General features: G+C 41.7%; 9 protein-coding genes, 1 long non-coding RNA gene and 1 other non-coding gene across 20 annotated transcripts; 3 read left to right on the top strand and 8 right to left on the bottom strand.

The window, feature by feature from the left end:
- Positions 1-21,924: 21,924 nt before the first annotated feature.
- On the bottom strand, positions 21,925-24,842 carry LOC142376881 (uncharacterized). The gene is made up of 4 exons (XR_012769482.1): positions 24,756-24,842; positions 24,170-24,365; positions 23,894-24,017; positions 21,925-23,590 (listed from the first exon to the last, which is right to left on the bottom strand). It is a non-coding gene; the product is annotated as an uncharacterized LOC142376881 (long non-coding RNA).
- A 46-nt stretch (positions 24,843-24,888) lies between these two features.
- Positions 24,889-38,350, top strand: stx18 (syntaxin 18). Of its 2 annotated transcripts, none has more exons than XM_075460528.1 (11): positions 24,889-25,072; positions 33,393-33,460; positions 34,931-35,046; positions 35,257-35,334; positions 35,491-35,557; positions 35,670-35,761; positions 36,344-36,435; positions 36,812-36,870; positions 37,210-37,279; positions 37,371-37,451; positions 37,550-38,350. In XM_075460528.1, exons 1-11 carry the CDS (start codon positions 24,920-24,922, stop codon positions 37,643-37,645), a joined length of 972 nt encoding a protein of 323 aa, XP_075316643.1. In that variant the 5' UTR covers positions 24,889-24,919; the 3' UTR covers positions 37,646-38,350. The 2 variants fall into 2 exon arrangements, with proteins under 2 accessions (XP_075316643.1, XP_075316644.1); XM_075460529.1 differs by having other exon boundaries at positions 24,983-25,072; positions 32,812-33,460.
- On the bottom strand, positions 38,351-43,644 carry LOC142376880 (neuronal vesicle trafficking-associated protein 1-like). The gene is made up of 5 exons (XM_075460530.1): positions 43,428-43,644; positions 42,997-43,130; positions 42,660-42,776; positions 40,492-40,602; positions 38,351-39,656 (listed from the first exon to the last, which is right to left on the bottom strand). Exons 2-5 carry the CDS (start codon positions 43,123-43,125, stop codon positions 39,456-39,458), a joined length of 558 nt encoding a protein of 185 aa, XP_075316645.1. The 5' UTR covers positions 43,126-43,130; positions 43,428-43,644; the 3' UTR covers positions 38,351-39,455.
- Positions 43,645-46,490: 2,846 nt separating this feature from the next.
- Positions 46,491-74,368, top strand: tacc1 (transforming, acidic coiled-coil containing protein 1). 3 transcript variants are annotated; one of them, XM_075460522.1, is made up of 13 exons: positions 46,491-46,652; positions 63,728-63,837; positions 66,353-67,685; positions 68,559-68,622; positions 69,187-69,367; positions 70,000-70,064; positions 70,446-70,577; positions 70,694-70,770; positions 70,893-70,936; positions 71,819-71,982; positions 72,065-72,171; positions 72,304-72,424; positions 72,752-74,368. In XM_075460522.1, the coding sequence occupies exons 3-13, from the start codon at positions 66,424-66,426 to the stop codon at positions 72,815-72,817; spliced, it is 2,283 nt and encodes a 760-aa protein (XP_075316637.1). In that variant the 5' UTR covers positions 46,491-46,652; positions 63,728-63,837; positions 66,353-66,423; the 3' UTR covers positions 72,818-74,368. The 3 variants fall into 3 exon arrangements, with proteins under 3 accessions (XP_075316637.1, XP_075316636.1, XP_075316635.1); XM_075460521.1 differs by lacking the exon at positions 46,491-46,652 and adding an exon at positions 49,504-49,822; XM_075460520.1 differs by lacking the exon at positions 46,491-46,652 and adding an exon at positions 61,018-61,690.
- On the bottom strand, positions 50,193-57,004 carry aggf1 (angiogenic factor with G patch and FHA domains 1). 3 transcript variants are annotated; one of them, XM_075460525.1, is made up of 16 exons: positions 56,918-57,004; positions 56,756-56,824; positions 56,303-56,508; positions 55,365-55,464; positions 55,083-55,273; positions 54,781-54,912; positions 53,810-54,010; positions 52,649-53,093; positions 52,342-52,450; positions 52,115-52,166; positions 51,919-52,020; positions 51,672-51,837; positions 51,498-51,577; positions 51,288-51,409; positions 51,098-51,197; positions 50,193-51,009 (listed from the first exon to the last, which is right to left on the bottom strand). In XM_075460525.1, the coding sequence occupies exons 3-16, from the start codon at positions 56,492-56,494 to the stop codon at positions 50,767-50,769; spliced, it is 2,235 nt and encodes a 744-aa protein (XP_075316640.1). In that variant the 5' UTR covers positions 56,495-56,508; positions 56,756-56,824; positions 56,918-57,004; the 3' UTR covers positions 50,193-50,766. The 3 variants fall into 3 exon arrangements, with proteins under 3 accessions (XP_075316640.1, XP_075316639.1, XP_075316638.1); XM_075460524.1 differs by having other exon boundaries at positions 56,909-56,999; XM_075460523.1 differs by having other exon boundaries at positions 56,756-56,993.
- Positions 74,369-76,198: 1,830 nt separating the features above from the next.
- loxl2a (lysyl oxidase-like 2a) lies at positions 76,199-99,503 on the top strand. Of its 2 annotated transcripts, none has more exons than XM_075460515.1 (14): positions 76,199-76,321; positions 77,872-78,186; positions 80,642-80,817; positions 87,919-88,127; positions 89,597-89,813; positions 90,459-90,642; positions 91,815-91,966; positions 92,054-92,221; positions 94,406-94,571; positions 94,964-95,204; positions 95,302-95,417; positions 95,577-95,713; positions 96,060-96,171; positions 97,657-99,503. In XM_075460515.1, exons 2-14 carry the CDS (start codon positions 77,892-77,894, stop codon positions 97,725-97,727), a joined length of 2,244 nt encoding a protein of 747 aa, XP_075316630.1. In that variant the 5' UTR covers positions 76,199-76,321; positions 77,872-77,891; the 3' UTR covers positions 97,728-99,503. The 2 variants fall into 2 exon arrangements, with proteins under 2 accessions (XP_075316630.1, XP_075316631.1); XM_075460516.1 differs by having other exon boundaries at positions 76,199-76,337.
- Positions 96,633-102,486, bottom strand: r3hcc1 (R3H domain and coiled-coil containing 1). Its single transcript, XM_075460517.1, has 9 exons — positions 102,367-102,486; positions 101,882-102,013; positions 101,543-101,680; positions 100,706-101,258; positions 100,342-100,517; positions 100,172-100,242; positions 99,972-100,067; positions 99,681-99,819; positions 96,633-97,416 (listed from the first exon to the last, which is right to left on the bottom strand). Exons 2-8 carry the CDS (start codon positions 101,923-101,925, stop codon positions 99,710-99,712), a joined length of 1,188 nt encoding a protein of 395 aa, XP_075316632.1. The 5' UTR covers positions 101,926-102,013; positions 102,367-102,486; the 3' UTR covers positions 96,633-97,416; positions 99,681-99,709.
- A 186-nt stretch (positions 102,487-102,672) lies between these two features.
- LOC142376875 (golgin subfamily A member 7-like) lies at positions 102,673-105,178 on the bottom strand. The gene is made up of 5 exons (XM_075460519.1): positions 105,091-105,178; positions 104,595-104,717; positions 104,354-104,506; positions 104,146-104,247; positions 102,673-103,716 (listed from the first exon to the last, which is right to left on the bottom strand). Exons 1-5 carry the CDS (start codon positions 105,097-105,099, stop codon positions 103,669-103,671), a joined length of 435 nt encoding a protein of 144 aa, XP_075316634.1. The 5' UTR covers positions 105,100-105,178; the 3' UTR covers positions 102,673-103,668.
- A 687-nt stretch (positions 105,179-105,865) lies between these two features.
- Positions 105,866-108,634, bottom strand: rplp0 (ribosomal protein, large, P0). Of its 2 annotated transcripts, XM_075460513.1 has the most exons (8): positions 108,550-108,634; positions 108,134-108,241; positions 107,852-108,027; positions 107,513-107,600; positions 106,888-107,034; positions 106,622-106,807; positions 106,368-106,508; positions 105,866-106,081 (listed from the first exon to the last, which is right to left on the bottom strand). In XM_075460513.1, the coding sequence occupies exons 2-8, from the start codon at positions 108,185-108,187 to the stop codon at positions 105,929-105,931; spliced, it is 945 nt and encodes a 314-aa protein (XP_075316628.1). In that variant the 5' UTR covers positions 108,188-108,241; positions 108,550-108,634; the 3' UTR covers positions 105,866-105,928. The 2 variants fall into 2 exon arrangements, with proteins under 2 accessions (XP_075316628.1, XP_075316629.1); XM_075460514.1 differs by lacking the exon at positions 108,550-108,634 and having other exon boundaries at positions 107,852-108,041; positions 108,134-108,218.
- On the bottom strand, positions 107,136-107,265 carry LOC142377994 (small nucleolar RNA SNORA63). Its single transcript, XR_012769589.1, has one exon. It is a non-coding gene; the product is annotated as a small nucleolar RNA SNORA63 (small nucleolar RNA).
- A 2,236-nt stretch (positions 108,635-110,870) lies between the features above and the next one.
- pxna (paxillin a) lies at positions 110,871-138,160 on the bottom strand. Of its 3 annotated transcripts, XM_075460510.1 has the most exons (14): positions 137,919-138,160; positions 122,538-122,710; positions 122,273-122,358; positions 121,877-122,019; positions 121,450-121,642; positions 121,151-121,298; positions 119,118-120,500; positions 118,006-118,275; positions 117,324-117,731; positions 116,008-116,160; positions 115,229-115,402; positions 113,714-113,795; positions 113,476-113,624; positions 110,871-113,380 (listed from the first exon to the last, which is right to left on the bottom strand). In XM_075460510.1, exons 1-14 carry the CDS (start codon positions 137,929-137,931, stop codon positions 113,114-113,116), a joined length of 3,642 nt encoding a protein of 1,213 aa, XP_075316625.1. In that variant the 5' UTR covers positions 137,932-138,160; the 3' UTR covers positions 110,871-113,113. The 3 variants fall into 3 exon arrangements, with proteins under 3 accessions (XP_075316625.1, XP_075316627.1, XP_075316626.1); XM_075460512.1 differs by lacking the exons at positions 117,324-117,731; positions 118,006-118,275; positions 119,118-120,500 and having other exon boundaries at positions 116,008-116,154; positions 137,919-138,152; XM_075460511.1 differs by lacking the exons at positions 117,324-117,731; positions 118,006-118,275; positions 119,118-120,500 and having other exon boundaries at positions 137,919-138,151.
- Positions 138,161-141,005: the final 2,845 nt, after the last annotated feature.

Raw genomic sequence — 141,005 nt, 5'->3', positions numbered from 1 at the left:
ATAATCAGGGAAACAATGATGCATATCACATGTTCTTTTAATTGCACATTGTAAGGGAAGTAATAATTTGTATTAACTGGAAATACTCATAAAGCAAGACCAGAGTAAGAGTTCGGCCTTCCTGCACAACTGCTCTTGCACCTTGAATTTGTATTCACATAGAAACAATTGAGATCCATGCCTTTTCTCAGATGTTGCAGTGCGCATTGAAGTTCTTGTGAGCCTCTGTGTGTGTCAGCGTTTACTGCTGTGAGGTCCAGCGGTGGCTGAGTGATGCCTACCTTGGTCGAACACCATAGTTAACATAGTCACTCTGGCTCCACAGTGGGTGGAGTCGCCAGACAACATAACTCGGGCCCCGGAGCCCACTGTAATTAGCCTTATTAAAGCTGTCACTCAATGAGTCGCCCTGATCCAGTCCCAGAGCGGCCCGGTGTGAACATCAAGGAGAAGGTGCTGGGGGCAAGGCCCTGCAGCCATGCCATGCTAAAAGTAGCTATCTGTAACCGCTTAAATAATGCTCCTGACAGTCCCTTCTGTTTTCAACCATGCTTCCTTTCACTAGCTTTTCTCATCCCTTCTTTCTGAGCCTGGAGATGTGTTTTGACAAACTGATTGTTCTTTGGCATGACGCGATGTAACGAAGGACACATGTTAGGTGGGGAAAGGGAAGAAAATGAAAGTCACATCAAAGTGAAGAAAATCAGATGTCAAGCAGGACCCAGATGGAGAGCCAAACAGGACTTTTGAATCTGTTTATTTATCTCAATGAAGATATTTTGAATAATAGGGAGAAAAAAGGAAGCTCAGATAGGCAAGCTGGAGGGTGAGTTTGATAGAGAAACAAAGTCAAGATGAAACCAACCATACTATGTCCAACTAACGTAGCTCACTGATTTCTGTTCTTTCTCTCATACTTACAAGCGGTTTTCCCCACAATCACTGCGGCTCTAATATCTGCTTATTAATGCTCAATGAGAAATCAAAATGTTCTGTCACTTTCACAAACAAGCACATGCCCGTGCCAAACAAAAGATTTCTGTATTCAGCCGAGTGTTGAGGTGTAAACAGCAGAGTTTGAACTGTGTCAAAACATCCTGAGGGGGATGCTACGGTAGCAACACATTTTGACCATAATCGCCTGATATTTCCCAGACATCGCAACACTGGTGCAAACATATGCTGTTTATTCCACAACTGTTGCTGAAAGTGGTTTAAATTGTTTATGATTCAGCAAATGATCAGTTGCAGTCCGTTATCTGTCCAAAGTCTTCATTCCTTCTGGAGTGCATTTATATAGCAGCATTGCCAGGCCCACTTAAAATTGTGTTACATAATAAACTTAGAAATACTATTGAATTAATTATTTTACACAAGTAAAACATTGCTTAAAGATTTTCTGCAAAAAACTCTGTGGGACATTCTCGATACAATTTTGCAGCATTGTTCAATTCAATTCAATTCAATTCATTTTTATTCATATGGCGCCAAATACAACAAATGTCATCTCAAGGCACTTAGATAGTAAGTCCAATTCAAGCCATTTGGAATTCAATTAATTAATAATAATCAATCCAGTCTTGAGTCAGGCAGTTTAAACTGAATGTTTGGCATAGCAATAATTCTATATGATCACTGTTTACATAATGTTAGACATGCCAAGCCGAACACCATAGAATATCATACTGTTTTTGTATTGCATCTGGATATCACAGACTGGACGTGTTCACAGTGTGCGGAAGCTGCGATGTGCATACTCATTCTGTTACCAAAGAGTTCCTGCTACAAAATCATTTCACAAGTTCTCTTGTTTTATTCTTAAATCTGTTATTCTATTTGATCTATTTATCTATTTATTTAATGCATGTATGATTTGATGTTTTGATGTTTTCAAAAGACCTAAGAGAAAAAATTCTATTTGTGTCCCGAGTCAGTGCCAGCAGCCAAAATGGTTTGCTTCCCAATTATAAATCAGGTGCTGTCTTGGCTGTATACATAAAAACTGGAAATTATGCTTAATTAGAATTCACCTTAATGACAGTCATTAAGGGATATTGTAATTCATTATGGTGCATTGTAATTACCGGTTGCACAATCACTATGCCAGCATGTTGTTTCATTTATCACCGCATAGATGTTTTTCTGGTGCCACAGTCAGACCACCTGAAGCAGAATCAGCCTTTAAACACATTTTCATTTTTTTCTTTCTTTTTTTTTCAAAGCATTCAAGGAGATGGCCTGCAATGTAGATTAATATCTATGCTGAGAGGATATGTGCCACATAGATTTTGGTCCACCAGTCTGACAACCCAGCCCACGAAATGGTGGTGTTTGAGATAGGCTGGCGTGGGAGGCTCATTCCACAGTGGAGCCAGGACTGTTTAGAGGCCTGTTGTGTCTGGAGTGTCTCAGGTCACTTTAATATCAGCCCAAGGCCTTGAATTGGCCCCCATGTTGCTTCACCAATTATAGGAGGACACCTCTCATCCATCCTCCTCCCTCCCTCTGCTGGTCTTCCTCATCACGTTGCCCCTGTCTGCCACTTTGTTTTGTCTACTATACTGTGGCATCCTACATCCCTCTGCTTTCACTTTGCTTTTATATTTCCCAACATATTTCATTTAAACGTAAGCAGAAGTGATGCTGAAGACAAAGCATGACTAATCTGCGCAAGTTAAATGTGCTACGTCCAAAAAGAGCATTTTAAAATGACTTTGATTGAGAACTGTCGTCCCATTGTCAGCCTTCTCAACCATCTTTGTTCTAACTCAGTTTTTACTCTCCCATTGATCTGCCTGTAAACCAAGTTCCTGTCTGTGTATTTGGGCTTAATGGTAGACAAGCCATCCCCCTGAGTTTGCGTGTATACAGTAATGCTTTTAGGGGATTGGGTCCTGTGTTGGGCCTTTTAACTTCAGTCAGTGCTGCATCCTGATATCCTGGTGTGAGTGGTTTGAGGGGGTAATTCAGTCCACCAGAAATGCAGGCTTTTAGAGGTTCCACATGTGTCCTGGCACCAGACAGAAGAGAGGCTGGTAGGTTTCATTAATTGAGGCAACATTCCTGTAGCGTTGTCAGGCAGTTTTATTAGTAATAGCTTTGCCCGCAGGCTGTCATTATGCCTCGTTCAGTGCCTGAACCCCTTCCATGGCTGTCTGGTCATAACTGTTCATAACCAACCTAATCATCAAATTAATAGAGACAGTCTGACATTGTGTACAAATTGATCCAATCATCTTAACTTTAAACAAACCACTGTTATACTAATAGCCGTTTTCTTTTGCATGTGTCTTATTTCATATTAATGATCAACACTTTCAAATCATCACAACTTTTAAGATGCAGCAAACTGTAGGAGAGCATTTAGGACTAGACTGTGAGTTCCCAGTGTGCTCCTTCAGTGAGATGTAGTGACAAAAAATATTTGCAGGTTTCCTTCGTCAAACATCCCAGAAGAAATGTCAAACGATCCTTTAATCCAAGCAGCTCACAGGGTGGATTCATTTGGAGCAAACTCCCTAATAACAGTAAATCCACTATAATTGACACGTCAAATTTACTTTTTTTTTCCTTAACAGGGACTGTGTAACACACTGAGATGATTCAGTAGGTAGAAAATGAAAAGCAGATTGATAGTTCCAGCAGGCATGAACCCCACCTCTGGTTTGATCTTCTCAGGTCAGACCCGCCTACCAACACAGTCGTGCTCCTGACTGGTTTGATCCGAGCCTGTTGACAAGGTCAGCTGTAACTCACTGAGAGGTTGTCATGACTGACTGCAAAGAGCTTCTGTCTCATCTGAGCAATCATTTGTCAGCATGTCACGTTGTTTGAATGTGAAGTTTACTTGAAAACAGGCCAAAGATCATAATGAGTTCTGACTAAAAATGTCATTCAATGGTTTATCGACACACTGACACAAATCACTTTGCTTAAGGGTTTAAATTTATTGATTAATAAAAAGCTACTTGTTGAAAATAAAGTCTCATGTGATGTCTGCAGTTTGCAAATATTCAAGCTGATCTTTTACATTTTTATTTCCTAATTTCTAGAATTTGCCTTTTAACCATCCCCATGTTACTTGTTAGTGGTGCTTATTGTGTTCGTCTGGACATGATTTGTTTGCACCAATAAAAGTGCACAGAAATTGCTTGTTTCTAATGGCCATGTTATCCACCATGGAAGCATGAAATTTAATGCCTTTTTTTCCATTGAAAGCTCCAAAATCACCACAGGATGAGATCATGGAACTGAATTGCCCTTTATTGGAAATTTATATTGTTGTTTCAGTCTGTAAGTAAATATTTGACTTTGATCAAGTATGCTGATGTGAATTTGGCACGCAAGCACATGCAAGATCTGTTTTTTTGTTGTTGTTGTTTTTTTTTTAGGCAAGCGTTTTCTGCCACTTTCAGAAAAAACTCATAATATCGTTACATCATTAGTACTTTGGTCAGAGGACGACCACCGCAAACAGCAAGCTCAAATCCTTGTGCAAGTGGCTGCTAATTCACATTCTGCCAGTATTTGAGGCTCCCTGCTTGCTTGGTGGTTGGCTGTCTCTCCACACACGGCTGAGGAGTGAGGAGTGAACGAAGAGCGCTGCTGCCATCCCACTGCAGATCAAATGCACATCAGGCGGCATGGGGGTGACAAACAGTCAAAACAGAACCTGATCTCAGGGGCAATTACCAGTGTTTGCTTAATCTTTGGAACGTGCTGTCGAAAACCAGGGTCACTGATGCCGTTTAACTCTCTCTTTTCAGCAGGGGCGGGAATAGGGATTATTACTCATTAGGACTTCACAGTTTGGTGTTTAGAGATGTGGGAGTTGGAGGAGGAGTTTATGAGTTGAGAGAGTAGTTCAACTGTGTCCTCTTCATCAAGCACACAATGGAGCTCGCTGTCCTCCTGTTAAGCACAAAACAATTTAAATGAATAAAAAAATAAAAGGAGATCAAATAAAAGGATTAAGATATCAATTGGTCTAAGTGGAAAACAGATAAGTCACAGGAACAGTTAATTTTCCTAATATTCCTTGAGCTAGCAGGGCTTGTTTTGGTCTTTTGACACTGACACTCTTTCACCATTTATCTCCACTGACCCTCTGGCAATACTTTTCCAACGATTCTGTTACCTGTTTGTTACCTCATCATCAATTAAAGCTATTTGAAACCTCAACCACCCAAAGGCTCCCTCTACTCTACAGTTAAGATGCCGTGAGACCTGGGTTTGCTTCATACTAATTCCAGATCCTGTGAATTGCTTTATCAGACGGTTGATGATTTATGATTACTTGAAAAAGTAATTGCAACAAATTCCACCCCGCCCTTAGGATATTACGTGGCATTGAGAGTAGTTGAACATCTGAACTTTGAAGTGAAGTGTTTACAATACTCCCAATGGAGGCTCAAAATTCATGAAAATGAACAAAGTGAGATCCTTATGAAATAAAAAGTTAAATAGATACATAAAAAATGGATCCGCCACCTGATCCGCATCATTATGAATAGTGTGTGAACTCCAGTTAAGATACTCACTCCCCTAACATCTTCTTCAGTGCTGCTCTATGAAACTAAAAAAGTAACAACAAGTTTGAAAAAGCTGCTAGTTTGATGCTGATCAGTTAAATCTGAAGGAATTTTTTTGCTCTTTTGTTGTCCTGGTGCTGTGCTGTACAGTGGTGGTTAGCACTGTCTCCTCACATAAAGAGAGTTCCTGGTTTGAATCCCATCTGGGTCCTTTCTGTTTGCATGTTCTCCCTGTGTATACAGGTGTTCTCTCAAGGACTTACTCCAACCGTCCAAAAACATGTATGTTAGGTTAATTAATGATTCTAAAATGACCCTTGGAGAGAGTGTGAGTATGCATGGGTGTACCCTGCCTCTCACCCAATGGCAGCTGGGATGGGCTAATCTACTGGAGAATTTGCCCACCTATTTAGAAACTCTGGCCCCTTGTTCAGAGATCCTCAGAATATACTGCCACTGACTTGACATGAATGGAACCGCAAACCATAAAAAGTAAAACATACAAATCCAACAAAGTATTTTTAACTCCCAACCTTAGCCAGTCATGACTGATAGCTAAGTAGAAAAGTAGGACCTTCAAGTCTCATGCATTGAGTGCAGTTATCACGCAATTCACCTTTTTCAAATGCTTTGGCAACATACATCCATTTTTATACACAGTGAAAATATATTCACAACTGACAATGTCTAGATGTTATGGTGTTTTGATGCCACTTGGGGGCAGTATCAGAAATAAGAAACCTGAGGTGCTGCTCATGGATTTATTGGAGCTGTTGTTGGTCCTTTAGCTTTGCCCTGATTTGAAAAAATGTCAAAGTGGACAAAGATCATAGAGAGGTTGAGGGTTAAGTAGTGGGGTGTCTCTGTGCACACATTTCCATGTCTAATTTCAACAGTATGATGAATGTAGTAAGGTGTCTAGGGTCAATGTCGTCAAAAAGCCAGACATAAGTAGAAGCAGAGAGAAGTTGACTGCCGAAACTGAAAGATTTGTGCTGAGGACCAACAGAGCTATTATACATTCTGTCTTGAGATCGGTTGTAGAGCAGGGAAGCAGTGCTTCAAAACCTGATATAAATGTGAGGCATGAAGCATTAGATATTATACATTCCATCTGCTTATGCCAACTTCACACTGGAAATGTGACATGTGCATTGTAGCTGTATGTAAATGTTAGCACCTCCAACCTTTCTGCTTCAGTTCTGCTGTGACGTAGGAAATGTTTTTAAGCACTGTCAATGGTCAATGGTGTCAATGGTAAAGGACCTTGACTAATCCATTGTTGATATGTAAAGTACATAACAAAATAAAGATATAAAAGTTGCCCAGCTTAGTAAGTATCAAGTACTTGGGTACTTGATACTTATTTCCCTGACTCTTACCCCACAAGTGAGAAATAGGCACCACACCCCAAAGTCTTGATGTCTCTTGCATTTGTGGAGCGGCTCGAGCTGCAGCTGAGGCCACATCTCATGCAGCAGGTGTGGTTGTTCTTATCTGTGATCATGAGAGCTGAGATGAAAATGATTAAATTTGACATATGTCACTCACGCACAATGCTCCAGGTGGGAAGCCAACCTTAAACGGGCAAATTGCCCAGTGTACTTGTCTGAACTAAACGCAGCTTCTTGACTTGCCTTGTTCATTAAGGTTGACATTCCACCAATGACAATTATATTGCATAAACAACACTTTTAAGTTTTTTTTTAAAGTCCTGCCTGCTGGAACTAAAAAAAATCCTTTGCTATTCTATGAGTGTGATCACCTTTCACATCTGGAATTTTTAGATTTTAATTATTCCAACAGAATAATTAAAACAGAAAATGGACAGTCATTTTATATTCAACTTTGTTACTCTAAGAGTCTGAACAAACAACTCAATCTCATGACAAAATATATATTATATATACACGATACACAGCACTACACACTGGAGTTTAGAAAGAGTCTCAAAATTTGCACAATTGCTATGTTTTCCTTACACTGTTTTCTACAAAGAGTCAGTGGACAACGTCTCCATACGGCAGGGCTGATGAAGGGGGGAACTTTTCCACAGACCTTCATGCATGAGATTGCTCCTGCACATGATTTTTGCAGTATTTGAACTTTTCTACTTCCCTCTTACTTGCAATTCCAATTCTTTTCCACTGTGATCTCACCTACACAAATGGGTAATATTAAGAATTGAAAGTGCATGATTAGGGTAAGAATGAATGTTCATGGTTTGGTGTGGATGTTACAAAATATAAGGTCAGGCAGTTACACAAATCGACATGTTTCCTGTCATGTCACTCATGTGAATGCCGCCTGACAGAAAACAGTAGCGTTGGGATACACTGCAATCTTACAATTTACAACCAAGGTTTCTGACACTGCCTTTCTGACCTCTGCACAAACTTACAAGACCTACTGAATATTTTCTGTTGAGCCTGGGATGCTCTATAAATTTAATTTATTCTTTGAAAAACAAATTCCATCCCAACTGTTTTTCTAACAGTTCCTTCTCTCTAATGCATGAGTTCTCTCAGTCTCTTCCTCACACGCACACACACATGCACACACGCAAACATCTTGTGGTCATGTAGTGACTAACCAGGGGGATAAGAAGAGGTTTCATGCTGACAGGATGTCACTGCTCAGTGGGAGATGGCTAACTAGAGGGAGCATCAAAGCGCGGTTAAATGAGCTCCTTTCCACCACAACCGCCACATTTTTTCAAGGTGCATATATAAAAGAATGTATGTGCTTTGTAGGTTTGTTTGACACAGAAATACGGAACAATCTAAGCTTTGAATGTCTTTTGCAGTAGATGTTACAGAACACAAGTTTAAACCCTGCAATTTTTTTTATCTTGAACATTTTGCAAAACATACAACATGCATCTTCACTTATGCTCTGTGAACACACAGCTACAGCTGTCTTCACTTTGTCCTTTACTATTGGCTCTTTTCATTACTTTGGCAGCAGCAACAGAGAAACCGCCATCCTTAAAAAAAACTCATATAGCTCTCAACACACACACACGGAGGGGCCCCATGATTGTCTCCTTTCACCAGTGTGGAGCGGTAAAACTTGCTGTGGAGAGAAAAGAGAAGATATATTGAGATATTTATTTGCTGACAGCTTCACTCACTGTACCTTAGTTTCACACTGATATAAAGATATGTCATAAATAACAAAATGGAAAGTTGTAAACATGGACAGTACTTTCATTCAGAAGCAATATCTCTCAGAAACAAGGTCTGTGTGGACTTCATATGGTTAAAAATGTCTGTCTTCTAAAGAATTTAATGTGGTACAAATGTTTGTTTGCACAAGTGTGCAGTCATATATATACAAGGAATCAGTTAACTTCACAACTTTCCCACCCCTTCTATTACATTCACAGAAAACCTGATTTACTGAGTAAATATTTCCCAGAAAGTGGGTTTTGTTGCTCTGCGCTTCACAGCCTCACTATTGTGTTTCCACTATTCTCATTCATCTTTGACTTGTCCTCCCCAGTGCCCTGCAAACCTCATGACTCTTTGAACCCCCTCCTTCCAAAACTGCTGTCTCAACCCCAACTCTCCCCCATCAAGCCTGTCACACACCCCAAACAGGACCTGCTTTGACTGCCACTTAATTACACACCATTTTACTCCGCAGTTTACCAGTCAAAAGGGGAAGAGGGGGGCATCAAGGGGTATGTATAGGGGATATTGGGGGGAAGTTGGGCTGGGGGATACCAGGGCCCCAGTATCCTCTCCATCATTGTCAACATCCTCAACAAAAGCCGTCATGACAGGGGATGAGTAGCTATAATGCAGTGGCCGTATCTGCCGCTCAGAGTCACCCCATTCCTAATTGCCCTCAGAGATGGAAGATAATGGAGGGGCTTTGAAGTAAAAATGGCTCGTAATGAGTGTGAGAGAGAGAGAGAGAGAGAGAGAGAGAGAGAGAGAGAGAGAAAGCATGATGAGGGGTAAGGAGGATGGGGGTTAAACAAGAGAGTGTTTGCGTAAGGAGTCAGTCTGAACTTGTTTATTTGAAGCATGTTTTAGGAGTGACAATGCAGCAAAAGAATCTTAAAGAATAAGAAAGAATGTGTGATGATGAGTTACTGTCCTCCTCTTTCTCCCTTTCTGTGCTCACAGGAGTGCAGACGGGAGTCTGAGACGGACACTCAGCAGGGGTCTGCTTGAACCATTCTCCTGCCCCCGCCCACCACTCCTTTGTCTCTAGCATAACCTCCAGGCACCTGTCTTCCCCTGTTGTTGTGTTTTGCTGTTCCACTTTCAAACTTCCCTGCCTTCACATACTTTCCTTCCATCACCTCCTTGTTATACCTCTTTTCATTCCACCAACCCATCCCTAATTTTGTTCCCTTTCCTCTACATTATTCTCCATTTCTGTTGCTCAAATTGACAACGGCACCACCACTGAGTCTGGTCCTCCTACAACAGCAACATGCTTGGGATTCTTTTCACTCCCTCTTGTAGACTTCCACAAGATGCCAAGGAAACTCAAAGGATTTACAGACAAGGCATTTCTCTTGTTACTGCTTACAGTTCCATTACTTACAATTTTTTGTTATTGTAGTAAAGCACTCATCTTTACCTTTGGCTTTGTAAGCAGTTTATAAAGTCACTGTTCATGCCCACAGTATGTTTAGTGATTTCATATAAACCAGTATAAAACTTATTGATTTAAGTGAACAGTTTTTCACCATTTGCAATTAAAAGGTTGCAGCCCTCTCTATAAACTCACATCAGAGATATCAGACAGCTCCAGCAGCCTGTGACACGACCCGTCCTTGGTACACAATAAAACATAAACCTCTTGACGGGTGAAACAGACTGGTTAACTGTAATCTGCCTTTATCAGGCCCCATCTGCCATTTTGATAGTCCCATGGCCTTTGTCTCTCTCTCAGACACACTGTGGTTTTGGTATGCCCTGCCATTTCAAAGGAGGCCCTCTTTTCTTGACAAAGACCAGAGCCAGCAGGGTCCTGCTGAATGACAATACTTTGAAGAATCAGTTGGTATTTACTGTTTAAGAGGTTGAGTGCATTAAGCCAAGAGACTGGTTGTTGTTGTGTTTCCCTTTACTAATTGGCTGAAAGACAGTACACTGCCGGTACAGTGGAGAAGGAAAACAGTGATCAGAGGGGGGAGAGGAGAAAAAAAGAAGAAAAGGAGAAAGCAGATTGAAAAAAAAGCCATGGTTGGATGGCATTCTGAGGGCTGATGAGGATATTAAGACTGCGATGAAATGTCAGACACTGGCATGTCGTTGGACCTTGTTTATTCAAGGCCAAATCATATCTTTCCACATGTGTATCACCACATGCTGAATGAGGTCATGACCCATTTCATCAGAGACTTTGCAAGCAATTGAAATATTTACATAACATATTGACCACAGTGGCAAATAATTAAAAGCATGCTTATTACAGGAGCGTCCATGATCCATTGAAGTCCCTCAGAGAGCAGCATTTAAATAAGGAGGGGAACTGGGGGAGTGATATGGTTATGTCTAACCATGGGTACTTGTCTACTTAGTAATCAGGAAAAGCTGTGGGGAGATTTGGCCTACACTCTCAACCACTATTTCATCCTTCGTGGTGGCAGAATAGGAGAAATAAGAGCAGTGGAAATGATGAGAGAACAATTTTATGCTGGATAAGCAGAAAAGTAGCCATCCCTGTGACGTGTTGTGATGAATGAGGGGAAGCTGCAAGAGTTTGTACTGTGTATCTCTGTGTGTGCATGTCATAAGCATACCAGAGAATGAGTTCGTTTTTATGCTGACAAGAGCTGCCCCTAAAACAAAGAAGGCACTCGTAAACTTTTAGGCCAGAAAGAGTCCAAATTGAGCGTGTGACAGACAGTCGAGAACAAAATAGGAAAGGGGGGGAACTCAAAATTAATGCAAAAGCCAGAGAGCCAGGTTCTCAAATTGTCATGGTTGACCCCAGTATTCAAGGCGAATTTCCGGCCACAGTGCCATGCCTAAGTCCCCTTGATTATTTTCTGGTTCAGGGGTTACTGCATTTCAAAGCCTCCTCTCTCCCCACGGCTGTGATTCTGTGGACAAGAGGACAAACTCTCAAAACCTTACAGAAAATGGAAAGGAACAGTCAATCACAAAGTTCTCAGTTTTCCATTTGGAGTGTGGTGATGTATGCCTGGGCAACAATGTTTGACTGTGTTTTACAATAGAAGGTCAATTCTAAGCTCTAAGCCCATGAGCTTCAGCAGAAAGTCGGCTGTTGTACCCTGTGAAGATGCTCCAGCTGGTATGTACAGTGACAACTCGTTGAATTGTTAAGTGCGTCAGAACTTTTACTCTAAGGAAAATGCTTTTTGAGCTAAATCTGATGGCATTACAGGGTAAGAAATTCACAAAAACTGCTGGTTGACATGTTTTCTTTAAAAAAATATCTTTGAAAAATCTTACTTCCTCCCAAAAACAACACCACAAGACATATGTATATGTAGTGGTTCCATGAATTAATCCAATCTGGTAGTTTCACATGTACAGAAAGAGGTATGCTATCAGGTCTGTGTACACAATGAAGCTAGTCAGCTGACAAGTCTACACAGTCTTGGGCTACGTGCCCACGACAACGCTCTGAAGCATAAACGCAGATGTCGTTACCGTTGTCGTGGGCACGTAGCCTTAGGCACAACAAAAATACACAAATGTCATTATCAGAGGGTATGTGCAAGGTGAACTTCTAAGGCTACGTGCCCACAACAACGGTAACGACAGATAAACGTAGAACATTTTGACAGATGTGCCTATCTTGCACACGGCGACGGCGTTTTTAGGAGTTCAAAACGGAGAAAACGCAAACGCCCTCCAGAGTGGAGATCTTAAAAACGATCCAACCTCTCGTCGCCGTAGGAACAGTTCAAAACGCAGAAGTGCGTTTTTTCCACACGTTAAGTGGGTAGTTCTCCATGAACGACTCACATATCTCACTATATTTATTTTGGACACTCTCCCAATCCACATTATCCACTGCCTTCCTGGCTTTGTAGTTCAGTGTCGTGTTCAGGAGCAACTGGACCTCATCATCTGTCCAAACAAAGTTTGAGGGCGTACTGTTGTTGCCGCCGCGCTTCGCCATTTTCTTCCAACTGACGCGGAGGAAGTAGCCACAAAACAGGCATTTCTCATATTTATTAATATATAACAATATAACTCATATAACAATACCAAAGGTATTGTTGCTACTGCCACCTACGTCCGGGGCGTGCATACTACATCGGCAAACTGCGAGTTTTATGAGTTTTATACGTTTTCCCTGTTCCCATGGATAGACAGATATCCACCCCAAGCGCTCGTGAGAACGCAGATAAATTGTGGAGGAAAAAAACGGACATCTGCGTTTATGCTTCAGAGCGTTGTCGTGGGCACGTAGCCTAAAACTAACCAAGTGGTATTGGTCCCTAAACTAAAGGAAAAGCAACAGACTGGGAAAGTAGACAGGTAAACAGTGAATGAAAACTGAAGCAAATTCAAACATTTTGTCACAGTCTGGCACTAGCTTTGTTTTTATTGTGGAACCATTAACATTCTCTGAGGCCAGATTGAGTTGGGCAAGCATTTCCCCAACCTTTCGGTGGAGTCCAGAGGGCCTGCTCTTCAGCCAAACCACCTGCATCTCATCAGCTTCATCACCAGTCAGTACTTAAGGACCAGCTCCAGCACAGATTCAGGTCTGAAATCATGGCTCCATTATGTAGTGTGTAGGTGGTTACAATAAGCTGAAGCCTATCCTGCCCCAGCAACATAATGTCATGAAGGGCCTCCTTGGAAGCATGAGCATCAGATTAGCCAGGCATGCCACCAAGTTGTGTACATGAAAACTAACTCTTACTGTTGTACCTTCATCTTGGAGATACATCTCCCCATGATGCTAGAATTGGCATAACTTAAGTGGCTTTCTTTAACTGCAGAGGAAAGAAGAGAAGGAAAAGAATTGCATTAATTTGATGAAGACCCAAGATGAAACAGGTCTCTCCAGATCCCCGAATATCTACGCACACAAGCTCACAAAATCAGACCATACCATGATGGCTGGAAAAATGTTTTTTAGCTCAACCCAACCAAGGAATGTTATTTTCTAAAGTCAACCAGAAAATGTCAAAAGTGTTTGGATAGAGTTGTTGTGTTTAATCTCCATCCAGACAACCTCCCTTTCTCCTTATGAGGACTTTGCAGCTCCTAATACAAAAGACTTGAGAATGATGTCTGATCTATTGTGGAAATGATTTTGAATTTTGCATTTTAGCTGTATTTCCCTTATTTAGGGGCGGTAACAAGATGCCAGGTTCTGAGCCGTGTTCCAGGTATGGTATTAACAAATTAATTGTATGACTATCTCAGCTGAAATGTTGTGACCTTGTCAGTTGAAAGACTTGCTGAGTTATCATCAAGATGCCATTTGAAACAAAACAATGTGACAGAGAGCTAGTGTGACAAACTGATGGTGTTGTGAAGAGCCAGACTTTTAGAAGGGTTGGGGGGTGTCCTGAATATAGTGCTGAGTTGCATTTTGGGAAATGTAGGATTCTGCGTTGTTGGACCTTACTCCACAAGCTGTCATTCTATCTTGGGCCCAGCTGCTTCAAATCAACTGTAACTTTGCGAGTTCCTCAAGAAACAATGACACTGCTCTCTTTGCCAAGAGTTTGAATGTCCTTCTAAACTGTTATTTGAAATGTTTCAGATTCCCTTGTTTTTCTGAGGCCTCTATCTTTGCAGTAGGTCAGGCTAGAGGGATTTATTTTGTATGAAGAGTGACCTTATAAGTTAAGATCACTTTGAGAAATAATAATTGCCCTGGGGCTCAACTCCTGCAGGACATGAAAGGAAATAATGAAAGCATTCAGATGAGGGACCAAGTATCTGTTTCACAGTCCCTATCACTGCCCAGGATGCTCCCCTCCTCCTCCTCCTCCTCCTCCTCCTCCTCCTCCTCCTCCTCCTCCTCCTCCTCTTCCCTATAAGACATGAAAGAGCAACTTCATAATAAAATGGAATAAACCATCCTCCAAGGCTGAATTATTGTAATTACACGTAATTGAGTGTTTGGCGGCAAAACCATTTCCTCCTAAGATCCTGCATGTATTTTCTGAAATCACAATCACTTTGTTCTTGGCTTCAGCCACCGATTGACCTTCTCCAGTTGCAGTCTTTCGTGAAGGGCTGTGACATAAGACAGAGTGGGGCTGAGGGCAGGGGCATGGGCGGCTGGCGAGGTTCTGTGAGTTACTTTGTCATAAGATGAGTTACTCTTCATCACTTCCATATGGTTTCCTTCATGTGTTGAGCTCCTTTCTCTCGATCTCCTTATGTCTTTGCCTATTTATAAATACATCAAGTCTTGGCCTTGGCCATAGACCGAGGTCAAGAATGAGAGAAACCACCAAACACATATTAGTTTTGTTATATTTTAATGTCTCAGAAGAGGCCAGCTTGTTCTGGGGCAAAAAAAATATATATATAGATAAAAAGTGCCTGTACAACAGACATGCCTGGCGATGCATAATAGCTGTTTTTGTTTTGGGTTAAGCTGGTCAACCAACAGTCTCTCAACAGAAGACCACAAGTTGAACTGACTGTCAGCAGGCCAACTGTCATGCAGAAAACCTCTGTCATGTGCTGTGGGCCAACAAAGGTTATACAAATTCTGTTTTATTAATAAAAGACTAAATTGCTTTATGATACCTATGCTGCCACTGTATAACAGACCAAGTGTGAAATAGTGAACCAACTGACCTATGCTGACATCCCTAATTCCCTGTGTGACTTCAACCTAATTTTTTAACATTACAGCTGTCCAGTCAGGGTGAGGCAACAGGGCGAGGAGTCTGTCACTCCATAAATGCCTCTATTGAGCTTCATATTCCTCAAGGACCATTGTGTCAGTGTGCATGTATTAATCTGTGCCAGCTGTTTCCAGTCATAATTGGGAATCCGTGCAGAAGTTACAAGAAACAAGTCAGTGAACTTGAGCTCAGAGGGCAAATCATTATAACTGTCCATTACAGTGGCGACAAACTGGCATGATTCATCCTGACCATTACATCGTACTGACTTAATATTACATTTACCCAGTTTATATTTTGGATTAGACTTTCATATTTTTTACAGTAACAGGATGAAACATTTTAGTCTATTTGCACAATTTATTACTTTGTGTGCATGTTAGTTGTCTGAAAGGATGTGAACCCGTATTGTCCATAGTTAATATCGCGGATGTTGAAGAAAACACACAGACCTGGACTGTTTGGTGGAGAAACTTCACATGTAGAAATATGTGTTTTTTGTGTAATTTATAGTTGACAGAGGCTCCCAGGCACAATGTTGCAGTTACACATGACAGCAAAATATTCCAAAATAGTCACAAACAACTGTCATATGATGGAAAACTATGTCAGAATATCTGTTTTAATACCTTGTGTGCTGTTGTTTTTTTAGGCAAGACTTCACATTTCAAATAGCATAAGCAGCATTACACAGGGTTCACTGAAATGGTAATCATTTGAACCAATAAAAAGTAAAGAGATGATTGCACGTTTGACTTTTGCTAAATGAAGAAAAAGTTTCATTTTGATCTTAAAAGGAAAACATTTTATGAGTTATAATGAAGGAACTGTAAGCCCAGTATTCAGAGTTGATTTGTCAGAGGTATCATGCTCTCCCCTTTGATTACATAGACTCCAGCTAAAAAGTAAGCTGTGATTGGGACTGTCAGGTTGCCATTTTCTCATGATTGGCTGATGAAAGGTATAATTTAGGACTGCCAGGACAGCAACTTCAAAAGCTTCCAATGCCATATTAGGCTGGAATGTGAAAGCTGTCCAGGCAAAAAATGATCCAATTTTCTACTGGCTTTAATTACAAAGAGGATCCCCTTTCATTGGTTGGAGCAACTGCTGTCCATTTCTGAAGATCGCTGTGGAAAAGTATCAAGTCAACCATATCCAGAATGTTTAAATCTGGACTGACTTCACGTGGCCTTGGTAGTATTATACTGGAAACTCACATTAATCAAAAACCAAATTACTTTTTTGTTCCAAGAGTAAACAAAACAACTCATAATAGTAACACAGACATGTGCAGTGCAGGTAAATGGTCATTTGCCCTGTAACCATGTCTTTTTGAAAGGTTTCTTTCCTTGGCTGTCAACATGCCAGCAAATAAAAGCATAAATCGTGGTTAATCCCTTGAGCAGGGAATTGGGCCTGAAGCCTGTTGGTAATGGGCAATGCCCTTTTTATTCTAAATAAACTTAAGTGTTTGTAACAGGGACTACATTATGGAAAATCCAATTTGTGATTGCAGCATCTGTATTTAACCCATGGGTAGTTCTCTGTTTGTCTAAGCAATTAGGCTGCATAACTTTTCCATGATTAGTTTTCCAAGAAACTTTCGTGTGCATGACCTTGCATGCAATGTTTGAGATTCATATGCAAAACTGGATCCCGATTATTATGAGGGCGTAAAAGAATTAACATCTAAATATTCTCTGACATGCAAACTTTTGCAAAGAGTACTGGGAAATAGCTCACACAGTCACTTTTTCACTCTCAAAGTCTCTTAGGTGCAAACAGTGATGAGCAACATTTGTTTGACAATCAGTGGACATGCAGAGATAATATTGAGTCTTAAAGTTGATCTAACTGACATCATGAGATAAAGGAAGTATTTCATATAATTAGTGCCTCAGTGAGAAAATATGTTCTGGCTCCAATTTTGTTCTGCGCTCATAAAGAGCTTCTTTTATTTGTTTTGTTGATGCCAACCAAAGCAAACGGAATGACTTAATTCAACACACTGGCAATGTTTCTGCCTTAGCCTCCATCTGCCAGATCCTGTCAAACCGTGTCACGAGTCGAAGGACCCGAGACAAGGGAATATTCTCACCCATTTTGGGATGTGTCCAGAGGCTTATTTGTAAGCCTGCAGGGTGTGGCACGTAAGCTTTCACCTCAAAGGCAGCAGCTCCCTCCCATGTAATTACTCTCCATCAGTTCAAGCTGCATGACATTCCTGCATACTGTTTCAAGTGAAAAGTGCCAAAAGACAGAGTTAACTCCCATCAAAGGGGACAATCTCCAAACTGGATCACTCGTTGCTGATGGGATATCATTGGGTCATTAGCTCAGGTTTCAGACTACACCCTGCTAATAAACAATACAAAACACAAAAAAATGCACACTGACTCCACTGAGCAAAATGCAACAGGAAAACATGAGCCTGGTGACCCAGCAACATGCAAACCAGTCACACAAAACAGTGTAATTCACCCCAATACGTGATCCTCTTCTCAGAGCTACGACCATCCTCGCAAGTCAGAGAAAGGATGCACCCTCAGGCCAAGCAAAGATAAGGGCTTTTGATATAATTAAGTCAACGTCAAATAGCCAGTAGATGAGTCTTGTGAAGATAAAGGAGCCAGGACTGACAGGTCTGATAATAGTCCAAACAAAGAGAAAGTGGAGAGTAAGGGGCTCCTTTTCAGGGAGTTAAGTGGACTGCCCAGGGGACGCTACAAAACATGGCTCATCTGTCAAGGATGGGGGGAATGGATACCATCACTGACGCTTTATCCAGGGATAGATAGTATCTAGGAATGTGTATAAAGAATGCATAGTCTATTGTACCACAGTTCAATTTTTAGGATGTAATCAGCAGCAACTTTATCACAGTGCTCACATTTTTTTTTTTACATTTTTTCCCACTTTTGTAATCTTGTACTCTTAACAGGAATAAAAATGGACACCTTAAAAGTAAAGGAGATCAAACCAAATTTCCAAGCAAGCAGAAGTTTAGTGCCCAGGTCAAAGGGCAGTTCAGGAATATAAATCAAGAACTACATTTTTGAAAAAGCTTGCAGAGCAGTTCTAGTAACAGAGTTTTGTACACTTAAAGAAATGCACTCAGTGGCTGTAATGAGGGAGATCAGCCAAGCTTGAGCTAGTTTAACAATAACAAAGGATCCACACACAAGTTCTGACACTTAAGGCATTGAAAATATAGATGTAAAAGCATAGAACAGACACAGCCTTATAAGTATGAGCCTGATAGATGTGAGAAAGTCCAGAAAAGGACAAGGATGAGGAGGAATGTCCATAGGCAAGAAGATAATCTGTGTGATAAGAACTGTAGGAGAACTGAGCTGCTGTGATGATGAGTTTCCATTCATAGTTAACAATTAACCATGTCAGAGTATAACAAAAACAGAGGTGGTCTTTTACTACTCTATTAATGAATAGGACCAAAAACAGAACCTAATGCCCAAGGATTAGTCAGAATCTTCATACAACACACTATATGACAAATTGAAGCTACATTCTTTAAATTGCTGTTGTTCTGTATCTCTATGCTCTATTTCACTATCAGTCCCTCAGTTCATACACAGGTGTCCTGGCAGTAGAAACAGTTGCACAGAGTAAACTGATTTTTCGCTAACACAATTCGGATTTATGCATCATATATCAGACTCTATCAAATCTAGAGTTACATAATCCTCTTGCATATAATGAGCAACACACACACACAGTTCCATGTTGTTGTTTGTTGTCTATTCAGTCGTATATCTGCACCTTCATGAAGTGCATCCTGGTAGGAATGCCAGCTCTGTTAGGTCAGGAGCTTGTGCAACCTGCACTAAAGCCTCATTTCCACTGTCAGTACGGTTCGGGTCACTTCGTATCGGTGCGGTACGTACGGGTCGGGTCGCTTTAGGGTCAGCTTTGCGTTCCCACTGTACAAAGGGGACCCTCAGGGGTGGGCGGAGAGCGTGCCGAAGCGTTACTACGTCGATCGCTCCGAAGCTTCTTCAGCCTTATGGGACACTGCTGGAAAACTTTTACGTTTTGCACAGCGCCATTGAGCTCCCGCTGCACAGCCTCCTCACCACAATGGAGAGCAGAGCCTGGAACCGGTCCTGTGTGCTCGGTACCCCAAGCAGAAGGCTTACAAAAATGGTAAGGGGTACCATGGGACCGGTACGTTTTCGTGGTAATGGAAACAAGCGAACCGTTCTGAACCGACCTGTACCGAACTGCATAGTGGAAACGCGGCTTAAAGCTGCGGTAGGGGTTCTTTTTCTGGAGCATTTTTTTACATATTGCTTGAAATACTCTTCACACCCCCATTGCAACCCATTAATTAAAAGTTTTGACACAAAAATTAAAAGTTTTAGTGGCCTCTAGAACGTACAATCTAGGAAAAACACTATCCAATCATACTGAACGGACCGTTAACGATGATTGGATTCTGGTGCATCTATCAAACTGCAATCTGCTCCTCCCTCCCCCTCTTTCCCCCTGTGCGCATACCCTTCTTCGTGAACGAATTACGCATGTCAAGAAGCTTGGCAGGAAGCTAAACTAGAGCCAGCTTGGCTAGCACCTAGCATTATTAAACGTATAGTTAGCATATACTAAATACTAAATACTAAATACTAAATACGGCAACGATCGATGCTTGCTGTCAGAACAGCGCTTGTGCGTCTTCGTGCTTGTGAACAAGCATTGCGCGTTCATGTAATCTAGAGGCGTGGCTTCGGGGGGAAAGTGAAGAAAAGGGTTGGGACTTTTGACCTTTATATTTTCAAAATGCAGCTTCGCTGGACTCAAAATCCAGGATCTCCTACCCTACCTTTAAAGGAGAACTCCGGGGCATTTGAAGCGCATTTCTATTGCTAGAGGTTGTCAAATACTGATAGTAGGACACAGACAGGTGCAAATCTGCGCTCCCTGTATGGAGATCGCGCTGTTCGCTCAGCCTGTCATGCGAGGCTAATACGTGGTGGCTAGGGGCAAGAGCTAACCCTTCCACGTAAAACAACAACTTGCACACTGCAGAAACGTCACACCACTTTATAAACCATCCGACAATAAAGTCACAAGCCTTACCATCAAAACCATATGCATGGTTCTCATAATATTGTTGTAATGTTTTAAATACTTGAATGCAGTTTTTCTAGAGAAGATAATTGCTTTGTATATGGGATTATCGTCCATTGACTCTTTTGGGCTTTCACATGCGCGAGCGTACAAATCTGGCACTTGACAAGTACAAACTCTTTCCTGGTGACAAGCAACGGACTGCTTATGTCACAGGCTTGTGAGTAGGGTTATGGAAGCTGACCAACTCAAATGTTGTGACCGCCATGTTTAAACAGAGCCACTTTAGTCTGCTTGATTCAAGAGAGAACAATAAAAAAATAATTTTCAACATAGATGCAAAGTTGAAGCCGCAGTGTGAAAACATGAGCTCCTTTAATTTTCCTGCTGTTTGATGTCACCTGTTGCATCTGTGAACACTGCCCAATGTGCTGCATAGAGGAACATTCACAAACCGCATTTGTACCTGAATGTATGAGCAGAGCTTGTCGCTACATTTGTGAACATTGTTAGATGGAGAAGGACATTAAACAGACAGGAGCTAAAACAGAGCATTTCAGTCAGATGGTGACCAGGTTTGCTGCAGCTGTGTACAGCATGAGAAAAAAAAAGTGTTTTTTACATTAAAGTCTGTTAACCTCTTCTAGTTAACCTCCCGGAATAAACTTGTAAACCTGTAAATCTGAGCATAGTGTGGATTCTTTGAAAGACGCGCACAATTGTTGGCAAAGGAGGAAATTAACAGCCGAAAAACTCGAATGGATAAATGGTTGAAATCGCCGAAGTTATGGATAGAAAGATTATAGTGGTGAATATTGGTGGACATTAGAAACAACTAAAAATAATGAACCGTTATGAGCATGAAGAGCTGAAAAAGCTATAAAGTAAAGGCTTCGCTAACACTATTGAGTGGTATCCAAGAATGTAACAACATAAGCTTTTTTAATATAAGTAGTGTCCAATAGACTAAAGTTTCTAGTTAATCAAAACTTATTTGAGTGGTGCATGTAAACTGGTATTTCAGCTCATATAAAAGCCACAATAAAGGAAGTTTGGCCACCACTATGATTGAAATAACATTTCTAGAATGATTTTTCTTCTTACTTCCAGAAATAAGAAGGGAAAGCAGTTCAATGTGGCACCAGGAAACAAGAAAATCAACCGATGGAACGCCAATCCCTCATCTAGCAAAATAAAAGGAAATGAATACTCTGTTAAATTACCAACAACACATTTTGTATCACAAAGACAGTCATGTTTTTAATGTGTTTCATAACCTTAGTCCTTGAAAAGCGGCTCTCTTTCCACGTTCAAATCTCAGAGTGCACGAAAAAAGCTGTTAATGCTGAAACTGCAGGAAAGGAGAGACAGTCACCACACTCAGCTGTAACACAGTCTGGCAAAACACTAACAAAGGAAATGAGCAAACCACACAGCAAATAACACAGACTTTTATTCAACACTCTGGGCCCCACTGCTTACATCTGGGTGCCAACCCCAGTCACTTACAAATAAATGGATTTATGAGAAATATCACACACAAATTACTACATTTGTCTAGACAGGACAGAATTTTTGCTGTGCTTACACTGGCATAACCAAGTTTTTATGAACGTGTACATTGGTATAAGTCAAACATTTACAGCTTTCAAATTTGCACCTCGAAGTAAATGGAATGAATCAGCAACTAAACTAAAACATGACCAGTATTAACCTATACATTTATATTTAACTTACAAAGAATAAACCGTTATTATCAATTTAAGAAATCAGTTGTTTTCAACAGTTATATGAGACAATATATTACTTGGGAAAATAGTTGAAGGTAAGAAGAACCTTGGTTAAAATCTCATTTTAATAATTTTACTTGAAATGAAAAAGAGCTTACAAGGTGTTTTAGTTATATTACACTTTAGTAACTGTCGACAAATCCAAATATGTGCTACGCAGCAAATAATTAATACTACGTCACTTGATGTAATGGAGAGGTTTTTAATGTTGAAGTCTGAGATTCTGCAGTTGTGATAAAACATGTGGTGACCAAGTGATGATGCTTTTGGATTTACACGATTGCATAATGTGGAGGAAAAGCAGGAATCTATCTCAACCTACTGTCGTCTTGAAATGAAGTTGGTCATACAGTTATAGCTGCGTGAATGGCCACAGCATGTAAAACTGATCGGACCAAAATGAAGTCAATTAAAATAAGACAATTTTTTTTAAAACATTTTTTTAAAAGAAAAGACATTGGCCAGTTCAACCAATCATTTCATTCAAAATAAAATGAACCTAAAGATCATCTTTTTAACTTTCTCCCCAACAAAAGTTGCAAGAAACTTAGGTGTCTGGATTGATTATCCATTTCTCATTCTCTGACCATGTTGCCTCTGTCTGCCGTTCTTACACCCAAGGTAATATCAACCCACACAGGTACAGTTCTCGTGTTTAATGAGCTACCAAATATGCCACCTTCAAGAATCTCCTTTAGACCCATTTCTTCCAAAAACAGCTCCTCTCCCATCACCTGTAACCCCCTCCCACACCTGACCAGCACCTATCTTGTGCATGTTCTACTTGTACTCCACCATTTGCAGAGAATGCTGTCCATCATTCGTGGGTCCCTTATGATAAAAACATCTGCTAAATGACTAAATGTACTCAAACATTCACACAATATGAAGAGCTTTGAGGACACAGAGACCATCATGCATCATGCTCCTCCACAGAAATGTCACAGCCTCTAAATGTAGGGCTCCAAAAAGGCATAAACAACCTACAGCATTCCCCACAGACAATAAATGTTTCACCCAGCATTAGGCACTTTGGTTGCTTTCATAGCTGGCAGCATACGCAACAATAAATTCAAACTGTGCGTTTGCAGATGCATTGACATATGAGTGTTACTTGCTTACCAAGTTACAGGATGTTTTTCATTGAAATTACGGGGACAACAGTGACCTTTTAATCTCTTCGGCAGAACAAATCCAGAACAAAGGAAGGATTCCTCAACTGGACAAACTACTTCAATTTCTGGAGGTCACTTGTCACATACAGCACCATTTCAGTCATTTTGACATGACTCTTCCATTTGTTTCTTCATCAGTGTGTAAATCCATTCGCTCCTGTAATGTTGTGCAGTGTCCTGATGGTGGAGAGATAGAGCAAGAAGTACTGAGATGTTATCCAGAAACAGGTAAGACACCAGCATGTTTACTGTTACAATCCATTCTGACTGATTTAGCGACTTTTGTGTTTTGTTCCAATCCGTTGGAAGGATGGCGGGGATATTGTGCTCTCAGTTGCTTGTTTGTGGGACCTTCATATTCGATATGAATGTCACCATCTTTATCTTTTTCTTTAAAGAAACAGTTTACTTTCTCTTTTAATGATCCATAGAACGCATTCTGATGTCATAGTAGCCGACAACAAATAAAAAACACAATACCTGTTTTGTTGAGTTTCCATCTGCTCAAAGACAGAATAGTCCTGCTGCAACATGTCTGAAAGGTTCATCACAGATATAACTATTTGAGTCACAGCGCTGAACTGTTCAAGAGACAGGCCTTCACCTGTGAAAGAAAACTCATACCATGAGAGTAAATGCCATGATTATAATGTGAAAAGTGAAACATTATCTCACATTCTAATTTCAATAACAATAATAATATCAATGATGAATTATAGAAATCCTAACTGCTTATAAACTGCAGGTTTTCCTCACCTTTAACGGTTTGCCTCTTTTGTTGTTTGATGTCCACCCTTGCCTTTGCAAGCAGATTTTCCCATTTTTTGTTAAAGTCGTAAAACTGTATCTGTGGAAAGGCAACGTTGATGGTTTGAACTATCTCTTCCCAGGCATGTCTTCCCAGTACAGTGCTGTACTTCCCTCTGACAATTTCTTTCCTCTCCTGCACTATCTGTGCAAGAAGAAGACATTCCTGGTCTGTTAGGTCTCCTTCTTGTAGAGACATTTGGTTGAGATATACAGAGAAATTGTAATAATTTATTTATATGAGTAACTTTTCTTCGCAAACCTAAAATAAAAGATTAATTCAGCATGATTAAATTAATGTATACCATATAAAAATATTGCTAAATAAGTAGAGGCTTCCATCTAATACTTTTTATCCTTAACTTATATTTAAGATATTTCATTATTATTATTTGTTTAATCATCATTGTCACTAAGATTGTTGCCTCGTAAACAAACAAAAAGCGAAGCCTAATTCATTAATGGGTCTGCCGGTTATAGATTGTAAATATTACACTATATAAGACACAATATGTTTTAAAATGTAAAGAAATACCCAGAAACCCTCTTTAAGAGAAAACGCAAGGCTTTTCTTCACTGTCTCAGGCATGATTCATACTGGTCTCAGGGAAAATCCGCAGCGTCGCAGAATGATGACGTCTAAACATGATGACGTGTCAGTTTGTTTACAGCGGTCCGTCGCACCGCAGCTGCACAGACATGGCTGTAGATATAACTTTACTTTTCAAAGCCAGTGTGAAGACAGTAAAAACTAGGAACAAGGCCATAGGTATAGGCTTTGACTCTACTAAAGATGAGATTTTCAAGAGAAATAGACCGAAGAGTGGCTTCTCACCACGGGCTAAAGAAGTGGTAAGTTTTTAGCCAAGCTATCTTTAGCTTTACTTTGCTAGCACCATTACAAGCCTTCTTTAACATGAGCAGCTTAAACAATCTGTACTGTTGTCTTAAAACTTTGTTTTCCAGCACCGTAAAAACACTATAAGCATTACATGTATAGTAAAATGTATTTCTCATAGTAAAACAGTATTTCTCAAACGGAAAGTCGTTACAAACAGTGCCAGATGTTCACAGTTAGCAAGGCCTTCATCAATATAATCTGCAAAATGCAGCAATAACTGAAACGGGATTTAGCGAGTGGACAACGTGTATTTAAATGTTACAAATTCGTTGATAAATGGACGAGGTATTCGTGACTAATCCCATAAAAAGAAATGTCTTTGCTTTCAAAAGAGGAATGTTAATGGTTGATGGTGATCAGTTTAATGTTTTGATAATACTCATACAATCTTAAAACAACCATGATCGTACAGTATAATTCAGTGACTAAAAATCTACATTCTCTCCCCGTACATGGTAAAAGATATTTTACCATGTATTCAAAACAAAATTGCTTTGCATCTGCGTATAGATTATTCAAACAGCCATGGCTTTATAATTAAAAAAAATCTTAAAATTAGCATTTTATACTAGCAGTTAATCTCACGTTGGCCTATGTGACATATATATTGATATCTGGCACATAATTTGCTGCTTCCTAAATGACAAACCAGTGATTCATGTGTCACATACCTCAGAATGTATAACCTCAGAATGATAGCAGTAATATTATATCAATTTGAATTTTTCAACCAATATTTGATTTGTTTCCCGTCGTTTTTGCTTATTTGGGGTATCGGATGCTCAACAGTCTCCAGGGCTTCATTCGATAATGTCCCAAATGTATTCAGTGGTTTAGCTTTTTACAGAGTGATAAATACCATGGCATCTTCAATTCTGAAGGACTCCAGCTCTCTGAGATGATCCTTTATACCCAGTTTTATTTATCATGTTGCCAATGTCACAATTTCACAAACCTTTTTTTTTTTTTTTTTTTAAATTGTGGACATTTTCTTTCTGGGATTTTACCACTTCCTACCTTTTCTAATTCACAACTTTACCAACTGATTCTTCCTAGTTGCTTATTTTAATTTACCAAAATATAAGGAGGAGTTGAACCCGTGTCCTTGACCTTGGGAAGTGTCCTTACAATTGAGCTCCCGAACCAGACCCTTTAAGACTGCTACTGACAGTCTTGGACGCTTGGCTTTGAGTTGTCCTCCTCTGTCTGAAACCAAGTTGGCATAGCAGGATTCCTTGTAATGTCCTAAACCAGTGAAAATAGAGTTTCAGTCCTTGAAATATTTAACTGTTTGTTATATTCATATGTTTTAGACATATTCCTTTATAGTGATACAAAATGCTCTGGACTTTTGTCATTGGAGTTAATTTTTAATAATCTGCAATGTCAGGTTAATCTGTTCAGGAAATGTCGCACGGCCTTTTTTTTTTTTAAATAAAAAGATTATTTTTCACTTGATGTACACAGCCGTCATCTATAGTTGGCAATAAAAGAGAGATCATTGAAAACTAAAGTTCTTCGCTCCTTGCCAGGAGTATCGCTTATACAGCCAGAAGACCTTGGCCTGACATGAATATCATGAACACAGACCTCTTCAAAGGCACCTTTAAGAACCACTTTACGTTTCCCTCGGGGAGTGAGGTCTTTAAGTTGTACCTGATGGCTCCAACCATCAGTCTGAGCCCAGTTGCTGCAGCTCTGCACAGCCAGGTTTTTGTTATGTTCTTTTACATTGATATTAGAAATGGTGGTTTAATAAAAGCACTGCTGCTGATTCAAAAGAAACATGAACCTATCCTGTGGTGCCTGCCCTTCCACCCCCCCTCTAACCCTGCTGTCTCCTTTACTCTGCAGATATCATCTCAGACCATCGCAGCGAAAAGTTTGTATAGAAATTGAAATTGCGAGTCTGGAATGTCTTGACTGCTTAAAGTTATGTGGCGGTTTTTACCCACATGTACCCCAACTGTACGACCCATGCTTTTCTATAGAGCCTGACATATGCAGCATTTTTTTTTTTTTTTTTTTGCCCGAGTAGCCTCTTCCCACGTATGATTCCATAAACATGCTGCAATAACATTTTCTTTCAGCTCTCAAACAATTTCTGGGGAAAGTCGATCCTCCCAAGAGCCAGTGATTAAAGGTGGAAGATCAAAACAGAGAAAATATTAAATTAGGTCCCCAGTAACAATGTTGACGGCCGGCACCTAATGCACAACAGATGTGGGTGCCCTTCAAGACATGCATAACTCTCCCTCCCAAGTTCCCCTCAAAGCTTCACAAAAATAGAAAGAAAACATCAAAGTTGACAAATACACAGTGGTCCTATGAGACTTTTTTCCACTCAGAAATCAGCTCCGCAGGAAAGGAAATGTTGCTCCTTTTCAAAGAAGTTCCCTGAAAAAGGAAGAGTAAAAAGTTTTGGTTGACTAATAAGAGGGCCAGTGTTTGCAGGATGGGGTTTGGTCAGGGGAATCTTTTACCTCATACGGGCTGGTTTTGGGTACTGTGATCTCCATTTCACCGCTCACCTCGTCACTCCCCACAGCACGCTGTCCTTCTCGAGTTTAAATGGACGAGGTCACTCAAATATTGTTAAATTGGGTGTAGAAAATAGAGCTCGGCTCCCCACTGTGCCTTTGGTATTGGTATTCCAAAACCGGCTCCTTCTCTCAGTGTTTTCTTTGAAACACGGAAAAGTGTGGCCATCAGCCAGCTCTTAAAAGTATGCTGTGTTATTAGAGGGGCTCTTCCCTGTGAAAACTTCATTTTGAAATATTATACTCGTGTATTTTTAAAACATTTAGTTTAATTGATAATGATCTAGTTTACTTAATATGTTATGAGTGACGGTTAAGTTTCTATTCCCAGTTTGTTAAACTTTGAAAATGTCATCAGATTAGGTTTGAGATGCTCTTAACTACATAGGCTCATTAAAAATGACTCTGAACATGAAATTGAAATATTATAACCTTGAATTACACGAACTGGTTAAAGAACCTGAATGAATATACAAATCTCAAGTTAAGGACCACACTTTGCAGTATATTGTGGGTACTTGTGATTTTATAGGCATTGTCATTCAGACTAAACCGAAGTGCATTTGGAGATTTCATGTAGACGATTAAGAATGAGAATTGGCCCTTTTTTCCCAGGACTAGTAAAACATGTTGTGAGTCAAATAAAAGTTTTTTAAAAAAAAATCATATCTGAGATGGAAAGTTTTTTTAAAAAAGTATGATTTTTATCTCACAAGACAAAATAGAGTCACGCTGAGGCCTCATTTTACACAGACTATATGTAATCTATAATTTTATGTTAAGTTTCGGATGTTTTTGGAGGAAGAAACCAACGCACACCAGAAGTTTCGAGGTGCAGGTAGCGGGTACTTGTTCACTTCAGAGGGGAAAATACTGCACACTCTTGTCCATCATGCTGAATTTTATTTAACAAACAACGTTTCGGCCCGTGTGGCCTTTCTCAAGTTTTTATACAAGTTTCGGATGTTATCATGTTACAAAATACTCGCATGCTCACACGCAGCTGTCTAAGCCAAGTCTATACTGAGCGATTTACAGGGATCATCCTGATATGAGCTCAATGCTGCTAAATGGTCTCTGTAAACGTACCATGTTTAACTAGAAGAAACGTGGCTCATTCAGAAGATGAAGGTTTAAATATTTGAACATTTAGCAAGACAAAAGCAGCGGCTGGGGGCACGTTTTGAAAGAATATTGGAAGGCTTGCAATTTGAAAAAAAGTTTAGTTATATATTTTCAGTCACAGAAACATTACTAAATCAAGTGACAGCGGGCAGCATACTTGTCTTAGCCACAGCAGATTTGTTTCCTCTCCTCTCCTGCAGCAAATGATGGCTGCAGAAGGGACTGCAGGGCTATTTGTTCCAGATTATGATGTTGAAATCACTTATTTTATGATGATGCTGAAAAAACAAAGTGAAACTAAAGCAAATGATTCTGTTTATGCAACAGTTAATGAATTGTTTGGCATTTCCATCTTTGGTTACTGTTAATCTTGAGTTTGTAAATGTATTTTGAAGTAAAGTTCAGCAGGAGTTTGTTTGCTGTTTCTATTTTATCTGCATTTAATTAGATATAAGTTCGGCATGTACTGCTGTCATCCACTCAGCTGAAAAGCCTTTTTTCCAAGGGTGCTGTTTCCAGACATTTCTCAGTTTGTATGGCTTTATTCATATCATTAGATTGTTTCTTCTTTTTTTGTGTGTGTGTCTCTATAAAACTGAAGAGGGAAAGGATGTTTTTTCCTTTAGATGCAGAGGATATTTAGTCAGACTGCTGTCACGTCCTCCTCTGCCCTCTAGATTAAGTTTTGTTGTGGCATTCAAATATTCTCCATTATGTCTTCCCGTGTCTGCTGTTGTTATATCGCATATCTTGTATCGGTGGTCTTCTGAAGCAATTGTCAATGTTCCATCCATGGAAAAACTCTCGCTTTTGACAACAATATTCTGAACAAACACACCGAGATGGCACTTTTGTGTTTTACACCTTGGAAGAGGAATAACTCTAGAGTGGATGAGTGCTGTCAGGGCATTTAAGTTGCTTTACATTGCAGTAATACAAGCAGCAAGCTTTTGAATTGGAGTAACAGCTATCGAGGTGTAAACAATGAGTTGAAGTAGCGTTGAGGTTCTTGCTCGCGAGATCTCAGAAAACTATACCTACGATCTGAAAATCCTTAGCAAGAATTACAGATTGTACTTTGTATTGCAGAGACTTAGTGAACGTTACAATCTGTGATACAGACAAAATTTAAATCAGTAAAACTATATATATATATATATATATATATACACATAATATGTGTGTGTGTAACTAGCTGCCAGCCAGTTATGCCTGCTCTTTTCGACAGAAGTTGTCTATTATTTGACTATAATGTATAACACTGGAACACCTTTGGCACAAGCTTTTTTTTTCCCTAAAGTGCTCTCTTTATATAATCTTGACTCGTCAGTTGTTTTTTCCCCCGTCCGTCCGTCACTCATTCATTCATATTTTATCCTGTGGTGTCCACGTCTTTCATTGCTTGAATGTGACAGGCCCAAACTTTACATCTGTTTCACATGAAATATATTGAGTTTCCATTGAAATGCCTCCAAAACTGTCCATGAGACCTTTTCTCGGCGGTGATGTCACAGACTTGGTCCATCTCACTGAGGTCCAGCAGGACACTTAACAGGCCGTGACGGACAAAGAGGAATTGGCTTTTTAAGAAGTTTCTGTCAGTTATGAATGCTGAAAAGATGGGACAGCACAGTGGCAGAACTGTGGTTGTTTCAGCTCTGGCTCTTTGCAACATACACTGCGCCTGCTGATGTTCCCACAGTGTTTCAAATCCTTAACCTATGAGTCAGACACCCTTCTACATTAAAATGTGAAGTTAGATTCTTTTTTTTTTTGTCCATGCACGACCTGACCAGAGAGATCAAACCTAGATGAACGTAGAACAAGACTATGCAAGTGCCGCTTACCACATCTAAATTAATTATGCACTGAAAACAATAACACAATAATACAATTTTACAACACATCAAAGAGGGTCAAATACTCAGTTGTTATAAATATTCCTAGAACCTTTGTTTAATTGCTTTAGTTTGTTTATTGAGTTGACAAAAGCGTTTTTAACTGAATAGAGAAGAACAACTCAGCCCATTAGCGAGTCAGACATAATCATGATAATAAGGTCAACATGTGGCACAGTCTTCTCCGCTGAAGCTTCCTCTCTGTATCGGGCCGGCATATTTAAACACAGAACAGCGCGGCGTCAGTACGGATTGCCCACGGTCAGGACGCACAGTCAGGGACTTAAACCAAAGCGGTGCAGTCATCATCGAACTCTGTCAGTTACCTGGATTTAACTAAACAAAGCACCATCCAAGCTCTTTAGAAATCTGCTAGCTAAGCCTTTTCTCTTTTCTTCCTCATAATAATCCCCCCTGATGGTTTGTTTGGGCTCAGTCAGGGCTGGAGGGAAGCAGGGGGAAGGAGAAAGTGAGGAGGTAAAGTGGGGGTCTTTGATGATGACGAGATTAGATATAGCCCGGCAGACTGTCTCCTCCTGCCTCCTCTGCAAGCTTTGCCTCACACACACACACACACACACACACACACACACACACACCTATGGCGGCTGCACAAATACTCACACATACGCTTACACGTACTTACGTGCACACATATATGGTGAGCCGCATGCACAAGGCCACCCCCTTCCTCATTGTTGAGGAATTACTTGCTCTTTAAGGTCTTAAGTTACAGGAGCAATTGATCCCTCTGACCCCCTGCAAACCCTTGAGGTTGTGCTGGGAATCTGAGCTCCAATGTATACACACAGGAGGCAGCTCAACCCCCAGAACAGCAGGCCCGACGCTCCTCACAACTCCAACACACACTCTTCTGCGCTGACTTGTGTTCTGATTCAGCACATTCAAATGCTGAGGACTTAGCACTGCCTGCTGGTCAAAAAGATGCACTACCATGATTTGATACTTGTTAAATATAGTCTGTACATAAAGTAAAAGCTGGAGCCAAGAGCTGATTGCAAGCAGAAAGCATAGTTTATGGTAACAGATAAATTAGTCGTGTCATGAAAGAGTTTGTATTTTCCATCTTGTGGCAGGCCAAGATCATTACTGAAAATCAAAAATGTGCTTCCATTGTGGCTTTCTTCATAAATAACCGTTCTACCACAAGAGCTGGTTCTTCTGAAATAAGTGGAGATCATGTCATGACAATCTTGTAATCATGCTACTGTGACAGTAGAAGGCCCGGCCTAAGTGGAGGTCCTTTCATGTCGCGTTGCAAAAAAAAGACGCCGCACGAATATATATTCATAGACACTCAAAAGTGCTGAAAAGTTTTATTGTCCCATAGAAATCAGACAGTCTGCGCATCATTTAGATAATTTATTACATTTGGTGTCCGAATTTAATTGGCGTTCAGGTGACTCATTAGTGTAGCTCCAGATTTCCAAAGAAACTGTGTGATGTAACTTTTTTCTGTGAACTATAAATCCCAAAGCGCAAGTTCAACTGTTTTGATGCCGTCAACCTTGGTTGTTAGAAAGATATGTCCAGGGTTCTTATTCACAGAGAAAAGCTACATAATTAACAATGTTTTCAGTGGCTTTGAACCATAAGCAGGCTCTGTTCTCCTCGTGCCTCCCTCTAAGTTCAATTGCACCGAACCACAATTAACTCTTGACCTCAAGTAATCGTATTATTACAAGGGTCAGCTCGCCTTAGCCACCCTTGCATGTGTTAGCATGTCCCCCACAGCAGTGACATACATCATTCAGTTGTGTATCTAAGCAGATAAATAATTATAGGTTTTTAAAAAGACGATTAGCTGTGTTTATCTCAAAAGAAACAAACAAAAAAGCTTTATTAATTGAATAAGAAGGTTTTCTTTTCATTTTTTTTACTTCAGTGCAAGTAAAACTGCCTCGAGTCACCACGACACGAGGAATTAAAGTTTGGAGACGTTATTAGACTGCTGGTGCCGGGTTACTTCTTACAGCCAAGGCAATTTGATAATTGAGGTTGTTAGAGTGAAAAGGCTGAAGGCTGAGGACAGCGTCGTAATGCTATCCAAATAATCCCCCACGCTCTTTGACAGTCGAACTCATTGTGTCATTTTTCAATCCGCAGCTTGTCTGAGTTCTGTCGTCTTTTGGATCCAACAGAGACGGCTGTGTGCGCGTTCACACCCAGCCGAACGCTGCCAGCAGAGCTCTGTGGACAGGGAAGCACTTTTTGTCTTTTTTTAATTTTATTTCATATTTAACCAAATTACAGCAGCAAATATTGGACAGAACGAAGTTTCCTCTGGTTTGCTTGTGCACACACACACACGTAAACGTTGACATTTTTTCTGTGATGAATAGTAACGGATCGTAAATTTGAAGCTTATTGGAGATTGCTCTGTAGGAAGCGGCTCGCGGTTTTATTTACGAGAGCCGTTTCTTGAGGAAATTGCTTGTTTTGAATTTTGTACGTCCGGGCGTTGATAAATTGTGGGTAAATATTAAGAATTCACAGAGACGAGGCGGGATTTGGTCCACTGTCGCATCCTGTGCGTATTTAATGATGCGTTTGCTCTGGCTCTCTCTCAATGTGGTCGGGAGAAAATTACTCCCTCGTCTTTTAAGCCCTTTCTTAAACTGTATGTGGGGGAAAAAAAGGGATTAAGGGTTAACTGACACAAACATCTTCTCACTTTATTTTGGCAGATCACGAACATCACCAAGCTCAAAGACTTTCTGCTACAACACCGAAAAGATTACGTGAGCGCCGGAAGGTGAGCCTCCCAAACAGTCGCAGTCATCCACAACGATAAGCAACAGAAAGGCTGATGATGGGATGGACACGAGTCACAGAAGGACAGGAGTCCGGATTATTGTGTGTGTGTGTGTGTGTGTGTGTGTGTGTGTGTGTGTGTGTGTGTGTGTGTGTGTGTGTGTGTGTGTGTGTGTGTGTGTGTGTGTGTGTGTGTGTGTGTGTGCTGCAGGAGCTGGCGGCTGGCACGAGGTCAGCAGCGAGTAGGGTGGTCTGTTGAATCAGGCTCCAGTCTAATTGTCTGGAATAATTGAGCTGCAACCAAGTGTAGAACAAATCACGCCCAGGGACTAATCCAGGCCTTCCTTTACTCGAGGGCTCTGTGTGTTCTGTAGGTGTGGGTGTGTAGAGAAACCCGTAGTTTGTAAGATTTGTTGATAAATCTTCTACAGAGCATGTTAAGAAAATATAAGAGGGGTCAGCGGCTGGAGTTCAGTCGAAATTAGTGGTCTGTGTGCCTGTAAGTCCAACCGTCAGCTGTTTCTTTGTTTGAAATGTTCCCACAGCTTCTTTTCTCTAAAAGAATCATGGTGGATGAGATTCCAACTAAATCAGTGAAGCTGACGATCGTTCCAGTTTAAGCTTGGAAAAGACCGGTTGAGCTAAAACTGGTTGATGATGCCTTGGAATTAAAAAAATAGAGCCCAACATAGTCTCACTGTCTGCTAAACTTTCACACACTTTCAGATGCTTTCATGTAAGAAATGACAGTTCAGATCGGTTGTGCATTATTTGGTGTCTGCCGTTGATGTGGCGTTCAACACAACGTGGGTCAGTGGGGCGTGCAGTACAGCAACATGTACTGATGATTTATTTTTAGAGCCCCCTCTGCTGGATCTGAAAGTATATTACTGCAAACTGTCTATTTGGCTTTGAGTGTGCGTTTTTAAGTCAAACAGACCATAAAAACAGTTTCAGTGTTGACTTTTTGTCCTCCGCTTCAAGCAAACATTGAATAGACATGATTTATTGAAATATTAGATTATTGATTAAAAAGTTATAACCGTACAAAATAATGCAAAAACTACAGTTTTCACAGTATCATATATTAGTGCATTTAAACCGCTTCGTGTCTAATGATGAGATCTTTGATATTTTTCATCTTTTTATCTTATTGATTAGCATTTTTATGAAGAAGATGTTTCTTTTTATTTTCCCAGGCCTGTGAATTGTTAGCAATGTTGGATCATCAATCTGACTTTTGTGCATCCATTTTGAGCAGGATTTTTTTCCTGCCATCTGCTCAGTTCATGAGGACGTGTGTGTCTGTTCAGTACCACCCTCGAGCTTTAAGTTTGAGGGAGTCTGTCATTAAGAGTACTTAACGCAGAGCTTTTCTGTAAGTTACAGTGGATTTTTTATGGTAATGCAATTAGAGGTTAAGAATATTCAAACCCACTTTGTGTCCTTTATGCTCTTGTGTGTTTTACAGTCTCCTTTCATCAGATCTTACCCGCATGACGGACAGTGAACGAGACCAGATCGACCAGGATGCTCAGATCTTCATGAGGACCTGCTCCGAAGCCATCAAGCAGCTACGCAATGAAGGTGTGTGTGTGTGTGTATATCTGCAACACATGGGCTCAAATAATGTCAAAATAACAACATAAAGAGATGGCTTGTACTGTTTTATATGCAGCGTATTTTCAAAGTTACAGCTCATAGCTTTTTTTGACAACTCTGAACACCGCTGTTGCTTTTTGCCACTTAAAAATTCTCTATTTTTAACCAATGAATGTTTCATTTTTGTCACCATAGTGGAGAAGCAGGTGACATCATTTCAGATTAGGGAACACAGGGGGGCAGTTCTGGACCTCATTGAGACGTATCTTAAAGGTGAGTTTTTCTAACAAATGAGTGTGCAGACTGGATAGTTTCAGTTCCTTTATTGGCTTTATTAATCGTCTCCACAGGTGTTCATTATAGCCTCTATTTAAGCACACAGAGCTGCGTGGCAGTATCATGTTATTATTCTTTGTGATTGGTTTTCAGGAGTGTGTAAGCTGTACTCTGAACAGAGAGCAATTAGAGTCAAGAGGATGGTGGACAAGAAGAGACTGTGAGTATTTCCATATTATATCCACACAGTGTCACCCATATTCATCGTGTGATTGTTTGGAACAGTTGAAGACTCCTTTGGATCCCTGAAACGCTGTGCTCGGTGGTTTCAGATCAAGACTGGCACCAGAGCACCCCAGTCGAGTGGTGAAAACGGTGGAGGCAGAGCCCACAGAGGAGAAAACCGTGAAGGAGGAGAGTTCTGGTAAGTGGGATCTCTGAGGAACTGGGCTTTGTTTCCGTGACAACACAAAGACTGCTATGAGCCGACCTGCTGTGTTATATTAGCACACTGCTGACAAGTGACTTAAATCCAGCTGGTTTGGTCGTATAATGTATTTCATTTTTGTTCTTTTATTCAAGCCTATAATTTGGCTCTTTAATTTGCATGCATTGCCACGGCATGTTGGCTATATCACGACCAACCACCTTTTCCCCTGAGATTTTGCATTACTCCTCTTCTAAGAGTTAAAGGGCTTTCTTCTCATCGTTCTATTCTTCAGTTCCCCTATAGGTTTCTGTCTGGATCACACCAAGACAATTAAATTGCTCTCTTCCAACCATTTCTTGACCATTTTGTTATTCCAGCTTCACTATGTCAGTAAATATGTTGGCAAGGGGCTCGTGAAAACTCTTTGGAGCTTATTGAATACACTGAAAACACTCAAAGCCTTTTTAGAACCTCTTAATTGCTGTCACATTGCTTAAAACTGCCAAAACTGCTGCTGATTTTAGGTGCATTGTTGTGAATGAAACTTTTCTTATGTGTCTCTCCTCCATCCGGCAGAGAAGAGTGTGTCTGAAGTCCAGGACAACTCCGTCAACCTGTGGGAGGAGGGCAAAGTGGAGGATGAGCTCTCCCCTGAGGAGATCCAGATGGTGTGCAGCTTCAGAAATAATTATGTTATACAGTTTGCAAAATGTTTAGATCTGCATGATTCATGTGTGTCATAAATGTACAGCGATTGTTAGATGTTGCCTCAGTGCACAGGGGCTCAAGTCACTGGTTTTCTGTGGAGTGTTGCAACAGTTAAGTATATAGAGTGACATAAACACATAAACATCTTTTGGGATGTCCGCATTGAACATCATTTTTCAAAAATAGTGTTTAATTGTTGCAAACCAAAGCCTTATGATGGTTTTGCAACAGATAATGCAGCATAGTCAGAATTTCAGTTACACTGAATTAATGTTGAATATCACGGTGTACAAGGCAACACTAATTAGGAGGTTAAACTTCTGTTTGTTTTTTTAGTTTGAGCAAGAAAACCAGAGACTGGTCAGTGAGATGAACAGCCTGGTGGATGAAGTGAGGTGAGTCTGTTCTAGACATAATGACTGTTGCCAGAAAAACAAAGTTTAGAGTAAAATGCAAACAATTACACGGTCCTGGTGATTGATTGAAATGCTTGGTGTGCCAACACAACAACTTGTGTTCAATACCAAACCCCAGAACAGGAAGATGGCCTGTAAGTGTGGTAGCCAGTTTTTTTTTTTTTTTTTTTCAGATTAAATAGAACTGCTACGGTTCTGAAGTGAAAATCCCTGAAACCCAGAACGACCTTGATGATACTAATTTTATCTGGGAGGAGTGAATGTATGAATGGAGGCCTTTTAATGAGATGTTTCAGCCTTGCTTTTTGCACTCGCCAGACAAATCGAGGGAAAGGTGGTGGAGATTTCGCGCCTTCAGGAGATCTTTGCTGAAAAAGTCCTGCAACAAGTGAGCTAAGCCTGTTCTACGTCATCCGTTGCTTTTGCTTTGAGAGGAGTTTGTACATAAACTGATCGACCGTCTCACCTCCTGTTGACAGGAAACCGAGATAGACAGTATTCACCAGCTGGTTGTTGGTGCAACCGAGAACGTCAAAGAAGGCAATGAGGATATACGAGAGGTATGGTTTGCTAAATGACATCTGCAGTTTGTGTTGGCTGATGTTTTTTTATTTATTTTCTTTAATCACTTAAACTGTATTGTGCTTTCTTTTACAAGGCAATCAAAAACAACGCCGGCTTCAGAGTATGGATCCTCTTCTTCCTCGTTATGTGTTCTTTCTCTCTGCTCTTCCTGGACTGGTATGATAGCTAAAACAACTGCAGCAATGGACTGTACAACAGCAAACTAGCTGAAACTGGTACATATTGGTTATCTCATGAAGAAGTGATAACAACACGGACTGAATGAACAGTTTACACTGCTGGACTGGTTGGACAACTTGTTCTTCATGAAGATTGTGTCTGTACGTGGAAACGGGAGTTTGTTCATCCCTGATGATGATCTGTTATGTCTGTGCAGTGCTTTCAGGGCGGCTTTGGTTGCACTTCTGTGGATGAAAGCTTTTACGTGGAGCACTGTATCAACTTTTTAGTTTGTCCAGTGGATGGACAGTCAAGTCTCTCTCCAACACTTAAGACTGAGAACGGTTTGACTGACAGCAGCCGTTTTTGGTGAAACGGGCTTTATTGCACTACAAGATTCTGCATCTTACCGTAACATAATTATTCTTTCAGATTAAAAAGAAATACTTTTTAGGTCTATGACAGCAGAGCTGTGCAGAAACACCAAGTTCCCTCCAGTTAAAACAATACTCATGTCATGGTTTGTCTCAGTCTTTTGCTAATCCATTAATTAGGATTAACCTAGATTTGTGTTTTTCACACAAAAAGCACTTAAGTACTTTTTTTTTTTAAATTCCTTGACCTGAACTCAAGGGAACTGTTCACCATAGTTATTTCAGCAGCACTGAAAAGACATAATCTGAATAATTAATAAAAATGTTCTAATATCTTGGCATATGTTTGAAATGTGGGCACTTTATTTAAGTTCTTCGTTTCACATTTTTACATAGCAAATGCACTTCAAATGGTAATAATTACATTGTTTGAAAAAATTACATTTGACAGTTCAAGTAAATGTAAAATACAGGGAAAAAAAGAAACAGGACAAGCAACTACTGACAGATTGTTCCATTACATCAGCCTAACTCTAGTGTCTGTGATGACTTCCGTCAGCCGTATGTGGTGACGTTAATGAATGCAAAGCATTACACAATACAGTGTCTTCACGAGCAAAAAACATTCAATACAGTAGCATAAAAGTTATGCTGTGAAAAGTACATTAAAAGTCTTGTGTAGCCAGCAAAGAAAAGCAAATGGTGCTCACAAAAAGCTCAGATGATAAAAACAATCATTTATAAGTTAGTATTGGCTGGCTCAAAACAATATTTAAAAAAAATAAATAAATAATTTTTCCCCCCGCTGGTTCATTTCCTCCAGGTCGAGCCTCAACTTTTTACAATAATGACATTAAAACGTTTCGGCACAGATGAACTAGGTATTTGAGTAGCAAATATGCTTCCGACTTTTCCCACTTCATGAAAATTTACGACCTGATATCAAGAGGCCTGACATGCTTCATCAGTACTCAAAGAAAGATTCGATGCAAACTGATTGCTATTAGAGTCATGCGTGCATGTGCGGTAAAACAAGCGACGCAGACACGAGATGGCTCACAGTCAATTCACAATCTGAGTACTAAAGTGAGTTCTGTTACATGTGGATGTACAAAGAGTGTGTGTTTCTGTGTTTTTTTTTTCCTACACGTTTGCCACTCTGTTTTATCATGTAAATAAATAACAAGATATGCTATTCAAACAAATTGGGAATCAACCAAACAAAGCCCCACCGTGCTGAGAACATATTCAACATTTCCACAGATTTCCAGCTACTGTACACATCAGTTGACCGAACTACATCAACAAGGCAGCATAGCACCTCGGGCAAGAGAAGTTGATTTTTCACCCACAAGAAGCCACGGGACTCTGAGGTTTGCTTGAATTGCGCAACCATATTATTTATTTTTCTGCAGCAGGGGAGGCCACAAAGTGATCCTGGGTCGGTTAAGCCAGTTTCTGGGAAGTCTCCGTCTCTTGCTGGGTTACCTTCTCCTCAGACATGATGGTCATCCATGGCGATACTGACCGAGTGATGGTCTGCTTGGCTATGTTGTAATGGTTGATGAGGGTAAAGAGACGTCCACGGCCCCCAGGGCCCTGAGGGGGGTAGTTGCCATACAGCCCAGCAGGCATACAGCGACCTTGCTGCTCCAAAGAGAGACGATAAAACAACAGTGATAAGTCATCCAATCTGCACAATGAAAATGAAAAGAAGATTACACAAAGCGAGATAAGACAATGACTCAAAAATAAGCTGGGAATTAGTTCAATTAAAAAAAAAAAAAAAAAAAAAAAAAAAGAGAGAAATGACAAAGAGATTAAGCTTAAAGGTTCAAAACAAGCTCAACCTCTATCTGATTTATGCGAGCACGAGCGCATATGAATTAGCTTCATAAACAATAAACGAGTCAATATTAAGTTTGCATTGGATCCTGTGCTGTGGAATGAAATAATACTTAAAAGCTCAGATGAAATGTTGTACTTGTCAAACAGGAGCAAAACAAAGTCTGCCGCCTCAGCAATGCTTGTTATATTAACCAACCACTCAGCATATTGACGTGGGCAGCAGTCTACATTTTTTTTTTTTTTTTTTTTAACTAATTCAAGTCAACACCTTTGTAGTTGAAAGATTGTGTGATTGTTCTTCTCTTAAAAACAAACAGTCTCACAACATAAACTAACAGATACAAGTATTGCAGAAATGATAAACCATCAAATAGAAAATCACCGAAGTAAAGATCTGCTCAACGAAGAAATAGAACGCATGTTTGATGTTTAACGGGTACATTTAAGAGAAAGTAAATACTGAAATTAAATTGAAATCTTTAACAGTGGGGGAAAAGAAAGCCTTCTATTATTACCACCATAATGGCAAACAACAAATGTTTTCTAAGATAAGGTTATAATGCCATCTTTACATGATGTTCAGAGTCCGACATCAAACACCGCCACGGACCAAAGAATGCTCATCCGTGTTTACCGTGTAAACGAAGCTGTCAGGACAAGGCTGCTCGTACTGGTAGACCTTGTAGACAACCAGGAACACCACACACACCAGGAAAGCCAGGGCACAGATCACCAGCAGGGTCACCTGAAAAAGACAACCGCTTCAACATCAGCAGAAGAACTTCTCAATGGTTCAGTTAGAGGAGAGCAACAAAGAGTTACACCTGGAACAAATGAAAAGGAAGGAAGTGTGCAGATTGGATCAAAAGATTTTCTTCGGTTTATCATCCAGTGGCCCACACTCTTATACGGTTGTGAAAATACTACAATTAATTCATGTTAATGCTGCTTCGAGTGCTATTAGGAGCTTTGCATTCACCCATTCAGACAAATTCATTCTGGGCTTCTTATTCTGTACAAACAGCCTTTTTTCTCCCTCACACATTCAGGGACAATTCTGAGATCTGCGTTTTGCCCAAAGGCACATCCACATGTGGAGGGGAATCGTGGACTCATTTATCGTAAGGTGAATTTTAAAATGTCAGTTGGTTTTGATTTTATTGGACAGTCAACTTGTAAAAAATTGCTTAATTATTGAGAATTAAGCTATTTTCAAACATTTGGTCTTATGTTTCAAACTTATTGAGATATTCTCTTTAAATGCAGACCACATTTGAGTGTTCACTTTGCACACATATACTGTATCATGTCATTGGCCTCAATGTTATTTGATTTGCTCAATCTATAGGGTCACGACTCGTTTTATCCAAAATATTTAGAAATGACTGGAGATGGTTTTAGATATTAACTTTCCTAACTTAAAAAAAAAAAAAAAAAAAAAAAAGAAAAAAACACTTTTTGGAGAGCTACATTTTTAGCACTGTGTGCTGAGCATTTAGTTTAAGTTTGATCTAAAGACAATGTTTGACTGTGGTGTTCCTTTTCATTTCAAGCAGACAAAAACATCCCAGTTTTATACATGTTGTGCGATTGCCCGAAGTTGTGAGGAGTGTGGTAAACCTTGTCAGTGCTACCGTATGGTGAAAGCAGTACCACTTAAAGCCATTTCATTGCTTCTTGATAGTAAGGGTCAAACATAAACTTAAGGCTGCGGTGCTGACGAACAAAAGAATGAGAATAATTAAAACAGTGACAGGAACAGCCAGCCGGGCCGACAGAATTTTCTGCATTTAGCAGCTCAACCGTTAAACCGCTTGTGTGACCATCTGTGCATTTGAGCTCTCACCTCTCAGGGGAGTTATGTAACAGCTACTGGTGTTTCAGAATAACTGGAGAAGGATAGAATGAAAGATGGGAGAATTTGTCCCATTATCACATAAGGTGTGATCATGTCCTTTTTATTAGAGGATGTCAATTTAATAGACTATTCTTTGGTTGTGTGTATTCATAGAATGTGGGTACTTTGAAGCAATATAATAAAAGATCATTTCTGTTGCCCAGTGTGTTTGGCTAAGGTTTGATAAAGACCGTGTTTACCAATATGAATAATACTCCCCATCTGTCTGTTTGAAACCTGCAGTAACACAGAAAAGCAGATGGCATAACAAGTGCAAAGCAAAGCAACAGGAGCTTATAAAAGAGACTAACTGCGATCAAAGGCCCGTCTGCAGCATTTCAAAGCACAGACGCTGTGTTCTGAGATGTTGATGGGCCTTTTTACCTCTCAGATATCTGAGAATTAAAGCTCCATAAAAGGAGGCCTCACAGAAACAGTGACATCTGTTGATTTTTAACATAGAGGGAGAAGATTGCAGTCTGCGTACAGAACACAAATTCAACTGTATAAAAATCACAGTCTAAAACATGGAGGTCAGTCACCCAGCTCAGACTGTTTTGATGGTTTCCTTGACAAAACCATTTTTTAGTCATTTGAGAGGTGTGGCCAGTGTAACACATCTGCTGGTCAGTGAGGTGTTAGGGAAGGCATGAGAGATGCGGCTGTGTGGAGGCCATCGTCATGGCAGCAGCAGCTGAATGAATGAGTTTCAGGGCGGGGTTAAGTGTATCACTGTACATCATGTCTTCCTGTGTATCCTGGCAGAAGTCACAGACTATATAACTTGAAGTGGAGAGGGAATATCATGGAGACAAATGTCCTGGGTTGCTGTCTGCTCTACAGCATGTGCAGGCGTGGGAGTGTGAGAGATATTGGAAATGGGATATGAAACGCATTATTCTTACTTTGAGTCGCTCAGATACACCTTCAATGATGCTTATTGAGAACTCTGCAATTTTGGGAGAACGCAGCTTTCCCTTCTTGCCCTCACCATCATAATCTGCCTTTGTCTTCACCACCACCTGGTAGAAAGAGAAGACACTTCATGAGAAAAAAAGATGCCTCAGTGAGCAAAACTATGATTTTTTTGTGCATTTCTCTAAATATATACAATGGTTATCCCCTCTAAATGAATTCATTTCCTCAACTGGACCAACTGAAAGCGGTAGAGACATTATTAAACACACTAGGCTCAGTTTGACTGATAAAATGAATGGAAACGCATTAAATCAGAGATCTTACCTTATCTGGTGGGGGGAACTGCAGCTGACTGGCATCTAATGGTGTTATGAGAGGGATGGTGTCAAACCCGTCCTCAGAAGCCACCTTTCCGTTGTTCTTCTCGGTGAAATTATTCCCCAATTTAACCATTTTCCCTGCACGGAAAGGGTGTAAAACATGCACTCACTGTTCATGAACGTAAGGCTTTGTCTACAATTGTGTTCATGTGTGGTTACAGATATCATTCGGGGAAACATTCGCGTTCAATTGCGCCTTTTTACGCATGAAAACAGCAGCACAAAGCCAGCAAAAAAACTGTTAGGCGCTGTGAGGGCCACGGGGAAGCCTGGCAACGGCAAAAGCGCAGGAGAGGACGCGCAAGGCTTCGACATAATGGGACTGATGCATCACCGTGAAAATGAAAAGATGGCTCATAGCATCATAACACTTACCAGCTCAGCAGAGTCGCGTTTTCAATCCGCGTTCTTCCGTCGTGTGGATATTATTGTTCCAGCTTTGTTGTGTGTGTGTGCGCGTGTTCTTTTTAAGGTGTGACGCAGCCGATTTGCGAGGAGCTGGTGCACAATATGGCCAGCTGGGTTTGTGAGTCGCGCTGCCCCCAGAGCTGGAAGCTGCTGCTGGCGTCTGGCTGCACTGCAAGTGGTGTGACGTCCTCATCACATCCATCCATCCACACACACATGCTGCAATCAATGAACCAGCTGAAGCCCATCACCAGCAAACCTTTTGAGCAGCAGTCACAGTTTGCTAAATGTTATTTCCTTCAGTTATTCGGGAATTCGGGTGCTTTTTTGTGCAGATTTAAAGCACTTCGTGTGGGCAACATTACGATGTGTTACGTGAATACATCAGCATTGCCCGTACAAAATAAGTCTCTGTATCATCTTTACATTTACGATGTGCGCTGGAACAGATTTTGTGGAAGACAGGGGGATTTTATACAAAGATTAGCCTGTGAAAATAGGTTAAACGTTGGTTAATTATGATATCAAAAGGCACTGGGTTTGTGTTTAGCCAACTGGTATATGAAAGAATTTATAATTTGTATATTCATAAAAGCAAAATATATTAAGGGGTCAAGAAAATCTGCAGCTCCTCTGGCTTTACTGAGCTGCATTGACTCTCTGCTTGCTGCTAGTTGTCCATTTCACCTTCATCTCATTTTCTACCAAAGCGGGTGGTTGTTGCTGTGATCAGCTTTTAAGGTGATGATTTGTGAATGTTCACAGCTTGTTTCTGCTGCCCCTAAGTGGCCAGAGAACGGCTTATTGCATGTTTAGTAGTATCTCTCTCAGTAAAAGGCTTCATCATGTCCAGATGGATTTACCTCCCTGTTCGTTTTAAAGTTTCTTTTATATTGGTATGGAACTTGTGGAAAAAAAACAAAAAACTAGCTATTCTCAAAGCATTGTCTGTATATTCAGTTGAGAAACATAATGTCATTTTGGACTTCATCCACTGGGCCTCCCTATTATGTGCCGTGAGATGTCGAACCAAAGCGCGTGGCTGCATGTTATCCAACTGCTCGTTGCCAGGCTACAGGGTGACTAAAGGGGAGTTGGGGGAAGATGCATAAAAGATCAAATCAAACGTGTTCATTGTGAAAATGAATAGTTAATAGGAAGCAGCCAAAGAAAAAATGCTAATGATCTCATCCCATATTGAGATGGAGACCACCGCACCGAGAATTTGGCCTACTGGCCACAGCAGCTGCTGAGAGTGCACATGAACCAGATTCCCTTTGGGATGACAGTTTGTGATGAGTCCAGTCATTAGCTATCACATCTCCCTCTGAGACCCGAGCAGTGAAATCATTCATTCCTGGAAACAAATACAATGTACAAGATGACTCCACTGTGGCGCAACATGATGGCTGGTGTTAAATACTCCTCCTCCTTTTACAAGTAAAACGGTGTCTGAATTAGATGTAAATGACTATTAGACTGATGGTGGATTAAAATGAGAAAAATCTTTTCATTTAAGTGATAGACATTTAGAGGTCTTAGTGTGACAGTCAGACACAATGTTGCCAGATACGCTCAGATTCAGTGTTATTACTCATTTAATCATGCTCATCAACATGAGATATATTATCAGAATAGTGTCCCTCTGTTTTCTTTTAGTCTTTAAGTATTTTTCACATAGATATCTTCAGTTTTATAAACGACAGGCCCGTCGATTGCAGTGTAGCTGGACCTTACATGACTTTAAGCCTCCACAGAAAACTTTATATTTGTCTAGGCCTCAGAGGCTGCAATACTTGCACGGTGTCGTTGTTAAATCAAGGAGCTGAATGCTGATTCATTAATAAAGCTTTGACTGGGAGAAACAGGCAAGGCTAGCCATAGCATGATACTGAAAATTGCTCATCATGAATGATGAAAGCAAGCTGTTATTTATTTACTTTTTATTCAATTGTTCTTGGTTGCAAAAACGTGCATGTTAGGTTAGTGTCTCTAAAATAAAATTGTCCTTAGGAGTGAGTGTGCGTGTGTGTGTGGTTGTTTGTCTCATTTGTCTCTGTGTGGCCCTGTGATGGACTGGCGACCTGTCCAGGGTGTACCCCCCCCATGACCGCTGGGATTCGCTCCAGCCCCCCCCCCCCCCCGCGACCCGACAGTTGGATTAACCGGGAATAGAAAATGGATGGATGGGTGGATGTTCTTGGTTGCAAAACGAGTACAGAGTGGTGTAGCAGGGTTTTCTGCTGCAGTTACCCTGTCATGGGAAAAAACACTAGAGGGAGACACCAGCTCATTTCTTTCACAAGCTTGCTGGTCTTCATGTTGAACACAGTCTGATGATTGGCTGGTGTTTGATTGTATCAGCTGTACTGCCTGGCCATGCAAATCTTAAATAATGTAACCACCAACCAGAGGACCATGAACCTACCACTTCATCCTGGTTTCTGATCCATGCTGGCATCGACCCTGATGATGCTTTTAATGGCATCATGTGAGTAATCATGACCTCAATGAATTCAGTAAAACTATGAAATTCTGACGTTAAGCCTTGGTGTCTTTAAACAGGTTGAGCACAGAGCAGGATAGGAGCAACAAGTGTTAAATATCAAGTGAGCAAATGTTTCCTTCTGAATTTGTCTTCATATTTTAATCAAATAAATAGCAATTTTTTTAATGTAGAGTTATGCTCTATTATTATTATTGTCATTTTTACATAAGGAAAAACATTTAAGTGTTAATATTAGACCACACCAAACATTAAACAGTTAATCGGTGTACCTATTTTGAAATAATGTGCTGTAATATTACTGATAAAGAGATTTTGAGAGATTCAAAAAGTACTCAAATTAATTTATTGTGTTCATTTTGCATTATTAATATGAATCTTCAGAATAACTGCCTCTGAACTGCACTGGCGAGTAAAGACTCGGCCTTATATGGCAGTGGACTGCTGTGCCTTTAAAACCCTCTCTGTTCTTGGCACTCTGCCCAGAAAGTTTATTTCCCATTTCCCATCCAGCCACATGGACTGTGCTCCGCCACGCAGAAAGAACAAGAATTTTCCCCCTGAGAGCAGCAACTCCAACAGCAGCCTGAACACGGGATCTCTGTCTTTAACTAAAGAGCCCTGCTTCCACTGTTGTGAACCTCCCCGCAAACTTGTCACTGCCTGCCGGTCCTGGGAGAAGCGAGGTATGATTTACACTCAGTGTGACAGCTTTCAGGTGCTCCGTTATTTACATCATGGCATGGTTTGAGGGCATTGTGCGTTAGCTTTTGATAACTGTGTGTTTTCTGGTATTGATCTGCTGACTTTTGAACAGTGTGTCAGACAGCTCATTGAATTGTGCTGTGTCTGGTTTAAAGGTTCCGCTGCCATGTGAGAGCCATTGTCCTTTGAAAACAAAGCCTCTTTTCACAAATCTATAATTCCCCTCACTTGTCAAGCCAGCAGTATGCGGTTTTCTGATGTTGGTTATGAAGTACTTTTGCTTTTTAAATACTTCTTTCGGGACTTACTGTGAAAAGTGAAAGTTTGCACACGTTGTTTTTGTTCTTGAGGGAGAATTAGTCACAAAGATTTGAATGGAGGGATTGTGGGTAAGAACAATAAGATTAAGACTGAAACACTTTGAGTTTGTTTAAGTTCTCATAGCCGGCAGTGGTGAGCATGCTGTTTAAACACAGATTTACACACAGAAGCCGACGCTGGTTGAATGAACAGACCATGGCACAGGATCCACCATGTTGTTGTAGTAAGCCAAGTCAGATGTTTCTCTGTACACTTACTGGCTCGTTATTATGGACAACATGTTCAAAGGCTGCTGCTGAAGACTAGACTGTGATTTTTCTGGGAGATGAGGTCACACAGACACACCCAGAGGCTCAGGCTCTGAGCAGGAAAGGCCAGGACTGGAAGACATTCTTCAGAGACTTTCTGTGATTTTCTTGCCAGGAGGAAGCCTACGTTTTGTCGGTATTTCCATTCAGTTTGGGGCGCATGAATTGTGGATGTGGTATTTAAACTGAGGGACATGGCGTAACGTGCATGGGAGTGGTCAACTTCCATTCAAAAACACCAACAGAGACCACATGACTGCTCTAACTAATTACCAAAATGATCTTTAATTTCAGAGCGATTTTGCCAGACTTTAGGTTTTTGAAACAGCTTACTGCAAATTAGTTTCCTCAAAATTAAAAAGACTGTTGTGAGAGACTTTTGGATCTGGAATGTGTTTGGAATGTGACTCATTTCCTTCGCCCTAAAACCGCAAGCTGGTTGACCTGAAACCATTCAAACATTCACATTCAACAAGTGGAATCTCTTTGTAGTCACAATTGAATTCCATGACAGCATAGTCTGGTGTTTTAGGGACATTGAGCTCTTCTCTAATTTGGAGAAGGTCAGAAACTCAGATTTAGCGGAGCAGAAGGATGTGGCTGAGAGGGCTGAAGCGGAAATGGGGGTGTGGGGCAGAGCTTTGAGTGAACACAGGACTGTTTCTCAGACTTGTCACTTCTGGTTTCATGTCTCTCAGTGGACTCACAGAGCCAAACTAAGATCTCAAAAACACAGAGCTGTTGATGACGGCAGACAGTCATGGTCGGGGCTAAAATTGAATGAAAGTGAGTTCAGTCTGGCTTGTAGGGAGATTTTCTGATTGGGAATCAGTTTAAATGTTTTTTCTTCAATGTAAATTTGGAAAAGATTACACATAGACAATATGAAAATGAGCTCATGTGAAGCTTCAGTTATAGGCTACAGACTCTTCACACTATATTGTCTTCTTTCCTCCTAATAAACCACACTTTTGCAATCTCCTAGCAGTAGAAACATCTCATGCTATAGTGGAGAAAACACTCCTATTGTCTTCCATTTGTGGCTGTAATCACTCACCCTGCTCACTCCTATTTATGTCTGTCCATTGTGTATGACACACAAACACTTAACTCTGTTATACAACTTGTAAAATTACTCCTTAAATGCACTGTTTAAAGTAATACACCAGGCATGCTTTGAACGTAGTTGTAGTTTAAAAGAAAAGAAAAAAAAGACAGGGTTCATTTTAGGGAGTTTAACCACTGTGATGGGAACTACTTTAATTCCTCATTAATTCGCATTTCAGCCAATTTTAATATAAGCTCTATGGATTTGATTCAGTTGCACTGAAGTCAGTTGATCAAATCACGTGTTAATTTAACTCAGATCAACTCCACTTGCTTAATCCAAAAGCTGTCACTGCTATCTGTGAGCGAAAGCGTGTTTGGAAAATGTAAATAAGAGCCAGACAACTAGATTGGAGGTGAGATTTAAACTTTGACGTCTTACCTGAAGCATTACTCACTGTTGAAACACATTTAAGTCAGACATAAGACACTCCTTTCTTTGTTTTCTGATTACAGGATAAAAATGAAGCTCCCTGCTGTTTTTGACGAGTCAGTGCGGCTGAGTGTATTGATGCGGTGCAATGTGTGGTATGAGAGGGGGCTGACCTTTGACCCAGGCATAGTACGCACTTAATGAAATAAAATACCACTTTCCACATGCACCAAGAGCATGTTTAGGTTAATTTGTTTTAGTGTTAGCCAAGCTGAAGTTTGCCTTGAACAAGAATTACAAGAATTATTTGTCATACAACCCTGATGTTGATTCAACTCCTGCCTACCGCAAGACTAAGGGAAGAACTTGTTTGCACTTGCTTGTGACAGCAGAATCCAAGAAACCGCTGTTGCCTCAGGGAGGATCACATTTTATGCATCGACACTGCTTATATTGTAAAGTTTACATAATTTCTGTTTTGATGAACAGCTTAAAAAAAAAAAAAAAAAAAAAAGATAGTGTAATTAAATCTTAAAAAACTCAAATTAGTCATAAATTACATAGTTTTTTAAATGATCTCTTGAAATAAATATACATGATTAGCACTGAAAAAACAGTGACCTTTCTGAAGCCTCTTAGAAAGTCAGGAGACTGGTAAAACCACATCTCTTAAATACTGAGCCAAGTCCAACTTTATCTCATGACTAACATCTTTTTTTTTTTATGGCTGAGGCTTTCTAGCCGATGCAACACATCACACAAGCCAATCCCACCCACTTTTATTGTACTAAGTTCAGTTAACTTGAGGGAGGAGACTTTCTGAGGGTAGCCAAGCAGAGGAGGGAGGGGCCCACCTGTCAAGAGAGAAGAATTCTGACAGCAGCACACCACTGTTACCTGCCGAAACTGTCACAGAGCTGAAGGAAACGTTTAGGCAGCCTGTCCGTCGACTGGAGAGAGGGAAGATCGAAATGGGTGGCACTCAAAGTCAAAAGAAGGGCAGCAGGCGGACGAGCTCACGGAATTACACCAGCAAAAATACGTGAGTCAACTCACTCACCTGGTGGCGATATGCACATAGATGTTTCCTTCTGATAGATGTGGGTTTTTACCTCTCGCGCCTTATTTTTGACGATATTGTAACAATGCAAAACCAGGAAAATAATTCCAAACAGCAGCTTCAATACCGTCTCTATAGTTGGCTTTTCTTTTTACATTTGGTGTGAGACTGGCCTCTGTTCAAGTGTACACTTGCACACACATGCAAATATTCACACACCCTCAAAATACACCCATAGATAAGGCTGCACGCAGATGGACTGTTAAATGTTTGCTTACTGGAATGTGCATTTACATTTTAGCCAACATGCCACTGACAGTACAAAGAGGCAACATCTCACAGAAACAAGAGGTTGATAAACATATTCAAAATTTAATGTGCCACTTATAAATAGAGACTGGTTTTACATGATCAATTGCAATGTTGTCTGAACAGAGCCACAGTGGTCTCGTAAAGCTATGATCTGATTGTGAGAAATACTGCTTTACTGTGTCAATATTAGCTTGAGGCGACTTATGTCTTCTTTATACTGGGAGGCACAGTGGCAGCAAGGGCTGAGCTGCTGCGCCTCCTGATCCTTGAACTGACACAGTTAAATCTATATGCTGCCATCTTAGCTGTTATGAATACACGTTCCATACAGAGAACAGGAAATACATTATAGAGCTTGTAAAAATCCTGTTAATACACAGCACTCAATTAAGTTGACTGTGGGGGGGGGAACAACAAACAAGACAATGATTGTGGTCTGTTCTCTTAAAACAAATTTAAAAAAAGAAATCAAATAAAAAAAGGCAACTGGAGACTTAAGTGATGTTTCATCATTACTGTGGAAATAAGATATTCCATTTCCGTGCGGGATGCAAGACACCCACTTTTCAAATATTAAACCTCCCACCTTTTAAATCCACAACACATTCAAACGTTCACCCCAAACCTTGGCTGCCCGTTTCAGAGGTCTCCATCTCTTCTGATCTGACCCAAGCTTTAGGAGACTTATTTTTCTGTGTTGTGGTAGACGGCGTGTCGGGCTGGCACGCGCCAGCAAATCGCTCACGTGCTTTCTCCCAGTTCTTATGAGACTTGGATCTGATCACAGACGCCTCATCCAGGGACATGGCTGCACCTGTTCCCAAGCCTGACTGAGACTTTCTGATTTTCAATTCGATCTGTGGGGACAAAAGAAGGAAAATCTTGTCATTTTGTTGCTTTAAGAACCGAATAAAAAAGGTAACATTACAATCAGCATTATCTTACCGGGGTTTTCATTCCCGTTCCCTCTTTACCCAGTCCCTCTCCTTTCTTCCAGCCCATCTTTTCCAACATCTTCCGACCTTTATTGACTTCACTGATCTCCCTTTAGAGCACAACACACAAAACATAATCAGCCCCTTCCCCAAGTTCTTTTCCGCTCAATAGCAGTTGTACTTTGTGACAGCGAACTTACACATGGACAGAAGCTGGTGCATCGTCTCGTTGGTAAACACCCTCACTACCCACTGTTTGTCGTCGGGACTCTGCTCGGTCCTTGTATTTGGAGTTCTTCGTGGCTTTGGCCTCCTCGCTGCTCTGTATGGAGAAAGCACAGACATTAGTGACTGCATAAACAAAAAGAAGGTCGAAACTTCTGACATGCTGCAGTCAGTTCAACACTCACTTGGAGGCCATATTTGGCCTTCATCTGCTTTAGCTCTTTCTGTCTCAGTGATTCTTTATCCTCCTTGGTGAGCCCAGGACCTTTGGGAAGCAACAGTGATAACTTTAACTCTGCACACCTTTTCACAAGGCTATAAAACATGCCCTTTGTTTCTCTGCGACTCCGCTTTCTCACCAGTGCTCTCCTCCCTCCTGTGCTTGCTTATGTGAGCCATCACCTGTCCGGGCTCACAGCCATCACAGGTATCAGTCCCCGAATGGATATGAAAGGACAGCACCGTCTCCCCCATCTTAACCTCGTCACCATGCATCAGTGCGTGAGGCTCCGATTTGATTTTAGGCTGAAGAAGAAAGATTTATTGACAACATTAGAATCAAATTGTACGTTTTCCCCATTATCAAACTGGGACAAACGTGCTGACCTGCAATATTCGGTTGCCATTGATGACGGTTCCATTTTGGCTTCCCTGGTCCACCAGCATGTAGCTCTGCTGCTCCTGCTCAAAGTACACCTCTGCGTGAAACTAAAACCAAGCATATTAAATTAGAAACATGACATAACGCTGCACAACCCAAACGACTCATTTTCAACCCTGCACAAAAAGTAGAGATGGGTACCTTGCTCACTCCCATTTCTGGTATTCGGACTGCATGCTCCATGTCCTTCTCTCTGCAAACAGAGAGCATGCTGAGCACTTTAATGATTTAAAGATCAACTCTTATCCAAAGCCATGTGGTTCAGTACTGCAGCCACGTATTCACCTTTCATTAATATGTGTGCATTAAACTTTTTGTGGGTGTGGTGCTTCATGCTGCAACATGAAAGAGGAGAAAAGAGCGCAAACCTGCCGAAGGTGGCCGGAGAGTCGGCCGTGATGATGAACAACGTGCCAACCTGCAGCACTGGAGACCTGACTACAGTCACTCTTACACAGGGAGGCCAAATGTCTTTGACTGCAAGAAAAACAACCAAACTTGTGACAGCCTCCGAAAGCTGAATAGTCGGAAAAAAAAAAAAGTAGAATGTAGAAAAAAAAATTAAAATAAAAAACACATGTTTAATCTGTGTAACCTCCAGGTTACACAGATTAAACAAACTGGCACAATAATAATTTTAAGGACATTTCTGGTGGTGCTCGTTTTTCCTCTCACCTTCCTGACTTTGTATCTCCATTTCTGACTCAATTTCTGGACTTTCCTGTGATGGGGAGCTAGACGATGATGAAGAAGAGGGCGTAGATTCCCAGTCTTCTTTCTCTGACTCAGTGATTTCTCCCTCTTCTGGTTCACTGTTGCTTTCTGAGTCGTCACTCCGGGCAATGTTCTTTTTCTTTTTGTGCTTTTCTGATTTAGACTTCTTCCTTTTCTTACTTGATCTCCTTTTATCCTTATGGTGGGACCCATTTTTCAACTTTTTCCTCTTTGATGAGGATCTGTCCCTCTCTTTCCGTTTTGAGGAGTTTTTTCTATGCGCAGGCGCATCTGGGCTGCGAGATCTTTGGTCCAGCTTTCGCGATTCCGCGTTCATCTTAACTGTTTGCCGTTCGACCCAAACAGTTTCTTCTTTCTCCGGTTTTGCATCATCAAACTTGATTTCCTGCCACCAGACAGTCAGTGAATTGATCATCTTCAGAGACAGCAGGCCAGCTAATTTTTTATTCTTGAATGTTTATACATGGGTCTCAGTCTTCAAAAACAATTCACCGTAGGCCTTCACCAGAATAATCCAGGAATTACAGAGAAAATCCCAAGTAATCCAAAAATTATTTTGCATCCAAATTTCTGCATACTGATGACAAAATCTTCCACTTAGCCAAGGTTTATAACACTGTACCGACCAATCAATGGCCACACTGAACGTGTGGTAACAGTTTCTTACCAGACAAACAGCCGCATGAATGATCCACTCAACAGGGTTGAATGCGCACGACACGGATATTTGCGTCAAAGTGTGAGTGGTCATGTTACATTTAAATACCATTAAGTAGCTTCATAAATATTGAAAAAGAAAGAGAAATATATTTCAGTGCTTTTGAGTGTAATACTAAAGTGATACCTCTGAAGGAGGGAGTTTTCCAGTAAGAGCAAATCTTCATTTTAGCCAAAGAGTTAGTCACATCTTGCACCTAGACCAGAGGAATAGTCTTTTAGTCAACTTGCCTCATGATAAAACAAAGGGGGAAAAAAAATGAAAGTTTTTGAAGACTGAGACCAATAACAAGTAATGAGAACCTACATGAAAACTACAAAGTCAAAAACTAACTGTAAGCCACCAACCATAACATTGCCAAGTAGTCTCTAGTTGTTACATACCTGATCATCCGGATGTGATGTTTTTTTAACCCCTTTCTTGATCTTTTTGCCTTTCTTTTCCACTTGATTATTTTCTTGGCAAAGCTCTGCACCACCCTGTGCAGCAGGCACCTCGATCCTCGAATGAAACTGATACCGTCCGCTTTCTGCGTCGTAATAGTAATAGATGCCTGTGTTGGCGTCATAGTACAACTGACTGGCCTGTGGAAAGAAACGAGAAAGAAATGCATATGATAACAAGAAAAAGAGGTTATCTCTCACATAAAGTCTTAGGGGTGGGAATCTTTGGGCACCTCACGAGTTGATTACGATTCAGGGGCTACGATTCGATTATAAAACGATTATTGATGGGTCTTTGATTTATGTATATTGATGCACTTTTTCACAACATTTCTTTTTGTCTCACTGAATAAGCATTCATAACCTCTGCGGCAGATATAGCGCTTCTATTTTTGCCGGACGCCGGAGCACAACGCAGCAGCACAGAGCAGATCGTGCGGGAAAGGAAGTCACGCGTAGAAACAATAAAACAAAGTGTTCACGGAGGATCATATTTCCTCCGTAAAATGTCATAATAACGTGATCATAAAATGTCATAATAACGTGGCTCTTGTCCAGCTCGCTTCCGCCGCCGAAGTGTTTCCACACGTCTGCTTTTCAATTAGAAGGAGCTGTTCGGATCGCACGGCGAGGTGGGTAGCTGCGGTCAGCCATGTTTGTTTTCCTCCGTGCGGCGTGCCCGCTCCTGATGCCATCCCCATAGTGTCCCAGAGATGACGCGTACCACGCTTCTTAATTCTGCATGTTAGAACGGTCTGTATTACTTTATTTAAATTATCGAAATTTGGATGTTTGTGAATCAATTCAGAATCGTCCACGTCCGAATAGCGATGCATCTAAGAATCGGGAATTTCCCCCACCCATATAAAGTCTACTATGACCTGCTAAACTTGACTGCCAAATTAACAAACCGAATCATAGTAGAAGCCTGTGCTGTGGTCGTAGTACATCCCAGTAGTCTCATCAAAGACAAAACCAGTCTGTGTCATGGCTGCCTCAGCAGTGGCTCTCAATACATCAGCTATGGATCCTCCATCATCTTCCTGTAACAGACAATGTTATTTAGAGGTATGATGAGTCCAGTGTGCACACCCTTAGTGTACGATCATGCATTTATAAACTTAACAAACCAATGTAATCATATGATTAGGAGAAAATATTTACCAGTAATTAATATATAGTAAATGTTTGTTTAAAAAAAAAAAAAAAACACCTCTGTAGCAGCTGCAACACTGCAGTCTGGTGGACACGACACATCTGCAGCTGCCGCTTCATTTGCCGTTGAAACCTCCGCTGCTGCACTGCAATCAGCTGCATCAACTGCTGCTGCCGTGCTCAGGCTTTCCTGAGTATCTACCCCCTCAGGGTTCTGGCAATAGCCTCCATAGTAGAAATTGTAATAATCTAGAGACAAATGTTTTACATTTTTTAACAGTCTTAACTAAGTAACAACAGATTTGATTTGATAATTCATGTACATGCGCGAGTAACTCACCAGTTTCTGTCCACACATGTTCTTCTGTCTGAGCTTCACCGTCGACTCGGTCTTTATCTTTCTTCTTTCGTTCATGAATCTCTGCACTCAATTGGTCGACCTGAAGAAAATCATTAAAGAAAATAAATAAAATAAATTAATTTCTAGCAGAAGTCCCCATAATTTGACAGACATGCCACAGTCTATGTTTTCACTAATGTGTACAGGATTCTAATGAGTTACTCCAGGGTGCTTGCTCTTTTTCTAAATTAAAATTCCAGACTTTTTTAAAACTGACACTTTTTTCCCCCAAGACCTAAACTTTATGTACTTGTAACTTGTGTGCCTACTGCCTACTTCATTGGTTGAGATTGTACCAACTGTGTTTATTAGAAATGTTCATTTTTATAGGCTAGTATTCAATGAACAAATGCATTATTCACAGTAAATTACGCTTTTACTGATGAAAACGTTTCAAAACATGAAAATCACAAGTACATGTCAATAGACCTCAGCAGTGACGTTACGAAAATGTGCCAGACTAGGCTAAGCATGCGTTGATTGGATATCATCCCATTAGGCTAACACAGTACGTGACCAGTTAGTAAAATTAGAGTTTTATAGCCTACCTTCCCATTTCTCATTTCACAATGCCTTTGAGCATACTGTAAAATTCTACCATACATTTATTTTCCATACTTTATTAAGACTTTCACACAAAATTCAAGACTTTTCAAGGTCTGGAAAACAGTGCTTCAAAATTACATCCTTATTAAGACTTTCAAGACTTGCGCAAGCACCCTGTACTCAAAGTAAGATTGGAACAAACCATTAAAGGTTTTTGTTCGACACTTCTGAACTAAATGCATTACTGAGCTGTTAACCTCACCTTGTACAGTGAATAGAGCTCATGATAGAGTTATGATAACAATGGTAGGTTCTTGTTTGGGGCGGCTGACCTGTTTCCTGAGGTCTTCGTTGTAGCTCTCGGTGCTCCGCTGCAGTCTGTCAGAGTGGCTCAGCTGCTTCTGTAACTTGGTCAACTCGGCTCTGCACTCTTTCAGCTCTTGCTTCAGTGACTCCACTTTCATGCGGAGCTCGGCCACTTCAGAGTCCGTGTCCTTTTTTCCATGGTCATCTTCATTCTCCATTAGTAACACTAAAGCTATTAGTACAAATGACAATAAATATTCAACGTGAAACTATCGACACACACAGAAAAGCAGCATTTCAAGCTAGCGCATCTGTTTGCTAATCATTTCTTACTGACCCTAAACGACTCGCCAACATACATAGTAGCGAGCCTCTGGCAAAAATACAAAACCACAAAGCCGTTAACAAAGTTTTATACCCAGACAAATTTAGAGACGTGCATATATCTGATCAATATCTCCGATTCCGATGTTACACACCTGTTACCGTTTGCTTCGTTTTCTTTTTCTTCTACGCGAACTATTCGTCAGCGCGCCGCATGAACCGACCTGAAAGTTGAAAATAAACATCTTGTAACTGCGCTGCGTGTTTGACACAGCCGAGTACATGCTTCAATGCAATTAGACAGTTACAATTATAACCGTGAAAATGTTTTAAGTCCACCCTGTTCGCGACCGCCATTTACCACTAGCTAAATAAGTCACAACGGAAGTAATTCTTCTTCAGGTCTGGCGGACCACTCTTCTCGTTGTCTAACCGGTTTTATTACGAAGTACTTTACTGCCACCCAACGGCGAACCGTTTACATGGTTAGGATTGGCTATCCACTGGCTTAACGTTTAACCTGCTTACCTTTTTTTTTTAGCTTTTGCAATTTTGCTTTATGTCCTAGACAACATGTTTCATATGGGAGTCTGGTAAGCGTCACTTCTCACACCTTTTTCTCCTTTGTTTTGATATTGTATTGATCTCCTGCAGGCTGACTACCTGGATATTGATGCAGCATTCTGAATATCTGAAACGTATATCAGTGTTTCTTTTTTTTTTCTTTTTCTGTCAAGAAAGACGCGTCAATGCTGTTTAAAGCAGAATCCTAATTGGTTTGGTAAAGTATACTGAGCTTTGCAGCGGTGTAAAGCAATGACAGCATCAAGATGGAATAAAAATAAATGAGACTGCATCCAGCCAAAACAGGGTTTTGTAGGCCCAAGAAGTTAATATCCAGTAAATGCCATATGATTATTTCTAGTTTAACTTTTAACTTTAATGTTTTTTTGTGATCTGAATATGTTTTCAGCTCAGGCTTAGTTTTTCATAGGATACATTTATGTTTCTGGGTGCTAGTACGATCTTTCACCACTAGATGACAATGCAATACACTGATTCTGCTATTTGACAGTTTGGATTTGTCGACTATAGAGAGGAATAGTGTGGAAATTTTGAAAAGTTTTGACTAGAGGGGACACTTACACTCATCTTTGGCAGGATCTGGTGACAGCTTGTTGCTGTTAGGAGCTCTTCAACTGGCAAAATATTCTTTGTTCATCAAATCATTTTTTTGTAAGTGAAAAGCAACGTTCACTTTGTATCGCTTACACCTTTGTTAGAAATGATGTTTTCAGCCTCACATGTTAGTTCCCTTCACAAGGCAGAAGTTAAGATGGAGACTCATTGTCTTATCTCTGTCATTACTCCACTTATCCTCCCTCTCCCTTGTTCCTCATTTATACACTTAACTGTTCCTTTGGTGATATTTTTGGGTTACTTCCCTCCTCCTCTTGTCAGCTCCTCTCCCTCTGACCTTTCTGTCCCATTCTTTTTTCATTAATTATTTTCCGGGAACGTCTGATGCATGCACGTACTATGCTGAGACTTGCCAAGACTGAACCATCCGCAATTATTTTAGGCTCCACGGGAAGGACTGTTATATAATCTGGCTCGACTATTGTCTTCTGCTCTATTTATGGAGTGAAAGTATTCAAAGTACTATTCTATTTACCCAGTGTAAACACGGTTGGAAAATGTTATCCCTATTCTTTCAGACACATGTTACTGCATATTAAATCATCACTGACACAGAGTATAAACATAAATGAGTCATTAGTCACATTTGAACTGAAATAGTCAGAATCAGTTGAGAAACAGCTCACAATAGAGGGGAGGTTTTCTTCTTTTAGTGACTTTCTGTTTTCCGAAATATGCCTTTGGGCTTCCTCCCACTGTTTTTGAAATCTGAGCCCACTAGACTTATGTTTGGATTCTGGTGCAGCGTTAAACTCCTTGGAAGGAGCTTTGAAGTGTGTGGTGGTGGCTGTGGCAAAACAGTCTTAAAGAACGGGGTGGTCTTTTAGCAAGGGACACACACAGCTGCCTACTGATGTTTACTGATGCCGTTTTTAGACAAGAAAAGAGACGTTTTGAGGGGCTGCAGTTTAGAGAAGGAAAACAAAAGAAGTTCAGTGTTTTAGGTTTCTTATTTAGAAAAATGGACAATGAATAGTGATAGAATAGTTTTTTTTTCATTGAAAAATGAATAGGAGCTGTGTGGAATAACAGCGAATAAATTCCATCCTCCCTCATACATCAGTTTATTGCTAAAGGGGAAGAAATGCCACCACATATCTCTTTCTCTTTTGGTCTAATAACATACGGAGGCGGTTTTATTGCTGCTCATTTACTACTCACTTACAAGTATCAGTTTCAAAATAAAGACGGAAATAGCTCTCTTTACACCCAAGTGATAATCACTTTGAACAACCGACTAAATATGAACACACTTAATGCATGCACTCTTCGCTTTGACTCCAGCCACTAGCTCCACCAGACTCAGACAGTAAATAAGTGGGGAGAGAAAAATCTCCACCCTTCCTGGTCAAATGTGGAAACTCTGAGTCTGATTGAGGTTGTGTGTCTTAACTCCTTTATGGGAATTTGGAGAGAGTGTGGCCTCTGCTGCTGCATAGCCACGTCTCTGGTACTGGAATACTAAAGAACAATAGACATTTCTATGTTGTTTAACCCGGCAAAAAAAAAAAGAGCATTGATTTTTCAACATAACAAAAGTTTTTTAAAAATAGATGTTCAAGTCACCATTGTCTTATGCAGGGATTTGTCATCATTCGATGGAGTGAGTCTGTCAAATCCCAGCCTAGGAGTGCTCTCCCTCTTTTCTAATTGAGTTTGACTGATTGGTTCATTTACGATAGGCAAGGAATGTCTTAGGTTAATTTAATACTGAGCAATCGGCAAATTGGCAAATAATTAAGTCTGTAAAGATCATTGACTTTATTGACATTTTGGAAAACTGACCATTTTGATTATTCTCCTAAATCTAAATCCAAAAATCTATCCAGCCATCCATACACACATACATCCATTTTCTATACCCTCTGTATCCAATTCAGTGTTGCAGGACGGCTGAAGCCTATCGGCCATTGGGCAAAAGGCAGAGAACACCCTGGATGGGTCCGCAGTCCATCACAGGACCAACACAGAGACAAAACAATGAGGCACGCTTACACTCACTCCTAGGCCCAATTTAAAATCACCAATTAACCAAACATGTATGTTTTTTGAAGGTGGGAGGAAGCCGGTGTATCCAGAAAGAACCTACATGTGCACGGGGAGGACATACAAACTCCACATAGAGAGGCTCACAGCAAAAAAAACTACAAAACATTTTCCAGCTGAGACTTATGTTTTGAAGATTTGTTGTTTTTTGACAGCTCTGGGCTTTCTTTTCCATATTCTTCATTTCATAATGCGCTCATTTGTTTAGTGGATGACAGATCAGGACAGCAGGCCAGTTTAGCATCTGGACTTCTGGAACCATGCTCGTGTAATAAGGGCAGATGTTTTTTGTTGATGCAAGCGAGGCCTTCTTTGAAACAGACATCATACGAATGGCAGCACTTGTTGCACCAAAACCGGTTTGTATTGTTAAGCTTTCATGGAACCTTCACAGATTACAAATTACTCATGCCGTTTGCCCAACAGCACCCGATACTGTTACTGATGCCGGCTTGCTGGTTCTGAACCATACACTGACCGAAAGCTGGATGGGAATAATGAATACAAAATACAAATTTTTTAATATATTTTTTCAGTCCAAACAGTTGCATTCCATTTTTATTTCATGTTCTACCAATTTAAGGAGGCTGCATACCCAATAAATGCTGCTTACAGCCACTGAAATAATAATGATAATAGTTAATGCGATCATACTGCCTCTGGGCTGAGTTTTTCTTGGGGAGGTTCATATGGATCTATAGTGGGTGCTATTTTCTTGGCAGTACTATTTTACAGAGCATTCTCTTCCTGAGATATTTTAGACACACACCACGAGTACCTCATACCTTTTACTTGCCAATACACCTGTGTAAGATACCTCTATAGGTTTTTACTATCCAATAGTGACTGTAGTGAAGGCTGTGGTTTCCTGTTTGATCAGAGGTCTGAATTGTTACCTCAGACAAATTGAATCCAGCCAGGTAGTTCTCTTGAGGCTATCCAACAGAACTGGTTCCCCTGGTCACGCATGCCTGCCTGCCACTGGATGGGAGAAACAGTTAACTGTTCAAACGCCTCAGGGGGGCCAAATAAGTCTTTAAGATCCAGCCCCACATTCCTAACCTCTCTCTGGACTATAAAATGTGGAGCCCCAGCAGTTCGGCTCCTCCTTTACCTCCTCCTCCTCCTCCCTGTGTTTGTTTTGTGGCTCGCTCTCTCTGCCTCAGAGTAGAAGAGCGGTCTGACAGGGACATACCATTCTGTAACCACAGGGGAAGTAATTTAGCAGAGCAAAGAGAAGCTGCTTTCATTTTATGAGTTTCAGGCATCCCACCTCCCCCCACTGCATTTACTGTCAGTGAGCTGTTCCGAGGTGGAGGGGAGAGGTTGGAGGGGGTTCAGAGGAGGAGAGGGTGAGTAGAGCTTTTGAGAAACCAGCTGATCAGAGCTGAGGTATTCTGCTACAGAAGCAGAGGGAGAGACAGCGTGACTCAAAAGACAAGGGAGGATAGAGAAGGCTGCGCAACTGATTTTGAGATTAATGATACACAGATTGGAGCATGGAAAAGGGATATGCCTCCTTTCGTTCATGGAAATCTGGAAACTTATGTGAAGGAGGAAGCTTTGAGAAAAGATGTGAGAGCTGTTGGCAGGGGTGAAATCTGAGGAAGAGTCTTACAGAAAAGGAGAAGTCGAGAGCTGGAAACCAATCTTTGGCTGAAGAACCTTGTGGAATAAGGAGCAATGTCTTGGCTGTCACCAGTGTCATGGGCCAAATGGACATGGACGGCGGTACGGGGGGGAGAGGGAGAGGAGGATGAAGAACGGCAGGATGCCAGCGAGGAAAGGGAGCAGTATGGAAAGGCAGAGGAGGAAGAGGAGGAGGAGAGATCTCAAGGCTGCAGGCAAGTATTGTGCTAAAGCCCTGAGACACAGGCAGGGTGATTCACACTGTCTGAACTGGAGGAGGGGGCTTTTTTCAGTTTTACCTCTACCTGTTAGGTTGAGGCAACTTTACCTCTGAAGGCTTGACGATTTAGACGGAGGAGCGGGACAAATCTGTCACTTATGTGCATCGACATTTTGGTTCTTCCTTGCTGTATTGTTCTGTTGTACTGACACATTTCTGTTGTGGCTGTGTTTTAGATTGTCCCTGAATGTATATCTTAGCTTCACCAGCACATCCTTATTTCTAACATACATTCAGACACCGCTTTCAGGACAGTTTCGGTTCTGCCAACACATAAAAATGGCACCTGCTGTTCTTCAGGACTTCACTGTCTCTGCCCCTCATGTGTGCTTCGATAACCACATTATCTTGGTCTCTGTTCTGTGTAGATACAAACACTATCAGCAACCTTTTTTGAGCTCACTTCCACCCTTGTACACCTGCCCAGATACTGTATCAGTTCCTTTGAACATGCAGCAAAACTCAGATCAGTATGTCTGTTGGCACGTTTTAACATTGTAGCATGACTTCCTGGAGGGATTTGATGAAACAGATCAGTCCTAACGCGGTTGTGCTGTGAAGTTAAAAGTCAACGATCAGTTTTGGGAAGTATCTATTTACATATATGTGAAATACATAGATTCTGTGCAGCTTGTATTTTAAATTCACATATCTTACATTGTATTGTTCTTAGAATGTAACAGGAAATAGTAGGCTGTCCTACATGTGCTTCCTCTTCCTCTATATATTTCTGTTTATCTGTGTTTAGTCTCTCCTGCACTAGTTCAGAGAGAGTTACCAAATCACATTACAGCGATGAAGGTTTAAGTAAAATAGACTGTTGACAGATTTGGTGCTGTAAAGGCTTTAGGCAGCACATTTCACTTCTCTTTGCACATAGCGTCAATAAAAAAAAGTTTACTGCTTGATTGGAGTTAACCTTTATCCTACAGATTGATATCACTGTAAACTTTTACAATAGCACGTGGATCAGAGGCACCACAACCGAAGGTTTTGCATGATTATTCAAACCTTTTTTTCAGAATTTTTTTTTTACATTTTAACTTTTATTAACTGACCATTTTACGTCTTTGGGACCCCAAAAATCTAACAATATATAAAGGGAACCTCACTTTTTGGCTGAATCGGTGATGGAGGATCATAGCTAGAAACTGATAACCTTTACCGGTCACTGGCTGACACAAATGCACAACCCTCTACTTATATTCTATGAATCAGCAAAGTGCATTTGTTCTTTTACTGTAGTTGAATACAATCCTGTGACGTTCTATGTATCCAGGTCTGCTACACTCTGTTGCTGTCCACAGCACTAATTCACACTTTGGGCATCAGTACTGTAGTATTTTCTACATCTACTGTTCTCAGCAGAAGTATGTAAAACCATGAACTGTGAATGAGTCCACATTTGAAGCACAAGTCTTTCTGTAGTCATTGTTCTTTTTTCTTTCGATTACATTTAAAAGGGAAAACACTATTGCTTTTTTTACTACATTTATCTTGCAGGTTTATATTAAGTTATTTAAGTAAGAGTTTTGCACACAAAACATTTGAGGAGCCTAAAAGATGTGATGTTTCGTTACAACGGAAGCAATAGTTTATTAATCTATCAAATATTATTAATTATCAGAAATGGGTATCTATTTTGACAAATGTTTAGTACTCCTGACTAATTTAGAGTTCTTACAGTTCAGATCGTCAGTCCATTTTGAAAAAAAAAAACTTATAAATGAGAAAACTTTGTTGTACATTAATGCCTGATTAAAATTATTCTAAACAGGTAGAGAGGGGGGGGGGTTCTGCACTACCTTTTTGTGATACTAATTGTAAACTAGCGTTTTTCAGTGCTGGACTTTTTTTGGGCATGATTTTTTTTCAAAACCCTCTGGCTTTCAGTATTTGTGATCTGTTCACAATTTCGCAGTTATGTAATGGTTTCTCTGTTCTCCCCTCTGATGTTTCAAATGCACTGCAGTTCTGACTCAGAGGGTCATTTCGGAACTCCTGAAGCAGCTACTCCAGTCCGCACCCCTCTGACCGTCCCGGGAGAGCTGGAGAACAACAACACTGATGCAGACAAAACAGGTGAGGCCACATCCGAGCAAAAACACGCAGGCAGAGGGAGGGAGAGACGGGGGAGGCAGCTGACAGGCCGGTCAAGACGTAAACACTGTGACTACTCCCGGTAGCCGAATGTTCTCAAATCAAAAGAACTGCCTGTTCAGAGCACGTAGTCGCTGGCCCTCTTTGATGTTGCCATGGAAACAATGGTCTTTTAATGTAGCACTAAATGTTCAGACTTCTCATGTGTTTATCTTCATAGCAAAAGAAGATCATTTGTCACCTTTCTATATAAAATAATCACTTTTAATGGCATCTCTAGACGTAAGTGATATACCACAGTGTATCTGAACCGTGTGCACAGTGAATCAAATTAAGCATGTCAAGGTAATTGGATAGATATGCTGACAATTTCAAGAATGCACCTGCATACCTGCAGTTGTTCAGCTTTCAGTGAGAATTCATCTCCCTTTTATACCGAGTACTATGACTTGTGTAAGTATTCAGATTTTATGTGTACTATAGACACACTATTAAAGGTAGTGTTTTTATTGCAGGTAACCAAGGCTACCTAATACCTATGCAGGCAGCAATATGGGTTCTGCACGCTTGGTGTGCAAGCATATGAACACTGGGTGGAGATTTTGGGTGTGATCACGTTGGATGCACCGACACTGTCATTTGAATCGTTATGAGGAGGAGCTTATAGCAGAGTGTGGGAATGACCTTTGCTCTGGAATTCAACAGGTTCAACAAAAGCTTTGGCTAGCTGTGCTTTGTACTAGTTGATGATGAAGGGCATAGGGAGGCGAGTGACTGAACAAAGCGTGTCAGCTCACTTTTTGAGGAGGTTTTAGGAGTTAGTGCATTGTGTGTGCAGATGCTGATGGGATTAAAACTTTCATGTAAAATAACTGACAACATTTACCAAAAGTTCATATTGCAAAGGACAGCCAGACTTTTGTTTCAGCTTCTGACATCCCTTCTAGCAACTCCTAGATGAGTTTGAACGTCTTGCAAACAGTCTTTGAATGTATTCAGACTATGTTCATGTATTCAGACATTAGCATCTGTCTATACTTTTCATAATGAGAGGTTATATTCAAACAGTGTTGGACAGTAACGGAGTACATTTTTTGGATATCTGTACTTTACTTGATAATTAGTTTTTTTGGAAACTTGTGACTTTCACTCCACTACATTTCAAAGACAAATATTGTACTTTCGACTCTACTACAGGAAGCTTGTCGTTACTCGTTCCTTTTCGGCTTTGTAATCCACTGTTGCTGTTTTTTTATCCTAAAATGCAATTGGCCACACCAGAGTGGTGTAAAAAGATCTGGAGTCTCGGCAGAAATCTGGATTTGGCTGCAAGGCTGTTTTCTGCCGAGACTACGAGAGTGCAGAGTTCACTCTTTGTTCACTGTAATGGACTCAACAGTAAACTTCTACTCCATAGTGAATGTGTGGGGAGGAAGAAAAAACAAGGCTCTCCTGTTTTTTGGGTGGGGATGTTTTAAATAATTTTTTTTTTTAAATGAAAATAGTTGTCCTTAATTTTTTTTATTGCATTTTTATGCTGAAGTTTTTACAAAAAGTGGTACAAAAAGTGGTACAAAAAGTGGTACATGTCAGTGTATCATCAGGTGGTTTCAGAGAGTTACATGGTTCTGTAAAAGCACTCAGAAAGCAATACAGCAATGTACTGATATTAGAAAATGCACTTTGTACTTTTGAACACTTAAGTATTTTTAAAAGTAAGTACTTCAGTACTTTAACTTGAGTAAAATTTTTACCGAGCAACTTTTACTTGTAGTTGAGTAAGATTTGACCATGAGCATCAATACTTTGACTCAAGTACTGGAGTTGAGTACTTTGTCCATCACTGTATTTAATGTTGACAGTTGGAATTTTTTTCTCTGTCAAAGACCTTAATTATGCATTGAGAAAGCTATTTGCGTAAAGAGATCCAGATATCTGCCTTCTTTGGCATCTTCCACCTGCATAATGACAAATTAGTGATAGTATTGACCATACATGTGGATATGAATGAGGACATGTCTGTACGGGCATGTTGATGGGCTGAATAAAAATGACATACTGAAATAAAGTACTTGGAAACACGGCAGGCTCTGCCAGTCTCCTAGCAACATAATGTTACATGAATACAGCGAGTATGACAGGCGCACTGAAATATGCTGTCATGTCAAAATGTTCCCTGGAGCTAATAATTGCACCATAACAGCCGTCTGTTGTCCTCAACACACAACACAAGATAAATTATGGCTGTCCTTGTGTTTTCAAATGCAATACATTGCTTTGTGCCCCTAGTAGTATGACATCACCATGGTAACAGCAGCAATTGGAACAGTTGGTTGGTGACTGACCTGCTCTCTGAGAGCCAATCAGATATTACCTACATCGGAGTTTAGGTGTGATTGGAGAGATTATGACTGGCAGTAAGAGTGTATCTTAACTTATACATTTGTTAAAATGTTGCAATTAATGTGCTGTTGATTTCACTTTTTTTGGTTTTCAGACTTGGAGCAGGAGGAGAACCTGATAGTGACGGCTCCTGTCAGGGATCAGGATTTTTTGCTAAGCCACACCATGGGTCAGGATGAGCCTGTAGTCCCCATGGGTGGCACGCTTGAAATAAATGTCCAGAATCTAGAAGAAGAACAAGCAAAACACCCTCCAGAAGTCTTAGACTCTGTACCGGCTCCTGATTCATCCTCCCTGAAAGAAGTAGCTAAATGCCTGGCTTCATTTTCTGAGTCATCCGAAGACACATACCTTAACCATGTCCAGGATCAAATCCCACATTTAGCTCCAGCTCCAAGTCCTCCTCCTTCGCTAGAACCAGACTCAATACAGAGCAGTGAACCTGCAGCCTTCTCTGCCTCAGAGCACCCTGAAGAGAAAGCTTTTGCTGAACCAGAAGCACAACGAATTGACCTCCCCAACCATGCAGAGCCAACTAAAAAGATGAAAACCAGCAAGTCTAAGCCTCCATCTCTAAAAATGGAGGCCATGCTCACTGAGCTTGAGGAACAAGAACTTTCTATTCCCAAGACTACATATAACTTTGACCCCGACCAGCTAGATGATAGCTTTAACCCCTTCACCAGGGGAGGACCCAAAATCCAGAACTCTCCCCCACCATGCGGCCCAAGCTCTCTCCCCAGGCCTGAGACAGTCGGCAGCTCATTGCCTGTTTGTGAGGCCAGCTCAGCAGCACAAGCTAACTCAGAAATGTCCTCATCAGAGGTGAAGCCTGTGCTGTTAGAGTTTGGTCTGGACGGGGGAATGGTCTGTAAGCCCCCTCCAAAGAAATTAGGGGGGAAAAAGACAATCAGCAAACTTGCTGCTAAGAGGCAGAAGCCCAAGGGATCAGATGCCTCCTGCAAACCTGCACCAGAACCCCCAGTGTCAGAGGCATACTCTCAGCCAGTGATAGAAACAGTAGCAGAAGTGCTCCCTCAGTCTACATCAGAACCAGTTTCAGAACCGATAGAAAAAGACTCTTCTGCACCTCTGAACCTGGACGATATACCTATTCCTAAGACTGGAACCTACAACTTTGATCCCAGTCAGTGGGACGACCCAAGCTTCAATCCATTTGGTAGCAATAACAAGATGAGCAGCTCTGATGTGCTCCCCAAGGGCTCTTACAGCTTCGACCCAGACAGTTTTGATGATTCTGCAGATCCTTTTAAACCTTCTAAATCCTTGAGCACCGAGGATTCGTCCTGCAGCACCTCTCAGCCAGAGACAAAAGTAAAAGACGGAGTCAAACAGAAAGCACGACAGGCACCTGCGGAGAAGAAAGTTAGGCAGATTCCAAAGAAGAGCAAAGAGAAGATAATCACGTAGGTGTCTTTTTAGCCACAGGAGTTGGCATATTGAAGGTTGTACCATTATCACCAGTAAAAAAAAAAAAAGATTCTGGTTAATATAATTTGTATTATGTAATTTGAGGTTTAGATTTACCCCACTGAGCTTGCTATTCCCTGGCCTTCAATGTGCTACATCTGCTACATCTGTTAGATACATACCAAACAAGACATAGCAAACTGTTAGCATTACATCCCATTGATGCAACTCCTGAACAGGTTATATATATATAGACTCTTAACGTGTTTACAGCTGCAGTGGTCAGACTACATTTAGCTTTTCCACTCCTGTCTGCATCTCGTGTTTATGCTCAAACTTTAAACTATCTGCTGAGTATCTAACATGCTGACACCTGTAGTCACTCACTCCCTCTCCTTTGTCTTTTGGCTCCCCGTTTTCTTTGTTCTCTTATCAAAATCCCCCTTGCTTTATCTCCTTCATGCTCCATCTTTACTCCCGTTGTCTGTTATGCAACCTTCAATCTTCTGCTTTCGTTCGTCCACTTCTGTCGGCCTCAGGACATCCGAACGAGTCAAGTTTCTCTGTTTTCTGTTGTAAGTACTCTCACTATCGAAGCTCTGTTTCTTTTTTTTAACGCATGCTCGCTTCTCATTATACTCTCATTCCGGCATGTGCTGTGTCTGAACTGACGGTTGAAGGAGCATGTGAGGGAAGCTAACATTCTCCCCGTCTTTGCTTCTGCGAACAAGACCACCCCCTCGTTCCTTAGCTATCAAATCTGTGATTATGATCCCTTCACAAGTTGTGCAGGACCAGTATGGTTATAAAATCAGTTAAGAATATTAAGTTTTTAAAGATCTCAAATATTTCACATACTTGTTTTGCAGGAATTCCTGTAAAGTACAGAAATATGATGAAAGTCAATCCTTGGTCCTGGATGTGTGCAATCAGGTAATTTGTGTGACTGTGAGAGTTCCAGAAATGTTGCACCTTACTGCAGTGACACTGCAGTGCACATTATTCAGCAGCTGTCCAACCTCTTTGCCTCAGCACTCATACGCATAGTCACACAAGCAGACAGAGGCATCAGCAGTGTTTCCGACTCTGCAGTACAGTGTTGGCGTGGTGACAGATATGTGACAGATCACTCTGCAGTCACATATTAGTCTGCATTTCTCTCATGTGCCCTCTACAATGTCACCTCTGTCATCAGCTGGAGAAAGATATTATGAAGCCATAGAGAACCTCAGATAGCTAAACCTCATTCATCAAGAGCTTCAAGTGCTATCTTGCTGCACCGTCCCTAACCCTATCATAAAGCTGTTGAGATAAATAAGTTTAACACAGTAGTTAGATCGCTATTCTGGAACTGTAAAAGCTAGAGGAAATATATCTTACTCACACATGTTCATGAAAAACATGCCTGCTGAGTCTCTCTGCAGGTATGATTATGTAAAAACTGAAGTCCATTGTAATAGAGGTTATAGCTCTCTCCTTTATCTCCTTTATGCCCAGGATGAGGAGGAGGTGGTGGTTCAGACCCCAGAGATAACTCAAAGAGTTCACCACGCCACAGATGAGGAGAAACTAGCCTCCACTTGCATTATGGGTCAGACAACAACAGACAGCCAGGAGGAGAGAGAAGAGCTAGAATGTAATAAAGCACCTGTAAAAAAGCAGCCATCTGTCATAGACGGTAAGTTCAACAGGGACGTTGGTGCAGATATGATCCTCAGAGAGGAATCCGCTGTGGGCTAAGATCAAGATTAAGTAATGGCAGGACACTGGAAAAAAAAAAATCAAAAAATGTTTGGAATAACCGATGAAATAACACATGAATTAACTGTATAACAACTTAACCTTTTGGTTTTTAGAGGTAAGTATGACCTGAAGGACTAGTTCTTTTAACAGGAGGACTTTGAAATTAGAAAAGTTGTGGGTGATGCAGTTACATAGGTTACTTCAGCAGCTATGGGGAGTAATTAAGACACTGCGCACGCAACTAAATGTGTCAAAGTTTATGAAGGTGAAAATTTGAGAATGCATTTTCAGCAAAGTTCCAACTTGGATATCGGAAATGTCGGTAACAAAAGCCCCCCCCACATTTGTGCATTTGGATACAAGGACATGTCTGTATCAGTGTTGTTTCTAACATACCAGTCAAATAAAAGCAAGATAAAGAATGACTATTCTCTTCTAAGTGAAAGTCACTTTAGTCTTTTAAACAAAGCATGGAGATTAGCCACAGTGGTAACTTTAAATATGTTTGATATACACTATTCACGGCGGTTATTTGTCATTTAACAAATGTGTTTTATCTTCTCAAAGTTGCTGAGATCAAGACTAAAGATCACCTGGGGGAGAAGGACACCTTCAGTCTGAAAGAAGATGCAGTAAGTGGACTAAAGGAACCACATGGATAATTCAGCATGACTGGATTTTGTTACATCAGCTGTTAAGAAGAAGACAATTTAGCCATAACAGGTCCTGCTTTCAAAATATTTTCATAGTGAGACAACACTGCGTTTGTGTTGTAGTCTGATACTTCACCATTAACACTATTTTTCTAAAACAACCACATTGCACATTTGAGCTAAAAAAAAAAGGTCAGCACATTATTTCCAAGACTCTTACTCGTAAAGATGGGCACAAATTAAATGAATTGCAGATTCATTGATTTGTTGCAGAGCATCCATGAACTCTCTCCAAAATACAGTAAAGAGATCAATGACGATCATGTCTCAGCATGCTGTGGTGTTTGTTGTTTTCTACAGAGGGAGGTATCCATGCAGCAAATAGCAAAAATGAGCAGCATTGAGACCCCCAATACAGCAGCCCTGTCACAGGACGGCATCCCTCTGAGTGAGATGGACAAGGCTGGAGTATTAACCCTCATAAGAGAGGAGGTAGGTCACTTCCATGTACACAGGCTTGGAGGGCCAAGCACCTAAAAACAAGGTTGACAAGGTCTCAACATAGCTCGTTTTGACCTTTTACTGTGTGCCCTTTTCTTTAAAAACAGATTATCTCTAAAGAGATTGAGGTCAATGAATGGAAGAGGAAATACGAGGAGAGCAGAGCGGAGGTTATGGAGATGAGGTATGCTGTTTCTGTTTCTCTGAGACTTTGCCTCTTTTTTTTTTTAACTAAGTACAAATGTTGAAAACTATAAATGATTTACAAAAGGCAAAGCTGACAGTGGACTGCCTTCTCTTCAACAGGAAAATAGTTGCAGAGTATGAAAAAACAGTTGCACAGATGATAGGTAAGTTGCTGCCACCTGGTGGTGGTTTGTTGTCGAAAGTTTCGTCTGCTAAATAGAGATGGACCATAGACTTCAGAATCCCTAATGTGTCCCTTTAAATAATGTGTGTGGATTTCATAACTGCTTTCACAACTCTGTGATTCCTTCAGAGATATATTGAGTTTAAGGCTGCATTAGATAGGCACACATTTAGGTTATGAAGTGTCTGAAATCAGGAAGTTGTGTTGGCTTTGCTTCAGTATACTTCACTTGGAAATATGAAAATAAGGTTGAAGATTCCTTTCTTTGCTTCATATTATTGACAGCTGTTGTCAGATTAACTGTAAAACCAGAATGTAACGAGCTACTTTTTGTTCAACTTAAAGCAGTCGTATTTATTATTTGATTTGTTTTTTTTTCATGTCACTTCAGCTACAAAGCACCAGCAGATTCCATATGTTTCCTTGTGATATACTGCTCTGCTGGTCTCTGCTGCTTCCGGCTTCACCTCTTACTTGTTTTTGTGACCTTTTGCCTTCACACTGGTTTTCAGGAAAAACACACAATCAATCATGCTGAGATCAGGTCACTGAGTTTTTTAGCAAGTCAAACAGCATACTGTGCAGTCATTATAAAGCTATTTGTTAGTATAGTCTACTTTTCTATTGCTTAAAACTTAAGACTGCACCAGTAACTATAAAATCAGCCAAAGTCCCACACTCAGTTAGGATTTATTTTGCAGATACTGGTTCATTTCAAACCCAATTAGCCCCAGATGTAGCGCAATTAAATACTCACTTCCACACATCTCAAAGCTGCATTTGAGAGTTTCGTCTCCCAGCAGTCTTGAAGCTGTTGTATGTATTTTGCCCTTCTCTCACTCTCTGCCGTATTTGTTTGCAGAGGATGAGCAGCAGAGGAAGAGCCTCTCCTGTAGTAAGTCGGTCAGGCAGCTGACTTTGGAGAGAGATCAGGCCATTGTTGACCTCAACTCAGTGGAGCGCTCTTTTGCTGATCTCTTCAGGAGGTATGAGAACATGAAGGAAGTCTTGGAGGGCTTCAAGAAGGTCAGTGTGAATCCTGTGTAAGGATGTGCACATTCATGTTTTGGCTCAGATCCGTAGATATGCTTTATTTCAATGTGTGCAGAATGAGGAGGTGCTGAAGAAGTGTGCACAAGACTACCTGATGCGCATCAAGCAGGAAGAGCAGCGATATCAAACCCTCAAAGTCCACGCTGAGGAGAAACTGGACAAGTAAGGTTCCCTTTCTGCAAGTTGTGACTCGATGATTCTCTCTATAAACACCATTTTGAATCCTGAACAAATTTTTGACAAAGCCTTGACAGAAATTCTCTCGTACTCTTGTCTTAACTTCCTCTCTACCAGGGCTAATGAGGAGATAGTCCAGGTCCGTGCCAAATCCAACGCGGAGAGTGTCGCGCAAAATGCAAGTCTTAGAAAGGAGCAGATGAAGGTCGAGTCACTTGAAAGAGCTGTCCTTCAAAAGGTAAGATGGGATGCAAGTATCACTGTAATCCATTCAATTAATGTAGCTATATGAGTCTAAGGTGAGGTATCCTTTTTTTTAAAGAACATCAGTATGTACAGGCTTGAACACGTGCATAAATGTACATCTGTCAAAGCACTAGCATGTGTTAAACACAAGAGGGCAGCGCTTCATTCTGGTTGAAACGAGGAAAAACTTGAGAAACTGAGTCCCAACGCCTGAAGTGTTAAAAAGGCAAAACGATAAGAACTTTATATCCTCGTGTTCCTGTCCAGACATTTCAGCCTTTTTATTTCATGCCATTCCTTTCGTTTCCATTTTTCACAGAATCAAGAGATCGAGGAGCTCACCAAGATCTGTGATGAACTGATCGCCAAACTGGGACCCGAATAAGAGGCCTTTGATCGAACCCAGTGGCGCAAACAGCCCTGGCGTTTTCTCATAGCAACATGTGATGTTAATCCTGTACATGAGCACACATCGGCACATGTTAATTTATTGAGCTTCTTTTTTTTTTTTTGTATATTTCTTAAAGTAAATCTTCTCGAAATACACGATGGTCGCACTTGCTCATTTTCTCATTTCAGGCTGAAATATAAAACAATAATAATAATAATTGCTCATTGTGTTAAGGACATTGTGGCAATTGAAGAAGCACAACAGTATTGTGAGGATTGTTTGGATTCTTTTGAAGTAGAGATGACATGCTTTGCTGTAAGGGTTTGCCTTAGGATTTGAAGATTTCTCCATCTTTAAACACTGGGCCTTTTTCTTTAAAACACACGAGCATTTGAAACAAAAGTTTGTTGTCCAACAAAGCATTTCCACTGATATTTTATACCGCACGTGCGCTGGATTAAGGGAACAATGCTGTCGGCAGAGAGCTCAGACATTTCCTTACCACAGTGCTTTTGCTGTATTTAACTCTGTCAATGACACAATCTACAGAAAATACAAATCCCTATGCTGAGTGCCTAAACCAATTAAAGTGTATTAGTTTTCTGGCCCTTACATGATTTCTGCTGTAGTTTCTAGTGTAATTAGTTCACGTTTAGAGGGCCTTTCTGTCCTGTTTCAGGGTGACTTATAAATGAGTCCTCACAGAGTTTTTACACAAAATGTCCATTATGCCCCATTAATTCAGAATATTAAGAGCATTTAAAAGAACCATATCTTACATACAGTTATGTAATAGCGTTTTCATTTGATGATGCTCTGAGAGTGATGGGTGAAGTTTCAGGTGGTAAAATCTTTATTCTTCTTATACTGTCATTTTAAACCATGTGCCATGTTTCTTTTTTTATGTGGGAAAATTACCTGCTGCCATGTAGATATTTGCGTTTTTTCTGAGAGTGCAGATGTTGTAGGTGTGACATTATCTTGCCTGTTTTATTAAAGAAAAAAAACGTTTTCTTTTTTCTTTTTTCCATTCATGCAGTTCAAAACTCTGTTGCCAAAGTGTACTGTATACAGTTTATTTTTTGTATGATCGAATTATTCTGAGCTCGTCACAATGGGTTTGCAGTTTTATTGCTTTACCTGTGTGGATTTATCAATAAAGCCTGCGGTTGAGGGAGCAGAGGTACATTGAAACCCATTTGCCAACATCAGCATTTTCTGGTCTGAACTTGAAGGAGCACATCTGTACAGCTCTGGTCAATTATGTATAATAGACAGATTTTTCTATGGAAACCCTCTGCACAATCAGATGCCAAAAATCAATAAGTGATATGCCTCCATGTCATGTCGTGGTGGTGTTACAGTAGCATGAAGCTGCTTTATTCATTGTTATAGTACAATATCTGTACATTTTATACTTAATATGAAAAGACCAGTCAGAGTTGTGTTGCTAAAATTTGTAAACTTTGAAGTAAATAAAGTATGCTCAGATTGTATGTTAACTGCTATATTTTGTGCATTCCTGAATAAAATGTTATGGTTTAACCTTTGGCTTTTATCCTTTGTCCACAACCATTTAGGCAACACCACGATCAAATAACACATATGTGGCGGAGGCCATATTCAAGTTCTCCCTTGTAGTGATGAACAGTTCATTGTTTTTTGGTAAAGAGGAGCCAAAAGCCAAATTTCGGGACACTTCATGTACCATTGCTTTTTATGAGCATGTAAACACAAGTGGAATTTTGCTTGTGAGTGAAGAAGCTGCAGTTTCTGCTTACAATAACATTTACAACAATGTAAATATAACATAGCAATACAAACAAAACAAAAAAATGTATTTCTTAATCTTTTCTATATCAACATCCTGTAGAAGTTTATATATGTTAATCATTTTGAAAGAGCTATGGTACTTAAGTCTCCTCTATAAACTCTGGTGTTGCAGTTGTGTGTTCGCTCTGCTTTGGCATTCCTCGGTTCTTTTGCAACTTCAACAAAAAGACCTCTGTCTTGCACTACTGAATAACTGTCAGTCACAGTTGGGAGTTAAGATGTGACAGGTGAATAGAAAAGTATCTCTTTGTTAGCCAGTATTGTTTGCTGATTTATTAAAAAAAAAGGAAGAAGAAAAGAAAAATTGCCAGTTCAAGTCTAGTGCTACAATGTAACTTGATTATTTTTTACTCAGAGAAAACAAATGACCATCTTCATTTAATATAACATTTCTCTCTGGGTGGACCTGTTTGAAGCCGTGTGAATGTGGCCACACTGTGCCCCTACATGCAAAACAAGCAGATTTTCCCATGTAAAACACTATATATCTAACTGGTTACTTAGGATTAATAAACAATTGTGTGTATGCAGATCATTCAGTTTCTGGTTCACTGCTGGTTATTGCAACGATAATTCATGTGTTAAAATCATGAGTTTGCAGTGACGTGCATCAACATATGTGCTTTACATTTTTACATTTGTATGGACTTCTGTCTTTAAGCAGCATTAAACCACATTCATGCATCTGCTTTTGATGCATTTTTTTCTCCACATGGTGGTGTAATGACCAGTTCAGTTTGTCCTATTAGCCTAGGAGGTACGTGACACACCACATTACTATGCTGTGACAGCCATGGATATACCACATCATTGTTCACTTTCCCCCAATCATCTCTTCCTTTTTCTCCTCAAAAAATAAACAAACAACTTTTTCAGACTAGTTGCAAATCTATGGCTAATTTGGTCCAACTTGAGAAACGATGAGAAACACGATCTGTATCTATATTTTATAAGTCACTGTATTATTTCTTTACTCTCTTGATATTGTCACTCATTGTACACAATGAACAGCCTTCCTGACTGAATGAGCTGACTGATTTTTGTTTTGCTGGTGCAGCTGACTGCCAAACATACAGCCTGTGTGAATTTTTCTATAAAAGAATAACATTTTACTCAAATATACACTCAGTGAATTGCTTAATTTTTCACTGTTGAGTTTTGAACCATCAAAATTGAGTGTGGCGGAAAATTTTAGGACGTGGATGCAGTTTTGTTGAAATGAAGTAAGCAGAGGCTGAGTTGGCAAAAAATATCCCAACAATATATTTTTGTATAGATAAACAATGACCAAAACCCCCATGAAAGACAGCAATTAGTTCATTTAACAGCATCTCTTTAAGAATCCACAGATTCAGGTAGGAACTCTGAGGCTTACAGGATCACAGGCTATCAAAAGTTTATTTTCTTGTGTTTTGTAACCCTGGTGGTTTGGTCAGAAGGGGCGGGGTCAGGATGCTGAGGCAGTCTCTCATTGGCTGTCCTTTGTGGTGAGGAGTGGGACTCAGGCTCGCAGCCAGCTGTGAGGGGAGACCAGAAAAAAAAGACAGCCTGGAAAGTACTTAAGGGGCGAAGAACCGCTGCTTCACACTCCATCCTCTACAACAGGTTGGAAACTTCAAAGTCAGCGTCTTGGAGATTGTGGAGTGCTTGTTCTTCTCTATCTCAGTAAGTCCTTTCACTGGTAAGAGTCCTCTGGTTGTCTGATTCACTGGATGTTGCTTCGCACGTGCATGAATGTGAATAACTCATATCAGAGTACTCCCTGTAAACTGGGATTTTCCGCATTTGCCGCGCTGTACGACTTGAGACGTAACTCATTTGCACTTTTATTTGATTAATATTGGTTTAATTTCGTCTCTTAATCAATGTTTTATTAATTTATTAATTTTTTTTTTCAACTCAAGCACCGAAGCCAACTAAAGTTCCTCAGTACATGGGCTAATACGATTCTATTAGCATCGCGATTTTTTAAAAACTCACAGTGAATGTTTGAATGCGTTGACCATGACAAGTTCTAGATGTGGTGTATGCTTTTTCTTAATTGAATAACAGGCAATACAAGGGTCCTGACTTTGACTCTCAACGCAGTTAATTAAATATGTGGAATTCATTTTACATTCCTTGTAACTACGTCCTATTAACAACCAGCTGAATTAATTCAGTATTTAACTCTTCCTTGCTGGTATCACAACATGATTCTGTTGGAAGCGGGTGTCTCTCCACCTAAGCAGTGTTACTAAATTTGAAGAAGTTTAAGTGTATATTTATTTGTGATTATGAATTTGAAGTGCCACTCACAGCTCCACAGATGTACTCTCTCATCTGTGATGCACTCATTTTTAAAAACATTCACTCCGACTTAAATGAACTGCTGCCTCTTGCTGAGTGTAGCCTCTCAGAGGAGATGAGCCACATGTTGCACTTAGGCTCACAAGTGACGCCTCACAGAGAAAGAGAGTTTATTGACCTTGTACTCCAGGGGTGTTTATTCAAGCGTCTGCAGTTTGCTGGGCTGTTACTCTGACGTCATCTCAGAAAGTGTCCCCCGCACCACCTCATTCCACCAACACTGGATGATGAACAGGTCTCCTAACTATCACTGTCTCCCTTCCATCCCTTTACTCCCTCAAGGCTTTAGGTCCCACTGCTGACACGTTCCTGGTTTGCCATGAAAGGCGGGTTCAGCTTTCACTCTGAACTTCAGTTCAGAGAGTTTAGTTGAGCCTCAAGGAGCAGATCAGATGATAAATAACAAGGGCAGCACCCTTCCTGCAGGGCTCACATTTGCTCTTCATTAGCATGTCATGCAGGAAAAAGACAGGTCTCATAACCTTGATTTTTAACCGAGCCTTCCCAAAATTTCGTTTTCTCTCTCTCTTACTTACAGTCAAATATATTTCGTCTTTGTTATCCAACATTCCTGTAAACGTGTGGTCAATTCTGCTTTTGTACTTGTGGTTCCATAGGGACTAGTGAGAGGTCTTTGGGAGCCAAACCCACATTTTATAATGATTCCCCTTGCTCTTTATGGACACCAGTACAGTGCACCACTAATTGCTGTCTGCCTCGGTCTGTCTCAAGATGACATTTGGCCCTCACTTTCAGGCTTTGCATTGAGACAAAGATGCTCCAAAAGTGCAATTCACTGCAGTTGTATGTAGTTAATAATAACAATAATAATAATAATTGTCTTATTTTTCTAAATCTCTCCATAGATCAATTTTCCCATCCTCCTATGGTCTTCATCATGTTGCACGCACGTGCCGCCTGCTGTCTCTTGCCCACCTTGCTGAGCATGTGGATGTTGTGCAATGCTCAGTCAGACTCTGGCAACCCTGCAATCCAGCTACGTCTAGCGGGGGAGACGAGAAAACACTACGAGGGCCGGGTGGAAGTTTTCTACAACGGAGAATGGGGGACAGTGTGCGATGATGACTTCTCCATCTCTGCCGCCCAAGTGGTCTGCAGAGAGCTTGGCTTCCTGGATGCCGAGTCCTGGTTGCCCTCAGCCAAGTTTGGAAGAGGGGAAGGTAAGGCAAAAAGCATCAGTTGGTCTTGAAACTTTCCCTTAATCTTACTTTATCAAATCAAAACCTCCCAAAGTTCAATATCCTATTCAGCTGTCCAACAACTGAAGTGAGGGTTATAGGATGTCTGTGTGGGTGATCTTCCAACCACCGAACCGCATATAATCAAGGGGCAGCATATCTCTGCATACAGTTCAATGTGTTCCATGGAAATCCTTGAGTGAGGTACAGGTTTTCCCCGTCTGACTCTTAATCCCCCTCAGGCACTGGTTTTCTCATTAGACATGAGCTGGGACACGCCAATCATCAGAGCAAGGAATGACTGGAAACACTGGGTGTGTAAACTAGACACACACAGACATAATCTCACCTCCTTTTCTGGTCTTTTTCTGTTGTTCACGGTTTCCTTCATCACTGTAGACACTGATGAGATTCCCAAGTCTGCAAGTGGGATAGTTCCTGGCTGCCGGTGGTGACTGTAAATCGGTGACTTTAAATCTAGTCAGCGTCTCTCGTTAAAGCCACATGTTTTCCCTCTCTGTCGGCCACATGCAGCTAGCCACTTCAAAAGTGAAGTACTTTGCTTCCCAATTAGCTTCCTAAGGCACAGCAGTCATTATTGAAATTTCAAGAATCACAGATGTGAACTTATGCAGCCCATGCATTTAATGTTATGTATTGTTATTAGAAACAAATTAAGAAGCTGTTAAGTGTACATAGATATATATCGATACACTGGCTGCACAGAGCGGCAGCTGTTTGCAAGTCAAGAAGATGGTTTCCTTTGGGACTGAATGAAGGTGTGGCCGCCAAGTTTTCAGGGGGTCAACAAAGAGGCACTTGTCAGCGTGAAGGTCTGATGAAGTTGAAAGGTAAATGACTTGATTTATGACACAATTTGTGCATAAGAAAGTGCAGATTTCTCATTAGATTTAAAGTTACACGATAAAATTGCAAAGAATTTAAAGAAACGTTCGTCCTTATCCACTGAGTAAAATCTCTTGATGAAAGAGGAGAGGAAGGGTTCCTGTTAACCCTGAAAAAAGAATATCCAAAAATAAATTGCTTCAATCGGTAACGAGGGAATTAAAGAAGTTTATCCATAAGGACAAACTATTATTTTTCAAGTTGATTCAATCCTCAGAGGTTCACTGCCATCACAAAACCAGAAAACTAAATGAGATTCGCATGAAGAAGTACATCTGAGCAACCATTGTCTCACACTCTTTCTAAAGCGAAGTGTGTTGGAGTGTCAGTTTGTAAAGATTGCATGTGTGGATGGAAACTAGTCTGATCTGTGTTTATTTTTTTTTGTTGGTGGAGACACACGGCTATAAAAGTAATCAGCGGGATTTTCCTTTCCTCATCATGATGATTTATGGCTGCGGAAAGAAAGCAACAAACGTTTATAATTAGGGACTTAAGTACATTACAATTATGAGGACATCCCTTTTGGAGTACTAGTCCAGCAGGGGTGTTAATAAACTGCTGTTGCGTAACTTTTATTATTTTTATTATCCACTCATTGTGGATAAAACTGAAATGAAAAGTTTTTGGCCACAAATACCTTTATTCAGGTAAATCTTTTAAGGAGCATTGCCCCTGTCAGTTCTGTTTTGAGTTTTTGGCTGTCTTATGTAAAGTGGCAATAAAACCTCATGAAAACTGATGTCTCCATGTGGACTGTACTCCTGTCTCTTTTCAGCAGCTTGTAAAGCACCCATTAAACCTGGAAAAGCTAGTTTTAACTCAGCGAGCATAAGTCATCACCAGCTATGTGTTAGCTCACATAAAAGCACACTGAGACCGAGCTGGTTCTCCCTCTGTTGTAATTTATCATTGGAACACTTGGCTCTTATTATGACTTCATCAAAGAGGAGGCTACGTGACTGCATGTCTTTACTTTGATGGAATGATCGCAATGTTCCTCAGCAACATGTTGAGACTGTCAGACTGATGAGCACCAGTTTGGAGGTTTCCATGGCCACAGTCGGGTGGTTTTCCTCCTGGCTGACTCTGACCAGCCAGCTGGACAGCAGTGAACGGCTTAAGCCATGACAACATTTTTTTGCCAGGTTTTGGCTGAAGGTTACGTTTGAGAGTAGGTTTCCCGTCTCAGTAACTTGACCTCAGTGGAAATTATGTCAGTAGGATGTGACTAAATCACTAATTTTGCTTGACAAACTGTCCAGATGGCAGACATTTTTATTTCACTCCACAACCTAACACAGGAATCACATGGACATTAAGGAAAACCTTTGCAGATTAACTTTCTGTTTATCCAAAAAAAACTGATTAGTTGACTTAATGGCATCAATATTTAATACTAGTCATGCTAATCATCAATTGACTTTCCTACTGGCCACTAATTTGTTTGTTATATTGATTTAAACTGGACTAAACAAAGCATAGAAAGAAAAAAAGAGTTGACTGTATTTCTGCATTACTCTCATTCCAGGTCGTATCTGGCTGGACAACGTGCACTGCACAGGTGGTGAGAAGAGCCTGGCTCAGTGTCAGTCCAACGGTTTTGGAGTATCTGACTGCAAACATTCAGAAGATGTCGGGGTGGTGTGCACCCAGAAGCGCATTTCAGGCTTCAAGTTCATCCGGAACCAGGCCAACAGCAATGAGGTAGGTTCACATGGACCAGCGTACTCACAGTCAAACATGCAACAAACACTGATGTTCTCCACAGGGTTGGATTACTTTATCACAAATTCATTATCACGAGCCCACAAAAGGTTCAAGTACACGCATGTAACCCAAACAGATGTTTCTGAAATGAAAAAAGGAACAGAAAATAAGCTTTAGATGAATAATAATAATAATAATTAAAAAAAATCTTATGGCAGTGAAAGTGCTCCAGTTTGCTTGAAGCAGAGTATCTTCTTCAAATCGTTCCAGTTTTCCTGAATGGAATTGGATTGCACAATTGAAAGCAATAAATTTCTTATCTTGTAAAGGATCTATGAAGTGTTTTTTTCTTTGAAACACATCTAGCAATTTCATCTAGAGATGAAACACATCTGTACAATACAAGTAGTGTTTGAAGCTTGAACAGGAAAACATTAAAACATCACAAGCTGTAACATGACTTCAAAAATATATATATATTATAAAGCCTTGTTTATTTCTGTGTTAAACTTCTGTGTCATAGCTTAGACTGGATACTAAACCAGTCAGTCAGAATAGGAAGTATTTACCACGACTGTCTGAACCAAATACTGCCTGAGTCCTACATTATAAGTCTATCGCTGCACACACCAGACCCCCACTCAGCTGTCTGGGAGATTATGGAGATGACTCAGAGAGTGGGAAACCATCCTGTCTGGCAGAAGAGAACGCCCCCGTACCGGCCGGAAAGTCAGTGTGGGCTTGTGAACGTGACAGTGAGAAAGGGAGGAGAGGATATTGAGGCTTTTTTTTAAGTTAATAAAAGACACGGCCATAGAGTTCAAGCAACATTTGTCTGGCAGCATCGAGGATAGCCAGGGCTTTCTCACTGACTTCATACCAGAGTTTTTTCGTTGGTTCTTACTAGATGTGGGGTGGAAGAGTTGGCTGCATTACAAGAGTCTAAGCAGCCAGAACAGTGACCATGTTTTCCACCGGGCTTAGTTAAGATAATAAGCCTGAGGAGAACATCTGAAAAATGCTGTTTATCATTCTAATGCCTAGTTTAGTCTCGGGAATAAATGAGTTGAAGAAAATGAAATGTGTAGCTGTGGAATGCTGAACACTCGTCACTACACTCACATTTTTTATAGGTTGTGTATGTAAGCAGCACCATCTTGCTCCGTGTTTGTTCTGTGTATTCAGGGTTTCTTGATGTTAGTGCAGTCCGGTCCTCCACCCTGCAAATATTTCTTTGGTCTGTCTGAAGCCCTTTGAGTCACAGGGGAGAGGAAAGGGAAAAAGGTGTAGCTGCACCTCTTTAACTATGCTTGAACTGACAGCGGCAATGGGCAGCAGTGTTCGTGCAATCTGTTTACTCACAGCATGAATTGACATTCTGTGCCCAGTCTGGAAAGTTAACGGTCCCCGCTATGTGCACTGCTGTAGGTTAATACTGAAAGGGTGGAGCAAACTTCAAGGATTCCTTGCACATTGTGTTTCCTTCTTTAAACACAATTTCAATAGGTCTCATTTTTATTTGACTTAAGGGACACATTTAAAGGCACACAAACTTCCACTAATATCTTTAGGTAAGTCTCAGATTGTTAGAGTAAAACTCCAGGTCACAGAAATGTTACGAACAACCATTTTCCTGCAAAGACGAGAGCAGAGGCATGTTTGTCTGCGAGATTATACAAAGACTACCAAAAATTAATTTCCTGGTGAAAAAGTGGAGCAAAGGCAGAGGGAGAACCTAATTAATGTTGGTCCTCCTGATCAGGCACACGTCTTGTCCTTGGTGTTGGATGCGCTCTCCAAATGCCCTTTTAGTTCCTGCTTTGTGAAGTTGATGTCCTGAGACTGCTTTAGATGCAGTTATGTACGGTGTTTGCTGAATACCAATCTATCTTAGACAGGCTACAGCCCTTGTCCAGAGCCGTAATTTAAACTCTGACCTTCAAAGTTGCTGCCTCTTGGAAGAAATGTCTGTCTCAAAGGCAGTCTGCTTCTGATCTGACCTCTGGAGACAAACGCCATGTGTCCACAGCCATTGTCAGCTGGTCATACAGCACCCCTGAAAGAGCAACAGAAGACCACACATTCCTGTGTGACTGAGCCATCGTCATGAATAATGTTAAATTATTTTAACCATTTCTGCAACAGTATCTGTTGTAGAAGCAGATGGTTAATGTCATCGTGTATTTGTGTCTTACAGAGACAGGGATTCATTATATTTATGACAAATCTGGGGGTTACAGTTATAGCAGGAAGTTTCATTCATCCTCATTTAGCAGAAATGATCCAACCAGCTCTGCGGTGTTAAGATGTTTATGTGGGAATAGGTCGGAGTATAATTTATTTTTGGATGATTGTAGGTTTGTGGTAAAAGTTTGATAGGAGTCACTCCAGGACGATGTTTTCCAAAAAGCTGGCACTGCTGTTGACTTGTGTAATCGTTGTGTAATGCTCTGCTCCGTGCCAAAAAGAGCTAGAATCAAACTGAAGCTAGAATTATTTTTGTCGCCATCTTTTTGACCGTTCATAAACCAGTGCAGATTAAGAAAGTAATCCGTTTTTAAATGAGGAAATCACACACACTTCTGCACGTGTTCACGAGCAGATAAAGTTCTTCGGGAGAAAGGGGAAGCTTTGTTCCAGGAGGAATAAGGAAAAGATTTTCAGCAAAAGCAGTTGCAGTTTACCAAAAGACGCTGTTTACCTCCACCAAACAGTTAGATCAGATATCGGCACACACAAGATGCCTGTCGTAATAAGAGAATGAAGCCTTTTTATTTGTTATATATTTAAACAGGGCAACGGTTGTGCAATGGAGTCGGGTTTCTCAGGATTTCAATTCCTCACATTCTCGTCTGTACAACAAAAGGAAACCTGAGCCAGATGAGGACTTGCCCTCAGTGAGATGTATGCAAGAAGCTTATGAGGAGGACAGTGATCGAGTGGAGAAAAGGTTGATTTATGTCATGAGGCTTAGGCCAGTTTCTCTGGTGCAGGCAGAGCAGAAGACTACTTCACCACATGTTCAGCAGCTGGATCTCACTGGTCTCAGCTCTCCTTTGTGCATCAAAGAAACCAAGTTGAAGGCTTTTATACCTGGACTTAATGATTTACTGTATTCACATTGTTCTGAAACATTGAATTTGAATTATTTTATGAGAACTGCATGTGCGAGTGGATAATACCAGCTAAAGCGATCTAAATGTAAGTGTCCATCAGACACTTGAGAGCACAATGGGATTTAGTTATGTTGCAGAACTTAAACTTGAAAAGTTGGACATCTTGGGACATAACCTGCTTTATAGTTTAGACTTATATAGAAAGGACAGAAGTCTTCATTTTTTATTTCATGACGATACGAGCAGGGGAGGATTAGCCAAACTCGGCTCACATTAAAACAGTTGCCCAGCTTCTGTCTAAAGGAAACAAAATTAGCCTAATAGCATTTTTTTAGCTCATCATTTAACCTTCAATTTGATGCTCGACTATTTCTTGCCTGTCCTGTTGTCCGGTAGCCTCACACCAACAAGATGTCAAGATGTGTTTTATGTCAGCACATAAAACACAAGTTGTTGTTTAGTGTGACTGAAACAAATGAGATAAGTTGTTTAGAGTGTTTATTCCAAGCTAAATTATCCAGCTGCTGGCTGTAACTTATTCAACAGGTATTATATCCGGTCGTGCTGTAGTTAGGTAAGTCCTGTCCGACATGAGTTGTGTGTGTCTTTTCCTTTTTTACTGTCACGATGGGAGCCATGCACTCTAATAGATATTCCAGATGCAAAGCACAACGTGTACTCAGTCAAATTAGGAGCCTGGGGGCCAGTGAGGCAGAAAATGGGGTGGGGCAGATGTGAAAGTCACGTCGGTGTGTCGAACTGTTCGTCCAAACTGAGGCGTGACAAGCATTTATACATGCCGTGCAATGTAAACGGGATGGGTGGTAGGTGAATCTGGCACACGTGTAGAAGAACGTGCATCAGGCTAGAAGGCTGAAGGGACTGGAAGAAATGCACAGTGGTGGAAGCATTAGTCAGGCACTGGCTAGACCACAGCCTCATGTTCACACATCTACATTCTGAGGGAGACCCAGTCAGAAAAACAAGTCTGCGATGCAGTTGGAAATAGTTCAGTAATTACCAGAGCTCACTTCAGAGAGTGGCACTGTAAGATCTGACTGTTTACTTTATTTTTTCCCTCAGTCAACACTTACAAACAAGGACAGGAACATTATTTAAGGGAAAGAATGCAGTAAAATGAAAACATCATTACCTCAATAAGACAGGTTTACTTATACAAAGTTCACCTTGTAGAAATGCTCATTTGAAAATCCACTTCAGTTTGACTTGCAGGATCTTGACCTGCACTCATTACAACCACTCCTCAAGAGATGTTAACACACTGCAAAGGCTGCTCACTTGATTTGACTGTCCAGACCTAATTGAGAAAATAAGCCCCACTTTTACCGAGGCAATAGTTATGCTTCTGCTTCTGTATGAGTGTCTTTTCACAAGGACTAAAAACAGGCAGAATCAGCTGAAATGTAGCTCAATCTAAACTAAGCTGAGCTAACTAAGCTGCTCGTCTTTTGCAATAAACTGAAATGTAAAACTACTCCTTATATGTGTTTCAGTTTCATGTCTCTTTGTTCTTTTCGCTGCAGCTGAAGGGTTTCTAAAAAGTAACCGGTGTGGACGGTTGGGCCACAGCCAAACAGAATTCTGCTGAGTTTATGTTTAGTGGTCAGGGTTTGGGCGGGTGATGGGCGCCTGGACTGATCCCAGCTGTGCATTTCTGTCCTCTTCTCTTCAGACCACCAGTTTCCTCCTTCCGAGCCAAATGCAACACTGCTCAGCCCATCTCAGTGCCCCATTTCAGACTCCCCTCGCACCTGTTTGACATTTCAGTCTTTTACTTCCTCGATTTCACTTTTTTCCGTGACCTTTCATTAACCTCCTTTCATTTTTTTCACTTTGTGTTTTTTTAATTAGCTTCGTGTTTTAATCCCAAAGTGAATAATCTCTATATCCTTCTCATTCTTTTTTTTTTCAGGAAGTAGAAAAATACATTTTAAATTGAGAACGCCAGCTCTGTGATCTTGATCACGTCTCCCTTCCTTCCCTCCCTGCCAGGCTCTGACGGAAAAAACTCTGTCATACTCTGACCAGCAGGAATCTCTTCATGAAAGAGTACTTTTTACCCGCTCTAACGAGTGCGGTAGGGGGGGGGGGGGGGTCACTTCTGATACACGAGAGGCTCCTCCTGCTTTGCAGTTTTGTGTGTTGAGAGACCCTGAAGTTCTGAACATTCCCTGAGGCTGACGCCATCTCAGGAAACCACTCTGGGCAAACATTTAATATTCTGGGAGACATGCCTGAATCTTTTTTTTTTTTCTTCTGGTTTAAAGAGGCTGGCTGTTACAAAATGACCGAGATCAGCACTTGCATATCACATAGCAGCTTAGAGTTTGGGCTTTTCTTTGGCACCCATGGTGCAACTTCACACCCAGCCAGGAGCAAACGGCAGCATTTGGCTCATGGAAGGAACTGAACAATGGGAGAGTTATTAGCTATTTTCCCATAGAGCCCCGAGGTCAAAGGTAACCATTCCTTCCTGATCTAGGGGTGGTCAGTGTGGGTTTTGTTTACCCACACTCTGCCCAGCTGGCAGTGGATCACCCAAAAACAGTCCTTAGCTTACTTCATGTCCAGTTGTAAACATCGGTTTACAGGATTTTTGTGATACATAGGTTTTGTTTTTTGATGATGCCTGAATTCTAATACTTGTTTTGAAGTCTTTTCGCCCTAGATTCCTTTCAAATGTCCCCATGGAAAACAGTCTTCTCCTTTTTTTTTCCAACTTCTTTTCTCAGAGCTATGAGTGAGAGTGGTGACATTGACAAAGTGATGTCGACATCCTGTCATTACAGATTACCATTCTATGTATTTTTCTTATGAAACTGCAGCATTTACGACTTCTTCTCTAGGTTTGTGTTTTACTCACAAACCCACTAGAGATCCTTAAATCTCAGCTCTAAAGTCTGAGGATGCTGTGAGGCGCCAAGGCTTCTCAGCAAGTTTAAACAAAACTTCATTACATTGTTCAAATTGACTTGCTTCATTTTCCAGCACATGTGCTAACTTTTGGGTTCACAAGAGAGAACTTCAAAGGGATCTTTTTTTTCTATTTCTTTCTGCAAAGGTTTCACGTTTCCCACATGATGGTTAAAGGCTATATTCTGTTTTGTAATATATCACATGGAGTAGTTCATTTAAACTGAATTTACAAATAAACTGACTACATTATGTAAATTGCATTTTCTTACATTTCTGCAGATGGCAGTTTGTTGGTGCCTATGCTCACAAGATATACATATGTATATATATGCTCACCGGTTCCATAATTCTGTTTATATAGTAATGAGTTGGTGAATAGTTTATAGTTTATGGAAACTTCGGCTGGATTTCGGTGTAATCCAAAACTGTTTCACAGTTTGTACTTCAGAGGGAGAAAGACTGTCAGATCACTGTCAGATATGATTGGTTTTGACAGTGTTTGCCATAAGACCTTAATAACTCTGTCAGGAATGTTTGTCTTGACACAACGAGCAGCAGTAAAATACGGACTGGTCATTGGAGTGCTGTTAAGTGTTAATAATCTGGCAGAAGCTTGTATCCACCTAAACAAAAGCAACAGCCAAGTCAAGAGAGGCAGCATGCTCACTTCAGTTATTTTTGATGATGAACATAACAGCACTTACTGACAACAATCCTAAACATTCATAAAGGCTCATTCCTGTTAATAACATGTGCCATGAGAGTGCTAACTCCGTCTCACATACACCCCTTAAAACAAAGTGTTGCCAATATGATTAGAATCACCTTTTAGGGGATGTGAATTGAGTGCAGCTGAAAAATCAATGAAAATTCAACCAATAGATGTGATGTGTCAAATAGATCAGTCTAGATGATATGCTCATCACTGAATGTGATAACTGAACTGTTACATAGTTGTGTTTCGATCCTTTGCCAGTGCAAGTCTGAAAGAATGGTGCCAAACTGCCTGCACATCTTCTGATCAAATATAACCTCTGTTTGTCAGGGTCTGTCGGTGCAGGTGGAGGATGTGAGGATCAGAGCCACATACTCTCAGAGAAAAAGGATTCCCATCACCGAGGGCTTTGTGGAGGTGAAAGACGGAGGCAAGTGGAGGCAGATCTGTAACGAGGAGTGGACAGAGATGAACAGCAGGGTCATCTGTGGCATGTATGGCTTCCCCGGGGAGAAACGCTTCAATGTCCGACCCTACAAGTGAGTAACTGCGCTATGACCTGCGCAGCAGGGTCGAAACAAGGCGAATTAGATATAATGAACGTGTTTACGCGAGTTGAACTTCAACATAATTTAGTTTAGCTATTAGTGAGCTATTATTTAGTAAAGTTTAGTTTAGAATGCAGCAGTGCTCTATACTAAATACGCTGATCACATTCATGCCTTTGTTAAAAAAATAAACGAGGCATGATTTCTTGTACATCACGTGACCATGTACAGTAGAAACACTCATGTTAAAAATAGAGGACTTGAGCTTTTTTTTCTTTGACTTTATTCTGTTTAGGAATGCTCAGTCCGTACCAAACTGATGTTAGGAAACGTTACACAACCGAGTTTGTTTACTTTAGTCATCGCTCATCCCTTCATCCATTTTCCACTCTGAGATTAAACAGACATGGGCCTCTAGATTCTTGACAAGAGGCCAAATATTGTCAGTGGTAAATGGGCCTAGACAGGAAAGGGTTGAATGCACTAGAGTGTAAAACAGTAACTCGTTCGGTCTGCTTACAAGAGAACTGAAGTTTAAAACCAAACGCTTAGTGAACATGAGAAAACAATTACATGTGCAGATCTCACTCCCAACCAAAGTTGGCCTCCCAGTATATAAAAAAAAACTGTGAAATTATGACAGATTTCTTTGCAAATAATGTCCTTCAGAAGAATGCACAAGTGTAATTCTGCCAGCTTTGCACCTGGATCTTCACATTCCTGATGTGGGCCTTTAGCAGGAATGTCTATGATACGATATGACTGAAGGAATCGGGATACATTTGGGCGAAAGTAGTTTAAAAGTTTTAATAGATGTGATCTTTTCTGATTCGATGCTCATCTTACATCCAGGGCAGAATAAACCAGCATTTGGCTTTGTGCATTACTTTAGATCAGAGTCTGTTAAAAATGGAGGTTTAGTTTAACAGAGGTGAAAGCTTACGTTCAAGCCTGTTTTTATTTGTAACCGCAGGACAAAAGAAACTAAACATGCCAACACGGGTCCGGCGAAATGAACAAGCCCCAATCTCAACTTGGCATCACTTCACTTTTCACCGACCGCAAATTGTTCCTGGAGTCAAGCCAACTTTAACCTCTTTACAGCATCTGATTAAGCTGTACAAACTATAAGGCTAATGATGTCGCTTCTGCTGGTTTAATTTTATGGTCTGCTCAAGGTCCACTGTTGTTGGGTTTCTCAGTGACCCTTAGTTGGTCATTTTCATTCAAATATGGGGTTCAAGGAAGGTTTAAGAATCCCTCTCACAATACTTCCATTGTTCTTCACAGTATCGATCAGCATAGCTGAATTCCTCCTAGTTGGAACGTAAAATCCCACATCCCAGAAAACGGCTCCGAAGTGTTAGAAAGAATTTCACAAATATTCCATGTGCCTCTCGACATAAAAGAAGGGACACCGTCACACAGCACTCCCGAGCATTGTGTTCATCTCTCCTCAGACTGCTGGCGAAGCGTCGTAAGAAGAACTACTGGGGTTTCTCTGCCAACTGCACAGGCAACGAGGCCGACCTTTCTGATTGCAAACTGGGCCGAGAGATAGAGCTGAAGGGCAACGGCACGTGTGGGAAGGGCATGCCTGTAGTAGTCAGCTGTGTGGCGGGACGGGCCTTTGCTTCGAGCGCCAGCACCGGTTTCAGCAAGGCCTACAGGGTGGAGGTTGGTCAGAAGTTATTATACATTCGTGGTTGCACAGCGTATCATTAATTTGTGCTGTCTTTTCTCAGGAAAACAAGTTACAAGTTTGAAGGTTGTTGTGTGTACAAAAAGGGAAAAATTGTTATGTGGCCATACTGAACTAATAAGACAAATTGACTGTTTTAGATAAAAGTTTATTAATCAGTCACTTGCAACAACAGGGAATCCTGACATTGTCAGACATTAAATTAAAGGAAATGGATATTTAATGGCAGTATATATGTTCACAAATAGAAAAGTTAAGACAAAAAGAAAAGGGTGTATTTACCCCTTGAGAGGTTTAGTTTGTTTTGTGTTTTGTGTTTGAAGAAGTGTGAACGCTGTCATGCAAATCCTGGTGGACACCAAACATATGGACAGAAAACGTTTGAAAAGGTGCCATATTACCTTTAGAGCAGTTTGATTAGAATATGCACACAACATGGTACAAAGAGATACAAAAGGAGTTCTGTGCCGACCCATAATTTTGAATCACTGGCTGCTGAAGTTTATCAAGCAACACCTTAGCTTTTAGCTTTTTCTGATCCTGTATACCTGTAACAGTCTTTTAACAGACAATTCTCCAACATCACCGCTAATTTAGTTTTTTGTGTTCCGTTTCTGCAGCAACCCTTGGTCCGTCTGAGAGGCGGAGCCATGATAGGCGAGGGGCGTGTGGAGGTGCTGAAGAATGGCGAGTGGGGAACAGTTTGTGACGACAACTGGAACATCAGAGCAGCCACCGTGGTGTGTCGAGAGCTGGGGTTCGGCAGCGCTAAAGAGGCCCTGACTGGTGCCAGAATGGGACAAGGTACTGTTACATGTAATATAGTACTATTGGATGTGGTAGTACAACTATATATGTATATATATACATACATACTTTATCTGTGAATTAGTTCTGTATGTACACAGTAACATTTAGTGAAAGTGTTGAACTTAGTTGCTCATAGTTTTTCAGTTTTGATGAAATTTCACAAAGTCAAAATCCAGGCACAGCTTGAATTTAGAACCCATGACCAGCTGTGAAAATGCACCTCTGCCTTCCGTACCACCACCCATTTATGTCCCACTTCAATCAGTCTAGACCTCGAGTCAGCACATCAAGGCATTATGGACTGTATGGAGTAGCATGTTACAGTTTATATGTTGAGCCAAAAATCTGATTGAAATGCAATATACCACAGCCCTATCAGAATCATATGGTTTTCAGAACGGTCGTTTTTTTTCTTTCTTTTTTTTCGTCACAGCAAATCAGAGGAGCGCACAAAATGTTCCAGAAAAGAAAACAGACTTTATGGGTTTCAGAAGAGGAATTCCATGTTGGAGAGTGAACTAGGTTGTTGGAAGGATTTCTTTATGAGCCAAGCACTGAATCCAAAAATGGCGCCACACACAGGCTTGGAATAGATTATTGTGTTCAAGTCAGTGAAGTAGATTGAGCAAGAATATCAGTAAAATTCAGTCACTAGAAGGTGATTTCTTTATTTGTTAGAGGACTATCATATGTATTAGACACTGCTTTACAAATGTATAAAGAGTTTTGCATACTGAATATCAATACTTTTTCCTGCTGGTGCACATGGGAGCAAACCCTCCATGGAGAAGGCACTCATGTTATTGTGGAAACTGCCACACTGAGAGAGAAATTGTATATATATATTTTTTTTTAAAACGAGCCTTCTGAGTCTGTTATTCATTTGTCATAGCTGACCGCTTGTTTCCTTTGCAGTGTAATTGTTACTCTGAGAGGACTTGTTGTTCTAACAAAACCAGGCAGCTGAGGATAGTGCTTTTTCAATCTGGAGTAGTGGGCAGTACAAGTAGCTTGTGTAACCTAAGGATCAGATTTCTTCCCTCCTCTAATGGAAAGTCATGACAGTTTTTATAGCGTGCATTGTGGTATTGTTTCAGCTGTGAGTTTAGTCATTATTTCAGTGGATTTTTTCTTTTCAAAAAAATGTGTCCGCTGTGCACCTGCAGGGATCGGGCCGGTTCACATGAATGAGGTGCAGTGCTCTGGCTTCGAAAAGTCTCTGACCGAGTGCTACTTTAACCGCGAGTCGGTGGACTGCAGCCACGAGGAAGATGCTGCCGTCAAGTGTAACGTTCCTGCCATGGGCTTCAACAGTAGAGTGAGTAACTCCATCTACCATGTTAAAGAAAACTAAAATGTATTTGCACTGGAGAAGACATCTGTGTAAATATATTGCCGTCCTCAGCTTCGGTTATATGGCGGCCGAAACCCCTACGAGGGCCGTGTAGAGGTCCTGGCGGAGAGGAACGGCTCGCTGGTGTGGGGCACGGTGTGCAGTGATACCTGGGGAACCATAGAGGCCATGGTGGTGTGCAGACAGCTGGGCTTAGGCTTTGCCAGCCATGCTTTCCAGGTAATGTGTCTAAAGAAATGTTTCACTGACATTCCAGTTTCTATAATCCCTGAGTCAAAAGCTTTTTTTTTTTTTTTTTTTTTTTTTTTTTTTTTTTTTAAAACCTCTTCTGGAAGAACGTCATCAACTTCAGACAATAAGAGCTGCACAGCTGCATGACTCTTAGGACACTGTTCATTTGATTATAGTTCATTTGAAAAACTTCAGCAAAAAAGTGACATATTTTCTCTGTGACAATAGTTATAATATATCTAGAAGAGGTAAAGAAAACTACATATGATTCAGAACCCTGCTTTGACATTTAAATTTTTTTACATTTTCCTTCCTGAATTTGCTGGGAGGGTTTGATCAGGTCAATAAACTACATCACACAACCACTTATCTGTAGAAAACACTGGTCTCAGCAGTGGTTTGTATTTTAATTTGCTGACACATTGCGGGTATGAGTCCATGTGTTATTTTTCTGCATTATTGTTTTAATGTTATTAGGGATTGATCGGCCTAAAGTCCTTCCTATTTTCAGTGAACTGTACGAGCTTAAACACTGCTGTGAGGATTTACTGTAACCACCAGGCTGAATTTCCTCACCTTATAGCGCCCCTTTGACAGTTTTATTGGCTGGAAACAGGAGGAGCAACAGATGATATGAAGGTTATAGCCACATGAGAAATGGATTGGATTTAATCAGCCTTGCAGTACTTCCCAGTTGAAGCCTGTTTGTGAATCTGTGTGTGCGTGGGAGTGGATGCCATTAACTCTCTTTTTAACAAGCTCGAACTTTATTTACCCCAGAGGGCAATAATAAAGATGTCATTTGCATAGAAACGCAAAAAACACATAATGAGCAGAAAATGCAGGTCAGTGGGGGGTAAACCTATGACACAAACAAGTGTGCAGCCACTCAGCAGGAGTGACTAGAAATGCGAGTCTGTGTTTGAAGTTTAGTGGAACCACCACCAGTAAACCAGATGGAACGACTGGGCCAGCGTCACAACCTCATCCTGCTTACGTCCAAGTAAAGCTCCCACTGAGTCATGAGGTGAAAGGTGTGATGGGCTAGACCATCCCTGTCCTCTTTATATCATGCTCTTCTAAGGCATCTGGAATTTATGGTTCAAGATTATGTATATCTGGAAAGTATGTGTGTGTGAATCACCAATAACTGCAGGGGGGAGTTTACGAGTGGAACTTGGAGTGGATCCGGTGAAGGCTATTTATCTGAGTGTAATGCAACTTCCTGTCTCATGTCTAAATTTCAGGCCAAACCGGCATAATAACATGTCTATTGTCACCAAACACAACAAGTTGTCATTACATAAGAGTTCTCATGTAAAGAGTCATGCATGCCTGGTTTTTGTTATCACAGAGCACAGCTTCAGCTCCCCTAGAGACTCTTTCCAGTCTGACTCATAAATATTTCTCCAGGCAAACCCCGGCACCAGACGGAACAAATGACATCCAGCTTAAGTTATACTGCTGTACGTCTCTCCTTCTGCTCAGCCCACCAGCAAGTATTGCAACATTCATGTCCCACGGTTCAGTTTCATTCTCAAGAATCCCCCACTTTCTCTCAACATGGAAAATCTGAGGTTCCCTGACAAAAGATTTCCCTTTAGTCTGCAAAATCCTGTAAGAAGGCTGAGTCAGGACAACCGAGCACGACTCGCTGCGTGTGTGATATGCGAGAGACCATTTGATCACATAAGCCTTTGCGGGACACCTGGCATGACATGTCATCAGAAATTGATTAGAGTTAGAAATTGTTACTGTAACGCATGACAATATCCTTCTCTCCTACGGAGTTGAAGAAGCCTGATCTTCTGTTTGGTTGCAGCTTTTATGGGCATAACTTCAAAGTATACTTATTAGTCTTTCCTCTTAGAATTAGATGGGTGATACTACTCTCATTTCATTATTTTAAGACCCAGCCAAAGACGGCACAATTAAACCCAAACCTTAGAAACAGGAGAAGGCTACACTGGCTCTGTCCAAAGGTAGTAAATCTTGTGTATAGTGTCACATGATGATTCAATTAAAAGGTAAAAGGTGGAATTTGTCACAATGCGAGGAGTTTCCCCCACGTGTCCTCATGCTAACTTTAGAAAAGCAGCTGTTGGTTTTAGCTTTGAACCTAAATCTTGATCGTTCAACTACATCATGTGTTTTTTTTCTCCTTTTTATCAGGAGACATGGTACTGGCAAGGAGATTCATCAGCTGATATTGTGGTGATGAGTGGGGTGAGGTGTTCAGGAACTGAGCTGACCCTGGGTCAGTGTCTGCATCATGGCAAACATGTCATCTGTCCAAAAGGAGGCGGCCGCTTTGCTGCTGGGGTTTCTTGTACTCAGAGTAAGAAAAATGCAAAAACAATCTGCCTTAGTTGAAGAACTTTGCCATTTTACATGAAACATTTTATGGGCAAAACACACCAAGCCTCTCCAGTTATATATTTGTTTAATGGTCACCGTTGGGAAAGTACGTGTGTAAATAATGAAATGAATGTCATCACTGAGGACGTGAAAAGAACACGGCCAGTGTTGTTAGTGACCGTCTTTTTCCACCTGTGACATTTTCTCCCAGCCGATATTTTCTGTTTTGAAATGAAAAGAAATATAGAGAAAATACCGGTGTGTTGCTGTTGGACCTAAAGTTTGTAAAACTATGGTAGAAAATGTAGTTCCTTAAAGCCCTATTGAAGAAAAATGGCGTTTCTGTGATGAATGCTGTTCTCACCCTCGCAGCGGCCCCAGACCTCGTCCTGAATGCTCCGGTTGTGGAGCAGACCACCTACCTGGAGGACAGGCCCATGTATGCGCTGCAGTGCGCTCACGAAGAGCATTGCCTGTCCACCAGTGCTGAAAAAGCAGATTCCGGTTCCTACCGCCGCCTTCTCCGCTTCTCCTCCCAGATCCATAACAACGGCCTGACAGACTTCAGACCGCGGGCGGCTCATCACTCCTGGATCTGGCATGAGTGTCACAGGTGAGACGTCACAGAACCAAATCCAAAGCAAGCTAATGGAAAAGCAGTTAACGGATTATAGCGTTATTCAAATTCACATTTTCTCTGTTTCATTTAGGCATTACCACAGTATGGAAGTTTTCACCCACTATGACTTGCTGAGTCTAAACGGCACTAAAGTGGCAGAGGGACACAAAGCCAGCTTCTGTCTGGAGGACACCAGTTGTGACGAGGGTAAATATATCATTTAACATCTAATATTCTACTCTTGTGTTCTCTGATCAATCTACTGTATGTTGTTCACATGATGAGGAAGCTCTCATATTCATTCCATCGATTGAAATGAACACGCGTGTGGCTTGGCATAACATCAGAAAACTGTTGTGGATTCAGGTATTCAGAAGAGGTACGAATGTGCAAACTTTGGATCGCAGGGCATCACAGTTGGCTGCTGGGATACTTACAGACATGACATAGACTGCCAATGGATTGACATCACAGATGTGAAGCCCGGTGACTACATCTTCCAGGTAAACATCTGGTCAGTGGGTCCACCAGCCCCATCAATATAGTACATGTTCTGGCTGAAAGGTCTGTCTCAGCTCCGGACGGTGCAGTCAAACAGATACCTAGTCGCCACATCTGCTTGTGTTTGGTGCTAAGCCTAAACAGATGTTAAACAGTTTTACAAACAAGTGAGCAGGGACTGTTGAAGGACACTTGTCTTTCTGATGGACACCAAATTGCTGCAAAATTAACTCTTTACCTCCTTTTTCTGAATAACTTGCAAAAATGTCACTGTTTAGGAGACACACGACCAACATTATTACTCACTAATACACCAGTAACAAATGCTCCCCCCCCCCATCCCCACAGGTCGTGATTAACCCAAACTATGAGGTGGCAGAATCAGATTACAGCAACAACGTTATGAAGTGTCGCTCCCGGTATGATGGACATCGGATATGGATGTACAACTGTCACATAGGTGAGAATACAACCTTCTGCATTTGGGAAAATAGACTTACTATTTTGAAGAAAAAAAAATGAAAAGAAAAGAAAAACTCATGGCTGTGCCATGTTCACTTTGATTAAAAACAGCTCGTTCGTGATGTTTTGAACCTCTGACTACGTGCATTCTGCATCCAAGTATTAAATATACTGAACTTTGTGACACATTATATATCTTACTAAAAAGACTAAATGGTATTTCTCAATTTAGTCTTTTTAGTAAGATATATAATACCGCTTCATTTAATATCCAGCTTTGGTGCCCCGAGACTTTGACTGTCACACAAAAACACTTGCAGCATTTTATGCCGCCGTCAGTTTTTCCTGCTGAAACTACTGAGAAGGTGCAGCTTAAAAAGAAAAATCGTGCACACAGAAACCTCAGACTGCATTAAGTCCTGTGACTTGAGATCACCTCATGGCACATATTCAGTACATACCAACATCTTTGTTTTTTTTTATTAAATACAAAGTTTTACAGTTCTTCCAAGATGGCACATGTTTGGACATGTTTCAAAGATGTGAGACTGGTTTTAAGTCAGTAACAGCATGACATGAAAATACTGTAACGATACAGTAACAAGTATAAAGGGTCTAACACGCCAAGATTTCACTGGTCAAACTACGTGTGATTAAAAACCAAACAAACTGAGAAATTGAAATGTTTGTTTTAAAACATTAGAAATATCTTTATGCAGGATATTTGTTTAATCCTATCCTGAGACTGAACATGGAGAGGAAGTTGACAAGAAGTTAGAAAATTAACACTTTGGTGGAATCATACAACCAGTCCTGCGTCACCTGGGCAACAAGGAAACAGAAAACCTCTCAAAAACAGCCTGGAAATTAAACACTTGAGTTTTAAGTCAACATGCAGTCAAATTCGAACGAGTTAAAAGAGCTTCTTCCATTCTGGAGCCTTTGCAACTGAAATAGCAGTGCATCTGTTAAATCCCCTTTTCATCTATGCCGAGGCGTATTCGCCTTATTAATGACGCCGACAGCGAACGGGAGCTGCAGCGAGCAGAGCTCAGGTGCAGCTGCTGGCGGTGCTTTCACGTCACACTCTGAAATCTGAGGCGGATGCCAGCGGTGCGGGACGGTGAACTATGTCGGTCTCCTTCTTCACTTAACCAACCTGGTGTGACTGCAGGAGGCCAACGCGGCAGGACAGCGGCTGCACTCCTCCAAATCAGTTGAGGCAGATCTCTGCTGAACCTTTCTGTAGAAACCAGAACAAAATGGAAAACCAAAGGTCACTTTAGACACAGTTTGCCTGGTTGTTTTCTAGCGGCGACATCACTTTCTGATCAATTCAGTGGTATATATATAAAAAAATAAAAAACCTCAGAGGTACTCCGTTCACTTAGGATCTGTGTGATTATCAGCTGCTTGTCAGGTGATGTTAGAGAGTTCTGCTCTGCTCGTCTTTTAATCATCCCCTCCCTCTCTGACTTTGCAGGCGGCACACTCAGTTCAGACACCGTGGAGACATTTCCTGGATTACTGAACAACCAGCTTTCACACAGGTAGACCCAAGATGGACAATACAAATGGATGGCATCGGGGAAGCGTGAACACATATCTGACAACCACTAGAGGGGGCTGTGTGATTTTATTTTTTTGTGCTCTCTTGGAGCAGTGCTGGATTGTTGAGCTCAGGGCTCAGCTGGTACCGTACACCATGGCTCAAGGGGAAAATTTAGTGCTTGCTTACAAATTTCATTTACCACATTCAGCTGTAAAACAACCCACAAAAAAAGTGTTTGTGTCTCTTAGGCTACGTTCAGACTGCAGGCCTTGATGCTCAATTCCGATTTTTTTGTGAGGTCGTTCACATTGCAATTAAATGCGCCCTGTATGTGGCCTGCTGTGTGAACGGCTCACCGCCCCATACTATCCCGCATGCGCAGAAGGGCGTACGATGACGTCATACGTGCCTAGCGTTTGTGGAAGTAAACATGGATGGTAAGAGTAGCAATGCATATATTGCGATTTTAAAGTTGTTGTCCAGCCAGAGCCAGCACATTAATCACGGCATAATTTTAAAGAGGATATTAAAAAGAAAAAGAGCTAGGCTTTTGGCCCTGGCTTTTTGTGGGGCAGTGGCATCGTCTATCCAAAGACACGTTTGGGTGCATCGTCGTAGCCAGGAGAGGTGGGACTGACGTGAGCGGCTTTTCAGACGCGTCGGTCGGATAAATGCGCCCTGGCCGTTCAGACTGCAGTCGCATGGCAAAAGATCAGATACGTATCGGAATTAGGACCACATATGCAAGTGGCCTGGATCGGATTTGAAAAAATCCGATCTGTGCTGTTCAGACTGTCATGAAAAGATCAGATACAGGTCGCATAGGGCCAAAAAAAAATCGGATTTGGGTCACTTCAGTGTGCTGTCTGAACGTAGCCTAAGAGTCTCCGATGTAGGTTTTATCTGTTGCTTATGCAATAAGGATTATAGCCAAATAACTTAAGAAACTAACCGCCAAGAGTTGCTTTAGCCAAACTTTTTGAGTGTGGAGAATCCCACCAGAAATCACACAACACCACAGCCCTCACTGTATGCTGTGCTTCCTTTGGATGGATGAAAATAGTCTTCTGCTAATCTGGTGCTATAACTGGTCAGAATCTTGCACTGTATGTTAATGCTCCGACAGCTGAAATGAAAAAAAAACAGCTGTATAAAACAGGTTTGCTTCGTTACTATTCAATAGTACAGGCATCATTTACTTCACACTGAGAGCAAATTCAGTACACATCTATAATAAATCGCTGCCGTTGTATTTAACCAGCGGGAAAATGACAACACGCAGCCGCGTCTGCAGGATTTTCATGTTCTGTCAGAGGCTCCAAGCGCTGAACACAACAGGCGCCGGCAGTTGCTCAGTTTTTGGTTGCTGCAGGGTTTCATAAATGGAATTAAACTGAGTGAGAAGGTGCTTCTCTTGCAATACAAGTTCGAGCTTCCGTTTGAGAATGTTATATTTATTGCTTTGTTTCTCAGTTGTGACAGTAGAAACACATTTCCATCCTCCGGATCTACACCTCCCATCTGCTTCTTCCTCAGCGTCTGAGTTTTGTTAAGTTATTTCCGTCAGGGACTACGGTGACATTGTGGAAGCACTGTAACAGCCACGTTCGCGAGTGAACATGTCTCCTCATGGTTTTGTAAATTACTCCTTTAATGTAGCAACTCGAGAATCCTTCATTTTATAAGGGGACTCGTTAGTTGCCAAATGTTATCATTTTTGTATGCAGAGATGAATGTGGAAAGCATTACATTTTTAAATAAATTATGGTGAAAGCAGACCGCTTCTGTAAAGGTTTCTGTGTATCGAAAAACCTGATTTAAGGTATGTTATTGGTTTTCAGCGAAGTTTCATCCTCCGATCAGTAGCACTCCGTTATCTGGATTAGTTGTGTCAAACCTGAGCATTTATTAACCAGAGCAAAAAATGCTCAACACTTTATTCTCAGCTTGCTCACCTGTATTGAGCACAGGTGCTCAATTCATCTCAGTATCTCAGCGCTCTGCCTCGCCCCCGTAAGCCCAAAGCTCTGGTCACCATCCGCCGGGCCACGGCGCTGTCTGTCCTGGGACGCTCCTTCACTGGCTGGATGAATTCTGGAGGAATGTCGCAAAAATTATCTTATCTACAGCAACGGCAGACAACAGGATATTAACACAATAACGGCTCGTGGTTTTAATATCCTCAAACACAGCGAGCCGACTATTTACGGCAGCTCTGGAATTAAAGTTGGCGGCGAATCTCCCACCTGCCCGTCTCAGGGCCTTTCCTTGGGCTTTTTTACTCCCCTCAGAAAGCGCTCGTGCCTTCAGCAGTGGGTGACTGATAGAGAGGGCGTGGATTGCTGCATATGAAATAAAAAAAAGTTTAAAAAAAGGCCAGCTTAAGTCACAGCTCACTTTGAAGTCAAATTCAGCACCATATTCACCAAACAGTGAACTCTCTCACCTGCTGCCTCGCTGGAGAAAACCCCCAGGGCGTGTGTGTTGTCCACCCACTTGATCTTCATCCCGCCATCACTGAGACCACACAGCAAACCACTTTATTTAGTAACAAACTTAGTGTCTCTGTGTGATCATTTGACCGTGTCGTTGACGGAGTCGAAGGTTGGCTCGCACCTGTATTCTGTGAAAGCATCAAAGAGATCGTCCGTCTTGAGAACAGCCGGGAAGTCGTAGATCTCGATAACGTGGCGAAAGTCATCCGAGTTGAGGGATACGCTCTCGTAGACGGAGAAGTCATTGTGGACGTGTTCGATCGAGACAGCTTCCGCCTGTTTTAGATGCGCCTTGATCTGAAAGAACAGGGGAAATATTAGCTTTTCACGAATAAGTGCACGCAGTGGAGTTTGTGGAGCAAAAGAAAGAAATTAACCGGAAAGCAAGAGAACATACTCCGACGAGGAGACAGAATGTAAGTGAACGTCTGGGGAAAAAATACACAAGAAAAAAACAACCAGTGTCAAACAGACCTGGAACTTACCAGCTCAGTCACGTCATCAGTCCCCGTGGTCGTGTCCTCTGTCTGAACACCGTACTGCACGCTAGCGAGGTCCTGCCTCTCATCCTCCAAGTTCATCTCAGCGAAGCAGCACTGAGTCTGCTCCCAGGCGTGAGCCTCGCTTTCATGCAGCCTGAGCGCCAGCATTTGTGTCTTTTCCCGAGGACACGGAGCCGAAATGTTTGCAGAAGTGTCGGTGATACCGTCCGCGTAAGAGGATGAGTACGTTGGAGTTTCTGTCGTTTCGGAAGAGGGACAAGAATTTGCCGGACAGCTGGTGGAATTACTGCTACTCGGAGCTGAAGCCGTGGAGTCTGTGTACGCCGTTGGGCTTTGCGAGCTTTGTAAAGACAGTTTCTCCCGTGCAGCTCGTGGCATGTACAGGGGCTTGTCCGGCCTTTTGGCTCCTCGGCTCCGCGACGGGATTGAAGGTTTAGGCTTGATGTTGCTTTCCATCCCCGCCCTCCCGCTCGGGAACTCCTCACACGAGAAGCTGTTGTTCTCAAAATCACTGTCTTCTTCTTCTGACTCCCCCCTGCAGGTAAATCAATAAAAATACGTCACAAAAAAATATATAAATATAAAAATAAAATCCACATTTGCAACTCAGGTATGCTAAATGTAAAAGAAAAAAAAAGAACTCTGTATCTATTTATCCCTTTTTTTTGTTGCTTTTTCTATAATAGTGTCTGTCATCATATCCCAAACTCTGACAAACACTAATGAACTTTCATCTGTACCAACTGTATCATCACATCTGATCAGAAGAGGTCAGTTTCTCAGAGTCTACAGCTACACAGGTTTAAATTAGTTCAGCACCGCAGCTCCGAATGGCAGATCACCACCCTGCGGCACCAGCTCTCCCCCACAGAGAAGGTGGTGAGCTCTGGTAAGTCTTCTATCGTCTTGTGGATCAGGTATCGTAGTCTGCTTGGTAACGGGGGGAACAGAAGCACGCTGGACAGAAACACAAAGGACATGACAAAGTTGTGTTGCAGTGATTACACAGTCAAAAGGAACCTTTCCCACATTTAACTCACTTCTGCTGCGCACTGAGTTAGCACTAATACATGACAGCCCACCACTCCAGCTGTGGGAAACTTTGAGTTTCCCACAGCTGGACAGACTGCACAGAACAGCGAAGTGAGCCACACTCACCTTTTGCCGTCGCTTCTCTGTTGGTATGCCTCCAGCTCATCCATGACATGATGTACGAAATGATTTTCTTGCTTCGGCAGATAAACGCCATCGAAACTGGGAAACGCCAGGGTGGACAGACAAAGACGGGTCCTGTTGGCAGCAGGGTGAAGTTCATTAATAACTGTCCTAACAAACTGGAACGATATAATCCTTCCAACCGATACAAAGTGATGATTGACAGCGGGTAATGGAGATAAACAGATGGAAGGATGGATACTGACAGTGGCCAAAAAGTTAGCTAAGTTAGCTAGTTTACGGACAGCTACATCACCAGCACCAATTTAAGCCGAAAGGGGGGAGGGGGTGCAAAGGTATTTGATGTATTCACGTCAGAAAGTACAAGTCTAAAACTCAAAACAAAGCTATCTGACTTTGGTTAACAGATGTGCACGTGCGGTAACGTTAGCCGCCACCCAGATGTTCCCCGCTTCCTGCAAACTCACCGTTAAAGTTGAAGTTTGATGGACGTGGGGCCGTTAGCCAGATGCCGTGTCCACAATTGAAATTACAGGTAATTTCAGTGAAGCGCTAGCAAACCAGTCCCCCCCGGAAACAATTTTTTTTTTTTCCCTTCTCCCATCGGGTCATAGGCAGCAACATATCCGGTCTGATTCTTTCAGAATAAAAGGAAAGTTTGAATGATGCACAAATAAATCACCGATTTGATCAACTGAAAAAAAAACCCACAACCTATGCACGAAGCCACATATTCGTCTTTGTACCGTTGGAAATAAACACGAGGGAAGAAATTGTTCAGCAAATCACTGTTTATTTAGATAAAACATGGCATTAACTGTAAGAAAGGCAGAGAAAGGTTGTATCAAACATCCTCAACAACTATCATGTGAGGAGCGTTTCAGCTTTCTGTGATGTTGATTGACAACATTTGCATGCCGAACCTGTGGAGAAATACACGCAGCTCCGCTTCATTTGGGCGACTCGGATTATGCCGCCGAAGATACAGCTCTCAAAAATGTACTGGTCGAGTTCAGTGGTAAACTTGGTAATCACACAAAAAATTTAAAGGACACAGTTCCCCGCAACCCGTAAAAGAAAAAGCCCCCTTCTTTCACTAGGAAATAGATTTGTCTTACTAAGACTACAACCATCTTGTTAATACCGTGGGGAACAACCCACAACCACACCATTTAGACTGGGCCAACAACTCAAACCCAATCTCAGTCCGTTTTGATTAATGGAAATCACATTATATGAAGTTACATTTGCAAAACAAGACACACCTCAAACCATCTATAATCAAAGCGGTCAAAACGTGGCATTAACACAAAGGCACAATATATAAAGAGTTTTGATCGGTAGGTCAGGTTTTAGGCAACGATTGGCGTGTATATATATACATATACATGTGTGTAAAAAGAAGAAATGTACAAACAAATGTACAAGGACAGGTGGACAGTAGAGTACTTATAAATAACAGGTAAAGGGATCGGATTAAAAGTATATACATCATATATACATCATTCAGGGGGAGACACCGTCAGACAGGTGAGTGATCAGGCTACACAGTGAAGTAAGACAGAGAGTAAAATGATGTTACAAGGCATACAAAGACTAAAACCAAATATACCTGCTGTTCCTTCAGGTTAATGCTAGTTTTTGTTGTTGTTGGGTTTTTTTTGGGAGGGGGGGTGGAATTGCAGTTTTGTTAACTGCAGGCAAGAACATCATGTTGGAGCTCCAAAGACAGAGATACACCCGGGCACCATCACAGCGCAAAGATTCTTCTATCTTCCGGAGCCAATACTTCTGTCTTCGAATATGGTAATTTCAACCTGAGCGGCAAAAGAATTGCAAGTTAAGGAAAACGAACAATGGCACAGACACATCTGCTATCATTACAAACGGGTTTTTAAACAAACCCCCACTGATGGGAAAATCAAAACAAGCATCCATTGATTTCAGCTTTCTAACCGATTTGAAAGAGAAAAAAAAAGTGGCCGAGGAACTTATAATTTTACAAAGCTGAGCGTTCGTAACATCTACCAACCAATACATGGCGATTCTTTTTTTTTTTTTTAGAACGCCATAGCTTCAGTCGGTGCCAAGTTTACCCGATTTGACCAACCTGGAGACAAGTCATTATCAAGACTACAGAGCTGATGACGAAAAAGCAGCAGGATGACAGAAAAACAGTCTGCTCTCTCGACTCCACCCATGTCAGCATGCCACGGAGATCATTCAAAATACTGGCTTAAGGATACAACCCTGAGGCCTCTCTCTATGGGATCGGTCAGCAACAAGCCCCTGGGAGCAAAAATCTTCTCATTCTGATCCTTAATGTATCTTGCAATCTTCTTTAACACCTGTGCAGACACAGCAAGGAGCAGATAACTGTAAGACGCACACTGACAGTTTGACAACCTTTGCGTCACACAAGAACTAATAATGATGCCATAAACGAGATTCAACCTTTTCATAGTGGGTCTCCATACAGAGGAAGATGGTGTAGGCGGTCAGACAAGCCAAGCAGCCTTCCAGATATGACTTCCCCCCGATTTTCTCAGCCTCGGCATACAGGTTGTTTAGAGTCTGGATGGTCTCTTCAAACTGCTGCTTATCAAGCTGAAACCACAGCAACAATTTATATGCATAATCCTAAAGTACTGGGGGAAAAAAAACGTCCCACCACCCAGGTAAAAACTGTGCATACCCTTGAGTCCAGTTCAGAAGGGAACTTGGTCTGGAATTTACATAGGATTCCTGAGCTGTAGTCTCTCTGGATAAACACCTTGGAGGAGGCGGTTAGCTGATGGAGGTCCTGTAAACTGTGGGTCTGAACAAAGATGGAGGCACCAAACACTTTAAACTCCGAGGGAAGCAAGCGATTACTTAGGTTTTACGTAGGTTAAAATATTTATTAGATAAGTTTGTCCGGTCAAGGTAAGCTGCATAAGTGCCCCCGTCTTATCCTCGTAAAAGATTGTTAAAAATAAATAATTCGTATAAAAACACTATGGACGGCTTATATGGGATGTCGTTAGCTGATATCGCGTTAGCTTACATTTAGTGACACCTCAGCACCGACACAAAGAAAGACAGTGTTCGTCACCAACACCCAAAACAAAAGCTTTACAACAAAACTGTAAATTTACTTAAACATTGGCCGACAGTAATCTTTAGAAAAACAATTCAGCCTTTAAACTTACCTCAGCCATTGCGGACGCTGCCCCGATAGCTTCTTTACTCTATAGCTAGCTGCTGCGCGTCCCAATGAGACTTCCGGTATAAGGTTTTCAAAATAAATGTGCACTTTGTTCCCAAACGTAAGATGAAATCGAGTAATAAAATGTTTGATCGTGATTTCGCCTTACACCGAGTACTTTTGCACGAAACTTTTCGTACAATAAATAGAATACAGACTACTCTTAAGGTCGACATGGTAACGGGGAACCCAATAATGGAAGCATCTCCAACATGTACTTGACAGTCCACCGATAACGCGTTTTAAACAGGAATAGTAGATAAATGTAGTTCATGTCTGAGCGTGGGGCCACTTTGTATAATTTGTGCTCCCGGGGGTTCCTCTAGACGAGAAGCACCCGACCTGACAAATATTTCGGTTTATACTCATCCGGAATAAATTGACATGTTGATATCCAAATACCAGACTGATTTGAAAAAGATTCAGTATTTTCCCTATTATTTAGTTTAAACACCAGAAGCCTTCTTTCCGTTGAAACATGTTCACTCTTTGAAGGCTGACACAAACAGGAAGTGTTCAGGTACCCCTCCTCCCTGCACAAGTTTCCTGAAGAAAAACGTTGGACGCAACAAACGCCACCACTGGCAGTTGGCAACTTTGTGTTCAATTTGGTTGTCTGCTCCTCTATGTAAACATAAGTTTTAGTACACCCCACTACATGGAAATCATTTCAACAAATGCCTTTTATGCATTAAACACTCAAAGAAAGGATGAAACTGTGAATGTTATCAGTTTATTGAATCATGGTCTTGACTCCAAACTGGCTCTGTTCGCTGTATTCTTTAGTCAAACAGACCGAAACCCATGTCGTCTTCAGATTCCTCAGACTCCTCCTTAACCTCCTCCTTAGCAGCTGGAGCTGCAGCAGTCTCTGCAGCTGCTACAGGTGCTGCGACAGCAGCAAAAGCAGAAGGGTCAGCCAGGAAAGCTTTGACCTGTGGAGGGAAAAAGGCACAATGTTGGGGTTTTCGCGACATGCTATGGACCATCTTCTGGGGCAATCAAAGATGGACTAAATTCCACTTAAAGAATCAAGACTGAATCTCTGAAGGGCTGTCTGAAACGAAGAGCCTCTAATTGTCCAGAAAACAAAACAGGCAGGGATATTACTAAACATGTTCTTTGCAGGGTGATCAACAATGCAGCACTACACAGGCTACATTGGCACCTATCCTGCAAATCCTCTAGATCCATTTTATTGTATAATATACATAGGTATACCTTTTCTGCCAGAGGGAAGGAGTATTCCGTCTCCACAGCGACAGCCAGGACTCTCTTGTAGCCATTGATGATGGAGTGGGGGACGGAGGCCAAAGTGGGATAGCCAATCTCCATACACACGCTTGCAATGTTTCTCACACCCTATAGGATTAACAAGTTTTTTATTTTTTTTTAATATAGTCAATTTAAAGGCATAACCTATAGCCAAAGCAGAGACAGCCTCAATGCTTTCTTTAGACTACAATGAATCTCACCTCCAGGAACCTGGCGTGCAGACAAGCCTCTGTGATGTCGAGCACCTCAGGACTGTAAACACTGCCGTTGTCATACACCTGCTGGATGATCAGTCCGAAGGAGAATGGCGAGATATTCAACATGTTGAGCAGCGTGGCCTCGCTGGCACCAACCTTGTCGCCAGTTCTGATCAGACCGACATCGGTCTGAGGAAAGAAACGGCCATTAAGTTAGTAATGTCCATTTCTGGTTCAAATGTTAAATGTCTAATTGTTGTCAAACTCACCAAGATTTCAATGGTTCCTCTGGAGATTTTAGTGGTGATACCCAGAGCCTGGAAGAAAGAGGTCTTCTCGGGACCCAGCCCAGTATTCTGGGCTGGCACCGTCACGTCACATGGGGCAATAGCTCCAGCACGGGCAGCTGCTGGTACCTGGGGAACATCATAGTAACCTTTCATTTCAATGCCACTTTATCAGAGCAAAGCCTTTACGGGGGTGTTTGAACACGCAAATATCAGATTTCAGTTTTTGAGTGTCTGAAACCTTACGTCCCTGGCAGCCATTAGATTATAACAGACAGGGATAGCGAGGAAACATGTTACTGTTTGCAGGGGGAACGACAATACAGTACTACGCAAGCTGCATTGTAACTTATCCTGCACATTTGAAGAGTGTACGGGGCAATATAACCCATGTATTAAATGTAAATGATTTTAATGTAACTAGACAACAGTTATATCCACATAATTATTGCACTTTAACAGTTCATAGGTACACTAATGCAACAAATCTCTAGATAATACGGTCTCTTGTGTTGACACTTATTAAATCAAAGTGTAACCTACAATATTGCACACCAAGAGGCCATTTTGTACCAGATTATACACCTTTGCTCCATTTCTTTTTTACCTTATTGGCCAGCAGCATGTCCCTGACCTCAGCCAGATCCTCCTTGGTGAAGACAAAGCCCACATTTCCTTTAATGTGGGGCAGGAGCCTGTCAAGTCATAGAAATTCCATCACATTTCTGAGCACATCACCACTATAACAGATGGTTAACAATCTTTGAGTGTCTGAATCCTTACGTCCCTGGCAGCCATTAGATTATAACAGACAGGGATAGCGAGGAAACATGTTACTGTTTGCAGGGGGAACGACAATACAGCACCACACAAGCTGCACAGTAGATATCCTGCTACTTCAAAAAAAGATAGATCTCAAAAAGACTGAGGGGGTAGCAACACTCACTTCTCCAGGGCAGGATTGTTCTCCAGGTGGCCACGGATAGCTTTGCGCATCATTGTGTTTTTACCCATCAGCACCACAGCTTTTCCACGCAGAGACATACGGATGGTCTGCATCTGCTTGGAGCCCACATTGTCTGCCCCCACGATGAAACATTTTGGATAGTCATCCAAAAGTTGCTGCAAACAGACCACTGCGTGTCAAAACGAATTGAATTACTATGGCGTTAACAAACTTGAACTATGAGGCTTATTTTTTTTTTTTTTAAATCAAAATAGTACTTACGATGATTTTCAGAAAATAGTTGGACTTCCACGTGGCCCTGTCTTCCCTGGGCATCTTGATAGTGCTTCCAAGGATCGCTCAACAGCTGGTTTAAAGACAAGGTGATATCTGCAAACGGAGAAAAAAAAAACGATTTGTCAGTGTGCTTTTTATGTACAAAATGTTTCAACACAACCAACAGCGTTGTACAGCCCTGACATGTGGTCAGTGGCTAAAGCTAGCCTGCTAATCTATAGCTAGCAATAGCTAAAGAGGCCGCGCTCGATGATAACGCACCAAAGTTCAGTATATGAACATGATTTAAAGTACGTTATGCAGAACAAACACCTTTCTTACATATACAAAGAACTATAGCTCACTACTCTCACAAATACTTTTTTTTAGGGCTTTCAAAAGCGACGGGAGAAAACACTCACCGCGTCTGAGGGTCGCGTGAAAGAAAGAGGAAGCGGAAAGGCGCGAGGCGAATATATCCAACACGAACGGCCAATCACAGCGAAGAAAGAGGCCCTGGGCTTACCCCCTATTGGACCATTTTCGCATCAAATGGGCTCTCGCTGCAGCATCGCCCCCCTCACTTCCGTGTCCGATTTTAAGGCACGAGCATGGTGTTCAATGTGGCTTTTCTAGTTCTGGTGGATATGTAAGAAGTACATGCCTTTGTAGCCAGTTCACTCACATATCCGTCTGCTGGCATTAACTATGTCACAGCCGCCTGTACAGATTCCTTCTGAGGTTTGGACGAACGTGTTCGGGTATCTGTCAGTGGAAGACAAGTTCAACGTCCGGGCATCCTGCAAGCACTTCAAGAAACTTGTCGACCACTGGTCTCTCTGGAAAGGCTGGGCAGTAGTTTTAAGTTTTAAAAATTGCGCCTACAACGGTCAGTTCTGGACCACTCTTCGTCGCAGGAAAGTCACCAGTGTGGTGATGAGGAGCACCAAAGCTAAAGACTGGAAACAGCTCGCCCTGTCGCTCCCTGCTCTCACCACAATGGTCGTGGAGCAAAGCTCTCCGGGGACCCTCGGCTTTTTAAAGGACTTCCCGCATTTGAAACGTTTGGCTGTGAGAGGCGGCGCTCTGTTGTTCAACACCAACTCGGTGTCTCGACCTGAGCAGCTGACTCATCTTAGCATTTGTGGTGGTACATTTTGCACGAGAACACAGAATTTGCTCATGACTGCACTGGGTCCGTTTGGAAATCTTACTTCTCTAGTCTGTCATGATTTTGGAGTCTCGGGAGTACCATTTTGGATGATGCAGACCTTTCTGTCCTGCTTGCCTGAACTGAAGCATCTCTCCTTGTCTATGAAACACACATTGCGGGACTCGGGTAGTGTTTTGCCAGTTTGTGGGACACCCTTAGGCTTGTCCAGTTTGGAACTTATAAGCTACTCGTATAATTCACTGACAGAAGATGCAATGAGGTTGTTTCCTTGCCTTGACAGCCTTGCTGTTTTCTACAAGCATTCACATGAGGAGATGCAAGACAGAGGTTTACCACCTGCGCTTCACCTAAAAACTTGGCTGTCTGACCTCCCCCAACTGTCCAGCCTGGTTGTTGTCAAGGGCCCTCCTGTTAAAATGTATGTCACCTCCATCCCAGCCACGGTGACCAGTCTCACTCTGTGTGTTGCGGGGTTGTCTTCTAAGGACATGGCAGCCTTAGCGGTGCAGACGCCAAACCTCCTCCACCTCCACATCGACCCCTGGCCCTCACATTTGGGGGCCGACACTGCCAAAATCTCTCAGCTATTTCCAATGCTCAGAAGTCTCAAACTTCGCCTTGAACATGTGCCAGAGAAAGATGCTTTGCACCTCCACCAGCTGCAGAACCTGGAGCACTTGGAGGTTCTGGACAGCCAGCAGCGCCTTCCTGATCTGGCTGCCAGGCTTCGAGCTCTCACAAAGCACAGGCTTCGGGTTGTGGCCTCTCCCCGCCAAAGAGACCCGCTGTCCTGCTCTTGTGTTTATCAGGTGTATTGATTTTTGACGACCTCCCCTCCCCAGACTGTTGACAGATGTTTGTTCAAATACGTGACAACTGGCCGGATCAAAGTCACTTTTCTATTCCATAATCATTTTTATTTTTTATCAATACCTGGTTTTTTTAACACCTTGGGCTAAATGTGTGATATTCAAATGAATTTCATGTCATGTATAACGACAAATTGTTGAAAATGATTGGTCGAATTGTGGTCAAAGTAAAAAAAGATTTGTGACAGGTCTGCGATCCCCTGCCATACTTTACATCATGTAAACAGTAATTCCCTCTACATCAACTTCTTCTTTTTTTTTTTTTAAATAGCACCTTTCATTATAATATAGTTAGTATAAATAGAAAAAGACGCAGATCCAAAATCCATCCATTATTTTCCCTTATCTGAGGTTTGCCCACCGACACTCTCCTGTTCCTCCTGGGGGATCCCGAGGCGCTCCCTGGCCAGAAGGGCCAGAATATTCCCTCCAGCGTGTTCTGGGTCTGTCCCGGGGGCCAAAATCTCCAAAGGGAGGCAACCAGGAGGCATCCTAATCAGCAGCCTGAGCCACTTCAGCGGACTCACAGAGATAATATGCAATTTAAACATGAAAGCTTAAGAATTACTTAAAAATACAATACAGAGCATACCAAAATGAGCACTACACAGAAAGATTGCTGAACCTGTGGGTCAAACAATCAGAGGAAAGACAGAAGGGGTCACGAGTCAATGAGGAAAATTGAAAAGAAGACAGAGGATGTGTCTGTGACCCAGAAAGGCTGTTTATTCATCCAGATTCAAATCAGATCAACATACATAAGCAAAATTAACACATTTCTTTCTTTTCCAACACTCACACTGTCCCCTGCTACTTCCCAAACATCTGAATCTGCTACAAGTGAACACCAATAATGTGTGCCGAACGAATCAGCGCCCATCTATTACAGTGTATAGTTCAGAGTGAAACCGCAGCACAGCAGGTGAAGCCTTCTCCCAGACTTCAGCCCCTGAGGCTGGGAGCTCAACAGTGTGTAAGACCTTATTGCATTGACACATTTGGCACAACAACAAATTCAGATCAACTTGAAGGTGGATACACTGTATCAACTCCTTGGACACGGATACACAAATCAAAAAGGAGAAACAATATTGTAGTTTCTCCACAAAGGGAAAAAAAAGAAGAGAAAAGGGTACATTTCTGCAGACGAGCTGCGGTAAAAAAAAAAAAAAGGGAGTGATTACTGAGATGTTCGCTAAGCTCTGGATAGGTGTCGTATTCTGATTAATGACCAGCAAAGGCTAACATCTAGCTCCCATCAGCGAGGTTTGCAGTAATACAAATAAGAAAGAAGGATCATAGTTAACGATTCATAATAAAAACTTCAGGCCGTTTCCTCTGAAGTCTGACACACTGAAATCTGAGCTGGTGTGTGTGTGTGTGTGTGTGCGCGCGTGTGTGAAAAGGAATGAGACTAGGGTTGTTACAGTAGGCTACATGCTAACAGAGCCAGCTCTTTGCATATCAGTGTGAGCCTTAAAAGCTCAAAAATATATATCGATTTTCATCACAACAGACAAAACACAGTTCTGTCACCTCGTGGAGCGTGTTACAGGTATACAAATGTCGATTCTGATTGTAACGGCAGCTGGTGCTGATTAAGCTCCACGTGTACGAAAAGAGCACGAGAAACTTGTAATTCTTTAACAAGCCTTACTGATAGATACTAGTCACTGTATGAAGTGGTAAATGCATGTAAGTGGCAACAGTTAAAACATGGAAATTGTTGAAAAAACTATTTACTTTGAATTTGTTCTGTGTGACACCTTTAGGTGAATAAAACGGGAAAATCTCAAGGTTTAAAAAAATTTAAGAATTTAATTTGTTTTGGCTTGTTTTTCTCATAAAATACTCCAACATTTTTCAATATTTGTAAGCAGAGTACACATTTTATTGTTATTGACCTGCTTTTTATGTTATTAGTTGCAATAATTCAATTTTACAAAATCTGACACACACTTAAGTTGCTGCAATCAGGTGAAAACAAGAGCTCTCCCTTGCTAAAGCGTAGAAAAAAAAAAAGAAAAAAAATATCAATACCATAATTTTGTGTTTACTATCATTTCCAAAGGGAAATAGAGGAGCAACAATTTAGCACAAGATAGGAGTGAGATGTATGTGGAAACTGATAAAACATGAATTCATTTTCATAGGAAAGCCTGTAGAAAAATAAGTAATATCTTGATGACACTAAATTATAAAATGCACCGTGAGATGGTCTCATCAAGAGATCTCTTGTTGCTGCAGTGTGTGTGTGTGTGTGTGTGCCAAGAGGTTGGACTAGTTTGTCAAAGAAGCAAAGAAGACATGTGTACGTGTGCATGTAAGCATCATCTGTGTTAATGGTTATTTCAAATGGCACCACAAAAGTTTCCAACGCTAGAAAAATACATGTTTTTTTCCCCCCCAACACCCATTGGCCAAACTCTGCACATTCAACACTCCTGTTACTGTAAACCAGCTTAGCTCAACTCTCAATGGTCCACGCAATCAAGAGGAAGTCTCAGATCTGCAGAAAACTACGTCAGCCTCGGCTCACCACCTTACGATACAAGGTCTTGCCCTGCAATTCAATTCACAAATCAAGACTGTTTATGTACACACACACACACACACACACACACACACACACACACAAGGGGAAAGCTATATATTCCTTTCTTGTTTCTGTCGCGCTCGGGAATAAAAGCCTAAATAAAAAAAAATCTCTTTGGGCTTTGTTAAAAATGTCTTTAGTAAAAGTGTAAAAGGTTGGACTTCCAGGGAAGTCCTTTCAGTGTCATAGCTAATATTCAGAGACACTTTCCACTCTTGTTAAGATGTGATCAAAAAAATCTGTCTCAGAAACCACTGACTCATAGATGCAAAAAGACACGTGAGCGCACATATGTCTATATGTGCATTTAGACTTACACACATTTGCACAGAGAGTGGACATGCGGTCTAGCTGAAGAGTTTGACAAAGCAGCCGTGGCAGTAGGGCTTGTCATTCTGCTCTTTGAAGGTGCCCTTGTTAAGCTGCTTGAGGCAGAAAGCGCACACAAAGTGCTCTGGGTGGAACTTCTTGCCCATGGCTGTGATGCAGCGACCCGTGATGGGTTTCTGGCAGCCGGAGCACATGGAGCCACGTCGCTCATGATAATGAGACTCACAGTATGGCTGGCCGTCGTGGTCAAAGAAGCTGCCGTTCACGAATGGTGTGAAGCACTCCTGGAAAAAAAATGAAAATGCATGACAACAGGTTGACACGTAGTCGATGATTAATTTCAAATCAGATAAGCTGCAGGTAGCAAGCAGTGACTCACCCTGCAGACAAAGCAGTTTGGGTGCCACAGTGAATTAAGAGCGGAGATGTAGTTCTCCAGGATGGCACGGGTACAACCACCACATTTAGGGGCAAACATGTCAAAGTAGTCCTTTCTGCAGAACGCCTTTCCATCCTTCTCATGGAAACCTAGAGGGCAGTAAAGGCACACCCTGATTCACACTACATGCTACTTAAAAAATACTCTCCTCTGACATGCTAAGGGATGTGGCTTTTACCTTCAGGTCCAAAAAAGGCTCCACACTGGGCGCAGAAGAAGTGTTCTGGATGCCAAGTCTTGTCCAAAGCTGTCACAACTTTCTGTGAAGTCAAGGAGAGGCAAATGGTCACTCGTTCATAATCTCCATGCAGTAAGGCCAATAAACGTAAGGAACAAGAGAATTCTCGCAGTGTTATCAAAGAAAGTGAATGCGTGGGCATGTTCATCTGTCCGGCACATCAGGGAGGCCAGGAGAGGGCAGGCCAAGTCAGCAGCCTGGAGCAGTGTAGGAGGTGTTGGAATGCTACGACTGATAGCACGTTTATCAATGCATGAGAGCGTCCCTCAGCTGTTTGAGCACACTAATATTTTTCATGTAATACAATACACTATAGCGTCCTAGTTCTGCAGCAGAGCCGTAACTCACTTTAAAGCTGTGTGACTTCATGTTTCAGAGCAGAAACTATTCTAAGCTTTGCCACCAGGAGGTGTCATGTGCCGCAAGCGGTTTTTCTCTCTTTTATTCTTTTCTTTTTAAGGCAAAATGATTTTGAGAAACGCCACCACATGTTTGCTGAACTGGGAGCACATGTAAAGATGCTAGATTAAACCCAATGCAGCATGATGCAACATTTTTCAAACTGTGCATCGCCAGAGTAAACTGAGCATATTCAACCTATTCACAGTAAACACTGTTGACTAAAAGCAGAATAGATCAAGTTCTGCATTCTCCCTTTGTTCTTTTCTCTTCCTCAGACATGCTTATCTGTGTGTTTCCCTCAAAGGACCTTTATTTGAGAAGAGGGAAAGCAAGTGATGTCAAGCTCTGCATGAGGATCATTTGGGAAGCCTTGGCGGTGACTCACATTGGCCTCCCTGCAGGCTTAATACCACTGGTTACTGTCTTCTTCTCTTCTAGTGCCTCTGGCACTGTGTGTGTTGGCATGAGTGTGTGTAAGAGCAGTGGTTGGATACACAAACGGACAAAAAGGACAACAGGACCGTGTAACCATGAAGATAAGCCTGAGTGGTGACAAGTGAAAGACGAGAGCAACCTGCAGTGGCGTGGACATGTGAATTTCTCTGTCTGCAACAGAGTTGGGCAAATGACTTGAAAATGGTAAATACTTAGATGTTTATGGTAATTCACTTCAGGTCATTACACAACTTCCCACCATCCAAAACATTTTCATGTACACAACGACAACACAAAAAAACAGCAAACGGTACATTCTTAACTGGGAACAATAACTGCAATCTGTGATCGTTTAATGTATCTCTAGCTAAAGCAGCACTGTTGGATATTTGTTTGCACACAAAAGTAAAGTGAAGTCACTTTGACTGCTTTGAGGACAGGGTGTGCCTGTCTGTCAGCGTCTGACTGAGAAAGAAAATCAATTTAGTTCATGGAGTGATTTTTCCAGGAAGCCCTTAATCCATTAGGTTATGAATAAATAAATGTCATTATATCCCTATTCGCTATATGTGTATGTTTGAGTTTAAGTGTGCATAAGCGAGTGAAAGCATTACTAACATCCAGTATGGGTCCATTACAGTAGTGGCATCGAGGTGAAAACAGGCTGTGGTAGTCTTTCTCACAGTATGGCTGCCCATCACGCTCAAAGAAGTTTCTGGAGCCTATCTCGTCCTGACAGTGGGTGCACACAAAGTGCTCCGGGTGCCACGTTCTGCCCATGGCAGTCACCACCTGGTGTGGGGAGACACAGTGCATTAAAATGTGATGAACTTGCTCAGGGGAAGGGAAAAAAACTGCAGTACAGCACGAATGAGGCAAATGAAAAGCAGTAAACTGTAGCAGATGCAGCTCTCTCAAACGTCTACATGCTTCTGAACACATGTGCTTACCACCGTTCTATTCTAAATTCTAAGGGAGAAATGTCGCTACAAATCCTGTAAAACTGCAGGTCAGATATATAAGAGAAACAACTGCTTTTAAAATGGCACGACAAGTTAAGTGAGTGATGTGCATTTGGAGTAAAAACTCAGTTTGGTTACTTCTAGTTAGCATCTTAACATTACTCGGACTATTTAATGAAACTGTCAACTAAAAGAAGTTGAATTATTGATAGACTGAGTGTCTATGATGTTAAACAATCAGCACAGCCTCGCCCATCATGCAACCCACCCCCTTAAAAAGGCACCAAGGCATGAATCTGAGCACATCGGGGCATTCTAATATGCAGGTTAGTGGGGACCGACTCTCTTTTGGAGCCTCAAGCCGTTTTTGGAGCTTTATATTTCTGTCCTGGAGGTTGGCACTTCATTACAATCTGGATGGTTCTGTATCATTACCTGTCCGGCAATCGGTTTCTTGCAGGCACCACAAACGCCTTTAGCCACAGTCTGGACACCGAGTCTGTTGAGGTCAGTCTGCAGGCTTCCCAGCATGTTGTCGAGCTTGTTGGCTGGTTTCAGCGGAGCTGTGGTAGAGGTCTTTCCCTGGTTCTGACAGAATCGGAGAACAGTTTCATTAACCTATTTAGATGTGCACGGAAGTTCCAAGTGTATAAAGTCCTTGATAAAATGTATCCAGTAAGCAATCTAAATGAAGAAATGACCGCTATCTTATCCACCGTCTTTACGTAACCTTTTTTAAGCCTACTGAAAGCAGCTGATCCTTTACCACAGGCTGAGTTGTTGAGAGACAGTAGTGAATCTGGATGGAAAATAGCTGTCTCCTCTTTCAAGACAGATAAAAAAAAAACAAAGACAAACATTTGAAACCTCAAAAATCTGTGACAACATATGTACTGATGATCCCAAATCCAATTTCATATTAAGATGACTCCCTGATATCAACATTGAGTGGGAATCTGTGTCTGGCTGCTGCCATCTAAGCAAACACAGACCTTCTCAGATGGAGTGGTTATTGGATCTTCACGACTCCAACATTCCTCTGAGAGGAAAAAATAGCATCTCTGCATATATTCACTCTTACACTCTCGACATACCGTCACACACAAGTAACCTCTTTACCTCTGACAAAACTAAATACCATCCTGACTCGGATGCATGTTTAGCGCTGCCTGTATCAGTCCACTACCCGAAGTCCTCACCAAATGACAGCTCTGTGGACTAAAAGAGGAGTCCTTTGACATCAAAACGCTATTATCTAAACTCATGGGACCTGTTGACTTAAGTCCTGTGAGACTTGCTATAAATGTGGTGGTAACTGCGCTGTCATGTGGCAGATTAGGTTTCAGTTGCACTGCGAGCCTACCATTCCTGTGCATGGCAGGACACTTAGTGTAACGAGAACTTACACTCTGCTTTCTCCTAACCTCTTAAATTCTTCTCTCCACTCCAAACACAAGGCTCTTGGCGCCATCAGATGTCATAATTAGACAAGGTGCTCAGTTTCTCCAGCCTGAGTGTCAGCACCCCTCATAAACTAGACTGACTGGATTACAGACAAAGCTTTAAAGAGGCTACCTGTTTCAATACAGAGGGCCTAAAACGGAGTCAGACAAACTCTACAGCACCCCCAAAATAACCAAATAGTCTGCAAACATGTCAACAAGAGCTCACAGTGTGAAGGAAAGTGAATGATAAAAAAATGGGAAGAGAGTATGAGGTGTGAGAGGAGAGGAGGATGAGGTGATCCATGCCTGCATTAGTGGGAAGATGGGGTCATACTCTGTCTGACAACCCACTGATACAAACACCTTGGGGGGCGGGGGAGGCGTGGCGGGTTTGGGTGGGGGGCTAGGTGATGGAGGGGGCTGGACAGGGGGAGGTGTGGGCTCCCTGGGTGGAGGAGGAGAAGGTTCCTTGGGAGGGGGTGGAGGAGGAGGAGCAGGTTCCTTGGGTGGAGGAGGTGGAGGAGGAGGGGGAGGAGGCTCCTTGGGGGGAGGAGGGGTGGGTTCTCGAGGAGGAGGGGGGGTTGGAGGTGGTGGAGGTAGAGGTAGAGGCGGAGGCGTCTGCTTGACTGGGGGTAGCTTTTTGGGTGCTGGGGGAGATTGCGGAGGGGGGAGGACTTTTCTCTGTGGGACAGGTGATTCGGGAGGGATGATGATCTGGCGGAAGGAGGGAAGATGGAAACGGCAAAGGAGAGCAAACAGACAAGACAAGGCACAAGAGCACAGTTAGAAAAGGAAGAAAAAGTTCAATAAAATTGGCACAAGAAGTCAAATAGTTTAAATTGACAGCGAAAAACAACATCAATTTGCTCGATATCTGATGAAACAGTAAGAATACTTCATTCTTAATCTCCAGAGCTATGCAGCCATGAGTGGTAAATTTATTGTCCAACTTGGCGCAACAGTCCTGCTATAGTCCTCTGGTGTCTACCTTATCCACAGATGGTTGAATCCCTTCCTCCCGTGTTCGCTGCGGGTTGGACATAACGATGACTCCCTCCGTCAGCCAGTCATCTGGCTGTTGTTTACGCCTGCGCTCCACTCGGCCAATCCCCAGTTTCCCCTGGAGCTCCTCAATGAGTCGATCTTGCGAGTTGCTTTTATTCACAATGATTGGTCCCATTTTACGCCTCAACAATCCTTCTCTGAACATTGGATGCACGTTGGACGTCTCTTTGGTGCGGCGGATAACTGACTTGAGCTGGAGAGTGGATGATAGGGAGGTGTGGGAAGCTGGGATCGTGCCATTTACCAGATATTCCCCATTTCAAGCAAGGCAAGCCCAGCACTGGATGTCTCATTCAAGAGGCAAAAACACTCAAAATGCTGGCTTCAGAATAACCCTGTCAAAATGCTATGCACTCGCATATTTAATCGCTTATTGGTCGAAGAAAAAGCACAGCCTTCTGTTAAAGTTCATTCTTCACAATCAAACCCGTTGCAAGGCATGCTTCACAAAATGCTCTCCCAAATGTCTGCACATGCCAAAGCAAGGCCAAAACAAAAGAACGAACTCACTCTTGTAGGATGTCTGATTTCATATGCTCATTGTAAGTGCATATAGCAGCAATGAAAATATCCCCCCTTCTCCTGTGGAGTCTTACTGTTTGCAGCAATCAGTGATTAAAAACAGGCTCCACCACGAACACAGCAGCGTCCAACAAAAGCAAGCTCGGACGTGCGTCGACATCTTGTCAGCAAAGCTTTCAACATCGGCCGCAAATGGTCTCTATGGGGAGACGTCTCCCTCAAGCCATTTTGTTCTTGCTATTCGACACCACATGCATCACACCACAGAGAATGAAGAATCTGTCTTCATCTCGACATGTCTGTACTATTTCACAGCTCCTTCGATTCTTGTACGAGTGCTCACCCAAAATAAGCTGGAAACAGTGTTGAGAAATACACAATGCTTTTAACAGTCGTATGACACAGCCAATCTGACATTACTGTCAGAGATCTTTGTATCCTTGGCCGCACGGTCAAATAATTGAAAAGCCTTAAATCCACTACAGCTTATTTTGGGAGAGTCAAGTTGCCTACTTGGCCAGAAGCAGATAGTCGCTCCACGGCAGAGGGTTGCTGTATGGGCAGGTCCAGCGTTGCATCTGGAGTCCCGGGGCAGGTGGAAGGGGTAAAACACTCGTCCATCCAGCTGGATTCAGTCATGGGCGTCAGGGTTCCCTCTCTGCTAAAATCGGGGTAGATTCCCTCTTCCTCATCCCAATATCTGTCTTCATCACCAGACGTAACAGAAGCAGGTGGCGGGTTCTCAGTCAGCCGAGTGGAGTCAGAAGCTAAGAGTTTGTCTAAAGCATCATCCAATAAATTCTCCCGGCACGGCCATGTTAAATCCAGTACATCACCTCCTTCAGTTTCTGGGGCACACAGGTTACTTGATGGTATTGCAGCAAGTGAAACTGGAGAAGCTCTGGGACTACTGGTGCCTGGTACTGTGAACTGTTTTCTGATTACTGACGCAGGACTCTTAGGAACCACAGGCTCACTCTTTGGAACTGTTAATGGACTGGACAGCCTTGGAAGTGTTACTGGGGAAGAACTCCTTGGGACCATTTCTGGACAAGAGCTCTTCGGCACGGCTGCAGAACTGGACACATTAGGAACAGTTAGTGGACTTGTAGTCTTTGGAACTGGACTTGAAAGTCTTGGAATTGCCCCTGAACTTGCACTTTTACGAACTGGGTCAGGACTCGCACTCTTTGGTGGGCTACAGATAGCAGGGACTGTAACAGGACTTGCACTTTTTGGAACTGGACTTGAAAGCCTCAGAACTGTTGCAGAACTTGCCGTTTTTGGCACTGCTTCTGTAGCAGTTGGCCCTGTCACCAGTCTATCACTCGACGTAACTGCTTCAGGACTCATGTGAACAGGACTGTGACTCTTATGGACCGGGCTTTCACATTTAACCTCAGGAGAACTGGAAATCTTAGCTCTAAGAATGGGACTGCTGATTTTGGACACTGTGACTGGACTTGAGCTTCTGGGGGTGGTACCAGGACTAGTTGACTCTTTAGTCACTAACATTTGGGTAGGATTGTTGTCTTCATCTCGACTGAGAGGTTTTAGAGCACTGGAGACACTGAAGCTCTCCACAAGAGAGATCTCAGAAGCGATAGTGCCACCATCATCCTTCTGTTGAATCTGGGAGTACTGAAGGCTCTTAGATGATGCAATTATTACAGCGGAACCACGTAAAGACGCAGGGGCTGAACTACCATCCTCATCTATGTGGAGTTCCAGTGGAAGAGGTGTACATGAGGGGGAAGTGTAACTCGAGGGTAGAGTAGTATCTTCTGAGGCAGAATGAGGAGTTACAGATGGGTCGGTTACTGTTTGGACAACTGGTGAACCAGCTGGCAGTAAAGGGTCTCCAGAATCCTGATTCACAGACAACTGAGAGCCAGACTGAGTCAGTTGCAGCGATGTGATGAAAGCAATACAAAGACAAGACGTACACAGTGGCAGAGAAAAGAGAAAAAGACCAAGAAAATAGAGAATAAATTTAAGATTAAGGGCACAAATAAAAAAAATAAAACAATTAACCTAGAGTGAATAACATAGTTTTCTCTTATTTGAACACAAAGTCTTGACTGTTACCCTCAGGTATACTGGGGCCAGACACCATTGCCTTAGATCTAAAATCTAGATCAAAAGATGCTGAATTTACATTTCTTCAGTCTCGACAAAACCCACTACTATAATCAAAGGTAAGATCACACAAAGTATGTTGCTATGAGGCAAATAACTGCCCCAGTCACTGTGGTCATACTGCAGCAAAATGGACATTTATAGGTGAAACCTACCGTATGTAAACTGTTGATAAACAAGAAAAGAGCAGAATATCAGACGACTGTTTCATGTATGAGACCTTACTTGTGCAAACAGTGAAACATTCGCAAAACCATAAATCTGGAAAAGATAAAATAACTACCTAAATCATTTGTAAAATGACTTAAAAAATTGTTCCTGTACCCAAATGATGCAAAAGTCACACAAAGGCAAATATAACTATTGGCCATGAAGTGAGAAAACCTCAGCCAAAGTCAGCCACTCACGTTGCTTTGGACTTTGAAGTCAGATAGCGAAGCCATGAGCTCATCCAGTTCGCGTGTGGCAGAGGAGGCAGACATTCTGGCCTGTTGTTGTGACATGGTTTCCTCTTGTGCATCGGTTTGTACATCTGACACCACCAAAGGTGTGGGACTGAAAAATGAAAATAAACACCCACCAAATTAAAATAACTGCATTTGTACAATGAGCTAAAAATAAAATACAAAGAAACCATCTACTACAAAAACTAATTCATGCCACCTTAACACATGTGAGCGTTACTTTAAGAACCGTTTTCTCTTACATGGGTGTTGGCACAGAGCTTTCCAGCTCATCCAGAAGGCTCACTACACTTGGTCGCACATCCTCTATTCCTCGAGCTGCTGCGGCACGATTGGGCTTCTCCAGGGTAGATGCAGCGGATTTCCCAGCAGAGGAGACTCCATTCTCTCTAATATGGTGGATGGTGCCGCTTGAAGGTAGTGGTGGAGCAAGTTCTTGAATGCAAATGCAAAACAAACAAACAAAAAAAGAAAAGAAATATTAATATGCTCCGTGGACCTTCAGAGCTGACTGTAAAGTCCAAAACAGAGCAGAGACAAAATACAGCGAAAGGAATGCCATTTCTGAGCAATACTACAGAAGCAGAAGCGCCACATTTAGACAGCAACATTTATGTCACTTCAGAAGAACAGAGAGAGCATTCGGTGAAATGTAATCTGGGCAAGTACCTTCTGTGGGGAAGGCAGGGGTGCTCTGCTGGACGGCGTTGAGCTCCAACAGCAGGCGGTCCAGCTCAGACAGGTTGCTGCCCAACGACGAGTTCATGGCAGCAGCTGATGATGACTCACTACTCTTCTGCTTATTAGGGAAACTGCATTGCGTTGAGAGAAGAACAATCATTTATCACCTACCATTTCTGACAGGAGCAATATTTGCATGGTGCTTCTAACTAAACCCTTTATCAAAAGAGAAAAACAATTCATGACTATGTGAATAATGTTCACTGAGATGGAACACTTTAGTCAGCTTATTTAATTTATTTTTAGGAGTTACCGACAGCTATAGTGCCATGAATAGCTATTTAAATGTTCAAAGACATATTTATGCTAACAAACCATCCTAACCTGTAGACGTGGTCCTCTTCACCAATGGGTTGGCTTGGACTGCTGCTTTCTTTAGACCAGGGACTTCTCTGAGCTGAGCTGACGGACTGACGAGCAGAAGTAAAGTCACTACACACAACTCTGCCACCAGGTGACTAACTTGTACTTTTGCCCATGACGAAATGACACTGTTTTATACAATCTGTTTTGAAAAAATCTGTGCACAAACTGCCAAGTCGATTGGACAGGAGATTCTAACTGCTCCTGTCAGTATGCGTGCAGTTACCTCTGTTTCATCTAGTCCATTAAGAGTTTGCCCGGGCGGGACGTGAGGTGGAGAGCTGATGTCTTGCTGGGTCTGACCCCGAACAGGGAAGGAGTAGGCGGTCTCGTCAGACAAGAAAAGTGGCCGCTTGGAAATGTGAGATGTTGTGGACTCAAGGTCCGCCAACAAAGCATCTATGAAAAAAGACAACACGTGTTGATAAGCATCCTTATAATCTGTAATCTAGTTGCATCACATCCATGTCGATTTAAACTTTTGTGGCGATATGGTTTCGACAAACAGAGTACACCAGGGTTTTGAAGGCAAGAAATGAAGTGTGTTATTGTTGCATTCATATTAGATCATACCATAACAACTCTGAAACTAGCTATTGTTGGATTTCGGTAGTAAGACATCACTGTGAAATAAGACATGTCACAATATCAATTTTACTAATCCATTAGATTTGCAGGATTTTTTACATCATTGTGATAAACCATGAGGCTGAAGCCATTGCAACACAAAACAAGAAGGGCTCAGTACCCCAACCGGGATCAGCGCCAAAGCTTGAAGGGTTGGGTCAACCTCCCCACTAAGGATCAAGAAAATCAAGACCTCCTTCTCAGATCAGAAGTTAATTACATCAGACTACATCCAGAATGTCCAACCTAAATGAAAAGTCAGACTTCACCGTGTACTTCCTGTGAATAGCGTGTGACTCAACGGTCAGTGTGTACTGTTTGCTTTCACTAAATAATTACAGCTCCTTTCCCAACCTGTCCAAAAACTCATGTGTGCAGACATTAGACGAGTTCGAGTTGTAAAAGTTGAATCATGCCGGCTGTCATAGCCACTCCTTTGGTTACTCATTAACCCTCGCCTGACTGCAGTCTGGACATGTTTTAAATCTAAAGCTGGCTGTCAAAGACTGCGACCATGCTCATATTTACCATCTACACGTCGACAGAGCGACCATCTCTCAACGAGGACGGTGGTGTGTTAGTATTTGGTATTTTCAGAAGAACACAGGCCAAGGAAACAACTACTAATTTAGCAGACCTAACAAGTAGGTAGAAGGACACATAACATTAAAGGGATTCAATGAAGAGCACAGGCTGTATTACTGAAAACTTATTTTAGCACACTCACCAGGAGTAGGGTTTAGTTTCTCTCGCAGAATCTCACAACTCCTAAAAAATAAGACCCTTAATGTAATAACAAACTCGATCTAGAAGGAATAAACTACCTACAAGCAACTACCGTTGCTGTCACCATACATAATGTCGGTATACCAACATATTATAGGTTCATAAAGACAACGGTGTTAAAAAAAGTTTAAAAAAAAAAAAAAAAAAAAAAAAAAAAAAAAAAAAATCAACTACATTGGCTGTGTTAGCAACCAATGATAAATAGCCAACATTTAGAAATGCGAAATAAAAAGTGGCAGTCTCAAAAACCTACTGACAAGCACTCAAACTGCGCGAGATATTCAATTAGAAATTCTGATATATATTTTCAAGATTGCTATGGTGAGTTCAGCAGCAAATACCCAACTGAAGCCCCGTCCTAAAATTAAACACTGGGGTCAAGAGAGAGGAACTCATAGCTTCAAAATAACTTGTGGATGAGACGTACCTTAGAAAAAGACAAAGCTGTGAGCCCAGGACGTGAAGAGGAGATAATAAGAAGCACGAAGAAGTAGCAGAGGAAGACAACAACCTAAACACACTGAATGCCAGACAGGAACTGCCTTTCTTAACTCTGCCATCAGCACAAGAGAACAAGAGATTGTGGGAGCAGAGGAGAGGGCCATGGCAGAGAGGGGAAGGAGGGGTTAAAAGAAATGGCATGGGGTTAGGTTCATCGTTCCCCTGCTCTGCCAGCTCTGACCTCGCCGCCCGAAAGCTCTAGTAAGAGATAGTACTTACGCAAATGACGAGCAACAAGAAACAATCTGAAGGTCTCCAACGTCAGTTGGCTGAGCACATTACAGCCGAAGAAGGAGTAGAAAACATGATGAAATGAGGAAAACTCAAGGCAGAGCTCTTATCAACACAGGCATTCCCGACTTAAGGGAGTGGTATCGCTGAGGTATATAAGGAGTATAATTAGCCCCTCCTTCACTCTGTTAGCACAGGCTCAGTCAAGGTTAGTCACAATGCACTCACTTTACTAAGTTTAATGCTACATGTTCGATCGTATTCAGATTTTAAATCAAATTGTGAGGATTTCGTCTCCTCTGCAGTCTTAAGTTATTAACCTCTGCCAAACCTAAAAAAAATGACCATTTGCATATACCATAGGTGCAGCAGTCACTTGGACCTGCGTTTCTCAGACAAACACAAGATGCAGCAAAAGCCAAACCAGATTCACATGGACCAATTTAACATTAGCATGGCCAACATGCCGGTTGACCGGGTGTCTCGTCTCTGGACACGGAGGCCTGGTTGCATTCCTCCAAGTTTCATTATGGATACAGCACAGCCGTCTGTTTACACTCTCTGGGAGTCCTCTCATACTAAGCAACACTGAAAAAAAAAGAAACACCCATAAAAGTGAAGGGACAGCACGATTGTAAATCTTCATAGAACATACCAAACATGGAGCACTAAAAAGTCCAAAGATGTTTCATTCCAACAGCCGAGCCAGTACATAGACAGGTGCACATTACACCCAACAACCCCAACTTCTTTAAAACTTGTAGAAGGGGAAGTTAAGAGAACTGCCGACTTCTTCAAGCAGGTCTTCCTGTGTTGAAATCTTTGAGGTTTACGCCTCTTCTTGAAAACGTTTCACACGATGCAGCTCATTTCTTTTGTAAAGATGACATCCAAAAGCACAGAAAGATACAAAGACATAGATGTACTTTGTTTCATTTCACCACAAACCACACAATTGACAAATTAAGATATAAGCAGGCACTTCTCTGGAAAGCCTCATAAATACATGGTGAAAATGTCAGGGTGGCTCAATACTGTCTGTATCTGATGTCATAGAAAAGTTTTACCGCAGCTGGTGGAGACCTCTGTCATCAGACGTTAGTCCAGATGGTTTACACAAGAGATGTTAATTAACTTAGCTCTGCAGCTGAACTGGATTTTACCCTGGTTATAGGGAATCTGCTGCTCTGAAATACAGTTACTGCTCAAACATGAGCCTTCGGGCTACACGAAACACACTGTCTGTTTGCCATTGGTTTGTTGACGGTAGCCTCTTTAATGTCCTGGATGTCCTGCATCAAAATGAAGCAAGTTAATTGAAATGAGCAGACCATTTCCCTCAATAGAACTGATGAAGTCCTTATTAAGATAATGGACTGTAGTTAAGATCAGGCTCGAGGTTGCTTTTGTTCACTGAAATCCAGCATGCTTGGCATGCTCTGACCCATCCTCAAACTACACAAATATACAGAGGTGTGTCCTCCTCCTCCTCCTCCTCCTCCTCCTCCTCCTCTGCAAAGCAAACATACCGTGACACACAAACTCCAGTGTAAGCACAGGCTCGTTTCCCAGTGACCAAAAAAGGAATTGCTGTAAAGCGTGGAAGATATGAAATGTGACTGCTCAATCCTAATATATGGTAGTAGAATCAGTGTTATTTTTTGGGATACAACTTGCAGTTGAGCACATTTTTGTATCTTGCTGGTAAGAACAAATCCAAATAGCTCCAATGAATCCCTTCCACATGGAGAATAAAATAAGTTATGTAAAGCTTTAATATACCTTTGAGAGAGGAGGGTGTGGATAACCCTGACTACCAGCAGCAACACGAGTTACATGTAAATCTAAGAAATTGCATGCATCAATTGAACAGTCCTCCCTCTTCATTTGCAACACAGAAAAGCGTCAATATTCAGCTCGTCTCCGTGCCCACAACCCAAAAATGTGACATGGAAGGACACAGCTGGGCGCGAACATCGAGGAATGGAGGTGGGAGTGTCCAGAGAGATAGATAGCGAGTGAAACTAGGAAGGGTGTGTATGCGAGGCGCACAAATCCTCAGAGGCTAAAATGTGGGTTGACGCAGATTAAGGAGACTCCCTTCCTCCCAGATGAATGGTGTGCATTTTAATTACAAGAAAACTGTTTCACATGTGGCTTATTATAGGAGACAGGGAGAGATAAAATGGGGGAGTTGCAAGACTGTGGTGGTAGAAGAAGGGATGAAAAGGACAGGAAAACTAGGAATGAAGAGAGGGGAGGGGAGTAGGAAGGGATTGGAAAGGAAACCATTTGAAGAGTTAAGTATGTTGACAGTGCAAGCTGGGACTGATGTTGGATCAGCAGCACCTAAATAACTACCTTTCACGGACAAACTCCACGTGAAATATGAATGGAATCCAATCAGACAAAGCAGTCTAAGAGCACTAACCGTACTTTTGACAGTGCTGATTAGTTTTGGACATCAACAGAAGCGAGTCTCCATTATCCCTGACAGGACATCCTGCCTGACCGACTCTGCTCACAGTGTGTGATCTGCTATCAGTGCTGACCACAGCACAGTGAGAATCAATGCTGTTTCCTACTCACCGCAATCCTGCTTTAATCCTGCTCTCTTAGTCCTGCTGGCAGTGTTTCATTTATGGAAATTTGTGCAATCACAGCCTTTAAAAGACTGCAGGGGGTGATGTTGAGTTGTGCGAGTGCTGGGCCAGAACGCTTGGCGCTTCTGGTGTTTCCTTCTCACGCTGGTGTTCAGAAATTGCCTCATCTGGGAGGTTCATAAATGCCAACACATTCACCGATATATGGACCGACAACAAAGGGGAACTAAGAGGATGAATATTAGCAGCAAGATGCCGTCTGTGCTGCAAGTTTACCCATGTTCCTTGACCTCTTTTCTCCATCTCCCCGCTCTCATTCCTTTCATTTCTTCCCTCTGATGTGTTTGATGTGTTGCAAGGTGCATGCTGGCTGATATGAATTCCTAACATGCCGCAGCTCGTCTTCCTTATATAAGAGAAAGAATGAGAAGGGTGCACAGACCCAAGAAAAAGAGTCTTATAAGACAGAAAAGGAGGGACTTTAGACAAGATAGGACAGATGAAAGAAAACAAAAATGTCAGCTATGAAACAAAGACATTTTGTTTATCAGCTGTTGTAAGGAAAATGGAGTTTTGGAATGTCGGATTTTAAACTATTGTCTCTACGGTTGTCATTCTGCTGAGCTAAAACTTTAAGTGAGAGCCCTTCATGTTCCGCTGTGAGAGAGACGACCTTTACATATGAAACTAACTGACAGGTCATTACAGAGAGCCCATATCCTCTTCTTTGCTTGCACCAGAAGGGGGGAAAAGGACCAAAAAAAAAAAGCTGGGTGCACCAGCACTTTACCATTACACCCCTCAGGGCTTGTGTTGGACAGCAGAAGGCCTTCGCCTGTGTTCATCTGAGCCGCTCCAGCGGACACACTGGTACAAAATTCAATCTCAATGGAAACACGTGCACACACAGATGCAACAGTAGTCAAGAACACAGCACGCAGGTGCCTTTCAGCATGGCTGCCGATGCATACCAGAGACGGACTGAGGCATCTGGCCACTATAAATACTCCCCCCCCCTGACCCTGACCTCTGGGGGAAGAGACTTACAGTATTAGATGGACGACCACACAAGTCAAAGCAACAGTCGGGCATTACAGACCACCGAACCAGCGTGCTCTACACATTACAATTGCTCCACCCTGTTACACACTTCTTCACTGTTTTGAGTTGAGCTCGATTTAGTTTCTGAGTTTCAAGTGACTCCTGTTTAAAACCCACTGGCACATCTTTGGTAAGAAAAATTTGTCCTATTCAAAAAAATTGCACCAACTATGCCTGATGTCTCTCACAAAATAAATGACCTGTTTGCAACTTCTCAGCCACAACAAGAAATGACAACAGAAAAAAAGAATAAAAAAGATATTTGTGAGCCTTACAACCCGAATCCTTACACACAGATCCCAAATGATGTAGCCTCTAGTTTCCCAAACAACCATCTCTCCAGATCTACATTTCTCTTGTACTGTAGCCATAGAGTTTATTTTGGTAACTTAAAAGTGAAAAATCAACACGAGAGAAGATGATGATGCGAGCAGCGGTTTTGCAACATGCAAAATCATTTGGAATAATATATTTTCAGGGAAGACCTGCTTGTTCTCCTGCTTACTGAGAATTATTGTCATTCTAATATATTTTCTTTAAAAAAAAAAAAAAAAAGAAAAAAAGTGAGGTCACACTAAACCAACAACATGACAGTCGAGTGACAGTTTCTCACCTCCTACGAGAAAGTAAATGAAACTGCCTTCCCAGAAATTAGTGCTTGAATACACAGCACGAGGTAGTAACGTTCACAAAATCCCACCAAACTGCACAAAGTCCTGCTGTATGTGCATTTCTCTTCAGTCCAGTCCCATGTTTGAGAGCTTTATATTCCTACAAATAATCACGATGTTCATTAAAATGGTTTCAGAGCTACAACACAAGTTAATCCCACATGAGAAGCAGTTCTGAGAAGTTAAGTTTTGAGTCATTCGATCAGCTCAGTCTGATGCGTTTAGGGAGGAAGTTTCAGAACGACGTGGTAGGTGCAGTCAGTCCTGAGGGGTGCAGAGGGGAGTTTGGTATCAGAGGAGCAGAGAGGTGGCCGGAAGGAGTGAGATGATGGAGTGGGCTGGCAGAGTAGAATGGCAACTGGTTACAGAGAGCTTTGTGACTGAAGGGAGGAACTCTGAAATGGATCCTTTGCAGCAAACGAAGCCAGAGAATCCTCCTTTTGTTCTTTTTCAGAAGGTATCACTCATTTTTTTTCCTTTGGTTTTTCAGCCTTTAATAAATCCAGCTCCTCTTTTATTCTCCTCACAACTGGATAATGTGTGATTTTGGATCTCAATTCTTGCGTTTTCCTAGCAACCTGCGATAGCGTTTTAAATGTGTGACGGCAGCTCCCTTCAGAACTGCTTGTCACACAAAAATGTCACCTTTTTTAAATATTCATTAGAATTATCACACTGAGGCACATGTGGTTATCAACATGCCCTTTCTCTGCTGATTTTGCTTGATGCTTTTCTAATGTTTTGTCCAACTATTTAGCTGTTCATCTTTTGCAATGCCTGGAGCAACTGTTAGCATTTCCATCATTGCAGCAAACTCATTTTGAATTGAGCAGAACATACAGTGCTTTTTCTTTCTAACTGAATCATTTAATCTGATGAAATGACAGAACAAGGCATCAACCTCGACGTATGCATGAAAGAACCTTGTGACAAGAGGACGAGAGTGTGTATCGCCAGAATAAAACCTGTCAGAAGATAAGAAACACACTCTCCGTTTGCTGTTTCCCACCCATCTCCCCATTTCCGCAGAGTCAAAGACTTCGAGAGGCAGGCACGCATAGTTTGTGGGTGCTAAAGCTTTCCTGTGGTTTATATGATGCCTCTATAGTTATTTTTGGCCCTTGCACACAAACAGCAGTGAAAGCACTACAAAAAGCAAACAAAAAAAAGCATCACTAGGACTGTGTGTGCATCAAAGACAATAGAAACATGGAAGAGATGTTTCTTTTCAGTGATTTGTTGAGCTGCACACATGCTGAAAGTTAAGTGTGTCCTGATATTTGTCTCAAAATAACATCAAAGGTCAAAATGTGCTCTCAATATCTCCAAGTTTGTTTCATAAGGGAACGAGGAGGCTAAATCCTGTTTGTATTGGACTTTTTTATTTTTTTAAATAATAGTGATGCATCTGACTTGGCAACTAATTAAAGGAGCTCTGCCACCACTCTGCTACTTTGGCACAGAGGTGGTTTGGAGATACAGTACATGAGATGTCTTACTGGTAGTGTTTGAACTGAAATCCATTGTCAGAGAGAGCACCAGAGAAAGCATGCAAGTAGATCCTAGATTAAAGCTTTCTTGGATGAATAACCATCTAAAACCCAAGAAAGACGCTTACGTTTTGTGCTCCTTTGCATGACATTCGGGTTCAATAACCCAGATGGCTAAATGGATAGATAGATGGTAAATTCCCCCTTCCTCTAATCAGTTCTGTCTGGTTCTGTCTTTTCTGGGATGAAGTAGGTCACAGCACCAAGAACAATCAGCTCTTTGTCCCCCTTCCAGGAGGACAGGGACAGAAGGAAGATGAAGAGGACTGTTAGTGAGCCCTGCAAAGCCAAACCATTCCACTGGAAAACAATCAGCATCATCCCAGTGCCAGAGACCACAACTGAGTGTGCGTGCGAACATGTGTGTTCTTATTAAGCCTTCATCCTAATAAACATGCCTGGTAATAATGCCAGCATCAATGCTGTCATGAGCGCCAGTTCAGATCCTCTTTAAAGAAGCCAGATGCTGATTGCAACTGAAGCTGTAACTAAAGCAATTTCAAACACACACACGCGTCTTCTCCAGCCGCCTATTTTCCCGGTTCATCAAAGGCTTTTTCTGTGACAGCTTTATATCACAAATAGGGCAGCACCCGCAGTGTGTTTGTTGATTATTTAAACCTGCTCCAAGGCCAGAGGAAACCTGCTGGGCCACAGCCCATTTCCAAATAAAAGAGTGATTTGTTATCTCAGCCTGCAGCAACAGCAACTGCACAACTTCTTGGAAAAATGACATTTCGGCACTAATTAGGGGAAAGCCTGAAAAATCATGCAGGTGCATTACAAAGGCCATCTGACCCAGTGAGAGCAGTAACCGATTCATTACGCTTCAGCAGAAGCCTCTTTCTGTCACAGTATATGGAAAAGTACACTGCGTTTCCTCTTCCTGTGAGTGACCAATCAAATGTTGCAATCACTGAGGCGTCATTACCTTCACTGCAAAACTCCTCCACCAGCTGGTTTCCAACTCGCGTCGGAGGATCAGCAGCGTCGCTTCAACTGAGCTGTCAGTCACTGACAGACTGGCAAGACTCTCCCAACCAACAGAGCAGGATGGAAGGAGGCTGGTAACAGCTTCAGGGATGTATATATACACATAAGAGATGCAAAGTGTGTTACAACCGCACCTCACTTTCTCCTCGTTTTGCTTCATTTCATTATCGACAACAAGCTCTGTCAAGCACCTTAGGTTGCCTGGAAGCAACCTGGAAGACGGCAAAAGCTCCAACAAAGAGGAATGGACTTCCACTAAGGAAGTGAACTAAAGAGGGGAAGATGAGTCATGTCCACAAGTTTGCATGACTAACACAGTGTCTGGTCAACGAGGACGTCCCTTATAGCAGCAGCAAAGGAATGCATGGATGCCACTGCAACACAGAGGCTACTGAGGGCATCCGCTGCCAAAAAACATGTGTCTATCTGGATGTGCGGCTGCAAAAGGAAAGAGGTCACTGAGTGCAGCTGGCAAAAAGTGGGACATGAATGGTACATACAGCAACTGCAACATAAAGGTATCTAAAACATCTTTAGGGCGGAGAGTTTTTGCTTGGTTCTGCCCTAAATAAGTTATCATCTTGAGGGCTCCTGCAGAAGCCACTCGAATATCGACCCTGCAGGCTGCTGCTACGCTGCGCTGGACCCAGGAGGGATGACACGACAGTTGGCCGAGTGTCGAGCTGTTGCTTAGTCAGCTACCCATTCAGAGCTGTCTGTCCACACCAGCAGTCTGTAATCAAGAGCGCGCGGAAGCTTTGCATTGTGCGTGTCGGTATTTGTGCACACGTGTGTGAATGCCATATGTTTAAAAGGCCCTGCAGCATTTTGATTTTACATTCAAACAGACGGACAAACCCAGGAGGAGATACCAGGGCGTCCTACAAGCCTTTGGCTACCACACTGAGTGTCTGTGTGTGATTCGTGTGTTTGTGTCAAGCAGTACAGACTTATCATACCGCACAGGCTTGGCCACTGCTGCAATAAGCAGAGTCACTGCAGAAGCTTTTTTTTTTTTTTTTTTTTTTTAATCTTCAGAAAAGGGGAAGTAAACGGTTGGGGATTTTTGATAATAGGAACTTTTAGCTCAGACTGACTTTGCATTCAACAAAGCAACCAAACTTAGAACTGCACTTTGAAATGGGTTATGGGGCCAAAGTTGAAAACCCATAATGGAAACGATACAGGAAGGTGACTTTTCATCCCATTTATAGACAACAATCTAAAGATTGGTGGAATCATAACTTCCTTCATTGTCTTTTGTTACTACCACAGACTGTAAATAAAAGATGGTCACAACCCCATCCCCCACCCACGCCCTGAAAAACATGAGCAGTGTTTCCAACCAAGACATTTTTTTGGCAGACCCCCCAGGGTTATTTACGACTACCCAATTATAATTGGTATAACAATCACATATTACTAATTTCTATCTATCCAAATGAAAAGTCTTTTGCTCGATCTTTCCACTCTTTTGGCCCCTCACATCTTAATGCACAAACACACCCACACACGTGATTTATGATCATATTATCTATGATCGTATGCAACGGGGGGGCTCCCTGGGTTACACTGTTGTGAATTGAGCGTTTCTATCATTTAGCAAATTTTCAGACCATTTTGGAGACTTTATTTAAAAAAAAAAAAGAAAAAAAAAAGCACCTTCCAAAAACCTTTTGAACGACCCTTACTTACGTTTATTTCTTCACACTGTAATAAAGTCCCTTGTACTGCCCCACCCTGCAGAAAGTACAGAGAAGAAGGACCTGATGATGTACTGTATAATGATTATAGCATGGTCGCCCTTCGAGGGAGCATATTTGACCAAGAATATGTTGCAAATTGAGCGCAGTCTGTTAAGTGAGAGGCAGAGAGAACAGGGAGCAAAACGACAGATGACGAGGATGCGTAAAACTAAAATCTTTATTTTTTCGTGTGCTCTATGCCTTAATCTACAAATGTGACCAAAAAGGTTTTGCTAAAATTGATCCCACCTCTATCCTGGACTGAGTCGCACATTTTATGCTTTTATTGAGGCGGAGGTAGTGAGTAACTAATGAGTAACTTCACTAACTTCTTTAACTCCGCCAAGCTTGGCCCCCACTTGTCGAATTCTCACGTCGCAGTCACACATTGGAGATCACAGACAAATGCCTCAGATCCAAAGCAAATCTGCGGATGCATTGACGTTCATCAGGCAATTTGTGCGAACGTTTGTGCTTAGGCGTGATCTGAGAGGCTTCCAAGGACATCAAAGTCCCAAACTAGATAGCTAGCATGGTGGATATTTTAAGGATTTGGTGGGGGTGGAGAGTGTTGAGTGAGCCATGAGAGAGGAGCCAACAGCCAATGACTGTGCAACATATGGAGTCAGGGGGACAGGAAGGGGCGAAAACCTGAAAAAGAAATAAATGAAAAAAATACAGCAAACATGACAGAGAGCATGGCAAAGAAACTATGGTCTGTTCAGGAAAACAGATTAATCTTGTTAAACATTGGCAAGGAGTGGACACCCGAGAATCTCTAATGTTTCAAGAATGCAAAATCATGAAAGCCACTAGAGAGACGAGCCGGGGAGAGAAACTGCCAGTTCTCTTCAACAAGCAAGTGAGCAAACCGATTAATTAACCAGGAGCGACTTGTATCGTGTTATGTGTAACATTAATGACAAGTTAGACACTTGTCTGCATGACAGGTTGATGGAGCTCAGACAGACAAGTCAGGGGTTACGTCTGGCAAAAAAAATCTTGTAGTGTGTGTGACCCGCTAATGCAGATCAGCCACGTAATGGAGTGGCCCGACAGCAGATTGTTAACTTGCTGTATGAGGCCTGGAAGATATCGGAAGTCCTGGACACAAGAGATACATGTTGTTAATGCAAACAATACAAGGATCCGATGACAGTGGAAAATCTGGCTTTGCAACTGCGTTCCCTCCCATATAAGCCTCTCTCACTAATGCCTTTTCAAGCCAGGACTGAAGCGCCTTCGTTGCGCATCGTGAGTGAAAGTACAGAGGTGGAACTGGGGGTCGAGGTTGATCTGCTGTGGATATGCCTTGGTGCCAGCAAGGAAGGTAGTAACAGAGACTAAACGGTCCAGGCATACCTGCGCTCACACACATCAAGCCAACATCGCTGAACTCGCCAACGATGCCGTCGTCTCTCAGCTTGATTCAGCTCTGCCTAAACCCAGCTCTGTGCTACGCACCGAAGACTGAGCACAGTTATTGCAACTTTTGACAATTTTCTTTGTGCTCACTGTTGCGCACGTATAAAGCACATCTGCCTGCTGGCAGTAGTAACAGCACATTGCACCATGCTTGATTATGAGCAGATTTGAACAGTTTAAATGTCAGCTGTAAGTAAACAATAACACAATAAGACAGAGAATAGCAAAACAGGACTGAGTAAAGGTCCATGCCGGCTTTCATTTGACATTTTCTATGACATTTTAAGTGTTCACTGAAAGGGACTTTAAGACACATCTATATGTGAAGCCTTTTTAGAAGCCAAAAAGGAAAATAAAGCAGCATACAAAAAGATAATTAGGGAGCTGGAGTGCAAGAGAATGAAATAAGCAAAGTTAAAATGTTTGAACTAAAGAGCTAAAATAATTGTAAAAATCCCACTGGCTGCATCATCTCTCTGCATAGCAATGAGGGCGCACTGTAACACTACCGCTCAGACCCGAGTGAGATGTGTCACACTCAAATAGAGAACATAGAGGAATGGCAAACGTTCACGTGACAGTCCCCTGCCGTTTCTCTGGGTCTGAACAATAAAACTAACTAAATTTAAACTCAGCCGAGTATCTAGGCTACATCGGACCTCATCTGGACCTGCCTGAGCCCATTACGTGAGGGACATTTCCAGCGCTGCAGCTGCTGCACTGACGTGGCACCGTAATCACTTCACTTCACAAGGTGCCACTGAAGTGGCAGTGAAAGAAATCAGTCCGAGAGAGGCACCGCAGCTGCTGTATTAGCACACATAAAAAGCAAATACCAAAAAGGCACAGCGCATCACAATCATGAAAATGGAAGTTAAAGTCGGGGGCTTTTTGACATTCATGTCTTGTCGGTGCAGGCCCAGAGCAGTGAAGTAAGCGGCAACGCTTGGCAGCTGATAGCTGAGGAGGGAGGTCATTGAAAGTTTGCGTCAGAACACGAAGCAGCCCTTAAAATGCAAAGAGCGCACAAATAAAAAGAGACACAAATACAGGAGTAGCTTGTTAAAGAGAGAAAAAGAGAGAGATAATTGGGAGTAATCTAGCTTTACAATCTGCTTTGATCCAAATCTTTCTTTCAGGCTTATCTCTCCTACAAATTCAGTCAGCTTAAAGATGTCAATACATTGCAGCCTGTAGTTTCCTGTGCGGTTCACCACAGGAATGGTGGGGGGTGGGAAGACAGAGGGTGGGGCAGTGCAGTGTTAAAGGAAGATATATTCTGGCTGAAGTCCAATCTCTGAATGTGGGGCCTGATCCACCCCAACACCCAGTGCTGAGGGAAGTGTGGCGATCTGACCGAGCCCAGAGTGCGGACATGGGAAACATGCTCTTAGAGTAAAAGCAAAGTCTGCGTCTGGATCGTGGCGTTTTAAGATGTTGGAAACTCCGAAAATTGAGAAAAAGGGGAAATACTATGACAAAAGGGGGGAAAAGACTTCTAGGTGCTGCTGACTCTTTAGATGAGGGACTCTCCGATGCTAAAAATACACACAGGTTACGGTGGCCTCTCTAGAGCAAAGAGTACCCGGATCCCCACACTGCCTCACATCTACTGCAATGGTGGCGCTTCTTCACATCTCGCACTGCATCCGATTTTTATGAACAGGTAAAGGAAAAATGTGGATTCCTCTCCAACACCATTGATTAAAAAATTAATTAAAACATTATGCATCATTGCTCAACATTTCTCTCAAATTTGCCACTTTTTTTTTTTTTAACATCCTTGCTATAACGATGGCAGAATTTACAGCCCTGCGACACCGTAATTATACAGGGTTGAGTAACACCTTTTTTTTTAAGCAGCTACTTTAAGGGAAGCCCTGCACCCATGTAAGCTGATAAGGTATCCAGAAATACTGGGGGGATATAAAGTTACCAATAATCCTGGTGCACTCTCCCTCCCACCAAGTTGTTGTTTTTTTTAACAGAGAGCTGTACTTTTGGCCCAAAATGGAAACAGCCAGGTGTTATTTTAAGAAAGCAAAAATGGTTTGTTCAAAAGCTGAAAACAGAGGCGGCATCCATAAGCTTCCCATCTGGAATGTGAATGTCGTGTCGGCACACGTATCTGTTGTTTAATAGCTGGTCCACATGCGGCTCACAGTGGTTGGCAGAAGGTTTATGGATGACTTTTGCAGCACATTTATCATCTGTGACTTCACCAATGCATTCTGGTGGATTTTTTTTTAGCATCCAATGAACTCGACCCCTTCGATGCATTTCACGGAAGTCCAGCTAAACTTAACCTAACAGTCGCGGGGGGCGGGGGGGTGGCACCCTGGTACTGCTGATAGAACTGTGCAAGCTGTTTGAAATAAAAGATTTCCAGTTTTTACCTACTTTTGACACTTTTACATCTGCAAATGTCAGTATGAATTAATCTACAGACTATTTAAGTTCCGGATATGGCAGAAGTTGGCATTATTACTACTACTTGCATTTAAAAACTAAAACTATAACAGGACGACTGACTAATAGCTAGACAGAGCCGTTATAGAGGTCTGGATTGTGACTTGAGTGTGTGCTGAGCTCCACACACCCTCCTATCTCCACAACCTCAGGCTTTAAATTTTCCATTGTCACACACACACAAAAAAAAAGTGACTGAGTTAACCTCATATTTGCAGGAAAAGCACAACAACTGTTCAGGACACATCTGCCACAGTATGTGTGTGTGAACACAGTACAAACAGCAGATGTAATGTATTCTGACAGAAAACGAGCAGAAGAGGTCCTGATCAAACAAACTGAGCTACATCCAAATGACTGTTTTCAGCAGAGATTTGTTATCCCACCTGCAGAGGGGCAGTTAAGTCACCAGGACACTCGACTGGTCGGTGCCCTATTAAATGTTAAGTCTGATTACAATTAGTGTGCATGATGGACTTCAGGAAGTACTACACTGGTGTATCCTGCTTGATAGAGAGAACCAAACTGACCCACAGTAATGGGCTGTAACACCGTCCAGCGGACTGTGTTCACACGACCGTTTTTAGCTTCCAAATACCAACTACCACAGACAACAATTAAACCAATTATCGTAAACCAGGTGTCAGTGTTTTGTTTTTTTTTCATATCCAATGCACGCGGGGCCTTTCTGTGTGTTTACCCTCGCGCTGCTGTCAGCTTAACCTGGATAACTTAACCCACCTGGAAATATAAATGCTGCCGACTCAAATGGACAAACAACAGTTGTCAACCTCCTGAGGAAAAAAAACCTTCATTTTCCCAGCGTTAGCATTGTGTGTTTGCGCTAACGGCACGCACTCTCGCACGCGCTGCTTTAATGTTGCGTTCACGGCGAGCGAACTTACCTAAATCATCCATGTTGGCCGGAAATGGTTCCAACGCTGAGAACCGGACCGGTCCTTCTCCCAATGGTCACAGTTGGACTGTGTGTGTCGGGGGGTGAGAAAGCTGTCGACTGGGCTCCTACTCGCTAAATCTCCTAAAGAAGATGTCTCTCGCTGGAAGCAGTTAAGTTTTAAAATCCCCCTGCTGTTCGTCGACACTCCAACAAATTCAGAAGCACACACACACATACCCAGCTGCACCCCCACATGAGTCCACATCCAGCCCCCCTGCCAGCCCTGCAGCCACAACACAGAGAGACCAGCGACATCTAGCGGCAGAGAGAGTAACACCGGGGACGTCAGACTCGTATGGATCTTTTCACTGACTTCAACAGTATAAATCACCGATGCAAAACAGAAAAAATAAACGATAATATTACCATATTTCGCAATATTATATTTAACAAATTCTGGGAAGTAAACCGGACTTTGATGAAATGTAAAGAAGTCCATGTGAAAAGTAAAAAAGTAAAGTAAAAAATGTAACTTGCTAGAGAAAAAAAATGATAAAATGGCTTTCTACGATCAAGAGGTAGTTGACGTGAAAAAGACTTTACATCGTGGAGTTACAACCCTGATAAAACTGAAGTTATAAGTGGAGCAGAAGAGTCCAGCTCAGTGAATAGAATAATTAAAAAAAAAAAAAAACTCCACTGGAGCACACAATGCACCAAGATGCATGACCTGCCACCAGTTTAGACAGACCTAGTGGAAAATTCAATATTTTGTCACTTTTAGGAGATGAAAAAATGTTTAAGAAGTACACGCTGTGATGTGACAAAAAGCGGAGCTCACAAAAGCAGAACTAGGAGATAAAAAAAAAAAAAAAATAGAAATTAAAAAAAGAGCAGGTCATAGTTTGAGTAATCTGTCTAAAGAGGAACCTTCAGACGATAAAAGAAATGTGTATTTGGAGAATATGGTCAGCTTTAGTTTTCTGGAGGTGCACGACGTCGGCGGCTTTGAAGGGATTTGTGAAGCTCAGCATCCAACACCGAAGGAGGTGCTACTCAAGCACAGAAAAGCAGACAATGTGGAGCCTGGAGAGAAGGCCAAAGAGGAAGCCCGGAGGAGAGCAGCATTATGTGTGTCATTTTCTGTCATTGACTGTGTACAGCACCAGTCTACCTCCAGCCTTTTTTTTTTTTTATATATATATAATATTGTAAGCAGTGGTAGTGACATGGACAGCAGATCACAGACCGTCTTTCTGAGCAGAGAGACAGAGGCCGTTAAACAGAACAGAAAAGATCCTCATCGGGCTGCAAAAATACATTATTATAAATGTTGATTTCTGGCTTGTTACTAAGCAGTCATTATCGACCAGCAGACGGCAGAATCTGATATAAGAGTAGACGAGCCACAGGAAGCTTTAAGTGCTCTGTTCAGGCCAGAATTTGTGGTATAAGAAGAAAAATAATGAAGGTCTTACTAAAGTACAAACTATTTTTTCTTCTTTTCTTCCTTTTAATTTCTAACAACTTTACGTGCCTCAGGGTCGGTTTCTTGGTTTGAGAAAGCTTTTCATTCGCCTCTGTGAACACGCTGAAAGGAGTAGGAAGGTAATTAGGGAAACCATCTCCAGAACAACAAAATAACGGAAACGTGACCACTGAACCTGTGTGGTCATCATGACGTTTGCCAAGTGAGTTGGACCCATTGGCAGATATAACAAACATGGTCTGGTGTGTACTGTTTGTATGAAGAAACCGGGCTATATTTTGTACTTGAATAAAATAACAGTACAGTTAAATGGATCAATTAAGATACTACAGTCACACCAAAGAATAAGAAGTAAATATGAACCTCACCCTTCTCCCGGGAGGGCAAAATAAAACAAGCCATCTTCGAAGACTCACTCAGCACAAACTGACAGATCTAACAGAAAACCATCATCCATTACTTTCCCATGGATGGAGTCGACAAAATGCCACTTAAGCTCTGTACTAAATCTCAATAGAAAGCTATGATTGCACCGTCAGCACACTACTCCCTCTGAGGGAAGACGGCTGTGAAACCCCAGTAATGTTCCTGCAGGGAATCGCATTGTGTGATGCTCAGCAGAGTGATCGTTGTTATCACAGCTTCTAATGAATTTTATGTGATTTTAATGAGATGTCAAAGCTTTTATCTCACTCCATAATCATTTGTAGCTTTTTAGAGTTACTTAGGACCTGAGGCCTCTCAGCTGATGTGGCCATTCAGTTTATTTCATCTTCCATTCTCTTCAGTGGCCACTAGAGGGTGCTCAGATACAACCTTTTACGACAGCTCAGAGGAAGAGTTACCTCTAAATGTGATTTGATTTCGAGAGTTCAGTTTCTAATTTGTGTGTTGGATTTTTATTCTTTAGGCTTTAATGTGACGATGTTGCTTTGTTTGATATGAGAACGTGTCGAGCAACATCTCAAGATTTGTTCCAGACTTGGAGAAGGCTTTGAGATCCAAGTTTGCCTTCTGATGCGTGTGGAAATGAGTAAAGATTGAATAGAATTGATACTATTTCATGATAAGAAATAGTCATCCTATATGTTCAAAGCTGAGAAATACCTGTGTCTTTAGTTCAATACAGACACATTTATAACAGTCTAATTCTTTTAGACTAAATTCCATTCAGCTTGGAAGGCAGATTATAAATCTTCAAACCTCTTAAGGATCAAACTTTATACAGTTAGAGGCGGTGAGGAGGACATGCTTTTATTAATGTAAAGATATGTGGTGCTTTACATAAATATGGCTTATTTTTAAAGATTTGCTCAGACTCCATTATCCTTCTCACTCAGTGACTCCATCTTTGCTGTAGTCCAAGTTGAGAAATCCCAGAGAGCTGGAAACACTGCTTTGTGTTTAAGAGGACAGTAGATCAGTTAAGACCGTCCATCAGTGGCCTTTTAGACGAGATAATGCAAGCGGCTGTCTCTGCCTCCTCCTTTATGGACTAGTACTCCAATATGGTCTAAAATCATATAAAAACCTAATTGAAAGAAACAGCCTCCAACACAGTGAATCTGATGGTAAACAACATTCTTCACTGTATAATTTGGAGCA

This window comes from Odontesthes bonariensis, chromosome 3, assembly GCF_027942865.1.
Source record: "Odontesthes bonariensis isolate fOdoBon6 chromosome 3, fOdoBon6.hap1, whole genome shotgun sequence".
Lineage (NCBI taxonomy): Eukaryota > Metazoa > Chordata > Actinopteri > Atheriniformes > Atherinopsidae > Odontesthes > Odontesthes bonariensis.
Note: the sequence above shows the minus strand (reverse complement) of the source record. Positions and strands in the feature narration are given on the sequence as shown.

Bases quoted from the DNA above. Each gene is read 5' to 3' on its own strand.
- stx18 (XM_075460528.1), top strand. From the start codon at position 24,920: ATGGCTGTAGATATAACTTTACTTTTCAAAGCCAGTGTGAAGACAGTA. The intron at 35,335-35,490 runs GTGAGTTTTTCT...ATTGGTTTTCAG, and splicing joins CATTGAGACGTATCTTAAAG to GAGTGTGTAAGCTGTACTCT. The intron at 35,558-35,669 runs GTGAGTATTTCC...CGGTGGTTTCAG, and splicing joins ATGGTGGACAAGAAGAGACT to ATCAAGACTGGCACCAGAGC.
- LOC142376880 (XM_075460530.1), bottom strand. From the start codon at position 43,125: ATGGTTAAATTGGGGAATAATTTCACCGAGAAGAACAACGGAAAGGTG. The intron at 42,777-42,996 runs GTAAGATCTCTG...TCTTTCTACCAG, and splicing joins AGTTCCCCCCACCAGATAAG to GTGGTGGTGAAGACAAAGGC. The intron at 39,657-40,491 runs GTAAACACGGAT...TCTTTGGAGCAG, and splicing joins CTGACAGCTTCGTTTACACG to CAAGGTCGCTGTATGCCTGC.
- aggf1 (XM_075460525.1), bottom strand. From the start codon at position 56,494: ATGGAGAATGAAGATGACCATGGAAAAAAGGACACGGACTCTGAAGTG. The intron at 55,274-55,364 runs GTGAGTTACTCG...ATTTGTCTCTAG, and splicing joins ACATGTGTGGACAGAAACTG to ATTATTACAATTTCTACTAT. The intron at 54,011-54,780 runs GTTTGTTAATTT...TTCTTTCCACAG, and splicing joins CAGGCTTCTACTATGATTCG to GCCAGTCAGTTGTACTATGA.
- tacc1 (XM_075460520.1), top strand. From the start codon at position 61,530: ATGTCTTGGCTGTCACCAGTGTCATGGGCCAAATGGACATGGACGGCG. The intron at 61,691-63,727 runs GCAAGTATTGTG...AATGCACTGCAG, and splicing joins GAGAGATCTCAAGGCTGCAG to TTCTGACTCAGAGGGTCATT. The intron at 72,172-72,303 runs GTAAGGTTCCCT...CCTCTCTACCAG, and splicing joins GCTGAGGAGAAACTGGACAA to GGCTAATGAGGAGATAGTCC.
- loxl2a (XM_075460515.1), top strand. From the start codon at position 77,892: ATGGTCTTCATCATGTTGCACGCACGTGCCGCCTGCTGTCTCTTGCCC. The intron at 88,128-89,596 runs GTGAGTAACTGC...ATCTCTCCTCAG, and splicing joins TTCAATGTCCGACCCTACAA to ACTGCTGGCGAAGCGTCGTA. The intron at 94,572-94,963 runs GTAAGAAAAATG...TCACCCTCGCAG, and splicing joins TGGGGTTTCTTGTACTCAGA to CGGCCCCAGACCTCGTCCTG.
- r3hcc1 (XM_075460517.1), bottom strand. From the start codon at position 101,925: ATGGATGAGCTGGAGGCATACCAACAGAGAAGCGACGGCAAAAG. The intron at 100,243-100,341 runs GTGCGAGCCAAC...GTGTGGTCTCAG, and splicing joins GATGCTTTCACAGAATACAG to TGATGGCGGGATGAAGATCA. The intron at 99,820-99,971 runs GTGGGAGATTCG...ACATTCCTCCAG, and splicing joins AAAGGCCCTGAGACGGGCAG to AATTCATCCAGCCAGTGAAG.
- LOC142376875 (XM_075460519.1), bottom strand. The intron at 104,248-104,353 runs GTTGAATCTCGT...GTGTCTGCACAG, and splicing joins TGGAGACCCACTATGAAAAG to GTGTTAAAGAAGATTGCAAG. The intron at 103,717-104,145 runs GTATCCTTAAGC...TTTGCCGCTCAG, and splicing joins TAGAGAGAGGCCTCAGGGTT to GTTGAAATTACCATATTCGA.
- rplp0 (XM_075460513.1), bottom strand. From the start codon at position 108,187: ATGCCCAGGGAAGACAGGGCCACGTGGAAGTCCAACTATTTTCTGAAA. The intron at 108,028-108,133 runs GTAAGTACTATT...GTCTGTTTGCAG, and splicing joins ACTATTTTCTGAAAATCATC to CAACTTTTGGATGACTATCC. The intron at 107,035-107,512 runs GTAAAAAAGAAA...GATGTTCCCCAG, and splicing joins ACATGCTGCTGGCCAATAAG to GTACCAGCAGCTGCCCGTGC.
- pxna (XM_075460510.1), bottom strand. The intron at 116,161-117,323 runs GCATGGATCACC...CGATTCTGTCAG, and splicing joins CCATCTTCCCACTAATGCAG to AACCAGGGAAAGACCTCTAC. The intron at 113,625-113,713 runs GTAAAAGCCACA...ACTGCCCTCTAG, and splicing joins AGCCTTTTTTGGACCTGAAG to GTTTCCATGAGAAGGATGGA.